The following is a 121896-nucleotide window of genomic DNA, read 5'->3' as shown; positions in this document are numbered from 1 at the left end:
AGAACTGCCGCTCACTGGATTTTTTTTCTTTTTCGGACCATTCTCTGTAAACCCTAGAGATGGTTGTGCGTGAAAATCCCAGTAGATCAGCAGTTTCTGAAATACTCAGACCAGCCCTTCTGGCACCAACAATCATGCCACGTTCAAAGGCACTCAAATCACCTTTCTTCCCCATACTGATGCTCGGTTTGAACTGCAGGAGATTGTCTTGACCATGTCTACATGCCTAAATGCACTGAGTTGCCGCCATGTGATTGGCTGATTAGAAATTAAGTCTTAACACACAGTTGGACAGGTGTACCTAATAAAGTGGCCAGTGAGTGTATATATAGTATTGGTTCTGTGCAGTAACCCTTTGTATGCCCTTGCAGTTTGCTGACTCCAGCACTCCATTGTCCACTCCCACTTTGTATCTAGATTTGTCTAAATCAAATTATTGATTTTATCTTGGACTTATAGTCATCTCTTTTCGGAGCTTTGCTCAGTTGTTATAATTTAAGGTGTGGCTTCATTATACTCTGAGGGGGATACACTATATTCTATGGGGGGCTGCATTATACTCTATGGAGGAGCTGCATTATGCTCTGAGGGGTCTACATTATATTCTATGGAGTGTCTGCATTACACTATATGGGGGCTGCATTATACTGTATTTAGGACTATGGGGAATACATTATACTATATGAATAACTATGGGGTGCATTATACTATGGGAAGTGAATTGTACTACATGGAGGACTATGGGGTGCATTATACTATATGGAGCACTATGAGGAGTATATTATACTATGTGGAGGACTTAGGAATTGTGTTATACTATATGGAGGACTATGGGGAGTATATAAAACTATATGGAGGACTATGGGGAGTGTATTATACTGTATGGAGGACTGGACTGAGGAGTGTATTACACAATGGAAGACTTAGGAGTGTATTATACTATAAGGCCGGGATCACACATGCGAGGAATACGGCCGAGTCTCGCATGGTAATACCCGGCACTGCCGCCGGCACTCAGGAGCGGAGCGTGCGGCTGCATAGAAATACATGGAGCCGCACGCTCTGCTCCCATGTGCTGACAGCAGTGCCGGGTATTACCATGCGAGACTCGGCCGTATTCCTCGCATGTGTGATCCCGGCCTAAGGAGGACTATAGGGTGTGTATTATACTATAAGAAGGACTATAGGGAGTGTATTATATACTATAAGGAGGACTATAGGGAGGGTATTATATGGAGGATTATGGGGTGTGCATTATACAATATGGAGGACTATGCGGAGTGTATTATACTGTATGGAGGACTGGACTGAGGAGTGTATTATACTATGGAAGACTGAGGAGTGTATTATACTATAAGGAGGACTATAGGGAGTGTATTATATTATATGGAGGATTATGGGGTGTGCATTATACAATATGGAGGACTATGGGGTATATTGTACTAAACAACCAAAATGCTGCATACTCATCAAGTGATTGTATTGTTCATGCTGGAACAAAAATCATTGTTTTTGGCAGCACATCGCCGGTGTAACCTGCAGATATGCTGCTGATAACACGATACTGTATGGGGACAGATTGATCTAATAGTGATTGTTCTGTCCCATCGTTATTCCTTAGCCGGTGGAAAGAGGCCGGGAAACAAGAGATGAACGACTTCAATACTGTCAATCACACTCGTTTAGCGGCCTGAACTCAGCGCATGTAACTACAACCGAAATGCTTCTGTGTGATGGTGCAATTGAGGCCTCATTTTAAACTTTTGCCTATGGCCCCACTTTGCCTAAAATCGACCCTGACTACCCTTTTCCTATCCAGGTTCGTGTTATTGGTGTGACACCTAAAAGTGGTTGGGACATACCCCTGATGGCTTATTGGTGTAAACCGAATGGCCTGGGGCAAATGCCAATCAGAGCTCACAGGCAGTGAGTATACCCCACGTGGGTAAATGCATCTGTGACGCCCCCGGGTGGTGTGTCACGTGTGGGATCCAGGAAACAGCGTCACACAGCATCCCGGGTAACTCCGCCTCCGGGCACCTCCGATTGGACGACGTCGACGAGGGGGAATGACCGGAACGATGCTAGATGGACTCTTCGCCTTGGAGAAAGGACGGGCCCACACCACATGAGCGTTCAGCATCCCCAGTGAAGCAGGAGGTTCAGGATGAAAACCTGTTGGTAAGACCAAGATGAATGATAGTGCATAGAGCGATCCGGTAGTGATCAGTCAGGTAAAGTGATAGTGAGGGGTGTCAGGAAACAAAACCATGCATGTGAAAAGTGCCAAATGTGACACCACCAAGTGACCAGTGAAAGTGCAACGGATGAGAAATGCAGAATAAAACGTGATATGATAAAGCTATAAAGATAAAAGCAGCGTAAAAAACAGTGATGGATAATTTGAGAAAAAATATGTATAATAAAATATATGTAAAAGTGTTTGTTGTGAAGTGTATACAGTTATAAAAAAATGTTTTCTTTAACCTCTTCATGACCGGAAGTATTTTCATTTTTGCTTTTCGCTCCCCTTATTCCCAGAGCCATAACTTTTTTATTTTTCTTTCAATATGGCCGTGTGAGGGCTTTTTTTGTTTGCAGGACAAGTTGTACTTTTGAACGACACCATTGGTTTTAACATATTGTGTTATGGAAAACATGAAAAAAAATTCCAAGTGCAGTGAAATTGCAAAAATAAGTGCAATCCCACAGTTGCTTTTTGTTTTGCCTTTTTACTAAATGCTAAAACTGCCCTGCCATTATGATTCTCCAGGTCACTACGAGTTCATAGACACCAAACATGTCTAGGTTCTTTTTTTTTATCTAAGCAACTAAAAGAAGACTGAAAAATCCTCCAAAAATGTTGAAAACCCAGCAGAAGGAAGGCAGCGATGGTTACCTGCCCCGGCCTCCAGACAAATGCACTGTCAGGATGCAGCATAGGTGAAAAGATACTGATGAAACAACCGCACGACACAACACATATACACATATATGAAATAGGCTGGAGTCAGACTTGAGAGAAACTCACACGAGTCTCGCACCTGAACACCTGGCACTCGGGACCTGAGTGTTCAGCTGCATAGAAAAACATGCAGCCGCACACTCCGATCCTGAGTGCTGGCAGCAGTGTCGAGTGTTCAGGTGTGGGACTCGTGCGAGTTTCTCTCAAGTCTGACCCCGGCCATATGTACTGATCAATAATGAAAGTTATTACCCGTCATGCTTGAGTGATAGACGCAGGAGACCCGGTCCTCAACGTACGTTTTGGTACAGATTTACTTCCTCAGGGGGCGTGGCTTTACACAGGAAGGAAGGAATTCTGTACCGAAACGTACGTCGGGGACGGGGTCTCCTGCGTCTATCACTCAAGCATGACGGGTAATTGCTGAAATATGACAATTGTTATTTACTTTCTCCACTGTCATTTCTAGTTAGGGCACCCCTACTTTTTCTATTTTGGATCCCTGTGTTGTGGCTTGCCCTGTTTACTATACAGGACTAGTGCGCTCATATATGCAGTCCTGAGGTTTTCCCTTTTGTCTTTAGGCTATCTAAGACTGGGAAATATGCTCTAAGAATAGTGTTTATATACCCTTTTACTGGGATTCTCTTATTTCTGGGTTTACCTTTGTTTAGTGGAGTTTTTTATAATATGTGGCACTTACTCTATACCCCATATGTTTCAGTGTGACAGCAGGATACTCACGTTACGATCTAGGGTCAAAGGTCACTTCATGATGCTCATATACCTTTTATAATTGTTTCTGCTCACCCATAATTCTTTAATCATGTTTTTCTGCATATTTATGACTTTTTATGCTTCTCCTAATGTATAAAATAAAGTTCATTACTTTCATAATATAAGCATAGACTCAGGTTCTCTGTTTTTTTTCACAATATATGTGTCGCTGCTGGCATGCAACCCTTATATAAGGTGGAAATTGTGCCATAATTGGTTAACTAATTATGATTTGTAGTTTTTCATACAATTTCTTGGGATGAGGCGAATTTGTTCCTTCGAAGATAAATTTGAACATCAGGTAGGAGATCTCAGGGAGAGATTTCACACCCGAGGCTATAGTAATAGTTACATCAGGCTGGGCTACAATACAGCCAAAAGAAGTCACCATGCAACACGCTTACATCCCCAATGTATAGATAAGAAAGCACAAGATCAAATTAATTTATATCTACATTCAATGGCGAATGGGCAACTATGAGAGAATATCTCAAGCGCTACTGGAATATTTTACAGACTGAACCCACATTAGCCAGTTTCCTGCCAAAACATCCTTTAATGACAGCCAGAAGTCAAAATTTGGCTGATATTTTGGTTCAGAGTCTCTATGCCCCAGCTATAAAAAATCCTTTTAATTCCCGCTTGCCCACCACAGGGATGTTTTCCCTGTGGGAATTGGGAATGATACAGTTGTGGCCAAAAGTATTGACACCCCTGCAGTTCTGTCAGATAATACTTGGTTTCTTCCTGAAAATGATTGCAAACACAAATTCTTTGGTATTATTATCTTCATTTAATTTGTCTTAAATGAAAAAACACAAAAGAGAATGAAGCAAAAAGCAAAACATTGATCATTTCACACAAAACTCCAAAAATGGGCCAGACAAAAGTATTGGCACCCTCAGCCTAATACTTGGTTGCACAACCTTTAGCCAAAATAACTGCGACCAACCGCTTCCGGTAACCATCAATGAGTTTCTTACAATGCTCTGCTGTAATTTTAGACCATTCTTCTTTGGCAAACTGCTCCATGTCCCTGATATTTGAAGGTTGCCTTCTCCAAACTGCCATTTTTTGATCTCTCCACAGGTGTTCTATGGGATTCAGGTCTGGACTCATTGCTGGCCACCTTAGAAGTCTCTAGTGCTTTCTCTCAAACCATTTTCTAGTGCTTTTTGAAGTGTGTTTTGCTGGAAGACCCATGACCTCTGAGGGAGACTCAGCTTTCTCACACTGGGCCCTACATTATGCTGCAAAATTTGGTGGTAGTCTTCTGACTTCATAATGCCATGCACACGGTCAAGCAGTCCAGTGCCAGAGGCAGCAAAACAACCCCAAAACATCTGGGAACCTCCGCCATGTTTGACTGTAGGGACCGTGTTCTTTTCTTTGAATGCCTCTTTTTTTTCTCCTGTAAACTCTATGTTGATGCCTTTGCCCAAAAAGCTCTACTTTTGTCTCATCTGACCAGAGACCATTCTTCCAAAACGTTTTAGGCTTTTTCAGGTAAGTTTTGGCAAACTCCAGCCTGGCTTTTTTATGTCTCGGGGTAAGAAGTGGGGTCTTCCTGGGTCTCCTACCATACAGTCCCTTTTCATTCAGACGCCGACGGATAATACAGGTTGACACTGTTGTACCCTCAGACTGCAGGGCAGCTTGAACTTGTTTGGATGTTAGTCGAGGTTCTTTATCCAACATCTGCACAATCTTGCATTGAAATCTCTTGTCAATTTTTCTTTTCCGTCCACATCTAGGGAGGTTAGCCACAGTGCCATGGGCTTTAAACTTCTTGATGACACTGCGCACGGTAGACACAGAAAAATTCAGGTCTTTGGAGATGGACTTGTAGCCTTGAGATTGCTCATGCTTCCTCACAATTTGGTTTCTCAAGTCCTCAGACAGTTCTTTGGTCTTCTTTCTTTTCTCCATGCTCAATGTGGTACACACAAGGACACAGGACAGAGGTTGAGTCAACTTTATTCCATGTCAACTGGCTGCAAGTGTGATTTAGTTATTGCCAACACCTGTTAGGTGCCACAGGTAAGTTACAGGTGCTGTTAATTACACAAATTAGAGAAGCATCACATGATTTTTCGAACAGTGCCAATACTTTTGTCCACCCTCTTTTTTATGTTTGGTGTGGAATTATATCCAATTTGGCTTTAGGACAATTCTTTTTGTGTTTTTTCACAAATTAAATGAAGATAATAATACCAAAGAATTTGTGTTTGCAATCATTTTCAGGAAGAAACTGAGTATTGTCTGACAGAATTGCAGGGGTGTCAATACTTTTGGCCACAACTGTATAAGTTGCATGGAGTAGGTTAGATGTGACATCATTTGAAGTGTGACATCTTTTAAGTGTTACATCAGAAATATACCAGAAATTGGTGAGAAAGGCAAGAATAATCACTGTGTTCTATTTTTACTTGCCTTTCTTTTCTTTCACTGCTCTTCATCCATGTCTCATTTGCCCTCACCGTTTTTGCTCCACTAATTCTCATTCTCCTTCGCTATTCCCAAACCATATCACTATCTCCCCCTCTCTCTTTCCCCCTTACCTCGCTTCATCTGCAGACCTGCTCCTTAACCTCATACCTCTCCAAATAAAATACAATACAAGTCGGTCACTCTCCTTCACCCACCTGCTTTCCCTTTCTCTGCTTCTTTTCATTGCTGGTGACATATCCCCCAATCCTGCCCCCCCCGCCTCATACATCCCACTAATCCTCACCCCTATCTTTCTCACACTAAGTGAAACTACCCCAATCCCTCACACTTAAAATCTGTGCCACTGACCCCCACCCCCGTTTCCTCTCTGGAGCACTTTGGAATGCCCGCTCCATCTGCAACAAGCTCCATGTGATCCATGATCTCTTTACCTCCCGCAACCTTTCCTTCCTGGCCCTTACTGAGACCTGGCTGACACTCCCTGACACAGCCTCCCTTGCTGCACTTAGTTACGGCAGCCTCCACACTCCTCGCTCTGGCAACAGACAAGGCGGAGGAGTGGGTTTCCTCCTTTCTAAACACTGTTCCTTAAACCCTATCCAACCCTCACCTTCCCTTATCCTCCCTTCTTTTGAGTTTCACTCTGTCTGTATCTAATCTCCCTGTAATCTCCAAATGGCTGTCATACACCGACCACAGGGCTCAGCCACTGCCTTCATTGACTAATTCTTCACCTGGCTCCTCCACCTTCTCTCTGCTGAAATACCCACCATCATCATCATGGGGGACTTCAACATCCCCATCGACACCCACCTCCAGCAGCCTCCAAACTCCTGTCATTTACCTCATCCTTTGGACTTACTCAGTGGTCCACCACAGCCACCCACACAGACATACATTAGACTTCATCTTCACCCACCTCTGTTCCCTAACTAATCTCACAACCTCTCCCTTCCCCCATCTGACCACCATCTACTCACCTTCTCACCTGCCCTCCATGTCCAGTCACTAGAATATCCTCGCACACCTAGACACTCAGACTCTCAGACTCTCATCGACCTCTGTCCTCCATATCGTCACTCCATGACACGGACAGCGCCACCGCTTTCTACAATGCCACCCTCACATCAGCTATAGACTCAGTCGCTCCTCTCACGCATGGCAAAGTGCGATGCATCAACAGGCAACCCTGGCACAACTTCACCAAAAAACTTCGACAAGCATCCAGGGTCGCAGAGCAGCGTTGGAAGAAAACATGCCTGCCAGACGACTTCACTGCTTTCAAACACGTTACACTTGCCTTCAAATTAGCCCTCACCTCTGCTAAACAGACCTATTTCACAAACCTTGTATCTTCATTATCCCACAACCCAAAACAACTGTTCAGCACAGTTAACTCTTTCCTCTGCACACCACTGCCACCTCTAACTCCCCTTATCTCTGCTGAGGACTTTGCCACCTACTTCAAAAATAAGATTGACCAAACAGGACAAACTTTTACTGTTCCACCACCCTAACCACTCCACATACCAGACCTCTGTCCTTCTCTAAAGGGCCTGTCACACTAAGCGATATCGCTAGCAATATCGCTATAACGTCACTGGTTTTTGTGACGTTATAGCGATATCGCTATGTCTGATACTTACCTCCGACCGCTCCCCCCGCTGGTTATCGCTGATCACGCGAGAGCGTCCTGGGCCGTTTCTCGTCGTCAGCTTCCTGCAGGGCTTCCTGCTGTGGAGACGAGCGACGCGTGGACGCGGGCGAGAGGACGCCAGGATCGCCTCGTCTGACAGGTAAGTAGCGACCCCCGACCCCTGTGATGTCACTGGTGAGATCTGCCTGTGTGGCAGCTCACTAGCGACCACTTAGCGATGTACCAGCGATCTTGAACGCGTCATATCACTGGTCGGGATTGCTGGTACATCGCTAAGTGTGACAGTACCTTTATAACCTCCTCCAACATCACTGAAGGAGAGCTTACTCATCACCTTTCCAAATAACACCTCACCACCTGTGCACTTGACCCCATCCCTTCCCACCTGCTCCCCAACCTCACTAATGAGCTCATTCCAGCCCTAACCCATCTCTTCAACCTATTGCTATCTTCTGGTACCTTCCCCTCTGCCTTCAAACATGCCACCATCACACCTATTCTCAAAAAAACAATCCTTGACCCAACTACTATGCCCAGCTATTGCCCCATATCACCGCTCCCGTTTGCTTCTAACCTCCTTGAGCAGCATGTCCATGCTCAACTTTACTCCTACCTCTCATCTAACTCCCTCCTTGACAACCTCCAATCTGGCTTTCGCCTCCACCACTCCACCAAAACTGTCCTGACCAAAATTACTAATGACTTACAGCCAAAGCTAACAGACAGTTCTCCATCCTCCTCCTTCTCAACCTTTCCTCTGCTTTTGACAGATAACCACTGGCTACTGCTACAGATTCTTTCTTCCCTTGGCATCAAAGACCTTGCCCTGTCCTGGATCGCCTCATACCTTCCCGACCGCACATTAAGCGTTTCCCACTCCCACACTACCTACTCATCCCACCCTCTCTGTTGGAGTCCCCCAAGGCTCTGTCCTGGGCCCCTACTTTTTTCCATCTATACCCTTGGCCTTGGACAACTCATAACATCCCATCTTTTCCAGTACCACCTGTATGCAGACGACACTCATATCTACCTGTCTGGCCCATATGTCACCTCTCTGATGTACAGAATCCCGGAGAGTCTATCAGCCATATCCTTCACTTCTCGCTTCCTAAAACTTAATGTAGACAAAACTGAATTCATCATCTTTCCTCCATCTCGCTTATCTTGCCTACCTGATCTATTATGGTAAACGGCATCACGCACTCTCCCGCACTCCCGCACCAGAAATCCACTGCCTCAGAGTAACTCTCGACTCTACCCTGTCCTTCAAACCGCACGTCCAATCTCTTGCCACCTCCTGTCACCTCCAACTCAAAAATATTTCCAGAATGCGTCCCCTCCTCAGCCCTCAATCTGCTAAAACTCTTGTACACGCCCTCATCATTTCCCGCCTTGACTACTGCAACACTCTCCTCTGCAGCCTCCCTGCTAACTCTCTTGCACCACTCCAGTCTGTCCTCAACTCTGCTGCCCGACTAATCCGCCTCTCCACTCACTACTCCCCTTTTTCTCCCCTCTGCAAATCCCTCCTCTGGCTCCCAATTTACCAACGAATCCAGTTCAAACTACTAACGCTGACCTACAAAGACATCCACAACCTGTCCCCTCCCTATATCTCTGATCTAATCTCCCAATATCTTCCCTCACGTAATCTTTGATCCTCCGAAGACCTCCTACTCTCCTCCACACTTATTCGTTCCTCACACAACTGCCTCCAAGATTTCTCCCGAATATCCCCCATCCTCTAGAATTCCATGCCTCAACATGTCCAATTACCCACCACCCTCGGATCCACTGTTTGGATGCATGGCAGAGTTCCAAAGGGAAGGAGCGCCATTTGACTTTTTCAATGCAAAATTGGCTAGAATTGAGATAGGATGCCTTGTCATGTTTGGAGAGCCTCCGATGTGCCTGAACAGTGGAAACCCCCCACTAGTGACCCCACGTTGGAAACTAGACTCCCCAAGGAACTTATCTAGATGTGTGGTGAGCACTTTGAACCCCCAAGTGCTTCACAGAAGTTTATAACATAGAGCCATAAAAATAAAATCATTTTTTTCCACAAAAATGATATTTTTGTCCCCAATTTTTTTGTTTTCCCAATGGTAACAGGAGAAATTTGACCCCAAATGTTGTTGTGCAATTTGTCCTGAGTAGGCGGATACCCCATATGTGGGGGTAAACCACTGTTTGGGGACATGGCAGAGCTTGGAAGGGAAGGAGCAGCATTTCACTTTTTCAACGCAGAATTGGCTGGAATTGATATCTGACGCCATGTCGTGCTTGGAGAGCCCCTGATGTGCCCAAACCCCCAATTCTAACTCCAACTCTAACCCAAACACACCCCTAACCCTAATCTCAACCCTAACCCTAGCCCTAACCCTAATCTCAACCCTAGCCCTAATGGGAAAATGGAATAAATACGTTTTTTTTAAATTTTATTATTTTTCCCCAACTAGGGGGGGTGATAACGGGGGGGTTTCATTTACTATTTATGGCGGTTTTTATGTTTGGCAGCTATCACACGCTAAAAGACGCTTTTTATTGTAAAAATAGTTTTTGCATCACCACATATTGAGAGCTATAATTTTTTCGTATTTTGACCCACCGAGTCATGTGAGGTCTTATTTTTTGGGAGACGTGTTGACTTTTTTAATGGTATCATTTTCGGGCACGTGACATCTTTTGATCGCTTTTTATTCTGATTTTTGGGACGGAGAATGAACAAAAACCAGCGTTTCATTTATTTCTTTCGGGGGTGGGGGGTGTTTACACCATTCCGCGTACGGTAACATTGATAAAGCGGTTTTATTCTTTGTGTCGGTACGATTACAGCGATACCTCATTTATGTTTTTTTTGTGTTTTGGCGCTTTTATACAATAAAAACAATTTTATATAAAAAATAATTATTTTTGCATCGCTTTATTCTGTGAGTTATAACTTTTTTATTTTTTCGCTGATGATGCTGTATGGTGGCTCGTTTTTTGAGGGACAAGATGACGTTTTCAGCGGTACCATGGATATTTATATGCGTCTTTTTGATCGAGTGTTATTGCACTTTTTGTTCAGTGGTAGGATGATAGAGCATTTTTTTTTTTTTAAAGAGTTCACAAAAGGGGTTAACTAGTGGGACAGTTTGATAGGGCGCGTCATTATGGACACGGCGATACTAAATGTGTAGTTTTATTGTTTTTTATTTACAGAAAAAATAATTTATTAGGGATTTTTTAAACATTTGTTTTAAAAACTTATTTGTACACTTTTTATTAACTTTATTACTTTGGCCCTGTGTTGGACATCACTGTATAGTTTCAATTGCTGATCTGACACTTTGCAGTGCACTGTGTCAGATCAACGATCTGACAGGCACTGCAGGAGGCTTTCAGCAGGCACTGAGAAGGCCACCTCCCTGCAGGACCCCGAAGGCCTTCGCAGCCATATTAGATCTGGGGGCCGGCAGGGAAGAGGCCCATCGAACAGCGCATGCACATCGCTTGTTCCGAGGGGCTCAGGGAAGCACGCAGGGAGCCCCCTCCCTTTGCAATTCTTCCCTATGCCCCTGGTACACTGCAGTGTGCCAGGGGTTAATGTGCCGGGGGCGGTCCGTGACTGCTCCTGGCACATAGTGCTGGGTGTCAGCTGTGATAATCAGCTGACAACTGGCTGTGATCAGCTGCACTCCCCCCGTGAGCGCAGCTGATTGCAATGACGTACTATCCCATCCAAGGTTATACGGGCCCGGGTCACGTGGACGGAATAGTACGTCAGATGTCAGAAAGGGGTTAAAGGGATAATCTTTCAAAATCTGAACATTTCTATTTTTTTATATTTGTCAATTTTTCTGATATGTTTTGCTTTATTTTGGAAAAATATCAACCCAAGTTTACGATTATCATAAAGTATAATGCCACGAACAAAAGAATCTCAAAATCACCGGGATATGTTGAAGCTTTCCAGAGTTATCTAATATATAAAGCTCAAAGTGTGTGTGTGTGTGTGTGTGTGTGTATATGTCCGGGATTGGCCTCTGCACCATCACAGCTACAGCGCAAAATTTTGCAGTCACACGCCTGGACCCCGAGAGCATCATAGGCTATGTTGTGAGGCGAAATTTTAACCCCGCGCGTTTCAATTCACCAAACAATTTGGCCTATTATTATCATTTCTATGGTGTTATCATCCTTCTGTAAAGCTGGAAATAACACAATTTATTACCGTGCCAACACAGACCACCCTCTGACACAGACTGCAGGGGGAGCCCAGTATCACACAGGATAGGATTAGATACACGGCTCAGCAGTCAGTATCACACAGGATAGGATTAGATACACAGCTCAGCAGTCAGTATCACACAGGAGAGGATTAGATACATAGCTCAGCAGTCAGTATCACACAGGATAGGATTAGATACACGGCTCAGCAGTCCATATCACACAGGATAGGATTACTGTAGATACACAGCTCAGCAGTCAGTATCACACAGTATAGGATTAGATACACGGCTCAGCAGTATCACTCAGGATAGGATTAGATACACGGCTCAGCAGTCGGTATCACACGATAGGATTAGGTACACAGCTCAGCAGTCGGTATCACACAGGATAGGATTAGATACACGGCTCAGCAGTCGGTATCACACAGGATAGGATTAGATACACGGCTCAGCAGTCGGTATCACACAGGATAGGATTAGGTACATGGCTCAGCAGTCGGTATCACACAGGATATGGTTAGTTACACGGCTCAGCAGTCGGTATTACACAGGATAGGATTAGGTACATGGCTCAGCAGTTGGTATCACACAGGATAGGGTTAGTTACACGGCTCAGCAGTCGGTATCACACAGGACAGGATTAGGTACACGGCTCAGCAGTCAGTATCACACAGGATAGCGTTAGTTACACGGCTCAGCAGCCAGTATCACACAGGATAGGATTAGATACACGGCTCAGAAACAGGATGTGCCAAAGGAGAGGACATTTTCATTCCAAGAATTCCACTCATTCCATCTGATTTGTTTTTTGAATTTAAACGTTTCCGGTTCAACTGCTATTTGCAATGTCCATTAACAATGCTCAGGGACAGTCCCTGAAAGTAGTAGGGATCGATTTGCAATCTCCATGCTTTTCTCATGGTCAACTTTACGTGGTCTGTTCAAGAGTTGGAACTGCCAAAAATCTGTTCATCTTTGCACCGAAAGGAAAAACCAAAAATGTTGTTTATTAAAAGGCTCTTGAATGAGTTGAAAATAAAATACTATCAATACTTGGGTAATCGTTTAGTTAATTTGTGTTGCAAATCTGTAGTGTTGAATATATGATGTGAAATGTTTTTATGTGCAATATAATCATTATAATTTGTTATAACTAACCACAATTGGTTACTATGCCCAGGCAACGCTGGGCTCTTCAGCTAGTTACTACATAAAGTGACAGCAGTCACAATTTAAAAAATTGGCCCCGTCACTTAATGGGCTAAGCAGCTTGTACAAGTGAACTTCATGGTTTGTGTTACACAGATACATCATGGGCTTGTCCTGCCCTATGCATGAAATGAAAGGCTAAAATGCAACATGGAGACTTAACCAGAGCAATGTTTTATTTACATTCACTGAAATCTCAGACTTACTTATAGAAATATTGGATAAATAACATTTTAACATTATCAATTTTATAAAAGTCCTTTTTTTGCATTGAAAACTTTATGCCTTTGTTTCCTTTTAAGCATTTATGTATTGTAAAACTGTAATATGCTGTTGGTGCATGTGGGCAGGACTGGTGGTAGGGTCTGCGACTCTGCCTCCCCCAGGCCTGTCTGAAGTTTTGGTGTCCCGGACCAGAGATCATAATATCTGCCTTGAATAGTAAAGGAGACGGCAGCTGACCCTGAGAAACATCCAAGGTGGGAACGCCCCGTCATGCCGAAAGGAGTCTGCTAGATCCAGGCCTAGCAGACCAGCGCTGATGGGTTTGTGGACGCCAGGAGGGGGCTGGCCTGAAGGAAGATCTTGTCTTTTCCTGGCAGGTCGGAGAGTTGGCCCATCGGTTGCTTTCTTTGGACTGAACATTTCCAAAACAACCAAAATTGAACTGTACATCTCTTGGGAGGTGGCGTTTAGTCCTCTGTTGCAGAAGCGAAGTACCCTGATAGGCGCAGAGCTGGAACCATCAGAAAGTCGGCATGCATGATTGTTCAGGGCACTGGCGGTATGGCCCGGCCAACAGAGAAGGCCTAGGCCAGAACATGGAATTGTTTTTTTGTTGTTTTTTTTTAACAGCAGGGTCGCAGGAGCCTCTGGAAAACGTAGAGGCCATATGAATAGCAAGGCTTCCCCAGGAGACATCCATATTGCTCAGGGGAACCTACGACATATTTGTCCTGTCCCTTCCTTTTTTTTTTTTTTTTAATAGAGCCCCCTCACTGCCTGGTAAGATATATCTGTCCTGAAGATACCAAATCCTTCTTTGCAGACCAGTGATGAAGATGGGCATGGAATAACCAGGATGCAGACTTTCGGACGGCTGGCAGGTAACGGATTCGTCTTTCCTTCCTACTCTATCTGGCTCTAGGGGGCAAGAGGGTAGAGGATTAGTGGCAGGGACCGTCCGCCGGGGAACCCCAAACACTTGATCTGTTAGGGCCTTGCCTTGTAGACCACAGATGATACGGTAGTGACAGAGTGACAATTCCCCTCTGTCGCCCTCAAAAGATGTATCTGAAAGAAAAAGGGAAACCATTAATAAAAAAACCACTAAGGCAGAAACTGCCCTGGGCGGTCCCTATGTTTTTTGTGTACCTCAATGAAGCATTAACCCCCCACACCAACCAGAGGGCCACAGAGGGCTCCCCCAATCAAACATTAACCTCACACTAATCAGTGGACCCCACACTATAAACCCAACAAAGCCCACCAGACACTCCCTCCCCCAAGCATAAATCCCAAGGATGCCCCCTGCCCCCAACCGTACATCCCATCAGACTTTCCCCCCGCCCCAAAACACCCCATTGGCCTCAACACTGCATCAACCCTATCGAACGCCCACCCCTACCAAGCATAAACCCACATAGGATGTCCACCCTTCCCCCCAAGCATTACTCCCATCAGACACCACCCCCCACCGAACATCCACCTCCCCACCCAAAAATAAACCCACATCAGACATCCACTCCCTCCAGCATTAACTCTCATCGGACATCCACTCTCCCCCCCAGCATAAAACCACCATCAGACCCACCCTCCACAAGCATAAATCCCCATCGGACATAGCCTTCCCAAGCATAAAATAAAAGCCCCATCGGACGTCCACAACCCCCAGCATAAACCAGACCCGGCAAGCGTGCATTAACTCCCCCCAAGGGCACAACCATACCCAAGCGTGCATTATCTCCCCCCCAGGGACAAACCATAACCCACAAGCGTGCATTAATCACCCCCAAACCACACCACGAGCAAGTCGCACCCCACTAAAAGGGGTCCACTCCGTAAGCAGGTCACCCCCAAATCCCACCACAGGGGTCCCCCCAATAGCCAGCAGCAGGTCACCCCCCCACAAGCAGGCCGCCCCCACTAAAAGGGGTCCCCCCCAATAACCAGCAGCAGTTCGCTCCTCCAAACACCACAAGCAGTATTCCCCCAAATTCCATCACAGGGGTCACCCAATAGCCAGCAGCAGGTTGCCCCCCCAAACCCTACCACAAGCAGGTCACCCCCCACTAAAAGGGGTCCCCCTGTGAGCACATCACACCCAAATCCCACCACATGGATTCCCCCAATAGGCAGCAGGTCGCCCCCCAAACCCCACCACATGGGTCCCACAATAGCCAGCAGCAGGTCGTCCCCCAAAACCCTAATACAAGGCTGCCCCAGATTAAAAGGGGTCCCACGTGAGCCCATCAGCCCCAAATCCCACCACAGGTCGCCCCCCAAACCCCACTACAAGCAGGGCGCCCTTAAATCCCACCACAGGGGTCCTCCAATAGCCAGCAGCTCACCCCACACTAAAATGGGTCCACTCTGTAAGCATTTCCCCCCAAATCCCAGCACAGGTCCCCCCCCCCAATTACCAGCAGCAGGTCACCCCCCCCTAAAAGGGGTCCCACAATAACAAGCAGCAGGTGGCGCTCCAAACCACAAGCAGTTCACCCCAAAATCCCACCACAGGGGTCCCCCCAATAACCAGCAGGTCACCCTCAAATCCCACCACAGGGGGTCCCCCTAAGAGTAAGCAGGTCACCCCCCACTAAAGGGGTACACCAAGTAAGCAGCAGGTCGCCCCCGCACAAGGGTCCCTCAATAGCCAGAAGCAGGTCGCTCCCCCTAAACTCCACAAGGGTCCCCCCAATAGCCTGCAGCAGGAAGAATGTGGGGATCCCCAAGTGCCACCACAGGGGTCCCCGAAAACCCCATCACCTCTGGTAATGGCGTGCCACAACTTGCTAAAACAGAACACACGGGTCACCCCCCCCTCCCCAAAACCCACCACAGGGTCACACGTTTTTCACCCTAAAACCAAGAGGGTCACATGTTTTTCACCCTGAAACACTAACCTCTATGCGCCATGGCGCGTTGCTTCATGCCTTGCTAAAATAAAACACGCCCACAACACGTGACAGAAATGACGTCACATCTGGAAGGAGCCCATACAGTCTATCATTTACCCTCTACATACCGCATGCCTCCTCACACCAGCCCCCTGGATGCCCCTCTACATACCCCATGCCTCCTCACACGGCCCCCTGGACGACCCTCCGCAAACCCCATGCCTCCTCACCCCAGCCCCCCTGGACACCCCTCTGCATACCACATGCCTCCTCATACAGCCCCCTGAACGCCCCTCTGCATACCCCATGCCTCCTCACACAGCCCCCTGGATGCCCCCCATGCCTCCTCACACGTCCCCTTGGATGCCCCTCCGCATACCCCATGCCTCCTCTCACCAGCCCCCTGGACGCCCCTCTGCATACACCATGTTCCCCCTCACATAGCCCCCTGGATGCCCCTCTGCATACCCCATGCCTCCTAACACCAGCCCCTTGGATGCCCCTCTGCATACACCATGCCTCCTCACACAGCCCCCTGGATGCCCCTCTGCATACCCCATGCCTCCTAACACCAGCCCCTTGGATGCCCCTCTGCATACACCATGCCTCCTCACACCAGCCCCCTGGACGCCCCTCTGCATACCCCATGCCTTCTCACACCAGCCCACTGAATACCCCTCTACCTACCCCATCACCAGTCCCCTTAAAACCCCCCTGCATACCCCATGATTCCTCACACAGTCCCCTGGATGCCCCCCCCATGCCTCCTCACACGTCACCCCTGGATGCCCCTATACATACCCCATGCCTCCTCACATGGCCCCCTGGACGCTCCTCTACATACCCCATTCCCCCTCACACAGCCCCCTGGATGCCCCCTTGCACACCCCATGCCTCCTCACACGGCCCCTTGGATGCCCCTCTACATACCCCTTGCCTCCTCACACAGCCACCTAGACACCCATCTGCATACCCCATGCCTCCTCACACCAGCCCCTTGGACGCCCCACTGCATACCCCATGCCTCCTCACACCAGCCCCTTGGATGCCCCTCTGCATACCTCATGCCTCCTCACAAGACCCCCTGGATGCCCTTCTACATACCCCATGCCTCCTCACACGACCCTCTGGATGCCCCCCTGCATACCCCATGCCTCCTCACACGACCCTCTGGATGCCCCCCTGCATATCCCATGCCTCCTCACACGCCCCCCTGGATACCCCATGCCTACTCACACCAGCCACACAGCCCCCTGGATGCCCCCCTGCATACCCAATGCATCCTCACACGGCCCCCTGGATGCCCCTCTGCATACCCCATGCCTCCTCACACCAGCCCCCTGATGCCCCCCTGCATACCCCATGCCTCCTCACACGGCCCCCTGGATGGCTCTACTACATTCTTGTACGTGGTGTCCCTGCCTCAGCCCATTAGAGCTCAGGGTCAGTCCTCACAGTAGCCGCTGAGCACAGCTCCTCAGCAGAGTCCCACACAGCTCAGCGCAGGGATCTCTCCACACAGGAGCCACTGCCCCCCCCCTCACTGCTGTCCCGGCACAATGCGGCTGCTGCTGCGCGCCCTGGACTGAGGAGGCCCCGCCTCTTCCGGTGACGTCACTATTTCGCAGGATCACTCCTCCCCTTCAAGAATTCAACTCTAGAAGCGACTGTGGCGTGGATCTCTGCGAGTGGCGGTGAGTGGAGACTCAGCCTTACTGAGCGCGGGGGACATTAACCCCTTCAGCACTGAGGAGACTCTCGGGGTCTTTGTTGCCACTTTATACAAATCATTCTGTTTCCTCTAATAGACACATAGGACCCAACTATGGGAGACAGGAAGGGAGGAGACGGATCATAGTACAGGGCACCTTTCTTACCCCACACAGTATAATGTTCCCACATTACCAACATCCCCCCACACAGTATAATGTTCCCACATTACCACCATCCCACCACACACAGTATAATGTTCCCACAGTACCACCATCCCACCACACACAGTATAATGTTCCCACAGTACCACCATCCCACCACACACAGTATAATGTTCCCACAGTACCACCATCCCACCACACACAGTATAATGTTCCCACAGTACCACCATCCCACCACACACAGTATAATGTTCCCACAGTACCACCATCCCACCACACACAGTATAATGTTCCCACAGTACCACCATCCCACCACACACAGTATAATGTTCCCACAGTACCACCATCCCACCACACACAGTATAATGTTCCCACAGTACCACCATCCCACCACACACAGTGTAATGTTCCCACAGTACCACCATCCCACCACACACAGTATAATGTTCCCACAGTACCACCATCCCACCACACACAGTATAATGTTCCCACAGTACCACCATCCCACCACACACAGTATAATGTTCCCACAGTACCACCATCCCACCACACACAGTGTAATGTTCCCACAGTACCACCATCCCACCACACACAGTATAATGTTCCCACAGTACCACCATCCCACCACACACAGTATAATGTTCCCACAGTACCACCATCCCACCACACACAGTATAATGTTCCCACAGTACCACCATTCCACCACACACAGTATAATGTTCCCACAGTACCACCATCCCACCACACACAGTATAATGTTCCCACAGTACCACCATCTCACCACACACAGTATAATGTTCCCACATTACCACCATCCCACCACACACAGTATAATGTTCCCACAGTACCACCATTCCACCACACACAGTATAATGTTCCCACAGTACCACCATCCCACCACACACAGTATAATGTTCCCACAGTACCACCATCCCACCACACACAGTATAATGTTCCCACAGTACCACCATCCCACCACACACAGTATAATGTTCCCACAGTATCACCATTCCACCACACACAGTATAATGTTCCCACAGTACCACCATCTCACCACACACAGTATAATGTTCCCACAGTACCACCATCTCACCACACACAGTATAATGTTCCCACAGTACCACCATCCCACCACACACAGTATAATGTTCCCACAGTACCACCATCCCCCCACACACAGTATAATGTTCCCACAGTACCACCATCCCACCACACACAGTATAATGTTCCCACAGTATCACCATCCCACCACACACAGTATAATGTTCCCACAGTACCACCATCTCACCACACACAGTATAATGTTCCCACAGTATCACCATCCCACCACACACAGTATAATGTTCCCACAGTACCACCATCCCACCACACACAGTGTAATGTTCCCACAGTACCACCATCCCCCCACACACAGTATAATGTTCCCACAGTACCACCATCCCACCACACACAGTATAATGTTCCCACAGTACCACCATCCCACCACACACAGTGTAATGTTCCCACAGTACCACCATCCCCCCACACACAGTATAATGTTCCCACAGTACCACCATCCCACCACACACAGTATAATGTTCCCACAGTATCACCATCCCACCACACACAGTATAATGTTCCCACAGTACCACCATCTCACCACACACAGTATAATGTTCCCACAGTATCACCATCCCACCACACACAGTATAATGTTCCCACAGTACCACCATCTCACCACACACAGTGTAATGTTCCCACAGTACCACCATCTCACCACACACAGTGTAATGTTCCCACAGTACCACCATCTCACCACACACAGTGTAATGTTCCCACAGTATCACCATCCCACCACACACAGTATAATGTTCCCACAGTACCACCATCCCACCACACACAGTATAATGTTCCCACAGTACCACCATCCCACCACACACAGTATAATGTTCCCACAGTACCACCATCTCACCACACACAGTGTAATGTTCCCACAGTACCACCATCTCACCACACACAGTGTAATGTTCCCACAGTATCACCATCCCACCACACACAGTATAATGTTCCCACAGTACCACCATCCCCCCACACACAGTATAATGTTCCCACAGTACCACCATCTCACCACACACAGTGTAATGTTCCCACAGTATCACCATCCCCCACACACAGTATAATGTTCCCACAGTATCACCATCCCACCACACAGTATAATGTTCCCACAGTATCACCATCCCACCACACACAGTATAATGTTCCCACCACACACAGTATAATGTTCCCACAGTATCACCATCCCACCACACACAGTATAATGTTCCCACAGTATCACCAACCCACCACACACAGTATAATGTTCCCACAGTACCACCATCCCATCACACACAGTATAATGTTCCCACAGTACCTCCATCCCACCACACACAGTATAATGTTCCCACAGTATCACCATCCCCCACACACAGTATAATGTTCCCACAGTATCACCATCCCACCACACACAGTATAATGTTCCCACAGTATCACCATCCCACCACACACAGTATAATGTTCCCACCACACACAGTATAATGTTCCCACAGTATCACCATCCCACCACACACAGTGTAATGTTCCCACAGTACCACCATCTCACCACACACAGTATAATGTTCCCACAGTATCACCATCCCACCACACAGTATAATGTTCCCACAGTATCACCATCCCACCACACACAGTATAATGTTCCCACAGTATCACCATCCCACCACACACAGTATAATGTTCCCACAGTATCACCAACCCACCACACACAGTATAATGTTCCCACAGTATCACCATCCCACCACACACAGTGTAATGTTCCCACAGTACCTCCATCCCACCACACACAGTATAATGTTCCCACAGTACCACCATCTCACCACACACAGTATAATGTTCCCACAGTACCGCCATACCACCACACACAGTATAATGTTCCCACAGTACCTCCATCTCACCACACACAGTGTAATGTTCCCACAGTACCCCCATCCCACCACACACAGTATAATGTTCACACAGTACCACCATCCCATCACACACAGTATAATGTTCCCACAGTATCACCATCCCACCACACACAGTATAATGTTCCCACAGTATCACCATCCCCCACACACAGTATAATGTTCCCACAGTGCCACCATCCCACCACACACAGTATAATGTTCCCACAGTATCACCATCCCACCACACACAGTATAATGTTCCCACCACACACAGTATAATGTTCCCACAGTATCAGCATCCCACCACACACAGTGTAATGTTCCCACAGTACCACCATCTCACCACACACAGTATAATGTTCCCACAGTATCACCATCCCACCACACAGTATAATGTTCCCACAGTATCACCATCCCACCACACACAGTATAATGTTCCCACAGTATCACCATCCCACCACACACAGTATAATGTTCCCACAGTATCACCAACCCACCACACACAGTATAATGTTCCCACAGTATCACCATCCCACCACACACAGTGTAATGTTCCCACAGTACCTCCATCCCACCACACACAGTATAATGTTCCCACAGTACCACCATCTCACCACACACAGTATAATGTTCCCACAGTACCACCATCCCACCACACACAGTATAATGTTCCCACAGTATCACCAACCCACCACACACAGTATAATGTTCCCACAGTACCACCATCCCACCACACACAGTATAATGTTCCCACAGTATCACCATCCCACCACACACAGTATAATGTTCCCACAGTATCACCATCCCACCACACACAGTGTAATGTTCCCACAGTACCACCATCTCACCACACACAGTATAATGTTCCCACAGTATCACCATCCCACCACACAGTATAATGTTCCCACAGTATCACCATCCCACCACACACAGTATAATGTTCCCACAGTATCACCAACCCACCACACACAGTATAATGTTCCCACAGTATCACCATCCCACCACACACAGTGTAATGTTCCCACAGTACCACCATCTCACCACACACAGTATAATGTTCCCACAGTACCACCATCCCACCACACACAGTATAATGTTCCCACAGTATCACCATCCCACCACACAGTATAATGTTCCCACAGTATCACCATCCCACCACACACAGTATAATGTTCCCACAGTATCACCAACCCACCACACACAGTATAATGTTCCCACAGTATCACCATCCCACCACACACAGTGTAATGTTCCCACAGTACCACCATCTCACCACACACAGTATAATGTTCCCACAGTACCACCATCCCACCACACACAGTATAATGTTCCCACAGTATCACCATCCCACCACACAGTATAATGTTCCCACAGTATCACCATCCCACCACACACAGTATAATGTTCCCACAGTATCACCAACCCACCACACACAGTATAATGTTCCCACAGTATCACCAACCCACCACACACAGTATAATGTTCCCACAGTACCACCATCCCACCACACACACAGTATAATGTTCCCACAGTATCACCATCCCCCCACACACAGTATAATGTTCCCACAGTACCACCATCCCACCACACACAGTATAATGTTCCCACAGTATCACCATCCCACCACACACAGTATAATGTTCCCACAGTACCACCATCCCCCACACACAGTGTAATGTTCCCACAGTACCACCATCCCCCCACACACAGTATAATGTTCCCACAGTATCACCATCCCACCACACACAGTATAATGTTCCCACAGTATCACCATCCCCCCACACACAGTGTAATGTTCCCACAGTACCACCATCCCCCCACAAACAGTATAATGTTCCCACAGTATCACCATCCCACCACACACAGTATAATGTTCCCACAGTATCACCATCCCCCCACACACAGTGTAATGTTCCCACAGTATCACCATCCCACCACACACAGTATAATGTTCCCACAGTACCACCATCCCCCCACACACAGTATAATGTTCCCACAGTACCACCATCTCACCACACACAGTGTAATGTTCCCACAGTATCACCATCCCCCACACACAGTATAATGTTCCCACAGTATCACCATCCCACCACACAGTATAATGTTCCCACAGTATCACCATCCCACCACACACAGTATAATGTTCCCACCACACACAGTATAATGTTCCCACAGTATCACCATCCCACCACACACAGTATAATGTTCCCACAGTATCACCAACCCACCACACACAGTATAATGTTCCCACAGTACCACCATCCCATCACACACAGTATAATGTTCCCACAGTACCTCCATCCCACCACACACAGTATAATGTTCCCACAGTATCACCATCCCCCACACACAGTATAATGTTCCCACAGTATCACCATCCCACCACACACAGTATAATGTTCCCACAGTATCACCATCCCACCACACACAGTATAATGTTCCCACCACACACAGTATAATGTTCCCACAGTATCACCATCCCACCACACACAGTGTAATGTTCCCACAGTACCACCATCTCACCACACACAGTATAATGTTCCCACAGTATCACCATCCCACCACACAGTATAATGTTCCCACAGTATCACCATCCCACCACACACAGTATAATGTTCCCACAGTATCACCATCCCACCACACACAGTATAATGTTCCCACAGTATCACCAACCCACCACACACAGTATAATGTTCCCACAGTATCACCATCCCACCACACACAGTGTAATGTTCCCACAGTACCTCCATCCCACCACACACAGTATAATGTTCCCACAGTACCACCATCTCACCACACACAGTATAATGTTCCCACAGTACCGCCATACCACCACACACAGTATAATGTTCCCACAGTACCTCCATCTCACCACACACAGTGTAATGTTCCCACAGTACCCCCATCCCACCACACACAGTATAATGTTCACACAGTACCACCATCCCATCACACACAGTATAATGTTCCCACAGTATCACCATCCCACCACACACAGTATAATGTTCCCACAGTATCACCATCCCCCACACACAGTATAATGTTCCCACAGTGCCACCATCCCACCACACACAGTATAATGTTCCCACAGTATCACCATCCCACCACACACAGTATAATGTTCCCACCACACACAGTATAATGTTCCCACAGTATCAGCATCCCACCACACACAGTGTAATGTTCCCACAGTACCACCATCTCACCACACACAGTATAATGTTCCCACAGTATCACCATCCCACCACACAGTATAATGTTCCCACAGTATCACCATCCCACCACACACAGTATAATGTTCCCACAGTATCACCATCCCACCACACACAGTATAATGTTCCCACAGTATCACCAACCCACCACACACAGTATAATGTTCCCACAGTATCACCATCCCACCACACACAGTGTAATGTTCCCACAGTACCTCCATCCCACCACACACAGTATAATGTTCCCACAGTACCACCATCTCACCACACACAGTATAATGTTCCCACAGTACCACCATCCCACCACACACAGTATAATGTTCCCACAGTATCACCAACCCACCACACACAGTATAATGTTCCCACAGTACCACCATCCCACCACACACAGTATAATGTTCCCACAGTATCACCATCCCACCACACACAGTATAATGTTCCCACAGTATCACCATCCCACCACACACAGTGTAATGTTCCCACAGTACCACCATCTCACCACACACAGTATAATGTTCCCACAGTATCACCATCCCACCACACAGTATAATGTTCCCACAGTATCACCATCCCACCACACACAGTATAATGTTCCCACAGTATCACCAACCCACCACACACAGTATAATGTTCCCACAGTATCACCATCCCACCACACACAGTGTAATGTTCCCACAGTACCACCATCTCACCACACACAGTATAATGTTCCCACAGTACCACCATCCCACCACACACAGTATAATGTTCCCACAGTATCACCATCCCACCACACAGTATAATGTTCCCACAGTATCACCATCCCACCACACACAGTATAATGTTCCCACAGTATCACCAACCCACCACACACAGTATAATGTTCCCACAGTATCACCATCCCACCACACACAGTGTAATGTTCCCACAGTACCACCATCTCACCACACACAGTATAATGTTCCCACAGTACCACCATCCCACCACACACAGTATAATGTTCCCACAGTATCACCATCCCACCACACAGTATAATGTTCCCACAGTATCACCATCCCACCACACACAGTATAATGTTCCCACAGTATCACCAACCCACCACACACAGTATAATGTTCCCACAGTATCACCAACCCACCACACACAGTATAATGTTCCCACAGTACCACCATCCCACCACACACACAGTATAATGTTCCCACAGTATCACCATCCCCCCACACACAGTATAATGTTCCCACAGTACCACCATCCCACCACACACAGTATAATGTTCCCACAGTATCACCATCCCACCACACACAGTATAATGTTCCCACAGTACCACCATCCCCCACACACAGTGTAATGTTCCCACAGTACCACCATCCCCCCACACACAGTATAATGTTCCCACAGTATCACCATCCCACCACACACAGTATAATGTTCCCACAGTATCACCATCCCCCCACACACAGTGTAATGTTCCCACAGTACCACCATCCCCCCACACACAGTATAATGTTCCCACAGTATCACCATCCCACCACACACAGTATAATGTTCCCACAGTATCACCATCCCCCCACACACAGTATAATGTTCCCACAGTATCACCATCCCACCACACACAGTATAATGTTCCCACAGTACCACCATCTCCCCACACACAGTATAATGTTCCCACAGTACCACCATCCCACCACACACAGTATAATGTTCCCACAGTATCACCATCCCCCACACAGTATAATGTTCCCACAGTACCACCATCTCACCACACACAGTATAATGTTCCCACAGTACCACCATCCCACCACACACAGTATAATGTTCCCACAGTACCACCATCCCCCCACACACAGTATAATGTTCCCACAGTATCACCATCCCCCCACACACAGTATAATGTTCCCACAGTATCACCATCCCCCCACACACAGTATAATGTTCCCACAGTATCACCATCCCCCCACACACAGTATAATGTTCCCACAGTACCACCATCCCACCACACACAGTATAATGTTCCCACAGTATCACCATCCCACCACACACAGTATAATGTTCCCACAGTATCACCATCCCCCACACAGTATAATGTTCCCACAGTACCACCATCTCACCACACACAGTATAATGTTCCCACAGTACCACCATCCCACCACACACAGTATAATGTTCCCACAGTACCACCATCCCCCCACACACAGTATAATGTTCCCACAGTATCACCATCCCCCCACACACAGTATAATGTTCCCACAGTATCACCATCCCCCCACACACAGTATAATGTTCCCACAGTATCACCATCCCACCACACACAGTATAATGTTCCCACAGTATCACCATCCCCCCACACACAGTATAATGTTCCCACAGTACCACCATCCCACCACACACAGTGTAATCTTCCCACAGTATCACCATCCCAACACACAGTGTAATGTTCCCACAGTATCATGATCCCCCACACACAGTATAATGTTGCCACAGTATCACCATCCCACCACACACAGTATAATGTTCCCACAATACCACCATCCCACGTTCCCACAGTACCACCATCCCACCACACACAGTATAATGTTCCCACAGTACCACCATCCCACCACACACAGTATAATGTTCCCACAGTACCACCATCCCACCACACACAGTATAATGTTCCCACAGTGCCACCATCCCCCCACACAGTGTAATGTTCCCACCAGGGCTGTGGAGTCGGAGTCGTGGAGTCGGAGTCGGAGCTCATTTTGGTGGAGTCGGAGTTGGAGTCGGTATAAAATGGACCGACTCCGACTCCTAAAATATATAATAAATTGGGTACAGTAATTCAATGCAGGATGTGCTGAATATTTTTTCATAGGAGTTTGGGAAAGTTATGAAATGTCCTATAAATGGCTGTTCTATTCCTGATCTAAGGCTACATTCACACACAGCGTTTTTCCTGTGTTTTTTGAGGATACGTTTTTCAGCTGCAAAAGCTGATCATCTTTTTAAAAAACTGCATCACCTGAAAGGTTTTTGAGCTCATAGATAATGTTTTCAATAGCAAAAGCAGATTAGAAATCTGCTCTATCTATCCATTTATCCATATCTGTCTATCCATATCGTATCTGTACCAAAAAGAATGAAAACCGGGTAGTACACCAATATATATTCTGTTCTATCTAAATGTCTTGATTATTGCATCATAGAAATGATTAAATGTCTGAGGTTCACATTGTACTACAATAAATTTTTCACTTAAATATAAGCAATATGTGTGGGAGTCGGAGTCGTGGAGTCGGAGTCGGAGTTGGAGTCGGTGTAAGGGAAATTGAGGAGTCGGAGTCGCAGGTTTGGCTTACCGACTCCACAGCCCTGGTTCCCACAGTATCACCGTCCACCACACGGTATAATGTTCCCACAGTACTACCATCCCACCACACAAAGTATAATGTTCCCACAGTACCACCATCCCACCACACACAGTATAATGTTCCCACAGTACCACCATCCCACAGCACACAGTATAATGTTCCCACAGTACCACCATCCCACCACACACAGTATAATATTCCCACAGTATCACCATCCCTCCACACACAGTATAATGTTCCCACAGTACCACCATCCCCCCACACACAGTATAATGTTCCCACAGTATCACCGTCCACCACACAGTATAATGTTCCCACAGTACCACCATCCCACCACACACAGTGTAATGTTCTCACAGTATCACTATCCCACCACACACAGTGTAATGTTCCCACAGTACCACCATCCCACCACACACACAGTATAATGTCCCCACAGTACCGCCATCCCCCCACACAGTGTAATCTTCCCACAGTACCGCCATTCCCCACACACAGTATAATGTTCCCACAGTACCACCATCCCACCACACACAGTGTATTGTTCTCACAGTATCACCATCTCACCACACACAGTATAATGTTCCCACAGTACCACCATCCCACCACACACAGTATAATGTTCCCACAGTACCACCATCCCAACACATAGTGTAATGTTCCCACAGTATCACCATCCCACCACACACAGTATAATGTTCCCACAGTACCACCATCCCAACACACAGTGTAATGTTCCCACAGTATCATGATCCCACACACACAGTATAATGTTGCCACAGTATCACCATCCCCCCACACAGTGTAATCTTCCCACAGTACCGCCATCCCACCACACACAGTGTAATGTTCTCACAGTATCACTATACCAACACACACAGTGTAATATTCCCACAGTACCACCATCCCACCACACACACAGTATAATGTCCCCACAGTACCGCCATCCCCCCACACAGTGTAATCTTCCCACAGTACCGCCATTCCCCACACACAGTATAATGTTCCCACAGTACCACCATCCCACCACACACAGTGTATTGTTCTCACAGTATCACCATCTCACCACACACAGTATAATGTTCCCACAGTACCACCATCCCACCACACACAGTATAATGTTCCCACAGTACCACCATCCCAACACATAGTGTAATGTTCCCACAGTATCACCATCCCACCACACACAGTATAATGTTCCCACAGTACCACCATCCCAACACACAGTGTAATGTTCCCACAGTATCATGATCCCACACACACAGTATAATGTTGCCACAGTATCACCATCCCCCCACACAGTGTAATCTTCCCACAGTACCGCCATCCCACCACACACAGTGTAATGTTCTCACAGTATCACTATACCAACACACACAGTGTAATATTCCCACAGTACCACCATCCCACCACACACACAGTATAATGTTCCCACAGTACCGCCATCCCCCCACACAGTGTAATCTTCCCACAGTACCGCCATTCCCCACACACAGTATAATGTTCCCACAGTACCACCATCCCACCACACACAGTATAATGTTCCCACAGTACCACCATCCCAACACACAGTGTAATGTTCCCACAGTATTATGATCCCCCACACACAGTATAATGTTCCCACAGTACCACCATCCCCCCACACAGTGTAATCTTCCCACAGTACCGCCATCCCACCACACACAGTGTAATGTTCTCACAGTATCACTATCCCAACACACACAGTGTAATATTCCCACAGTACCACCATCCCACCACACACACAGTATAATGTTCCCACAGTACCGCCATCCCCCCACACAGTGTAATCTTCCCACAGTACCGCCATTCCCCACACACAGTATAATGTTCCCACAGTACCACCATCCCACCACACACAGTGTAATGTTCTCACAGTATCACCATCTCACCACACACAGTATAATGTTCCCACAGTACCACCATCCCCCCACACAGTATAATGTTCCCACAGTACCGCCATCCCACCACACACAGTGTAATGTTCTCACAGTATCACTATCCCACCACACACAGTGTAATGTTCCCACAGTACCACCATCCCACCACACACACAGTATAATGTTCCCACAGTACCGCCATCCCCCCACACAGTGTAATCTTCCAACAGTACCGCCATTCCCCACACACAGTATAATGTTCCCACAGTACCACCATCCCACCACACACAGTGTAATGTTCTCACAGTATCACCATCTCACCACACACAGTATAATGTTCCCACAGTACCACCATCCCACCACACACAGTATAATGTTCCCACAGTACCACCATCCCAACACATAGTGTAATGTTCCCACAGTATCACCATCCCACCACACACAGTATAATGTTCCCACAGTACCACCATCCCAACACACAGTGTAATGTTCCCACAGTATCATGATCCCCCACACACAGTATAAAGTTGCCACAGTATCACCATCCCACCACACACAGTATAATGTTCCCACAGTACCACCATCCCACCACACACAGTATAATGTTCCCACAGTACCACCATCCCACCACACACAGTATAATGTTCCCACAGTACCACCATCCCAACACACAGTGTAATGTTCCCACAGTACCACCATCCCAACACACAGTGTAATGTTCCCACAGTATCATGATCCCCCACACACAGTATAATGTTGCCACAGTATCACCATCCCACCACACACAGTATAATGTTCCCACAATACCACCATCCCACCACACACAGTATAATGTTCCCACAGTACCACCATCCCACCACACACAGTATAATGTTTCCACAGTACCACCATCCCACCACACACAGTATAATGTTCCCACAGTACCACCATCCCACCACACACAGTATAATGTTCCCACAGTGCCACCATCCCCCCACACAGTGTAATGTTCCCACAGTATCACCGTCCACCACACAGTATAATGTTCCCACAGTACTACCATCCCACCACACACCTTATAATGTTCCCACAGTACCACCATCCCACCACACACAGTATAATGTTCCCACAGTACCACCATCCCACAGCACACAGTATAATGTTCCCACAGTACCACCATCCCACCACACACAGTATAATGTTCCCACAGTACCACCATCCCACCACACACAGTATAATGTTCCCACAGTACCACCATCCCCCCACACACAGTATAATGTTCCCACAGTATCACCGTCCACCACACAGTAAAATGTTCCCACAGTACCACCATCCCACCACACAGTGTAATGTTCTTACAGTATCACTATCCCACCACACACAGTGTAATGTTCCCACAGTACCACCATCCCACCACACACACAGTATAATGTTCCCACAGTACCGCCATCCCCCCACACAGTGTAATCTTCCCACAGTACCGCCATTCCCCACACACAGTATAATGTTCCCACAGTACCACCATCCCACCACACACAGTGTAATGTTCTCACAGTATCACCATCTCACCACACACAGTATAATGTTCCCACAGTACCACCATCCCACCACACACAGTATAATGTTCCCACAGTACCACCATCCCAACACATAGTGTAATGTTCCCACAGTATCACCATCCCACCACACACAGTATAATGTTCCCACAGTACCACCATCCCAACACACAGTGTAATGTTCCCACAGTATCATGATCCCCCACACACAGTATAATGTTGCCACACTATCACCATCCCACCACACACAGTATAATGTTCCCACAGTACCACCATCCCAGCACATAGTGTAATGTTCCCACAGTATCACCATCCCACCACACACAGTATAATGTTCCCACAGTACCACCATCCCAACACACAGTGTAATGTTCCCACAGTATCATGATCCCCCACACACAGTATAATGTTGCCACAGTATCACCATCCCACCACACACAGTATAATGTTCCCACAGTACCACCATCCCACCACACACAGTATAATGTTCCCACAGTACCACCATCCCACCACACACAGTATAATGTTCCCACAGTACCACCATCCCAACACACAGTGTAATGTTCCCACAGTATCATGATCCCCCACACACAGTATAATGTTGCCACAGTATCACCATCCCACCACACACAGTATAATGTTCCCACAATACCACCATCCCACCACACACAGTATAATGTTCCCACAGTACCACCATCCCACCACACACAGTATAATGTTCCCAGAGTACCACCATCCCCCCACACAGTGTAATGTTCCCACAGTATCACCGTCCACCACACAGTATAATGTTCCTACAGTACTACCATCCCACCACACACAGTATAATGTTCCCACAGTACCACCATCCCACCAGACACAGTATAATGTTCCCACAGTACCACCATCCCACAGCACACAGTATAATGTTCCCACAGTACCACCATCCCACCACACACAGTATAATATTCCCACAGTATCACCATCCCTCCACACACAGTATAATGTTCCCACAGTACCACCATCCCACCACACACAGTATAATGTTCCCACAGTACCACCATCCCCCCACACACAGTATAATGTTCCCACAGTATCACCGTCCACCACACAGTATAATGTTCCCACAGTACCACCATCTCACCACACAGTATAATGTTCCCACAGTACCACCATCTCACCACACAGTATAATGTTCCCACAGTACCACCATCCCACCACACACAGTATAATGTTCCCACAGTACCACCATCTCACCACACAGTATAATGTTCCCACAGTACCACCATCGCACCACACAGTGTAATGTTCCCACAGTACCACCATCCCACCACACACAGTATAATGTTCCCACAGTATCACCATCCCAGCACACACAGTATTATGTTCCCACAGTACCACCATCCCACCACACACAGTATAATGTTCCCACAGTCCCACCATCCCCCCACACACAGTGTAATGTTCCCACAGTACCACCATCCCCCACACACAGTGTAATGTTCCCACAGTACCACCATCCCACCACACACAGTATAATGTTCCCACACTACCATCATCCCACCACACAGTATAATGTTCCCACAGTACCACCATCCCCCCACACACAGTGTAATGTTCCCACATTACCACCATCCCCCACACACAGTGTAATGTTCCCACAGTACCACCATCCCACCACACACAGTATAATGTTCCCACAGTACCACCATCTCACCACACAGTATAATGTTCCCACAGTACCATCATCTCACCACACAGTATAATGTTCCCACAGTACCACCATCCCACCACACACAGTATAATGTTCCCACAGTACCACCATCTCACCACACAGTATAATGTTCCCACAGTACCACCATCGCACCACACAGTGTAATGTTCCCACAGTACCACCATCCCACCACACACAGTATAATGTTCCCACAGTATCACCATCCCACCACACACAGTATAATGTTCCCACAGTACCACCATCCCACCACACACAGTATAATGTTCCCACAGTACCACCATCCCACCACACACAGTATAATGTTCCCACAGTACCACCATCCCCCCACACACAGTGTAATGTTCCCACAGTACCACCATCCCCCACACACAGTGTAATGTTCCCACAGTACCACCATCCCACCACACACAGTATAATGTTCCCACAGTACCACCATCTCACCACACACAGTATAATGTTCCCACAGTACCACCATCTCACCACACACAGTATAATGTTCCCAGTATAATGTCCGCTTTCATTTACTCGACCCGAACTAGAGCACCCGACCATTTTAGTGCTCGCCCATCACTAATGCACACTGGTTGTGAGCAAGTCACTTTTTCCAGTTAATTCACACAAGAAGCAGTATTTTATACCATTTACAGGTAACTCAATGTAGCTCTCCCTGTTACCCAGGTCATGATAACCTTTATTTACCACTAGCTGAAGAACCCGGCGTGTCCCGTGCATAATAACTAACTGTGGTTAGTTATGACAAATTATAATGATTATATTACACATACACCGACAATTTGTCATCTCCTGTGTAGAGTATATACTTGTATGTTCCAGCTGTATATAGTATATACCTGTATATCATCTGTAGGTTCCCTCCCATCTGTACACTATGGAGGAGCAGTGTCCCCGCAGCACAGAGCATTTCAGTGCCCCCGAGTGTAATACCATTTAGTAAAAAATTGTAAAGAAGGACTAATTTTGAGTGTTATTAGTTATAGCTGTATAAATAAGTTTAAAGTGAATCAGGCATTGTCAGGTTGGCGCTGTTACACTGATTAAAATGATTCCTGAGTTGGAGAAATCCGTCTTGTGTTTCTTTTTTTAATCTGTGTTTGAATTTTTAAGTTAATAAGATGCTTCATGCCAGACAAAGAGAAGTTCCTGATTCTGGGCTCCCCCTGCAGTCTGTGTCAGAGGGTGGTCTGTGTCAGCACGATAATAAATTGTGTTATTTCCAGCTTTACAGAAGGACGATAACACCATAGAAATGATATGAATAATAAGCCTCAGTTACCACAACTGCCTACAAGGAAAATTGTTGCTCATAGCAACCAATCACATGTCCGCTTTCATCTTTTAAACAGCTCTGGTGAAAGTAAAGATGCTTAAGCCCTTACGGACAGCTGACGGGATAGTACATCAGCGGTCCGTATCCCCCGCTTTTATGTGGGCTCCGGCAGTAAGCCCACCTCAAAACCGCGACATTTCAGCTGTTTTTAACAGGCAGTGCAACTGTTGTGTTCAAGAACATGTGCCTATGAAGTATATATATTAGATATACAGTATATTATACTAGCTGAAGAGCCCGGCATTGTCCGGGCATAGTTACTAACTGTGGTTAGTTATAACAATTTATAATGATTATCCTCCATCCCATAGTCCAGTGCCCATATACCCATCGCACATCATCCATCTCCTAGTCCCAGGCCCATATACTCATCATACGTATCCTCCATCCCATAGTCCCGTGCCCATATACCATCATACGTATCCTCCATCCCATAGTCCCGTGCCCATATACCATCATACATATCCTCCATCCCATAGTCCCATGCTCGCATACCCATCACACATCCTCCATCCCATAGTCCCAGGCCCACATACCCATCATGCATGTGGAGGAGAAAGGGAAAGAGCGGAGCAAAGTCAACTTACCAGTCTCTGAATAATTCGCTGTTGGTCCACACATGGAGCCACCTTGATTAAGGGCGTTGTCTGTAGCAAATGCAGGAAAAGAAATCTCCAGCATGAAACTCCATTTCAGAAATAAGTCCAATATTTTATTGATAACATACTTAAAAATCCAGTATCAAAAATGGAAAGACATGATGATAAATGGGGTCCCTCGTGGTCTGAAACTGACGCATTTCAAGCATTCAGGTCTTACTCATGGCATGAAAGAGACCTAAAATGTCAACCTTATATCCAAAAAGCGACCTACAATACACAGGTGCGCTACCATATATACTCGTGTATAAGCCGACCCCCTTAATTTTGCCACAAAAACATGGGAAAACTGCAGCCCCCATAAGATGCTCCATATGCTGCCCCCATAAGATGCTCCATAGGCCCCCATATGCTGCCCCCATAAGATCCTCTATAGGCCCCCATATGCTGTGTCCATAAGATGCTCCATAGGCCCCCATATGCTGCTGCTATTAAAAAAAAAAATGACATACTCACCTCTTGTCCCTGAAGGCCAGTGCCGGTGTCCTGAGCAGGCGGAGACACCGGCGTACTATGGGGAACAGGTGCCGGTGTCGCTGCTGGCTCAGGACCTGGCACCTGAGATACTCACCTGTCCCGGTTCCAACGCTGCTCGCCGCTGTGTGCTGCGTCCTCTGTCAGTGACGTTCAGGCAGAGGACACGCACTGACTACGTCATCGCGCCCTCTTCTGCCTGAACGTCACTGACAGAGGACCCGGCGGGCAGACAGCAGTGAGCAGCATTGGACCGGGGACAGGTGAATATCGCATATACTTACCTCCCCCTGGCGCGAACTCTGCAGCCCCTTCTCCCGGTCTCCGGCACCTGCCTTCAGCGGTCATGTGGTACCGCTCATTAAAGTCATGAATATGCGCATATTCATGACTAATGAGCGGTACCATGTGACCGCTGCAGGAAGGAGCCTGAGACCTGGGAGAAGCGGGGTGGCTGCAGAGACCGCGCCAGGAGGGGGTAATGTGTGCAAACTGTAAAGTGCTGCGGAATATGTTAGCGCTATATAAAAATAAAGATTATTATTATTAAGTATGATCAGACGCCCCCGCTCCCCCTCCCCCGCTGACCTCCTGGTATATGACTCGCGTATAAGCCGAGGGGGGACTTTCAGCCCAAAAAATGGGCTGAAAATCTCGGCTTATACGCGAGTATATACAGTAATTAAAAACGTGGAAAAAGCTAGGGAAGGAGACTCCCACAACGTACAATAGTTCCATCACTATGTATGTCTACGAAAGAGTTAAATGCTGTGGGCGTCTCCTTCCCTAGCTTTTTCCACATGTTTTTAATTAGTGCACCTGTGTATTGTAGGTCTCTTTTTGGATATAAGGTTGACATATTTGGTGTCTTTCATGCCATGAGGGAGACCTGAATGGTTGAAGTGCGTCAGTTTCAGACCACCAGAGACCTCATTTGTCATCATGTCTTTCCATTTTTGATACTGGATTTTTAAGTACGTTATCGATAAAATATTGGACTTTTTTCTGAAACGGAGTTTCACGTTGGCGATTTCTTTTCCTGCATATACCCATCACACATCCTCCATCTCATAGTCCTGTGCCCATATTCCCATGATACATATCCTCCATCCCATAGTCCCGTGCCAATATACCCATCATACATATCTTCCATCCCATAGTCCAGTGTCCATATACCCATCACACATCCTCCATCCCATAGTCCCCATCTGGGTGGCGCTGAGTAGGGAGTTCCTGGAGATGTGCTGTTATGTAACCTGGCAGTGTTGCTCTGTGTGCGGCCGCTAATGATGTGATTTTCTACACTGGTAACAATAGAGCGTGGCAGTAATAGAGGAGGGGGTGATTCATTTGTCATTTGCTTTCTGCTCCTTTCTGGGGGTCAGACAATGGCTGGGAGCTTATGTTCCCGGGGATGCTAGATTTCTCCCACCCATTCAGTGTCTGCTGAAGTGTTGTGGAGTAGGAAAACAGATGCGCATAGCAACCAATCCCTTCTCAGCTTTCATCTTTTAAACAGCTCTGGTGAAATGAAAGATGCTTAGTGATTCGTTGCTATGTGGAGTGGGGTGGCTTGATAAACATACACACATACATACATACATACATACATACATACTGTAATGCAGTGGTAGCACCGTACACAGTGATGAGGCAGTGACCCACAAAGTTCCAACGTAAGTCTCTTTAATGTGTTATCTTCACACCGAAAAGGTTCCAATCCACGCAAATGCATATAACTTCAGTAGAAATTATCAGTGTTCAATTCACACGAGTTCATAGCACTACATAGTACAAGGCATCCTTTATCTTGCAGTCACTACACATGCTAGATCTCCACTGACTAGTTCCCATGGGTGTCCTGCACCACTGTATCACAGCCTCCTGCAGGGCTTTTATCACAAACGTGTGGCTTTCAGCCACATGGAACACCTGGGTCTGGAATGAACCAGACTGCACAAACTACTATCCTGCAGTCTGCTTCACACACAACATCCAGAGCAGGTTTTCCGTATCTCTGTCTTGGACACTAACGTCCAAGACTAACACTTGATTTTATTATCTGTCTGCATTACAGTCACAGCTACGCCCGTGATTGCCATGCACACCTGTGGCCTTCATACGCCTCCATGCACATCCTGGGGAGAACACACAGCGCCCCCTAGCTGTAACAGGGGTCACTGCCTCACATATCCCCCTCCCCTGTTCAAGCCTGTGGGGTTGAACACTTGACACCCCACATGGGTGCGAGACAGGGCATCTTCACGTCCCTGTGACATCCCCACCCAGCACTGCACTAAGAAGCCAAAGTAGGGAGCGGAACCATCGATCAGCGAATGCATCCCTTCCCTCCGCATTTCTCGTTCACACGTCCTTACGGGACCACCCACCACCCCGTTGTCCGTCGCCGACGACATGCCCATTTTCCTGCTTACCTGTAGAGTTGGGCCAGTTTTGGGTGGTCTCGACCTTGTTTATTTTGGGTTCACTCACCCCGCAACTCATCTTGTCACCTAAGTCCCTGCCTATGGGCCCTTGGTATCATTTTCTCTGTACCTCTACCCGTGCCTCTACATCTCGCTGAAACATCGCGGTCCTCGTCGGCAACTTCGAGCATCCATCTTTATTATGCTGCACCCGAACCTGAGCCTACCGACACTGCTGTATAGTGAGTGTTCTTAGGGGTATTAGTCCTGTGGCTCTGACGGGGATGATGTGGGATATTAAAAGAGTAGTAGTCCGGTGGCTCTGGCTGACGGGATGATGTGAGATATTAGGCCGGGGTCTCACTTGCGAGTGCAATGTGAGAAACTCGCCTCACTACCCAGCACTGCCGCCGGCTTTCTGGACTCGAGTGTGCGGCTGCATGTATTTCTATGGAGCCGCACACTCTGGTCCCAAGTGTCGGCGGCAGTGCCGGTTATTGAGGCGAGAGACTCTCATTGCACTCGTAAGTGTGACCCCGGCCTTAGAGTGAGTGTGGGTATGCGGAGTGGGCGGGGCTATACAATCCGATATATATAGACAGGTTTTTTGTGTTTAAGGAGGCAAGCAAATTGTACTTTGGCAGTTTCTCTACCACAGGATTCTATGTGTCTGCAGGCTGTGGAGTTTTTTAGGATCCTAGCCCTTACCTATAATGATCCTGACCGGATTTCCTTGGCTGAATCCAGTCTGCATCGCATTCAGCAAAGGAATCTTTCAGTGGAGATATAGCTCTGAATTCCGCAGGTAGTCAAATGATACCAAATGGATTGACCCGGCTCTCAGAAGCCAATTTCTTCAGGGCCTCACTGAAAGGTTAAAGGACGCTTTAGCAGTATATGAAACTCCTGTGTCATTGGAGGCTACCATGTCCTTGGCTATTTACTTGTGGAGTTAGAGGAAACCATGCAGTTGGCATGTACATTCATGTCTCGTGTTTCCCCCAATGTTTGCGAGAAAAAGGGTTTGGTTTTTTTTGTGGGAAGTGTCATTTTATTGGGGCATATCCTGCAATCCCAAAGCAAAAGGAGACTTGATTAACCTTGGCGAGTCTTGAGCTTGATAATCAAAGGGTGTGTTCATCGTCAACCTGCAATTCTCATTGTATCCTGACAGCAGAGGTGGTGCTAGAGGGCGGGTCTGAAAATATGTCTATGTTTGTAGACAGTGAAGCTGGAGTCAGTATGGTGGATGCTGAGTTTGCTGTAACTCATGGTTTGTTTGCTGCTCTAACTTGGCTAAACCTATTCCTAGTTGTGTCATCGACTCAGTACCTCTTGCACAGAGAACAATGACACATATTGCTCTCAACATAAGACTGAAGGTGGGGTCTTTTCATTATGTAGTAATCCCTTGTTATGTCCTGAAGGGTCTCCACACTCCAATGGTTCTTTGTTTGCCCTGGTTGGTGAAGCATAATTCAACAGTGGATTGACAATTCATAGAGATTGTGAAGTGGGGAGATTACTGTCATGGTAACTGCCTAAACGTTTCCCCTTCTGCTATATCTACAGGGATCTTACCAACATTTTTGTCTGGCTTTGAGGACCCTGCCAAAATTTTGAAGAAGGGGTAGGCATCTCGGCCTTTTTCACTGACCAGAAGGGTGATGTGTTCGAGGTTCAGGAGGACGCCCCTGCCTCCTGCCCTTCAGGGAGGTTATTTGTGCCGTCTAAGTTACGCAGCAATGTAATGAGGGAATTTAATAACTCTGTACTTGCTGGCCATCCGGGTGGTAAGGCAACCGCGGATTTCCGTTCCCGTCGTTTTTGGTGTTGGGGTTGCATCAGGATGTGGTTGAACAAGTGTCTACCTCCAATGTTTGCGCATATTCTAAAGTACCACATACCTGTCCATCTGGTCCTGTTTTGCCACTTCCTGTTCCTAACATGGTCAGTGGAGAAAGGTATAAACGTATGACTGTCAGTAAAGAGATATGTGAAACCTCTTGAGCTCTCATCCCTACCGACTTCCCAAATAATGATGGAAACCTGGAGTTTCAAATTTCGAGGATTGCAGATCCTCGCCTCTGACGTCATTCCTTACAATACTTGGTGCATTGGAGGGGTTATGTTCCAGAGGAAAGGATATGGGTTTCTGCATCAGAGGTGACCGTCGCCAGGCTGGTTCGTTTGTTTCACACCTCTTATCCTGAGAAACCTGGTCTTGAGTGTCCGGTGGCCACTCGTAGAAAGGGGGATACTGTCACGGCCGTGTCAGAGGCTGCAGAGCGTTGCACTGCATCTTGCTGCAGAAGGTTTCAGGAGGTTGCTTTGCTGACTAGTACCCACCTCCCCCGGCTGATGGTGTCACCTGGATCTGGTTGTTTATAACTCCCAGCTTCCTGTTAGGAGTTGCGGGTGTTATTTCTATTCCTCCCTTGTGAATGCTTGGAGCTACAGCAGTCGGCTACCTTCTTTTCTGGTGTTATCTCTGAGTCTACTAAAGATAGGAGCCCCCCCTTTTCATCTATCCCAGTTGTTTGTAGTGTGGTGGGGACTCACTAGTGCTCATTTTATCCTTCCCTATGCTGGGCTTACCAGAGTCTGGCAGTGCTTAGGTATCCTGCTCAGCGATAGGTGCGGAACCTATTTAGGATCTTAGGGAAGACAGGGTGATGTTAGTTCTGCCTAGGGGTCTCCACTCCCTGCTTCCCTAGCGTTGGGCTCCCTTTCCCCTTATCCCTTTGTGTTGCACTTAGTCTGTCTTACACCTTGTGTGACAATGGCCGTATATGAGCCTCAGCCGGACTCCAAAAGGGGTTAAATAAACGTGATTTCGGCATTTTCGCTCCTGGTATGGAGTCGATAGCACAATCATATGCCGCCATGTAGTAACCGTCCGGTAACTGGTGATAATTCCCTCATGTGTGGGGTCTATTTGTCTCCAGAGAAATCACACGTTACATTCCACACACAACACTGTGTAGAAAAGGCGGCGCGGGGTAATTGTGCCAGTAGTGAGGGGGAATAATGGCGGGAAGGTCACTGACTGAGGAGAAGTCTCCATGTAGCGTCTGCACTCCGGAGATCATGTGACCCCTGACTCCTCCCCTCCTGTGACCTCATCACAGGTCCTGTGCGCACACAGCAGCCATATATGTGGTGTGCGGCTCTGCGGGTGGAGGTAGGTGCCGGAGATTCCCCATTACTGGGTTCTGGGGACATTAACCCCTTCAGCACTGAGACTCTTGGAGTTTTTGTTACCACTTTATACAAATCATTGTTTTTGTTCTGTTTCCTGTAATCGAGGAAACGGATTGTTCTCATAGTACAGGGCCCCTTTCTTGGCCCCCACACAGTGTAATGCCCCTGTAAGGCCTGTTTCACACTTCCGTTTTTGTGTCCGCCAAACGGATCCGTTTCCGTTTTTTTAAAAAACGGATCCGTTTTTTTGACGGATCCGCGGTAACCGCTAATGGAAGTCTATGGGACAAAAAAACGGATCCTGCAAAAAATGGCGGATCCGTTTTTTAACGGAAACCAACGAATTTTGACGGATTTGAAAAAAACGGAAGTGTGAAACAGGCCTAAGCAGGGTTCTGTTGCCACAACCTGCTGCCTCGGGCACTTTACCATGGCAGGTACCTCAGATTCTTCCCCGGCACCCCTTTCCTTGGCGCCAAATCTCCGGCCTTTGGGGCTATGGCCTTTATAATATCAGGAAACTACGTCAAGGTCACCTGACCTGGTGTACCATCTAGACTCTTCCTTCCGGAAACTCTCCCTCTTCCCATTGATTCTGCAGTGTCTCATCCGGACGGCAGATGGCAGTCTTTTGGTACAAATGCTGCACATATGAGGCCTTTCCCATAGTATAATGTTTCCTCAGTACTGGTATCTCTCACACAAAAGATATTTCCACACTACAACCATCCCACCACACACAGTGTAATCTTACAGTACCACCATCCCACCACACACAGTATAATGTTCCCACAGTACCACGATCCCACCACACCCAGTATAATGTTCCCACAGTACCACCATCCCCCCACACACAGTATAATGTTCCAACAGTACCACCATCCCCCACACACAGTATAATGTTCCCACAGTACCACCATCCCACCACACACAGTATAATATTCCCACAGTATCACCATCCCACCACACATAGTATAATGTTCCCACTGTATCACCATCCCACCACACACAGTATAATGTTCCCACAGTACCACCATCCCACCACACACAGTATAATGTTCTCACAGTATCACCATCCCCCCACACAGTGTAATGTTCCCACAGTACCACCATCCCCCCCCACACACAGTGTAATCTTCAGTACCACCATCCCACCACACACAGTATAATGTTCCCACAGTACCACCATCCCCCCCACACACAGTGTAATCTTCAGTACCACCATCCCACCACACACAGTATAATGTTCCCACAGTACCACCATCCCCCCACACACAGTGTAATCTTACAGTACCACCATCCCACCACACAGTATAATGTTCCCACAGTACCACGATCCCACCATAGTAACATAGTTAACATAGTAACATAGTTTTGAAGGCTGAAGGAAGACCTTATGTCCATCTAGTTCAGCCTATTTTTAGTGCAGCTGTTCTGCATTGTTGATCCTGGGGAAGGCAAAAAACCCACAGAGTAGAAGCCAATTTTCTCCATAGGGAAAAAAATTCGTTCCCCTAAGCTGGGTCAACCATCTACCTATAATATGTTATTCGTAACCTTCTATACTGTTACTCACAAGAAAAGCATCCATTCCTTTCTTACATTCATTCAGTGAGTTGGCCATCACCACTTCCTCAGGAAGAGAATTCCAGAGCCTCACTGCTCTTACCGTGAAGAACCCTCTTCTATGCTGGTGCAGAAATTGTCTTTCCTCCAAACGAAGAGAATGCCCCCTTGTTCTTGTCACAGTCCTTGGTACAAACAGTTCATTGGAGAGATCTCTGTATTGCCCTCTGATATACTTGCACATATATATTAGGTCTCCCCTAAGTCTTCTCTTTTCTAGAGTAAATAGACCTAATTTTGATAACCTTTCTGGGTATTGTAGTGAACCAACTCCATTTATCATTTTAGTAGCCCGCCTTTGAACCCTTTCAAGTTCAGTAATGTCTTTCTTGAGCACCGGCATCCAAAATTGCACACAATACTCCAAGTGTGGTCTGACGAGTGATTTGTACAGAGGGTGAATTATGTTTTCATCTCGTGTCCCCAGACCTCTCCTAATGCATCCCATGACCCTATTTGCTTTGGTGGCAGCTGCCTGACACTGGGCACTCCAATTTAGCTTCTTATTGACAAAGATGCCTGTCTTTTTCCATGTCTGATTTCCCCAGCAGTTTCCCATTTAGTAAGTAATTGTAGCATCTGTTTCTCCTTCCCTTGTGCATAACCTTACATTTATCTGTGTTAAACCTCATTTGCCATTTTTCAGCCCAATTCTCCAATTTACTCAAATCTGTCTGTAGTTGCAAAATGTCCTCCTTTGTGTTAACTACCTTACATAGTTTTGTATCATCTGCAAATACTGATATTTTACTGTGTAAGCCATCCACTAGATCATTAATAAATATATTAAATAGTAGGGGGCCCAATACCCTGTGGTACCCCACTAGCAACCCTGGCCCAATCTGAGTATGCACCATTAATAACCACTCTTTGTTTTCTATCACTAAGCCAGCTACCTACCCATCTACACACATTTTCCCCTAGCCCAAGCTTTCTCATCTTACTTACCAATCTTTTATGTGGGACAGTGTCAAATGCTTTAGAGAAGTCGAGGTAAATGACATCCAGTGATTCTCCTTGGTCCATTTGAGAGCTTACATCCTCTTAGAAGCTGATCAGGTTAGTTTGAAAGGAGCGATCCTTCATAAATCCATGTTGATATGGAGTTAAACATTTATTAACATTGAGATATTCCATAATGGTATCCCTTAGAAACCCTTCAAAAATTTTACCCACAACAGATGTTAAGCTTACCCGCCTATAGTTTCGAGGTTCCCTTTTACACCCCTTTTTGAATATTGGTACCACATTTGCTTGCCGCCAATCAAAAGGAACAGACCCTGTTCTGTTTCTATAGAGTCTTTAAGTATAAGGAATAGAGTTCTGTCTATCACATTACTTAACTCCCTTAATACCCGAGGGTGAATGCCAAAATGTCCAGGAAGGATGGGAAATCTTGAAAAATGAAATTCTCAAAGCACAGTTGTTAACAATTCCGAAAAGAGGGAAGAATAGGAAGCATTTAAGGAAACCAGGATGGATGAACACAGAACTTAAGCACCTGCTAAAAAGGAAGAAAAAAATGTTTATAAAATGGAAAGAGGGAGGCATATCTAAAGAAGAATATAATGCTGTCTGCAGAACCTGCAGGGCACAAATCAGATTAGCTAAAGCTGAAAATGAATTGAGGCTTGCAAGAGATGTCAAAAGCAATAATAAAGGATTTTGGGAATATGTCAAAAGTAAAAGAAAAGTCAAAGATGCTATAGGATTTTTACAGGATGAAAATGATGAAACGGTAAGACAGGATGTTGAGAAGGCTGAACTTTTAAATTCCTATTTTGCATCTGTTTTCTCTCAGAAAGGAAATGTAACATCAACTGTTATTCACTGTCCTATTAAGGGAATAGAAGAATCCAGGATATCTATAAACAGAAAGATAGTGAGGAAACACTTAGCTAACCTAAATGAATTCAAGTCTCCAGGTCCAAATGAATTACACCCCAGAGTACTGAAGGAGATAGCAGAAGAAATTTTTGAACCCCTCTCCATAATCTTTGAAAATTCTTGGAGAACAGGAGAAGTGCCAGAAGACTGGAGAAGAGCAAATGTTTTTCCTATCTTCAAAAAGGGGAAGAAGGTGGACCCAGGCAACTATAGGCCAGTGAGTCTGACTTCTATACCAGGAAAGATCTTTGAACAAATTATTAAACAACATGTATGTCAATACCTGGATAAGAATGAAGTGATTAAACAGAGTCAGCATGGGTTTGTAACTAATAAGTCATGTCAGACTAACTTAATTTCCTTCTATGACGGTATCACTGATTGGGTGGATCAAGGAAATGCTGTAGATATAGTATATCTTGACTTCAGCAAAGCATTTGACAAAGTTTCTCATACAATCCTTATTGAAAAAATGACTAGGTATGGAATGGACAAGGCAACTGTTAGGTGGATTCATAACTGGCTTAGTGATCGGACCCAAAGAGTGGTCGTAAATGGCTGCACATCCAGTTGGAAGAATGTCTCAAGTGGGGTACCACAGGGCTCTGTCCTGGGCCCTGTATTTTTCAACATCTTTATCAACGATTTAGATGAAGGAATTGAGGGTAAACTGATTAAATTTGCTGATGACACAAAGCTAGGAGGGATAGCTAATACTAGAGAAGAGAGAGAGAGGATTCAAAAAGATTTAAATAAACTGGAGAAGTGGGCAGCAACTAACAGAATGGTTTTTAACAGGGAGAAATGCAAAGTACTACATCTGGGCAATAAAAATGAAAAAAGCATATATAGAATGGGAGGAATAGGGCTAAGTGACAGCACATGTGAAAAAGACTTGGGTATACTAATAGATCACAGACTGAATATGAGTCAACAGTGTGATGCAGCAGCAAAAAAGGCAAATGCAATTCTAGGATGTCTTAACAGAAGCATACAGTCTAGATCACGTGAAGTCATTATTTCCCTCTACTCCTCTTTGGTCAGACCTCATCTGGAATATTGTGTCCAGTTTTGGGCACCACATTTTAAAAAAAGACATCAACAAACTGGAGCAAGTTCAGAAAAGAGCGACCAGAATGGTGACCGGTCTGCAAACCCTGTCTTATGAGGAAAGGTTGCAGGATTTGGGAATGTTTAGTTTGCAAAAGAGAAGACTGAGAGGAGACTTAATAGCTGTCTACAAATATCTAAAGGGCTGTCACATTGTAGAAGGATCAACTTTATTCTCATTTGCACAAGGAAAGACTAGAAGCAATGGGATGAAACTGAATGGGAGGTGACACAGATTAGATATTAGAAAAAACTTTTTGACAGTTAGAGTGATCAATGAGTGGAACAGGCTGCCACGAGAAGTGGTGAGTTCTCCTTCAATGGAAGTCTTCAAACAGAGGCTGGACAGACATCTGACTGGGATGATTTAGCGAATCCTGCTTTGAGCAGGGGGTTGGACCAGATGGCCCAGGAGGTCCCTTCCAACTCTACGATTCTATGATTCTATGATTCCATCAGGGCTTGGTGATTTGTCAATTTTAATCTAACTAAACTTTCTTACCACACACAGTATAATGTTAACACAGTACTACCATCCCACCACCCACAGTGTAATGTTTCCATCCACCTCACTGGCTACCTCTGGCCACCGACAACTAATCGATAAATGTTCAGCCTCATTCTTGGTGCAGATACTAATGAACTCAGGACCTATGAGATATGTACCATACAATAGTTGGATAGTCATGGGCGTAGTACCCATAACGGTAGCCCACTTGGTTGCTATGGTGCCTATGAATTGAGAGGGCTCGGTGGGGTTTGGTATTGGTCATCCTCTTCTTCCCATCATCACAATTTCAAGGATATCCACACTCTCATGCTGGTGATACCATTGAATAGATTAGTGAATCAGGGAGTTGAAAGCTCCTGATCCACCATTCAGCCTTCGCTTGTGAGTCTGAGACTCCGTGCACTGCAGGTACAATGGCGTCACTACATCACACCTGTAGTATGGAACTTTAGTACTCACAGTGCACAGACTGGAGCAGCACACATCAGGAACAGGGTTGGGTTGAGTAGTGTTTGCTTTTTTTTTTTTTTTTTTAAATATCAGGAATTGTGAGGGCAACATACTAAGAGAAGAGTTGTTTGGACTCTCATTCTGAGTGTATGGCTGGTATGGGTCATTTTTTGGTGTGGTGTCTCTGTGCCAGCTCATATCTGTGCGTGCTCAAAGTTTGGCCAGTTTACGGCAGTTTTTTTGTACTGGGTGAAACTACTTATATACAGCGCTATGTTGCATTTTTTTTTTTAAAATGTCCACATTTTACAGTGGGGTCTATCTCTGATATGCCTCATAGATCCGTGTGCCAAAAATTGAGGCATTTTAGGCCTAAATTCCCTTTTTCAGGCACTCTGTGATATCCAGCAGTCTTTTGCGTCCACCAAAAACCAAAGAAAAGCATGCACACTGGTTGTGAGCAAGTCACTTTTTCCAGTTTATTTACACAAGAAGCAGTATGTTATACCATTTACAGGTAACTCAATGTAGCACATGTAGCCTTCCCTGTTACCTAGGTCATGATGACCTTTATTTACTACTAGCTGAAGAGCCTGACGTTGCCCGGGCATAGTAACGAACTGTGGTTATATAGTATATACCTGTATGTCATCTCCCCTGTATCTAATATATAAAGCTCAATGTGGGTGTGTATATCCGGGATTGGCATCCGCCCCGTCGCAGCTACAGCCACAAAATTTGGCACTGTCACACGTCTGGACCCCGAGAGTGTCATAGGCTATGTTGTGAGGCGAAATTTTAACCCCGCGCGTTCCAATTCACCAAACAATTTTGCCCCTATCTACATAATGGTGAAAAAGTGAAAGGAAAAGTGTTGGAGGCAAATTGACAGCTGCCAGATGTGAACAAGGGGGACTTAAAGAATGAGAGCGATGGCTCCAAAGAGTATATACCGTACAGTTGCTAAGGTGGGCCCTGACATGGGATACTCACCACACACGGGGATATGAACACACACACAAAATGCGCCACACACTACCACGTGCTTCAACACATATACCACCTTCAACAGTCAGCACACATTTCACCACACATACACCAACCTCGCCACATAAAAGTCGAAACACAAGTCGCCACTCAAAACTCGCCACGCTGTCCCAGAGCTGTTTAAAAGATGAAAAATGAGCTGTGATTGGTTGCTATCAGCAACAGTTATCTTTGTAGACAGTTGTGGTAACTGAGGCCTATTATTCTTATTTTATGGTGTTATCGTCCTTCTGTAAAGCGGGAAATAACACAATTTATTACCGTGGAGAGCAATCTGCTGCCTGCAAAATCTTTCAGCATGACCGGTTTGGCAGTGGGTAATGGTGTGGGGTGGCATTTCTTTTGAGGGCCGCACGGTGTTGGGCTGTGAGCACAACCCCCTTCTGTGGACATCGGGCACTCTGACCATCCTCATGGAGTCGGTTTCTAAACGTTTGTGCAGACACATGCACATTTGTGGCCTGTTGGAGGTCATTTTGCAGGACAATGGTAGTGCTCCTCCTGTTTCTCCTTGCACAAAGGCTGAGTTAGCGGTCCTGCTGCTGGGTTGTTGCCCTACTACGGCCCTCTCCATGTCTCCTGGTGTACTGGCCTGTCTCCTGGTAGTGCCTCCAGCCTCTGGACACTGCGCTGACAGACACAGCAAAACTTCTTGCCACAGCTCGCATTGATGTGCCATCCTGGTTGAGCTGCACTACCTGAGCCACTTTTGTGGGTTGTAGAGTCCGTCTCATGCTACCACGAGTGTGAAAGCACAACCAACATTCAAAAGTGACCAGAGCATCAGCCATAAAGCATTGGTACTGAGATGTGGTCTGTGGTCCCCACCTGCAGAACCACCCCTTTATTGAGGGTATCTAGATAATTGCCAATAATTAACCATCTGTTGTCTATTCCATTTGCACAACCGCATATGAAATTGATTGTCAATCAGTGTTGCTTCCTAAGTGGACAGTTTGATTTCACAGAAGTTTGATTTACTCGGAGTTATATTCTGTTGTTTAAGTGTTCTCTTTATTTTTTGAGCAGTGTATATATATGTTTGATTTCATTTGCATTCTTTCTTTCCATTGTCAGTACACTGATGAAGGTCACTGACTGAAACGTCTGGATACTGTACTACAGTTTTGACTGCGTTACAATTACCTCATATCTTCAAAAGTTGAGCGCCAAGTATCTTTATCACAGACACCATCATTAGGCATGTAAGTATCGTAGTAACTAGGCCGCCCCATACTATTGAGTACTTGGGGCGAGGGGCATTCAGCCGGACTCAGTCACACCTTCTGAGATGCCATGTTTGCTTTTGGCAGCAGCAAGTGGTGAAACTGCCAGGGTTTTGTTGCATCCGCATCTGTAACGTTCCTGCAGTGTACATCAATGCTCTGGGGCCCAAAGAGTTAAAAAAAAAATTAAACATTTGTGTGGAAAAAAAATAATATGTGTCTTCTTCTCTTTCCATTTTTTTTTTCTTTTTACAAGAATTGTTGGAGCCAATTTTCTTCATAAACATTTTAACATCTGTTTTTTTTCTGGTGTCTTTCTTGTAATATAGGAGATTATAAGGCCAGAAATAAGCCCCATAAATCACTGTACATGGAGACTTTGGGATCAGATCATTTCTGTCCTTGGTGTTTGTGGAAACAAAAAAGCTTTTTATAAAAGCCTCAAACTTCTGTGTGTGAATCAGACCTGAGATCTAACGTGATAGACGATTCCAGTGCGGGGAAGACGGGAAACCTTCATATAGACGGCCGGTGGGGATGGAGTCAGTGACGGACTCTGGCCAAATGTGTTTCTAGAGCCGTAGTAGACGATGAAGATGTCGTCCTCATCATGAAGGAGTTATTTCTCCTGTCACGTGTAATGAATATCTCCTGCAGTATTGCTAATGCCGATTCCAGTGTCTGTAAATGAGACGAGAATTAGCGTTATGGAAGATGAGTCTATGAGGAACGTATTCAGCTGCCGACTCCGAGGAAGAAACTGCTTGTTCTCTGTGGCCTAAATATATAGGTTTTATTAGTAGATGTCAAGAAGAAAACTACTGTAAAATAATAAATCTCCTCATATGTTTCCCTTATCATCTCCAGTAATTGTATTATTACACAGGATTTCTATGATGTTACTCATCGGCTCATCTTCTCATTCAGATCTCTAAAATATCAGATCCTGTCAATGAAGATCTTCTACATAAGAGAATTTTCCTGATTTACCCATCAAAGATGGATATGGACAGAGACAAGATGGCGGAGAGGATATTACACCTAACCCTAGAGATCCTCTTCCGGCTTACTGGAGAGGTGAGAGATTCTGATGACGTCACATTACATCATTCTTATCTATGGGAATAACAGATGGACAGAACTGGAGAGGTGAGGACTCTGGAAATGTCTGTAGTGAGATTTATTAATGTGTCTCTCCATAACCAGGATTACACAGTAGTGAAGAAGACCTCTAGTGAGCGCTGTCAGGACCCTGTGTCTGAGGGACTGGGAAGACCCTTGAGCCCAATCACAGGGCCTCCACCTTACCCCCTGATACATGATGACATCAATGACCAGAAGATCCTAGAACTCACCTACAAGATGATTGAGCTGCTGACTGGAGAGGTGACACTGCTGGAAATGTGGGGACATTATAAAATAACGCTATGAAGGGATCGGGGGGATGACGGTATCATTGTATGTGTCAGGTTCCTATAAGGTGTCAGGATGTCTCCGTCTATTTCTCCATGGAGGAGTGGGAGTATTTAGAAGGACACAGAGATCTGTACAAGAACGTCATAATGGAGGTTCCCCAGTCGCTCACATCATCAGGTAAGGGACAGGACTAAATACACACGGCCTATAATTATCTGTATGTAAAGAATGAATTCAGTCCCTGTATGTGTTTCCTCCAGATCTATCCAGTAGAAGGACAACACCACAGAGATGTCCCCGTCCTCTTCTTCCACAGAACTGTAAACAAGAAGATGTTCCTCAGGATCATCAGGTAGATGGAGAGAAGGTGTCATGAGATCTCCCCTATGATGTGTAGATGGCTGTGAAGGTCTTGGGCTCAGTCTTGTTTTATCCACCAGTATTATATGTTTTATACTTGTGTAATGAGAGCGGTGGAGATGGCAGGATTAGAGCTGATCATAGATGTGACTTCTCCATCTGTCTGTGACTTTTACAATATTTGTTTTAGGGTGAAGATCAGACCCATATTAATACTACAGAGACATATGTGAGGGGTGATGAGTGGTGTAAAGAGGAGATTCCCACATATGACTACCCAGGTGAGTAGTAACCACTAAATGCAGAGAAGTCACAGATTCTTCTCGGTCACCGGCTGTGGCTGCTTTATTTGTGGTGTAGTCCGGTTGTATTACCATGATCACCATTTTGCCTCTAGACCACAACATTCTCCTCCATCCAAAACTGTTCATATGACTTTGTGCATTGAAAACCCTTTTATATAGAACTTGGAGGATCCATCTACCCCCTGGGATTAGAAGATGCTGACCATTACCTGCCCAGTTCTGTAAACTACAAAGTAAAATGACAACATATGTAGAATGTGCTGACAAGATAGAAAATTTCTTGGAGAAAAGTATTATGATGGGTCTGTAAGAGAAAGCGGAGGGTAATGATGCTGTTGGCTTCCTAGATCCCTGATATCTTATTGGATGAATCTCCCTTCTCTCCCTTCTGTGCTGCTGAATGTGCTCATATGGTCCCTACAAGACCAGGTCCAGTCTTTCTGGCCAAACTTCACTTTTATGATTGACAACATTAAATGTGCAGTGAGGCCAAGTGTGAATTTCTGTACAATAACAACAGAGTTTCTCTTTATCCTGACTTTTCAATTTGTATTAAAGCTAAGTAATTTAAGGGGGATTGTGATAAAGTACAGGACAAACATTACCCCTGTGCCATGATATATCTCTAAGCTGTGCGTGGCTGATGGCTGTAATATACATTTATTCACTCCTGCAGGAGATGTGTTGGCATGGCTCAAGCCCTGGTTTCATGGATTCCCTCCACGTCATAAGTTACATTCTGTTTTCGATCCTAAGCAATTCAGATTACTGCACAATCTCTCCTGAAATGGGGAGCAATATTATTTTCTCTATTCTTCTGGTCAGGATTCATAGTAGCTCCAATGGTCCACCATTAATGAATGCAACTCCGGTTTACTGTTGGAGTTCTCCCCTCATACATACGTTGTTGTTGGGGAAGTGACATTTTCTTTATTCTATATATTTTTTACCTGTTCATTCTGTATGATAGTCTGATTGTGGTGGGATTGTCCTGCGTCACTTATGTGAGTCTGTAGCTCCCTGATAGTCCTGGTGATGAAACCCGTCTTGTGGTTGTTGTTTAACTGAAAACTACAAATAAAGATTAATGAGATTCTCGTGCTCTGGGGCGGGGCTTCTGGTGGGGCTGTGGGCGTGGCTGTGGCTGAGGCTTTAAGTGGTGCTCTGCTTATATATTCATCTGTATTGGCTTATGACAGGTCATGGCTGGTCCCTGAGTGACCTGCCCCCCATGTTTACATAATGCATATAATAGTGTTGATCATCTATCTCTTATTTATAGATACTACCGCGCAGGCGCTGCCATCGCCGGTGACATTTTGCTGGATGTTATTTTTTTCTAAGCTTCACAATAGCCACAATATTATAGGCATGATCAGCAATAATATCAATGCTATTATATGCATTATGTAAAAGTGGGGGGCAGGTCAGTGAGGGATCAGTGACCTGTCATAAGCCAATACAGATGCATATGTAATCAGAGCACCACATAAAGCCCCGCCCACAGCCCCGCCCTGAAGCACAAGAATCTCATTAACTGAAAACTACAAATACAGATTAAACAACAACCAGAAAATGGATTTCGTCAACCAAGGTATCATTGTAATCAGTATAATGGTGCCGACCTGACAGTGTCTGTAGGTTACTGTGCACAATCCTGCTGACAGGCTCACTTTAAGACATCTCAGCTCTGCACTATTATACACAGTTCTCTTTAAATGCCCAATATTTCTTCTTGAAACTCATCTGACAGAAAATATTGGCCCTTACGATAGTTTAGATTGTGAAATCACCGAGCCCCATACACTAATTACCCCAGAGAGGTCTCACCACTGAAGACTGTTGAGTTTGATCATTTCAGTAGATGTTATTGTCTATAGTCACAGTTTTTGACTACAGTAGTTAGTGTCCAAAATACTCTGATTTATCCTCTTCCCGCAGCCAGTTTTGTGTTCCTAATCAGGCCCCATTTTTAAAATCAGACGTGTGTCACTTTATGTGGTGATAACTTTGGAATTCACAAAGGATAATAGAAAACAAATGGATCTTACAAATTATTTTCCAACTTCTCACAATACCCTATATACGATTGTACACTACTGTCTGGGCACACGGCAGTGTTCAGAAGGGAAGGAGCGCCATTTAGCTATTTGAATGCAGATCTAGCTGGAATAGTTTGCAGACACAATGTATTGGGAGCACTGCTCGTGGTCACCTGGCAGCTCAAAAGATGTCCACCATGAACATGCTTGGCACTATCTTCTCTGCTTTCCATATCCCAAGGATTGCCTTGCTCGTCGCCCTTTAACACCCTTACATGGATCTGGACTTACACTGGGACCCTTAGGCTTGGACCATGGTGTTACCTGCTATTCTGTGGTTTTAGATGGCAAGAAGAATAGTCAGGTAGCTGGGTCAGAACTAGAAGGACAGAATACAGAATCAGAAGACACAAGAGTAGTCAGTAAACGGGCCACGGTCACAACAGGAAGCAAATACACAAGCTGCGAGCTGAGGAACAGAGGACTGAACCAGGGGAGAACAACGCTGTATCTGGCAAATTCCGGCCATATGCTTTGGGCTTTAGTAGGGTGTGGTACTTTCCAATCAGCTGAAGTAGGGAGCAGATTACTCCAGCCAGACCCCAGGAACAGATCCCAGATGAGATTGGACACACCATATGCAGGAGCCCTAATATAACTAAATGACAGAAAACCAGAACAGTCGAAATCCCCATAAAGTGATTCCATTTTATAAATTAATTCACTGAGGGTTATAATCTGTACACACGTGGTCAAAATTGTTGGTACCCCTCGTTTAATGACAGAAAAACCCATAATGGTCACAGAAATAACTTGAATCTGACAAAAGTAATAATAAATAAAAATTTATGAAAATGAAAGTCAGACATTGCTTTTCAACCATGCCTCCACAGAATTAAAAAAAAGTAAAACCAATGAAATAGGCCTGGACAGAAATTATGGTATCCTTAACATAATATTTTGTTGAAACACAGTATAACAAACGTATAAAAATACTCTGTTGTAAAAAAAATATATAGCAATAAACAGCAAGTGTAAAAGATAACAAAACAGGGTATTAATTCTGTGGAAGCATGGTTGAAAAGCAATGTCTGACTTTCATTTGTTCATTTTCATAGATTATTTATTTATTATTACTTTTGTCAGATTCAAGTTATTTCTGTGACCATTGTGAAATTTTCTGTCATTAAAGTGTAGGAGGACTGAATATTTTGACTCCACAGCCACTTTTCGCAAATTAACACTCAGTGCATGTTGGAGAGTGAAAATTACACATTTGCCATTTTATTACCCCACACATAGTGCCCAGATTGTGCTCCAGGAGACACACACCATAAATTAAGTGGATTCTTCTCACTATAATATTGCTAAACTGGCTGACGAGCCCGGCGTTGCCCAGGAATACTAACTAACTGTGGTTAGTTATAGCAAATTATAATGATTATCTTCCATCCCATAGTCCCGTGCCCATATACCCATCATACACATCCTCCATCCCATAGTCCAGTGCCCATATACCATCACACATATCCTCCATCCCATAGTCCCGTGCCCATATACCCATCATACATATCCTCCATCCCATAGTCCCGTGCCCATATACCCATCATACATATCCTCCATCCGATAGTCCCGTGCCCATATAACCAATTGACATAATCGTTTCCATGGCAACCATTATGACATAATCTTCACCATTTCAATCTCTTATGACATCATCGCCATGGCAACCATTATGACATAATTTAAGCCATTGCAACCTATTATAACATCAGGGTCATCATGGCAACCATTATAACATCATAATGAGGGCCGGGGCTTGATATACACACACACACACACACACACACACACACACTCAGCTTTATATATTGCTAAATACAGGGATCCTAAATGTTGTTTGAGCAGACTCAGAAGTGAGCTTTTTTTCTGGATTGATTTGTAGAAACCCTTGCTTTTCAAGTGCCTTTGAGCCACTAGTAGTGTGGGAACCTCTGTTTTTCAATTGACAGATGATGGACCTGAGTGGGGACTTGTTTTTTGTGAGACGAGAATTGGTATTTTCGCCTACGTAATATTGATTGGTTTCTTTTTATTCAATATTTGGGAGGCAGAATGTACCAACAATTGAACAGTGAGGTGTTATTGTCTTGGTAAATAAAGTTTTTTAATAGCTTGCCATATTTATGGACAGTTTAAATAGAAATGTTCAAAAATATAAAACTCAAGGATATTTTATTAAAAAATAATTGTTTTTTATCTTAACAGATTACTGTACCAGGAGATCAGAGGGACAGCTGACATCTTTAATTTTTAAATGTGATGATCTTGAGATCCTACAAGATACAACTAAAGTGAATGCCATTACTCCAGATATACCATCATCCCTTCACATCAAAGATCTGTCATCTGATCCTATGGAACAGGTCCCATCTTCTGATTCATTACCGACTACTAAGGAAAATCAAAGTCACAAAATAAGCATTAAAAAACGAACTGCTCTGAAAGCAAAGAAGCCTTTTTCCTGTTCAGAATGTGGGAAATGTTTTGCACATAAATCATCATATGTTAAGCACTGGAGAACCCACACAGGGGAGAAGCCTTTTTCATGTTCAGAATGTGAGAAATCTTTTAACCGGAAAGAACAACTTGTTAGTCACCAGAGAACTCACACAGGGGAGAAGCCTTTTTCCTGTTCAGAATGTGGAAAATGTTTTACCTGGAAAACGGGTCTTGATAACCACCAGAGAACCCACACAGGGGAGAAGCCTTTTTCATGTTCAGAATGTGGGAAATGTTTTACACAAAAGTCACATTTTGTTGATCACCAGAGAATTCACACAGGAGCGAAACCTTATTCATGTTCAGAATGTGGGAAATGTTTTAACAGTAAATCAGTTTGTGTTAAGCACCAGAGAACTCACACAGGGGAGAAACCTTATTCATGTTCAGAATGTGGGAAATATTTTGCACGTAACTCACATTTGGTTAGACACCAGAGAACTCACAAAAGGGAGAAACCTTTTTCCTGTTCAGAATGTGGGAAATATTTTACAGATAAATCCGCTTGTGTTAATCACCATAGAATCCACACAGGGGAGAAGCCTTTTTCATGTTCAGAATGTGGGAAATGTTTTACACATCAATCAGCTTGTATTATGCACCAGAGAACCCACACAGGAGAGAAGCCTTTTTCATGTTCAGAATGTGGGAAATGTTTTACCTGGAGATCAGCTTGTGTTAAGCACCAGATAATCCACACAGGGGAGAAGCCTTTTTCATGTTCAGAATGTGAGAAGTCTTTTAACCGGAAAGCAGATCTTGTTAGTCACCAGAGAACCCACACAGGGGAGAAGCCTTTTCCATGTTCAGAATGTGGGAAATGTTTTACACATAAATCAGCTTGTATTATACACCAGAGAACCCACACAGGGGAGAAGCCTTTTTCATGTTCAGAATGTGGGAAACTATTTACTTGCAAGGGGAATCTTGATGAACACCAAATAACTCATACAGGGAAAAAGCCTTTTTCCTGTTCAGAATGTGGGAAATGTTTTACCCGGAAAGCACTTCTTGCTAGTCACCAGACAACTCACACAGAGGAGAAGCCTTTTTCATTTTCTTAATGTGGGAAATATTTTACTTGGAAATCAACTGTTAATAAACATCAGAGACGTCACATAGGGGAGAAACCTTTTTTTATGTTCATAATGTTGGAATAGTTTTAACTAAAATTAGATCTTAAATGGGTTGGCTCTTGTCATTCCTCATGCTTGCTGACAAAAGGATGAAGCTAAACTTTATTTATTCCAAATGTAAAACTATACACATAATTAACCCCCTGAAATTTAGCCAGAAGGTAACTAATAGATTAAACATATACCCCACGTCTCAGTATATAGGTTGAGGTGACGTATTCACACTCTCCAAGCCTCTCATTTCTACCGATTGTCGTCCTCACCAAAGGCGATTCATCAGAAGACTTTATTTAATATTGACTAGACAAAAAAAACCTAAAGTCATGTATCATGGGTGGTGTGACTGGTGGTCGCGTGGTTAATGGGAGGTATATGTCACAGGGATGGATGTTACCTGCGAGGCAACCCAGAGTGTTTTGTCTTTAGTGCACATGAGTCCGGGTTGTTGGTAGCTATGAGATTGGGAGGGTCTGGCTACCCATATTACCTCACCTCTTGGTGAGGGTGTTGACTATACCCCTGTTTTCCTTCAGGACCTGCAGTGAGGTCATGACCATGTGACCAGCCCATGGGATCCATACCTCACCTTTGGGTGTGGTTACAGCCTACATAATGGATGTTGTGGTTTAGCACATAGTCTGAGACTTGAGAGGTAGAAGGCCTCCTGTGTGTATGGCTCAAGATGGAGCCTCTGGGCTGGACATTGTCCTAGCCTGTGTGCCCACAGGGCCTGAGGGAACAAAGCCCAGCTAAGGACTGTTTGTGTTGCTTTTGCCTGCTGTGAAGGCCGGTTACCTTGTGTTGCTTTGCGGTTTATGGAGCAAATAAACCCACACGGACTCTTTTAAAGAAGCACACTTGTTTTTCCTCCTGCTGCACCTAAGTGAGTACAAATCCTTACACATGATATCCAAAACAGTCAGAAACCTAGCCATATATAGCGAGACCCCAGACTTCAAACTATATACTTCACCACATTCCTACAGTCATTTCTACCTCCCATCCACACCCAATCACAACTTTCCGTAACCACTCCAACCTTATACACATTTGCCCAGCCCCAGCCATCCAGTCCCACTAACAGGAGCTCTGTGGAACGCTCGCTCTGTCTGCAGCAAACTTTTTCATCCATGATCTTTTTATTACTAACAAACTTTCCTTCCTCGCCATCCCCGAAACCTGGCTCACCTCCTCTGACACAGCCTCTCCTGCTGCACTCTCATATGGTGGATTCCACCTTTCCCATACCCCCCGCCCCAGCTGCAAGCATGGTGGAGGAGTTGGTTTTCTCCTGTCAGGTAACTGCTCCTTCACCCCAATCCCACTGCTGCCCTCTGTTACCCTCCCTTCCTTCGAGGTGCACTCTGTGCGCATCTACTCCCCCTCCAACCTCCAACTAGCTGTCATATACCGCTCTCCAGGGTCAGCCACCACCTTCTTTGACCACTTCACCACCTGGCTACTTCATTTCCTTTCCACTGATATCCCCACTATCATCTTGGGTGACTCCAACATCCCTATTGACACTTCCCTCTCAGCTGCCACTAAACTTCTGTCTCTCACTTCCTCCTTTGGCATCACTCAATGGTCTTCTGCAGCCACTCACAAAGATCGCCACACACTAGACCTCATCTTCACCCGCCTCTGCTCCCTATCTAGCCTCTCTAACCTCTTTTTCTCTCTGACCACAACCTACTTACATTCTCTTCCCTCTCCTCCTCAGGTCCACAATCCCCACCTCAAAAACTCGCACACCCTCGCAGAAATCTTCAACACTTCGATCTACACTCACTTTCTGAATCCCTCCTCCCTCTTACAGACATAAGTTCCCTACACAATGCGGATGCCGCTGCCGCTCTATATAACACCACAATAGCTGTTGCTTTGGAATCAGTTGCCTCTCTCAAACATACCAAAACTCGCAAAATCAACAGACAGCCCTGGCACACCAGTTAGACCAAAGAACTGAGGCGGGCTTCCAGGGCTGCTGAGCGGAGATGGAAAAAATCCCACTCCAATGAGGACTTCATCACATTCAAACAGTCCCTCACTACTTTCAAGGCCACACTCGCTGCAGCAAAACAAACCTACTTCTCATCTCTCATATCCTCCCTGTCTCACAACACCTTCAATTCTCTCCTCCGCCCCCCAGCACCTCCTCCCTCTCCACTCATCTCAGCTGAAGACTTTACCTCATTTTTCAAGGAGAAGATTGATAACATCACAGTTTTGGTCAACAACCCCCAGTGCCCTTCCTCCTACCTGCCCTGCCCTCCTCCCCCAAAACCAACTTCTCCACCATTACAGAAGATTGACTCTCCACTCTACTCTCAAGCTCACATCTCACTACCTGTGCACTTGACCCGATCCCATCCCACTTCATCCCAAACCTCACCACAGTCTTCATCCTAACCCATCTCTTCAACCTATCACTAACAACTGGTGTTTTCCCCTCAAGCTTTAAACATGCCTCAATCACACCTATCCTCAAAAAGCCCTCTCTTGACCCATCCTCTGTATCTAGCTATCGCCCTATATCACTTCTCCCCTATGCCTCAAAACTACTGGAACAACACGTCCATCTTGAACTATCCTCCCACCTATCTTCTTGCTCCCTCCTTGACCACTTGCAATCCGGCTTCCGGCCACGCCACTCCACTGAAACTGCCCTAACTAAGGTCACCAATGACCTACTAGCCGCCAAGGCCAAGCGACACTACTCTGTCCTCCTCCTCCTGGACCTGTCCTCTGCCTTTGACACAGTGGACCGTTCCCTATTACTACAGACCCTCTCATCTCTTGGTATCACAGACTTGGCCCTATCTTGGATTGCGTCATACCTAGCAGACCGGACATTCAGCGTCTCCCATTCGCACACCACCTCCTCACCGCGCCCCCTATCCGTCAGCGTCCCGCAAGGTTCAGTCCTAGGGCCCCTGCTCTTCTCCGTTTACACCTTCGGCCTCGGACAGCTCATAGAATCTCATGGCTTTCAGTATCATCTCTATGCTGATGAAACAGATCTACATCTCTGGACCAGATATCACCTCCCTACTAAACAGAATCCCTCAATGTCTGTCTGCTATTTCATCCTCCGCTAGATTTCTAAAACTTAATATGGACAAAACAGAATTAATCATCTTTCGCCCATCTCACGTGACCCCCCCCAACAGACCTATCCATTAAAGTAAACGGCTGCCCACTCTCTCCAGTCCCACAAGCTCGCTGCCTCGGGGTTATCCTTGACTCTGATCTCTCTTTCAAACCACATATCCAAGCCCTTTCCGCTTCCTGCCGACTTCAACTCAAAAATATTTCACGGATCCGTACATTCCTCAACCAAGAATCAGCAAAAACCCTAGTCCATGCCCTCATCATCTCCCGCCTTGACTACTGCAACCTCCTGCTTTCTGGCCTCCCCTCTAACACTCTCGCACCCCTCCAATCTATTCTTAACTCTGCTGCCCGACTAATCCACCTGTTCCCCCGCTATTCCCCCGGCCTCTCCCCTCTGTCAATCCCTGCACTGGCTCCCCATTACCCAAAGACTCCAGTTCAAAACCCTAACCATGACATACAAAGCCATCCACAACCTGAGTCCTCCTTACATCTGTGACCTAGTCTCCCGGTACTTACCTGCACAAAACCTCCGATCCTCACAAGATCTCCTGTACTCCCCTCTTATCTCCTCTTCCCACAATTGCATACAAGATTTCTCCCGCGCATCCCCTCTACTCTGGAACTCTCTACCACAAAACCTTCAAAAAGAACTTGAAGACCTACTGTCATGGATTTTTGATTGATTAGGTAGATATACCCTTGTGCGTGCTGTGGCCTGTCCTAATTACAGAGTCTTATTGAACGCTCAAGGAAGGAAAGATGCCACACCTGGTTAGCAGCAATCCATTCCAGCAGAACTCTGGAAGTTTATTGAATATACTTGGTTTTATTAGTTCGTACAAAGGAGTGGTTACTCATTAACCTAAAGGCTGAACATCTTATCTAATTGGTCAGTTTAAATACATGAACATATATGGGTGTCCGAACTGAGGTGACTTAAGAATCAGATGATTTACTGCCCCTTGTCTTACAATGTCAGCAAGACTATCGGCTTGGACCATCTGGCCTAACTTCCTCTTCTGTATGTCTGGGACAAATGTCACAAGACAATGCTATCATGAGCTAACATCAGCTCCCCAGACTAGTTCATGGGGTTAGGTCATCTCCAGTAACTAGCTACAAAGTTCAGGACAGCTGTGATTATATCTCTAAGTGCACATATAGGAATATATAGAGTGTATATGAGTATATGGAGTATATAGCCTATAGCAGGCAAGTGAGATCTAGATGAAATACATATATATTTCCATAACACTACCTCTTCTGACAAGCCTACAACTTGCAGTAACCACCGATCCACCAAACCGCTGCACGACCAGCTCTACCCTCGCCTACTGTATCCTCACACATCCCGTTGTAGATTGTGAGCCCTCGCGGGCAGGGTCCTCTCTCATCCTGTACCAGTCGTGACTTGTATTGTTTAAGATTACTGTACTTGCATGTATTATGTATACCCCTCCTCACATGTAAAGCGCCATGGAATAAATGGCGCTATAATAATATACTTAGTAAGTTTATTAGCCACTCCAGTGGCGGTCAGTCAGGAATAGAAAGTATGTGAAAATACAGTATAATTGTGTTTTTTCGCCTATAGGGACTGCCCTAGTTTGGTATTGTAACAGGTGTCAAATAGTGGTACAGGCAAATTGTCCAAGACTAGACTCAGTTTTCTGACCACCCAATATATTCCACTCATGGAAAACTTACCTGCTCCAAAGATCACTAGCAGCTTGTAACTAATGGCCATGCTGCGGACTGTCAGGGAATGAGTGCAATATCGTTATAAAGACTAGGGATATGTGCAACAATAATGTCTGGGAGATCTGTGCAATTATTTAGTATGAATATGGAAATGACCTCCGGAAGTTATGTCTTCCCTGAGTGGTATATGCTGTATTTTCACATACTATCCCTGACACTGGAGTGGCTTATAAACTTATGAAGTATATAGTTTGAAGTCTTGGGTCTGCCAATATGTGGCTAGTTTTCTGACTGTTTCAGATAACATGATACATAATTTTAGGGTTTTCTTTAAGCTTTTTCGCTTGGGATATGGGTCAATAATTATATATTGTGGTGTACTAACCACTGAGTCCGCTAGGGGGCGCTGTGTGGATGTCCCAGGAGAAAGGATGAATGGCAGAATGCGGAATGGCCGTTATATATCCCAAAGTGGGTGGCTTTGGGATGGAGACTTGTGTTGTTTAGCAATGATATTGCTGAGGTGTTGCTTCAATGTATAAGGGAGAAGTGTCCAGGTAACTAGAGAGATGGGCAGACCTGGTTACCTACAAACCCACCCAGGGGTGTGTTTAAGAGTGTCATAAGAAATATATGTATGACTGTGTGTAATAGGACCTTTAGTGAGCCATGTGATCACCTGTGGGTGTGGTTATGGACCATATAAGGTACCTGAGGTCCGGTCACATGAGAGAGAGCGCATGGATCTGATTGGGCCATGTGGAAGGTCCCGGCAGGCCTTGGTGGAGGAAGGTGTGCTACCTTCCTGAAGACCTCATGCTGAGGCTGCTGACCTGGGGAGGCCTATGTATATTGGCTGTATGTGAGGAGGGATAAGCCTCCTGTGTTTTGCTGAGGCTCCAGGACTGAGCCTGAAATAATGGACATTTATGCTTGCTTTCGCCTGAGCTAAAGGCTATTCCTTGTGTTATGTGCTGCTTTATGGGTTATGAAGCAATAAACCCTGTGAACTTTTAAAAGGAACGTGCCTCCTGTTTGACTCCCGTGACTCCTGAGTGAGTTGAATCCCTACAATATATATACCTTCCTTCTCACCCCTCAATGGGGGTGGTCTTTGTTGTACTTTCTCATTCTCGGGTCCTCTACCAGAGGTCTGGGAGTTTGAGGGTTCTGCGCAGGATCTTAGTTGTTCCCAGTATTGCACTTTTCTGGACAGAAAGCTCAGATGTTGCTACTGGGATCTGTTGTATCCATTCTTCCAACTTAGGGGTCACTGCTCCAAGTGCTCCTATCACCACTGGAAACACTGTTGCCTTCACTTTCCACATCTCCAGTTCTCCTTTGAGGCCCTGGTATTTCTCCAGCTTCTCATATTCCTTCTTTCTGACATTGCTGTCACTTGGCACTGCCACATCTATTATCATTGCTGTCTTCTGCTCCTTGTCTACTATGACAATGTCTAGTTAGTTAGCCAACACCTGCTTATCTGTCTGGATCTTGAAGTCCCACAGGATTTTAGACCTTTCGTTTTCCACCACTTTTTCTGGGGTCTCCCACCTGGACTTAGGGGGGCTTAGCCGATATGCTGCACACATGTTCCTCTATTCAATTCCCGTTACTTGGTTGTGGCGTTAAGTATACGCTGTTCCTGTTTGCATTTTGCATCCTGACACTATGTGTTGGACTGTTTCTGAGGTTTCTTTGCATAGTCTGCACCTTGGTTCTTCTCTTGTGTGGTAGATTTCTGCTTCTATGGATCTTGTACTTAGTGCTTGCTCTTGTGTCGCTATGATTAGTGCCTCTGTGCTGTCTCGGAGTCCAGCTTTCTCTAGCTATTGGTAGGATTTCTCTATGTCAGCCACCTCCATTATCTGTCGGTGGTACATCGCATGCAGCGGCTTGTCTTGCCTTGGTGCTTCATGTTCCTGTTCTTCCTTCCAGAACTGTTGTTGTTGCTGCCTTAGGCTTTCTCTCAGCATCTCATCTTCTGGCACCATTCTTCTGATGTATTCCTGGATACTCCTTGATTCATCCATGATGGTGGCTTGGATGCTTATCAAGCCTCGACCTCACTCCTTTCTGTTGGTATACAATCTTTGGGTGCTAGACTTAGGGTGGAGACCTCCATGCATTGTGAGGAGCTTTCGTGTCTGAACATCTGCAGCTTCCATCTCTTATTTTGGCCAGCACACTATGCCAGCAAGGTATCTGATAACTGGCAGGGAATATGTATTGATGTCGCGGATTTTATTCTTCTCATTGAGCTGGCTCTTCAGGACCTGTCTTACCCTTTGATGGTATTTGGATGTTGCTGATTTCCTTGCCTCTTCATCATGGTCATCATATCCCCGTGGGATCCCGAGGTACTTGTAGCATGTCTGTACATCTGCTATATGCCCTGCTGGTAATTCCACTCCATCGGTCTTGACTACCTTGCCTCTCTTTATTACCAATCGGCCGCACTTCTCCAGTCTGAAGGACATCCCGATGTCTTCACTATAGATCCTTGTCAGGTGGATCAGTGAATCGATGTCTCGTTCGTTTTTCGCATACAGCTTGATATCATTCATGTAGAGGAGGTGGTTGAAGGTACTTCCACCCTTGAACTTGTATCCATAGCCAGACTCTAATTATCTGACTGAGCGGGTTCAAGGCTATGCAGAACAGCAATGGGGACAGTGCATCACCTTGGTATATGACGCATTTGATGGTCACTTGTGCTAGTTGTCTTGAGTTGACTTCCAATGTTGTTCTCCATAGCCCCATTGAGTTTCTGAGGAAGGTTCTTTATTTCCTGTTGACGTTGTAGAGAGCCAAGCATTCACAGATCCATGTGTATGGCATTGAGTCATAGGCTTTCCTGTAGTCAATCCAGGCTGTGCTGAGATTGGTCTGTCTGGACTTTGAGTCTTGAGTGACTTCTCTATCTACTAGGAGCTGGTGCTTAGAGCCTCTGGTGTTGGTCCCGATGCCTTTCTGAGCTGGATTCATGTACTGGTTCATATGGCTCTGTAGCTTGGTGGCTATAATGCCTGACAGGAAGTTTCCATGTTGTTGTGAGGCAGGTTATTGGGCGGTAATTGGATGGAACTGTTCCTTTATGAGGATCCTTCAACATCAGCACTGTTCTACCTTGTGCTAGCCATGCTGGGTGGTGGCCTTTTTTATATATCTATCTATATATGTATAGATATATACAGTGCCTTGTGAAAGTATTCAGCCCCCTGGAAGTTTTCAACCTTTTCCCACATATCATGCTTCAAACATAAAGATACAAAATGTAATTTTTTGGTGAAGAATCAACAAGTGGGACACAATTGTGAAGTTGAACAAAATTTATTGGCTATTTTAAATTTTTGTGGAAATACAAAAACTGAAAAGTAGGGCGTGCAATATTAGTGTCCCACTTGTTATTGATTCTTCACCAAAAATTTACATTTGGTATCTTTATGTTTGAAGCATCATATGTGGGAAGAGGTTGGAAAATCCCAGGGAGCCGAATACGTTTGAAAGGCACTGTGTGTATGTGTGTGTATGTATATGTGTATGTGTGTGTATATATATATATATATATATACAGTGGGGAAAAAAAGTATTTAGTCAGTCAGCAATAGTGCAAGTTCCACCACTTAAAAAGATGAGCGGCGTCTGTAATTTACATCATAGGTAGACCTCAACTATGGGAGACAAACTGAGAAAAAAAATCCAGAAAATCACATTGTCTGTTTTTTTTTCATTTTATTTGCATATTATGGTGGAAAATAAGTATTTGGTCAGAAACAAGCAATCAAGATTTCTGGCTCTCACAGACCTGTAACTTCTTCTTTAAGAGTCTCCTCTTTCCTCCACTCATTACTTGTAGTAATGGCACCTGTTTAAACTTGTTATGAGTATAAAAAGACACCTGTGCACACCCTCAAACAGTCTGACTCCAAACTCCACTATGGTGAAGACCAAAGAGCTGTCAAAGGACACCAGAAACAAAATTGTAGCCCTGCACCAGGCTGGGAAGACTGAATCTGCAATAGCCAACCAGCTTGGAGTGAAGAAATCAACTGTGGGAGCAATAATTAGAAAATGGAAGACATACAAGACCACTGATAATCTCCCTCGATCTGGTGCTCCACGCAAAATCCCACCCCGTGGGGTCAGAATGATCACAAGAACGGTGAGCAAAAATCCCAGAACCACGCGGGGGGACCTAGTGAATGAACTGCAGAGAGCTGGGACCAATGTAACAAGGCCTACCATAAGTAACACACTACACCACCATGGACTCAGATCCTGCAGTGCCAGACTTGTCCCACTGCTTAAGCCTGTACATGTCCGGGCCCGTCTGAAGTTTGCTAGAGAGCATTTGGATGATCCAGAGGAGTTTTGGGAGAATGTCCTATGGTCTGATGAAACCAAACTGGAACTGTTTGGTAGAAACACAACTTGTCGTGTTTGGAGGAAAAAAAATACTGAGTTGCATCCATCAAACACCATACCTACTGTAAAGCATGGTGGTGGAAACATCATGCTTTGGGGCTGTTTCTCTGCAAAGGGGCCAGGACGACTGATCCGGGTACATGAAAGAATGAATGGGGCCATGTATCGTGAGATTTTGAGTGCAAACCTCCTTCCATCAGCAAGGGCATTGAAGATGAAACGTGGCTGGGTCTTTCAACATGACAATGATCCAAAGCACACCGCCAGGGCAACGAAGGAGTGGCTTCGTAAGAAGCATTTCAAGGTCCTGGAGTGGCCTAGCCAGTCTCCAGATCTCAACCCTATAGAAAACCTTTGGAGGGAGTTGAAAGTCCGTGTTGCCAAGCGAAAAGCCAAAAACATCACTGCTCTAGAGGAGATCTGCATGGATGAATGGGCCAACATACCAACAACAGTGTGTGGCAACCTTGTGAAGACTTACAGAAAACGTTTGACCTCTGTCATTGCCAACAAAGGATATATCACAAAGTATTGAGATGAAATTTTGTTTCTGACCAAATACTTATTTTCCACCATAATATGCAAATAAAATGAAAAAAAAACAGACAATGTGATTTTCTGGATTTTTTTTTCTCAGTTTGTCTCCCATAGTTGAGGTCTACCTATGATGTAAATTACAGACGCCTCTCATCTTTTTAAGTGGTGGAACTTGCACTATTGCTGACTGACTAAATACTTTTTTTCCCCACTGTATATATATATATAATAATTTTTTTCTCTCTCTGTACTCATTCTTCATGTTTGGCCTCATTAAAATAAGAACACTCATACTCGCTGGTGTGCCGGCTCCACTTCAGCGGTGTTGAGACTCACTTTCCCGGGGCTTATGTGAGGTTGTCACATCACACGAGCCCTGCGCCCAATCACCGGCAGCTTCACTGTTCCCAACTTCGGACGTATTAAATATCAACAGGAAGCCAGGGCCGCAGCTGCTCTCTGACTGCCTCATGATGCTCGATTTGTCCGAAAGTGGGGACAGTGACGCCAGCGCTGATTGGGCACAGGTGACCATGAAAACTAACTCAGATGGGGAGAAACCTATATATTATTGACAAATTGTACAAAAACGTGATGCGCGTACCGTGCGTTCAAGTAGCTTCATAGGATAAACCAAATACCAACAGAAAATAAAAGACCCAAAGCAAACATTTATCAGTAAAAATAACTTGTCTTTATTAGGTAAAGTATGAAAGATTTTCCGATACCCGTCGCATCTCCATTTTTCATGATTTAGGGTTGAGTGAAGGCTTAGTTTTTGTTCGTTGAGCGATACCATTTTGGTGCAGATACAATCTTTAGATCGTCCATTATTCCATTTTATTGCAATGTTGCGGCGACCAAAAAAACATAATTCTGGCGTTTTTTACTTTTTTTCCTCATTACGCCGTTTAGCGATCGGGTTAATTCTTTTTTTTATGTTGATCGGGCAATTCTGAATGCGGTGTTACCAAATATGGGTATGTTTCATTTTTTTTTGTTATATTTTGAATGCGGCGAAAGGGGGGAAATTTGAACTTTTAGGCTATGTGCACACATCCGGAATTCCTTCGGATTTTATGCGTTTTTGCCACGTTTTTTCACAGCGAAAATGCTGCAAAAACGCATAAAATAAGTAACCCATTGTATTCAATGGCATTCCGCACATGCTGTGCTGATGCTGCGTATTTCTCTGCGGCGGAATCGTATCGCGGAAAAATACGCAGCATGCTCATTCTTTGTGCGGAATCTCGGGAATTGGGCACACATAGCAATGCATTGTTCCGCTTACTTTCTGCATGTGGCTATGCCCACCATGTGCAGAGTAAAATGTGCGGATGGTACCCAGGGTCTGGAGGAGAGGAGACTGTCCTCCAGATCCTGGGTACCATATCCCTGTAAAAAATAGAATTAAAGTAAAAAATCGGGATATTCTCACCTTCCGGCGGCCCCTGCAGCGTCCCCAGGCCTCAGAGATACTCTCGCCAAGTCCCGTTCCCAGCGATGCCTTGCGACAATGGCCTGGGGACGCTGCAGGGGCCGCCGGAAGGTGAGAATAACACGATTTTTTATTTTTTTTATTATTTTAAACTTTATATGTTATTACTACTGATGATGAATAGGCAGCCTCAATAGTAAAAAGTTGGTCACACTAGTCAAACACTATGTTAATCATAGAATCGTAGAGTTGGAAGGGACCTCCAAGGCCATCTGGTCCAACCCCCTGCTCAAGGCAGGATTCGCTAAATCATCCCAGTCAGATGTCTGTCCAGCCTCTGTTTGAAGACTTCCATTGAAGGAGAACTCACCACTTCTCGTGGCAGCCTGTTCCACTCATTGATCACTCTAACTGTCAAAAAGTTTTTTCTAATATCTAATCTGTGTCTCCTCCCATTCAGTTTCATCCCATTGCTTCTAGTCTTTCCTTGTGCAAATGAGAATAAAGTTGATCCTTCTACAATGTGACAGCCCTTTAGATATTTGTAGACAGCTATTAAGTCTCCTCTCAGTCTTCTCTTTTGCAAACTAAACATTCCCAAATCCTGCAACCTTTCCTCATAAGACAGGGTTTGCAGACCGGTCACCATTCTGGTCGCTCTTTTCTGAACTTGCTCCAGTTTGTTGATGTCTTTTTTAAAATGTGGTGCCCAAAACTGGACACAATATTCCAGATGAGGTCTGACCAAAGAGGAGTAGAGGGAAATAATGACTTCACGTGATCTAGACTGTATGCTTCTGTTAATACATCCTAGAATTGCATTTGCCTTTTTTGCTGCTGCATCACACTGTTGACTCATATTCAGTCTGTGATCTATTAGTATACCCAAGTCTATTTCACATGTGCTGTCACTTAGCCCTATTCCTCCCATTCTGTATATGCTTTTTTCATTTTTATTGCCCAGATGTAGTACTTTGCATTTCTCCCTGTTAAAAACCATTCTGTTAGTTGCTGCCCACTTCTCCAGTTTATTTAAATCTTTTTGAATCCTCTCTCTCTCTTCTCTAGTATTAGCTATCCCTCCTAGCTTTGTGTCATCAGCAAATTTAATCAGTTTACCCTCAATTCCTTCATCTAAATCGTTGATAAAGATGTTGAACAATACAGGGCCCAGGACAGAGCCCTGTGGTACCCCACTTGAGACATTCTTCCAACTGGATGTGCAGCCATTTACGACCACTCTTTGGGTCCGATCACTAAGCCAGTTATGAATCCACCTAACAGTTGCCTTGTCCATTCCATACCTAGTCATTTTTTCAATAAGGATTGTATGAGAGACTTTGTCAAATGCTTTGCTGAAGTCAAGATATACTATATCTACAGCATTTCCTTGATCCACCCAATCAGTGATACCGTCATAGAAGGAAATTAAGTTAGTCTGACATGACTTATTAGTTACAAACCCATGCTGACTCTGTTTAATCACTTCATTCTTATCCAGGTATTGACATACATGTTGTTTAATAATTTGTTCAAAGATCTTTCCTGGTATAGAAGTCAGACTCACCGGCCTATAGTTGCCTGGGTCCACCTTCTTCCCCTTTTTGAAGATAGGAACAACATTTGCTCTTCTCCAGTCTTCTGGCACTTCTCCTGTTCTCCAAGAATTTTCAAAGATTATGGAGAGGGGTTCAAAAATTTCTTCTGCTATCTCCTTCAGTACTCTGGGGTGTAATTCATCTGGACCTGGAGACTTGAATTCATTTAGGTTAGCTAAGTGTTTCCTCACTATCTTTCTGTTTATAGATATCCTGGATTCTTCTATTCCCTTAATAGGACAGTGAAGAACAGTTGATGTTACATTTCCTTTCTGAGAGAAAACAGATGCAAAATAGGAATTTAAAAGTTCAGCCTTCTCAACATCCTGTCTTACCATTTCATCATTTTCATCCTGTAAAAATCCTATAGCATCTTTGACTTTTCTTTTACTTTTGACATATCCCCAAAATCCTTTATTATTGCTTTTGACATCTCTTGCAAGCCTCAATTCATTTTCAGCTTTAGCTAATCTGATTTGTGCCCTGCAGGTTCTGCAGACAGCATTATATTCTTCTTTAGATATGCCTCCCTCTTTCCATTTTATAAACATTTTTTTCTTCCTTTTTAGCATGTGCTTAAGTTCTGTGTTCATCCATCCTGGTTTCCTTAAATGCTTCCTATTCTTCCCTCTTTTCGGAATTGTTAACAACTGTGCTTTGAGAATTTCATTTTTCAAGATTTCCCATCCTTCCTGGACATTTTTGTCTTTAAGGATATCCAGCCATTGGATCCCTCCAATTCTCTTTCTGAATCCCTTAAAATCTGCCTTCCTGAAATCTAACCTTGACGTCTGAGTCTTCACAGGTCTTCCGCCTCTAGTTATCCAAAATTCTAAAATAGCATGGTCGCTACCTCCTAGGGTCCCAGCCACTTTTACCTCCTCAACCATTTCCTCCCTGTTTATAAGGATTAGATCCAAGGTAGCAGTTCCCCTTGTTTTCTCCCTTACCTTTTGGAAGATAAAGTTGTCAGCAAGAGAGGATAAGAATTTCCTTGACCTGTTAGTTTTGCCTGAGAGAGATTCCCAACAAATGTCTGGATAGTTGAAATCTCCCATGACAACTATGTCATATTTTTTGGAGAACTTGGCCATTTGATGCATAAAGAGTTCATCCATATCTTCAGCTTGCACAGGCGGCCTGTAGTAAATGCCTACAATGGTGTCCTTTCCATTGTTCTGTCCTTGTATTCTTACCCAAACAGTTTCCACAGAACTCAGTCTCTGAAGCTTCAATCTCTGTGCAGATATACGCGTTTCTAACATACAATGCGACACCCCCTCCTCGTTTATCAAGTCTGTTTCTTGCAAATAAGTTGTATCCTTCTAGTCTTGTATTCCAATCATGTGTATTGTCCCACCAAGTTTCAGTGATTCCAATGACATCATATTTCTTTTCCTGTGTTAGTAGTTCCAATTCTCCTTGTTTGTTGCCCATGCTTTGTGCATTAGTATAGAAGCACTTTAGTTTGTGATTGGTTTCTCTTTCTCCAATATTTTTATTAATTAGATTCTTTCGTCTTTGTTCTTCCTTTCCACTTCTAATAGCAGAGTTCTCAATAGCATTTGTCAGGTGTATGGCTTTTTCTGGTCTTTTGCTTCCCTTCCCATGTTGTTCTAGTTTAAAGCTCTCCTTACAAGTGTAGCAAGGCAACTTCCAAATACATGCTTTCCAGTCTTCGTAAGGTGCACCCCATCTCTAGCAAGTAGTCCATCGTATAAGTAGTTCACTCCGTGATCCAGAAATCCAAATCGTTGCTGACGGCACCATCGACGTAGCCAGTTGTTCACCTGCAGAATCTTATTCCACCTCCTTGTTCCATGGCCATCCACTGGGAGGATGGAAGAGAAGACCACCTGCGCTCCCAGTTCTTTCACTTTCTTGCCTAAGTCTTCATAGTCTCTGCAGATGGTTTCCAGGTCGTTTCTTGCGGTGTCATTTGTCCCCACATGTAGTAGCAGGAATGGGTAGTCATCTGTAGGTCTGAAGAGTCCTGATATCCTGTCAGACACATCTTTAATTTTTGCACCTGGAAGACAGCACATTTCTCTTGAGGTTATATCCGGTCTGCAGATAGCGGCCTCTGTTCCTCTCAACAGGGAATCCCCCATGACCACCACTCTCCGTTTCTTCTTCACAACATTTTTCTTTCTCCATCCAGGAGGACTCTGAAGGCGTACAAGGTTGCTGTTTGTTGGCAAAGTCTTATCCTGATGTATTTCTTCATCGTTTTCCTGCGTGAGAGCCTGGTACTGGTTTCTGAGCAGTGTGGGTGCTGACTGCCTCCTGATCCTCTGGGTCACATGTCTCCATTCCTCTGTTTCTTCAGGTGCACTTCAAATTTCTTCTCTTTCTGTAACATGAAGAGATAATTCTGCTCTGTCCAAGAACTCTTCACCTTCCTTAATGATCTTCAACGTAGCTAACCTCTCTTCGAGATTTTGCAACTTTTCCTCCAACAGGGACACAAGCTTGCATTTGTGGCATGTGAAGTTTGGCTTTTCCACTGGTAAATCTGTGAACATGTAGCAAGAAATGCAGCTCACCAAATGGCTCCTGGCCTCTTCCATCTTGAGATTTCTTAAAAACGATGAAAGATGAGCCAAATTTCCTCTTTTCAGCTGCAACGGCCAAAACCCAGTGATCGTTGAGCTCGCGGAGACTCTTCACTTATCCCAGAAGGCACTGGGAATATGCAAATGATCTCCTCAAGACTCTTCCCCTGGTTTTCCGATTTCCTCTTTTCAGCTGCAACGGCCAAAGCCTAGTGATCGTTGAGCTCGCGGAGACTCTTCACTTATCCCAGAAGGCACTGGGAATATGCAAATGATCTCCTCAAGACTCTTCCCCTATAAAGAGCTGATTGACCCCGACGTGATTTGAACACACAACCTTCTGATCTGGAGTCAGACGCGCTACCGTTGCGCCACGAGGTCAAGTGTGACCAACCTGTCAATCAGTTTTCCAAATGATGCTACAGATCGCTTGGAAAACGCTAGTATTCTGCAAGCTAATTACACTTGCAAAACGCTAGTTTTTCGCGGGAATTACGCATGCGGATTTTTCGCGTATTTCCCGCGGCAGGGAATTGCCGCAGAAATTCCCGTGGCAATTCCGCAACGTGTGCACATAGCCTTAATATTTTAATTTTAAAAACTTTTTTTTTTTTTTGCTTTTGGCATTGTGATGACATACAGCATTGTATCTTAATTAATCAGATGACTATTTTTAATAATATACTGTTATCAGTATGTTGGCTTTCAAATTTAAGTGTTGATTTCTGGTTGGTCAAGAAAACAGACTTTTGTTTGCGTAAGGCTGTAATACTGACTTTTATTGTGCACTTATATCCTTGATCACTAGTGATGTTGATATGCTAATTTTGCATTATTTTATGGAGCCAGTTAGTTGGCTTCTTAAAGCAGAGAGGGAAAGACTATGCAAATAGTTTAAATAATCAAGTAATGCTGCTTGATCTCATCTCCATTCTTACCCTTTATGTAAATACTGAATGTGGGACACTTGTTTAGTCAAAAATAGGTTACATGCATCTCTATAAAGAGAGAAACAGCCAGAGAGATTCTGCCAAGACATCCATCCCAAAAAGACCAGAGACAGGAAAGCAGCAATTTTACATCATGACTCCATCACGAGGGACACAGATCTATCATTCTATTGGAAACAACCTAGGGGTTTTCAGCCTCAGTTGGAAGAATACAGATCTGCTCCATTGACAGTCGCTGAACCATGGATACATTTGGAGCAGGCAGGTTGTGATCCTCAGATTAACTGGTCTTGTACCTTGTATGGACTCAATGGGCTGTCATCTTCCTACGCTTGTCGTTACCTCCTCTCTGTGCGTGCCACAGGTGGGACAGCGACTCTGGGAGCTCTGAAGTCACAGCTGCTGTTATCCCGGTGAAAGGGTGAGACTCTAATGTGCACCATCTTGGGTATTTTGCTGGGACTGCTCTGTGTTATCTGCATGTTTTGTGGTCCATTAAAGCATTGCCACACTGTTTTCCCTCACCCTGTGTTGTCTGAGTAGCGTTTTGCTCTTGTTAAAAGGAGAGCGGGAGTTCGGCGAGATGATCCCTGGTCCATGCGGTTTCGGCTAGCGGACCAGGGCGCCCGCTGACCCCCCCATGTCTCCACAGACATGCTTCAATAGTCTCCATGGGAGACTAGTAGCTGCCATAGCCCAATTGGTTCTGCTGCATACAGGTGATGATCAGATCGCCTGTATGTAGCAGAGTTGCTCACTTGCTATGCGCGCCGACCACCGGGCAGCGATCATAGGATCAGGCAGTGACAACCTTACAGGTCTGCTGGAGATCTTTGGTTGTCATGCCAACCCATCGGTAACCAGCGATCACGTGACAGGGTCACTGATGGGCGGGATTTCTGACCCATCATGTGCCGGAAAAGATGTGGGCTTAGCGCTGGAGCCCACACCAAAGGGAGGGAGTCCGACATCAGCGTATATTGATACCTGATGTCAGAAAGGGGTTAAAGGGGATTGTTTTTACAGAGACAGAAATGGTAATCAATCATGTATACATATAAATAATTACAAAAACGCACAGATTATAATGTTGAATAGTATATAGTTAAGAGAAGAAAATATAATCTGTGTAAGCCATGTGTAGATATAAAAATTCAGGCAAATGTGAAATGTGGCTCCATCTAGTGGCTATGTCCAAAAATGCCATCATAGAGGAAAATGTATCCTAAGAGTGTCACTATCAAGGTTGAAATGAGATTAAGTGCACCGTATTTGAGTATAAGATAAATACATACATATATAAAAATGAATGTGCGCATGTATGTATCAAGCTACGCCCATTCCACATAGCAACCAATAACTAAGCATCTTTAATTTCACCAGAGCTGTTTAAAAGATGAAAGCTGAGCTGTGATTGGTTACTATGAGCAATAGTTTTCCCACTCCACAACACCTCCGCAAACACTGACCAGGTGGGAGAAATCTAGCATCCCTGGGAACATAAGCTCCCAGCCATTGTCTGCCCCCCCAGAAAGGAGCAGAGCGCACATTACAGAAATCAATCACCCCCTCCTCTATTCTTGCTACGCTCTATTGTTACCGGCGTAGAAAATCACATCATCAGCGGCCGCACACAGAGCAGCACTGCCAAGTTACATTACAGCACATCTCCAGGAACTCCCTGCTCAGCGCCACCCAGATGGGGACTATGGGATGGAGGATGTGTGATGGGTATATGGGCACTGGACTATGGGATGGAGGATATGTGTGATGGGTATATGGGCATGGGACTATGGGATGGAGGATGTGTGATGGGTATATGGGCACTGGACTATGGGATGGAGGATATGTATGATGTTTATATGGGCACTGGACTATGGGATGGAGGATATGTATGATGAGTATATGGGCACAGGACTATGGGATAGAGGATATGTATGATGAGTATATGGGCACAGGACTATGGGATGGAGGATATGTATGATGGGTATATGGGCACTGGACTATGGGATGGAGGATATGTATGATGGGTATATGGGCACAGGACTATGGGATGGAGGATATGTATGATGAGTATATGGGCACAGGACTATGGGATGGAGGATATGTATGATGGGTATATGGGCACTGGACTATGGGATGCAGGATATGTATGATGGGTATATGGGCACAGGACTATGGGATGCAGGATATGTATGATGGGTATATGGGCACACGACTATGGGATGGAGGATGTGTGATGGGTATATGGGCACAGAACTATGGGATGGGTGATGGGTATATGGGCACGGAAACTATGGGATGGAGGATAATCGTTATTATAACTAACCACAGTTAGTTACTATGCCTGGTCAACGCCAGGCTCTTCAGCTAATATTTATATAAACGAATTGTAGATATATCGCTTGATATCAGTTTATAAGGTGAATAGATACTGTGCGCTTATAAATGAATAGCTTATATAATGAGAGGACACAGAGCAAAGGGTATAAATAGTGAGAAAATAAAGAGCTAACAGCGCATTACATTCCTGGAATAAAAATAGGAGATATAAAGTGCAGCAAGTGCCATATGGAATATTCCAGGAATATATTACAGCCCATATAGTGTATAGGAGGAAACCTCCTAACAAGAGATGGAGATTACACATCCTATAGACGACATGCCAGTAGTGTACAGATAAAGATGACACATTCACCACTATTCCCTCTTACACGCGTTTCGCCACGTCAGCTTCCTCAGAGAGGGTATGGATAAGGGTTTCCAACAATCCGAGGTCCTGCACTAATCCAGGCAAGGAGAGGAACTCTGGGATAGAGTGGGAGTGTTTCTAAAGGAATTGGGGCTGCTCCCCAGTCATATCTATGGAACACATGATTGATTCTGCCAATGTAAACCAATCACATTGGTGGTTATTGTTTATACCACCCCCAGGGCTGGCGTTAGCGGCAGGCAGACCAGGCATATAAAAAATACTGAGGGTACAACAAGAATATATTCGGGATCACTGGCCCCCGCTCCCCCAGGGGCCCCCAGCAAGTGGCGTGCTGCTAATAGCGGTACACCACGCAGCCGCTATGGGGCCCATGAGTCGCGGGGGTCCGCTCGGCACCAGCGCCGATTTTCCACCATGCACCACATTCAACTATATCAGAGTCATTGATCCTTTTCCACATTCCCCTCTGACACTGCGGGTGTGCGATGACGTTACTTCATCGCACACCCACTGTTTATCGGGCAGTGCTGCTGCTGAGACCAGAGCTGAGTCGGGAGCAGCATGGGGAACGAGGAGGAGAGATGAGGATTGTGTGGTTTTTTTTATTTTTTTTTTAAATAGGTGAATGAGAACTGGATTGTGCTACATTATATTCAATGGGGGCTGTATTATATTCTGAGGGGTTGCATCATACACTGAGGGGGCTACATTATTTTATGGGGAGTTAGGATGTATTATAGTCTATGAGGGCTATATTATATTCTATGGGGGGCTGTATTATATTCTGTGGGGAGTTGCATGACATTCTATGAGGGGCTGCATTATATTCTATTAGGGGTCTACATTATAATTTAAGGTGTGGCTTCATTATACTCTGAGGGGGCTACACTATATTCTATGGGAGGCTGCATTATACTCTATTTCCTATGGTGGCTTACAATTCTCTCACTCCCCGAGACCCACAAACAGACCTGGTGGTGGAGTTGGCATACTCCTGTCCCCACAATGCACTTTCCAGGTCATCCCCCCAGTCCCATCACTCTTATTCCCTTCTTTTGAGGTCCACACCATCAGGCTCTTCCGTCCCCTCTCCCTCAGGGTAGCGGTCATATACCGGCCCCCAGGCTCACCCACCCACTTCCATGACCACTTTTCAGCCTGGCTGCCACACTTCATGTCCTCAGAACTACCAACCCTCATCCTGGGAGACTTCAACATCCCCATTAACAGCCCTAATTCCACATCTGCATCCCAGCTTCTATCACTAACCACTTCTCTAGGCCTCTCACAGCTTTAAACCTCTGAGACACATAAGGACGGTAACACCCTTGATCTGGTCTTCTGCCGGCTCTGTTCAATCTCCCACCTAAACAACTCACCGCTTCCACTCTCTGACCACAACATTCTCTCCTTCACGCTCACAAATCCTCGCCCACCCCAGCTCATTCCTACCTACCACACAGTCAGAAATCTACAAGCTATTAACCCTCAGACACATTCAGATTCCCTACACTCATCTCTGTCCCCAATCTCCTCTCTTTCCTGTCCTAATCTGGCTGTTCATCACTACAATGACACTCTTAGAAGCACCCTTGACCAAGTAGCTCCCCTCACCCTCAGAACCTCCAAACACAGAATAAAACAGCCCTGGCTCACATCACAAACTCAACTTCTCCAGCGATGCTCCAGGAGTGCTGAACGCCTATGGAGAAAAACCCGCACACCAGAAGACTTCATACACTTCAAATTTATGTTAAGAACCTATAACGCTGCCCTTCACCTTGCCAAACAGACCTACTTCACCACCCTGATCTCCTCACTAGCCAACAACCCCAAGAAACTTTTTGACACTTTTCACTCCCTCCTCAGGCCAAAAGCACAAGCCCCTATCACAGACATTTGTGCTGATGACCTGGCCTCCCACTTTACAGAAAAAATAGATAATATCCGTCAAGAAATCTGCTCCCAACCACCAAGTGCTGTGACTCCCATCCCTTCCTGCATCTCCCCTGGCTCACTCTCCACATTTGATCGCATCACAGAAGAAGTCGTCTCCAGACTCCTCTCTTCTTCTCGTCCGACTACATGCACTACCGACCCCATTCCCTCACATCTCCTCCAGTCTCTCTCTCCAGTCGTCACAACCCACCTAACTACAATCTTTAATCTCTCCCTCTCCTCGGGCATTTTCCCATCCTCCTTCAAACACGCCATCGTTACTCCATTAATAAAGAAACCTGCTCTCGACCCATCCTGCACAAACGACTACAGACCAGTCTCCAATCTCCCCTTCATCTCTAAACTTTTGGAACGCCTAGTTTACTCTCGCCTTACCAGTTACCTCTCCATTCACTCCCTTCTAGACCCTTCACAGTCCGGCTTCCGCCCCCTACATTTGACTGAAACTGCACTCATCAAAGTGACCAATGACCTTCTGACAGCAAAACGTAACGGTGACCACTCTCTGCTCATTCTTCTTGACCTATCTGCAGCTTTCGATACTGTTGACCACCATCTCCTACTCTCTAGGCTCCAGTCACTAGGCATTAAGGACACTGCACTCTCCTGGTTCTCTTCCTATCTCTCTGACCACTCCTTCAGTGTTTTGTTCTCTGGCTCCACGTCATCTCCTCTTCCTCTTGCTGTCGGGGTACCTCAGGGCTCAGTCCTTGGCCCCCTTCTTTTCTCTCTACACGGCCCCAATTGGACAGACCATCAGCAGATTTGGCTTTCAGTACCATCTTTATGCTGATGACACACAACTATACACATCTTCCCCCGACCTTACTCCCGCTGTACTACAGAACGCCAGTGACTGTCTGTCCGCAGTCTCCAATATCATGTCCGCTCTCTATCTGAAACTCAACCTCTCCAAAACTGAACTTCTTCTGCTCCCGCCGTCTGCTAACCTCCCTAAATCTGACATTTCCCTCTCCGTGGGTGGTACCACAATAACACCCCGGCAGCAGGCGCGCTGTCTGGGTGTTATGTTTGACAACAATCTCTCCTTCACATCCCATATACAATCCCTTGCCCGCTCTTGCCGCTTACACCTAAAGAACATCTCTAGAATCCGCCCTTTTCTCACTATGGAAACAACAAAAACCCTCACTGTTGCACTGATCCACTCTCGCCTGGATTACTGCAACGCTCTATTAATTGGCCTCCCCGTCACTCGACTATCCCCTCTCCAGTCCATACTTAATGCAGCGGCCAGGATCGTCCATCTGGGTAATCGGTACTCGGACGCGTCCGCTCTTCGCCAGTCCTTACATTGGCTGCCCATTCATTATAGGATCCAATTCAAAGTACTTGTTCTCACCCACAAAGCTCTCCACAGTGCGGCACCCCCTTACATCTCTTCTCTCATTTCTGTCTATCGGCCTAGCCGATCGCTGCGCTCTGCAAACGACTTTCGACTAACCTCTGCACTAATCCGTACCTCCCACTCCCGACTCCAAGACTTCTCCCGTGCTGCTCCTATCCTCTGGAATGCTCTACCCCAAGAAATCAGGACTATCCACAATTTGCATAGTTTTAGGCGCTCCCTCAAAACACACCTGTTCAGAGCGGCCTATCACATTCACTAATCAAAGTCATTCTCTGTGTAAGTGTGCGTGTGTAGCCCATTCACTATCTCCATCCATCCTTCACTCCCGCAAGATGGCTGGACCTTCATTGTAAATACACCATTGTAAATACACACCTGTACTCTGTATCTCCCTCACCTCATTGTAGATTGTAAGCTCTCACGAGCAGGGTCGTCTTATTTCGCTTTAATTATTGTATTGTTAGCGTTGTTACTTATGACTTGTGTTTTGAAACTGTTAAACTGTAAAGCGCTGCGGAATATGTTGGCGCTATATAAATAAAGATTATTATTATTATTATGGCGGGGCTGCATTATACTCTGAGGGGGCTATATTATATTCTGTGGAGTGGCTGCATTATACTATATGGGGCTGAATTATACTGTATTTAGGACTATGGGGAATACATTATACTATATGAATAACTATGGGGTGCATTATACTAGGGAAGTGAATTGTACTACATGGAGGACTATGGGGGTGCATTATACTATATCGAGCACTATGAGGAGTATATTATACTATGTGGAGGTCTTAGTCCTCCATATAGTATAATACTGTACACTCCTATGGGGAGTATATAAAACTGTTAGGAGCCGGATATCTGTGTTAACTCAGCAGGGATCCAGATCCTCACATTCTGCACTCTCCTCCTATTTATCCACTGCAGAGGAGATTGCCTTGCAGCAAATCTCTCCTGAGGCTAAAGCCCCCGTTACACACTGCGATATCGCTAGCAATATCGCTGTAAAGTCACCGATTTTGTGACGTTGCAGCGATATTGCTAGCGATATCACTGCATGTGATACTTACCTCCGACCCGCTCCCCCGCTGCTCATCGTTGGTCACGCGAGAAGGTCCTGGATCATTTCTCGTCGGCCACTTCCTGTTGCGCTTCCTGTGGCGCCGACAAGCGAGGCATGGACGCGGGCGGGAGGACGTCAGGATCACCTTGTCTGACAGGTAAGTAGCGACTCCCAACTCCTGCTATGTGGCTGGTTAGATCTGCCTGTGTGGCAGCTCACTAGCGACCACTTAGCGATGCACCAGCGATCCATATCGTTGTCGGGATCGCTGGTGCATTGCTATGTGTAACGGTACCCTTAAGTCCTTCTGTCCTCTTACTGGGCATGCTCATGGGACGATCTCCCATTGGAGATCAGGAGTCATGTGCTCAGGTCCCGCTCCAGTTCTCATTGGTCCATCTCAGAGATCTGGAAGCGTGCAGAAGGTCCCGGCTGCTATAAAAGGCGCGCATGGCTGTTCCGCCATGCGCTAGTATAGACTTACTTGCTGCTGTGTGTGAAGACGGATGCATGATTCTGGTGACTGACTCATTTGAAACCCCTTCCCTCTGATATAGCGGCAGTGTCCACGCCGTGCTGCAGTAGCAGCTCCTTTGCGTTCGCAGGTGCAACGCCGCGCACACGCTAGGTCTAGACGGATGTAGTGCCACCGTCTTGGGCTACTCCTGTGACCTTATACCGTGTGTGCGTTTTCTCTCTCACCCATGACAGCACCACGGAGAGAGGGGATCCGCCCTTCAGGGACAGGAACCTACAGATAAAAAGGGCGGTACCTCTCCTCCGCCTTCAGTTGGGTTACTGTCCCTGACGGGGGGACCCACAGTACGGTACCTGTGTATCAAAGGAGTCCGGATCCGGGGCCGGCCTGTCCGGTATTCGGCAGCGGGGAGGCCCCTGTCGCGGCAGGAACGGTGCCCGAAGCCGCCACCGCTGGGGCCGATGCGGGCTGCCGGGAGAGCGGGGGGAGACGCTGGAGTCGCCGCTCCGGAAAGGAGATAGGGGCTCGTGGGGACCCGGTGGAAGCGCAGGCAGCGCCATGGTACAGAGAGTACCAAGATGGCCACTGCCCCGGAAGTAGAGGAGCGGCTTCCGGGTCCCTGAACCAGACGCATGCGCAGGAGCGCGCTCCCCGACCAGCGCGAGGCAGGATGGAAGCGGTGACGTCACGCGGGCGGCAACTTTAAAAATGGTGGGTACAGAAACTCCTGGCTGGAAGCGATCCTAATAATGGAGGATAGCAACCAGCAACAGGAGCAGCATGCCAGGCAGCAGCACCACCAACATCACCACCGACAAAAGGAACGAAACAGAGAGGGCCATTCCAGCAGTCACTCCACGCGGCGTAGTACGTCAGCGGCAAGGAGCAAATCGCCACCAGGAGATCAGCTTATACAGGACCTGACTCCATCTCCCGAACCGGTACCTGCAGCCGCGCACCTCTTGGGGGTAAGTGATCTTCGTGAATGTTCACCCTTGTAATACAATTCCTCTCCCTTATTAGGGAAAGAAGAAGGCAAAAAAGCAGGGAATGCCCCACTTGCGCTAGACCCCTACCTGTATCATGGGAGAAAAAACTATGTGAGTCTTGCACAAAAGAAATTCTTTGTCAGGAGACTCCGGATTTCGCATCCGACCTAAGGGCCGCAATTAAATCAGAGGTTCAGAGTGCCCTCGTGTCCCTTAAGCATAGGGATAAAACGAGGAAGAAAGACACGATAGAAACCTCCCAGTCAGTCTCTTCCACGTCGGGAGAAATCCTCGGAATCCGGCTCCTCAGACGAGGAAACAGGAGGGCATCACTGTTTTCCCCTAGAAGAGGTGGACAGACTAGTAAAAGCTGTAAGATCTACCACTACCATGGGGGTATTGGACCCTAGGCCGGATAAAACAGTCCAGGACATAATGTTCGGCGGACTAGGCTAGAAAAAACGGAGAGTATTTCCGCTTAACGAAATTGTCAAGGGCCTAATCAAAAAAGAATGGGACAAGCCAGACAGGAAAAATATTACAGTCCCTTCCCTTAAAAGGAAATATCCCTTTGAGGAGGAGGCATCTACGTCTTGGGATAAAGCCCCGAAACTCGATGTAGCATTCGCTAAAGCCTCAAAGAAATGCGCCCTTTCCTTTGAGGACATGGGCACCCTCAGGGACCCCCTAGATAAAAAGGCGGATACCTTTCTAAAGGGGCATGGGAGTCGGCAGGCGGTAACCTCAGGCCAGCAATAGCGGCGACATGTACCTCAAGAGCCCTAATGGTATGGGTGGACCAACTTGAGCAACAGCTGAGGGAAGGGACACCAAGAGATAAGATCTTAGATTCTATCCCAGTAATAAGGGGAGCGGCTGCATTCCTAGCAGACTCATCAGCCAATTCAGTCAGGCTATCGTCCAAAACAGCAGCACTTTCAAACGCGGCCCGAAGGACACTATGGCATAAAAGTTGGCCAGGAGACCTACAGACCAAAATGAAATTATGTTCAATCCCCTGTGAAGGGAAATTCCTTTTTGGTGAGACGTTAGATGACATCCTCCAGAAAGCAGGAGACAAGAAGAAAGGATTCCCAAATTTAGGGCCAGCAGCATTTACGAGGCCCTTTCGAAATAGGAGGTTTTTTTAGAGGAGACCACCGAGGGAACAAAAGTGGGATGACAAAAGAAGAGATAGAGGGTTCTTCTTTAATAACTCTCCCCGAGACAAAAAGCCCTCCAAGTGACAGTACGCCCAGGGTGGGGGGAAGGTTAACCCGTTTTCTCCCAGCCTGGAGGAGAATTTCAAACAACCCATGGATAGCAAACCTAATCCAGGAGGGCCTAAGAATAGACTTTCTCTCTCTCCCACCTCAAAAGTATGTAACAACGCCGCTGAGATCCAGTACGTGAGAACAGGAAGCGCTAGAAAGCGAGGTCCTAGGCCTAGTAAAAAAAGGAGTCCTCCAGGAGGTTCCCCTGCAGGATATGGGCAGAGTTTTCTACTCCCCTCTTTTTCTAATAACCAAACCGGACGGCACCTTTCGAACGATTATAAATCTGAAAAAGCTAAACGAATACGTCAGGAATCAGAGCTTCAAAATGGAGTCGATCAGGTCCACCACCAAAGTCCTGTTCCCAAACTGCTACATGACGGTGTTAGATCTCAGCGACACCTATTATCACGTCCCTATCCACAAAGACTCCAGAAAATATCTCAGGTTAGCCGTCTCAATAAAAGGCAAGGTGAAAGAATTCCAGTACAGAGCCCTGCCGTTCGGAATATCGATAGCCCCGTGGGTATTCACCAAAATAATAGCGGAAATGATGGCTCATATAAGGGAACAAGACATAATAATAATCCCGTATCTAGACAATTTCCTAATAGCAGGCAGCTCGGCTCAAAAATGCAGAGAACAGAAGGACAGGGTGATGGACACTCTACAAGGCCTAGGCTGGCTTCTAAATCTAAAAAAAATCAAGATTGGAGCCCAGCAGGGTACGAGAATTCTTGGGCCTAACACTAGATTCAAACATTCAGGAGTGTCGCCTCCCAGACCACAAAAAGGAGAAAATCGCTCAAATTACAGCGAGAGCAATCCAAAATCCCTCTATGACACTAAGGAAGGCTATATCACTGCTGGGTTCCCTATCCGCCTGCCTGCCAGCAGTTCAATGGGCTCAGTTACACACGAGAGATCTCCAATGGGATGTATTAGCCAACCAGTCAGCAATAGGGGGACACCTAGAGAGTCGTATTACCCTAAATTCAAGAACTATTCATTCCCTAGCTTGGTGGGGAAACCAGGAAAATTTGTCCAAAGGGATCCCATGGGTAACAAATAACACACATAGTGACAACGGATGCCAGTCCCACGGGTTGGGGAGCACACATGAACAACGAGGTGACTCAGAACGTATGGGGAGATCAAAAACTAAAAGCCTCCTCAAATCAAAAAGAGCTTCTAGCAGTAGGCTATGCACTGACACACTTCAGGGGCTCCAGAATCACCATGTCTGCATTCTTTCGGACAATCGAGTCACAGTGGCCTATATAAATCATCAGGGGGGAACCAGGTCCCAAGCCCTAATGGACACATCCGCCAAAATCCTCAAACTGGCAGAGGCAAACCTGCTATCTCTGACAACCCTATACATCTGGGGTACAGAGAATCAAAGGGCAGACTTTCTGAGCCGCACCCAATTACGACAGGGGGAATGGGTACTAAAGTGGTCCATTTTTCGGCAGATTGTAAAAATGTGGGGGACCCCAGACATAGATCTGTTTGCCGATTTAAAAAAAAAAAAGTAGACACCTTCTGCTCCCTAGATCCCAGGGGGAAATCCTCTAACTCTGGACGCGTTTATGCTCCCATGGACACAGAGTCTAAGGCTGGTTTCACATTAGCACTTTTATGCGCAGCGCATCGTGCGCACCCGTGCGCATGCGCACTGCGCACCTATGTTTAACATGACATGCGCATGGTCTTGCGCACACTTGCGTTTTCGTGAGCATGCGTTTTTTTGTCTTTCGCTCCAGGCGCGCCAGACGCAACATGTTGCATTTTTTGGTGCGCCCTGTCTCGGCAAAAAAATGCATGCGCACGCTTGCGCACGGAATGCGCAAAAACAACACATTGAAGTCTATGGGAACGCATGCGTGCGCATGGTCTTGCGCACGCTTGCGTTTTTTTGCGCATGCGTTTTTGAGTTAAACAAGTCTAGAATGTTCTCTAGACCATGGAAAAAATGTCACACCTAAAAACGCATGTGCATAAAAAAACGCAAACGCATGCAAAAACGCATGTAAAACGCAAGCAACGCTGCGTTTTTTTGACGCATCAGCGTGCGCATGACGTTAAAAAAACGCGAGTTTGTTTTGCGTTTTTCTTTGTGTTTTTTATGCGCCCGATGCGCTGGGAAAAAAAACGCTAATGTGAAACTAGCCTAACATATGCCTTTCCCCCAATCATGCTCATTCCAGCGGTCCTAAAGAAAGTCAGGGAGGACGGGGCAAGAATGATACTGATAGCCCCTTTCTGGCTCAAAAGAACCTGGTTTTCCTGGCTAAGAATGCTCTCAGTAACCGACCCATGGATCCTACCGGATCTCCCGTCCCTGCTATCGCAGGGCCCAGTGTTACATCCTCAGGCACTGAACCTCCATTTAACAGCATGTAATTTGAGAGGGCACTGATGAGGGACAGGGGATTCTCAGAGAACCTGATAACTACACTACAAAAAAGTAGGAAACCGGTTACCATGAGAGCTTACGGCAGAACATGGAAAAAAATTCCTATCCACTTCTAGGGCAAAGGTTCAGGATGGGGTTCAGATTGATAAGATCCTAGAATTTCTACAAAAGGGCCTAGAACAGGGTCTGGCGGTCAACACATTAAAAGTACAAATAGCGGCGTTAGGCGCCCTCTATAACCATGATGTGGCAGGTGACCCCTGGGTAGCACGGTTTATTAAGGCCGCAACCAGATCTAGGCCAATAGCTAGTCAAAGGTTACCGTCATGGGACCTGAATCTTGTACTTTTAACACTGACAGGCCCTCCGTTCGAACCAATTTACTCGGCACCCCTAAAAATCCTATCACTTAAAACGGTGCTTCTGGTGGCACTAACATCAGCTCGATGAGTGAGCGATATTCAAGCCATATCAGCATGGCCACCTTTTACAAAAATTCTAGAGGATAGAGTCATCCTAAAACCTGACCCGGCCTATCTACCTAAAGTATCATCACATTTCCACAGGTCCCAAGAGGTAGTCCTTCCTTCCTTCTGCCCAAATCCAACAAATAAGGGGGAAGAAAAATTCCACACTTTAGATGTTAAAAGGTGCCTAGTACAGTACTTAGAGGCCACCAAAAAATGTAGGAATGAAGGCTCTCTCTTTGTATGTTTCCAGGGTCCTCGGAAGGGGCTCAAGGCATCCAAGAGTACCCTGGCAAGGTGGATAAGGGATGCGATTGCCCTGGCATACTCATCCAGTGGAAATACCATCCCGGAGGGGCTGGAAGCTCATTCCTCAAGGGCAATGGCGACCTCATGGGCTGAAAGATCTGAGGTATCAATAGAACAAATCTGTAAGGCAGCCACCTGGTCATCACCTTCGACCTTTTTTAGGCACTATAGATTAGATCTAGCCTCTACGTCTGACCTGACCTTCGGGAGAAGGGTCCTTCAGGCGGTGGTCCCTCCCTAAGCTACCAATCTCTGTAATTCTCTCCGTGGTGCTGTCATGGGTGAGAGAGAATAGCTTAGTTACTCACCGATAACGGTGTTTCTCGGAACCCATGACAGCACCCGCTTATTCCCCTCCCCTTCACGAGTATGGTGAGCACGTTTTTTCTGTGAGTAGAGTGTTTCCGTTTAGGCACGGTGCTTTTGATAAATAAGCAGTGTTACAATATTGTGTATATATTTCTGTTGTCTAACTAACCTGGAGACCCTCTGATGCTCTGTAATCAACTGAAGGTGGAGGAGAGGTACCGCCCTTTTTATCTGTAGGTTCCTGTCCCTGAAGGGCGGATCCCCTCTCTCCGTGGTGCGGTCATGGGTTCCGAGAAACACCGTTATGGGTGAGTAACTAAGCTATTTTACTAAGTACTGTGACTATAACAGGCTCAGCCATTTGTGTTTGTACTTTTGGCATCTCTGTGAGTTTCACTGAGATTGCTCTGCGCACCTGGGTGAAGTTTAACCCTGTGTGCATTTCCGCTATATTGCTCCTGTCACCTCTTAGCAGCGATTATATCACCTACTGCACGGTGGACCCCGAGCGGCGAACGCACTTTATTATTTTTATTTAGTGCGTTCCGCCGTTCCTAACATTATACTAGCGCCAGGGTCTGGCTAGTGATGGCAGAACAGCAGCAACTCTTCCAGAGTATTCGGCAGCTTGAGGGCCGGCTGGCCACTATTGAGAGGGCTCTCTCAGCTCCACAATCCACCGAAGCTGCTGTAAATGCAATCACAGACGTGGTTTCCCGTATGTCCACGTCCTCCCCCGCGCCGACAGTTACCCGCCTCCCGTTGCCCCATAAATTTTCTGGCGATGGCGCCTCCTGTAGAGGTTTCATCAGCCAGTGCTCCATTCAGCTGGAGTTACTGGCTGCGCAATTCCCTACGGAACGGGCCAAGGTGGGGTTTATTGTTTCTCTGCTGTCGGGCAAAGCGTTGGAGTGGGCTACGCCACTATGGGAGCATGGTGACCCAGAGGTCCGGACCGCTGCTCACTTTCTAACGGCTATTAAGCAGGTCTTCCTCGGTCAACGGGTCACGCACGATACCTCTCCAGCTTCTTGCTTTGACTCAGGGTGCTCTCTCGGTTAGTCAGTATGCCGTCCGTTTTCGGACACTGGCTTCCGAGTTGGAGTGGTTCGATAAAGCCCTCATCCCTGTGTTTTGGAGAGGTTTGGCAGAGCATGTTAAAGATGCTCTCTCCACTAGAGAGGTTCCTGCCAGTTTGGAAGAGCTGATTGCCATTTCCACCCGCATTAACCTCCGTTTTTCGGAGCACGGTATGGAGCGTGCTCAATCCAAACGGAAGGTTACTCCGCTCCCAATTTTTTTGAACCTCCGGAACTACCCGAGCCAGAGGTTCCACCCCCAGAGCCCATGGAGGTGTCTCGCGCCGTTCTCCAGGCGTGTCCGGCACAAGACTCCAGTTGTGGTCATATTTGTCAACACGCGGTGTCTCAGAACAACAGTGCCCCGCAACGGCCATATTCTGTACCGCTGGGTAAGACCCTTGTTCCTCCCCACCTTCGGCCGAAGGTTCTTGCCTGGGCACACACGTCCAGGAGGGGTGGTCACTGTGGCTATATACTGACCACAAAACTCCTGGCAGGGTCTTACTGGTGGCCGCACAGGGCTCGGGATGTTAAAAAATATATTCGGGCCTGTGCCTTTTGTGCTTGGAATAGCCTCCTTAAGCGAAGAGCGGAGACGCCTGCCGACACACGGTGGCGTTCCACTTTAACTTCCGCTCCCGCTGTCTCCCACGGGTCCCTTCTTAAACCTGGCGATCTTGCCACCCCTGAGGCCTTCCACGTGTCCCCAGTCTCTCTGTCACCTTCCGGGACATCAGACTTGCCTGCGGACGAGTCTGAGGCCTATACCTCTTACGGGCACAAGCTGGTGGATCGTAAGGCTCAGGGAGGGGAGGCCCTAGCAGGGGGGGTAATGTTAGGAGTCGGATTTCTGCGTTTACTCAGCAGTGATCCAGATCCTCACATTCTGCACTCTTCTCCTATTTTTCCACTGCAGAGGAGATTGCAGAGGAGATTGCCTTGCAGCAAATCTCTCCCGAGGCTAAGTCCTTCTGTCCTCTTACTGGGCATGCTCATGGGAGTCATGATGTGCTCAGGTCCCGCTCCAGTTCTCATTGGTCCATCTCAGAGATCTGGAAGCGTGCAGAAGGTCCCGGCTGCTATAAAAGGCGCGCATGGCTGTTCCACCATGTGCTAGTATAGACTTACTTGCTGCTGTATGTATGAGGACGGATGTATGATTCTGGTGACTGACTCATTTGAAACCCCTTCCCTCTGATATTACGCATGTGGATAGGGACTGAGTTAGAAACAGTGCCAGCGCTCCTCTGCTTCTACAGCTGTTAGCGTCCAACATTGCTATTGTGCCTTGCCTATGTTGTTTAGCGGCAGTGTCCACGCCGCGCTGCAGTAGCAGCTCCTTTGCGTTTGCAGTTGCAACGCCGCGCACACGGTAGGTCTAGACGGACGTAGTGCCGCCATCTTGGGCTACTCCTGTGACCTGATACCGTGTGTGCGTTTTTTACTGGGTACTGTGACCTCGACAGGCTCAGTCATTTGTGTTTGTACTTTTTGGCATCTCTGTGAGTTTAACTGAGATTGGTCTGCGCACCTGGGTGAAGTTTAACCCTGTGTGCAATTCCGCCATATTGCTCCTGCCACCACTTAGCAGCAGTTATATCACCTATTGCACGGTGGACCCCGAGCGGCGAACGCACTTTATTATTATTTTTATTTAGTGCGTTCCGCCGTTCCTAACAAAAACTATGTGGAGGACTATGCGGAGTGTATTATACTGTATGGAGGACTGGACTGAGGAGTGTATTATACTATAAGGAGGACTATAGGGAGTGTATTATATTATATGGAGGATTATGGGGTGTGCATTATACAATATGGAGGACTATGGGGTGTATTATACTAAACAACCAAAATGCTGCATATTCATCAAGTGATTGGATTGTTTATGCTGGAACAAAAATCATTGTTCTCGGCAGCACATCGCCGGTGTAACCTGTAGATGTGCTGCTGATAACACGATACTGTATGGGGACAGATTGATCTAATAGTGATTGTTCTGTCCCATCACTATTCCTCAGCCGGTGGAAAGAGGCCGAGAACCAAGAGATGAGCAACTTCAATACTGTCAATCACACTCGTTTAGCGGCCTGAACTCAGCGCATGTAACTACAACCGAAATGCTTCTGTGTGATGGTGCAATTGAGGCCCCATTTTAAACTTTTGCGAAGGCCCCACTTTGCCTAAAACCGACCCTGACTACCCCTTTCCTGTCCAGGTTCGTGTTATTGGTGTGACACCTAATAGTGGTTGGGAGATACCCCTGATGGCTTATTGGTGTAAACCGAATGACCTGGGGCAATCAGAGCTCACAGGCAGTGAGTATACCCCACGTGGGTAAATGCATCTGTGACGCCCCTGGGTGGTGTGTCACGTGTGGGAAACAGTGTCACACAGCATCCTGGGTAACTCCGCCTCCGGGCACCTCCGATTGGACAGTGTCACAGAGTGGGAGTGACCGGAATGACCCTGGATGGACTCGTCGCCATGGAGACCGGACGGGACCACACCACGAGCGTGTTCAACATCCCCAGTGAAGCAGGAGGTTCAGGATGAAAACCTGTTGGTAAGACCAAGATGAATGATGGTGCATAGAGCGATCTGGTAGTGATCAGTCAGGTAAAGTGATAGTGAGGGGTGTCAGGAAACAAAACCATGCATGTGAAAAGTGCCAAATGTGACACCACCAAGTGACCAGTGAAAGGGCAACGGATGAGAAATGCAGAATAACAAGTGATCTGATAAAGCTATGAAGATAAAAGCAGGTTAAAAAACAGTGATGGATAATTTGAGAAAAAATATATATAATAAAATATATGGAAAAGTGTTTGTTGTGAAGTGTATACACTTATAAAAAAATGTTTTCTTTAACCCCTTCATGACTGGAGGTATTTTCGTTTTTAGCTTTTCCCTCCCCTTATTCCCAGAGCCATAACGTTTTTAGTTTTTTGAGGGCTTTTTTTTTTTGAAGGACAAGTTCTACTTTTGAACCACACCATTAGTTTTTACATATTGTGTTCTGGAAAACATGAAAAAAAATCCAAGTGCAGTGAAATTGCAAAAAATAAGTGCAATCCCACAGTTGCTTTTTGTTTTGCCTTTTTACTAAATGCTAAAACTGCCCTGCCATTATGATTCTCCAGGTCACTACGAGTTCATAGACACCAAACATGTCTAGGTTCTTTTTTTTATCTAAGCAACTAAATGAGGACTGAAAATCCTCCAAAAATGTTGAAAACCCAGCAGAAGGAAGGCAGCGATGGTTACCTGCCCCGGCCTCCAGACAAATGCACTGTCAGGATGCAGCATACCCATATAGTGAAGATGGCGGTAACATAGGTGCAAAAATACTGATGAAACAACCACACGACATATATGAAATAGGCCGGGGTCAGACTTGAGAGAAACTCACACGAGTCTCGCACCTGAACACCCGGCACTCGGGACCTGAGTGTTCAGCTGCATAGAAATACATGGAGCCGCACACTCCGATCCTGAGTGCCGGCAGCAGTGTCGAGTGTTCAGGTGCAGAACTCGTGCCAGTTTCTCACAAGTCTGACCCCGGCCATATATACTGATCAATAATGAAAGAGAAGGGGGGATCAGGGTGCAAATGACTCCCTTACATGAAATCGGATGTGAGTGTATCTGAGAGTAAATGGACACCGATGCTTAATAACCCTGCACCGTGGCCACAGTGTCACAGCCACAACATTTTATGGATGGTTTCAACTCTAATCCATTCAATATCAAATTGACTTATCTATCCAGTAGGACTGAGGTGGACTTTCTGGACGTTAAAATATCAGTGGATGAACATCTGCAATTGCAGACTGATGTCTATCGAAAAAGCCCACCTCGGTCATTGTTACATGCAGATCCTTGCCATCCTCATGCCACCATTAGGGCCATCCCAGTAGGCCAATTTCTTGGGATGAGGCGAATTTGTTCATTGGAAGATAAATTTGACCATCAGGCAGGAGATGTCAGGGAGAGATTACACACCTGAGGCTATAGTAACAGGTGCATCAGGCAGGAGATCTCATGGAGAGATTCCACACCCGAGGCTATAGTAACAGGTGCATCAGGCAGGAGATCTCAGGGAGAGATTCCACACCCGAGGCTATAGTAACAGGTGCATCAGGCAGGAGATCTCAGGGAGAGATTCCACACCCGAGGCTATAGCTACAGGTGCATCAGGCAGGAAATCTCAGGGAGAGATTCCACACCCGAGGCTATAATAACAGGTGCATCAGGCAGGAGATCTCAGGGAGAGATTCCACACCCGAGGCTATAGTAACAGGTGCATCAGGCAGGATATCTCAGGGAGAAATTCCACACCCGAGGCTATAGTAACAGGTGCATCAGGCAGGAAATCTCAGGGAGAGATTCCACACCCGAGGCTATAGTAACAGGTGCATCAGGCAGGAGATCTCAGGGAGAGATTCCACACCCGAGGCTATAGCTACAGGTGCATCAGACAGGAAATCTCAGGGAGAGATTCCACACCCGAGGCTATAGTAACAGGTGCATCAGGCAGGAGATCTCAGGGAGAGATTCCACACCCGAGGCTATAGTAACAGGTGCATCAGGCAGGATATCTCAGGGAGAAATTCCACACCCGAGGCTATAGTAACAGGTGCATCAGGCAGGAAATCTCAGGGAGAGATTCCACACCCGAGGCTATAGTAACAGGTGCATCAGGCAGGAGATCTCAGGGAGAGATTCCACACCCGAGGCTATAGTAACAGGTGCATCAGGCAGGATATCTCAGGGAGAAATTCCACACCCGAGGCTATAGTAACAGGTGCATCAGGCAGGAGATCTCAGGGAGAGATTCCACACCCGAGGCTATAGCAACAGGTGCATCAGGCAGGAGATCTCAGGGAGAGATTCCACACCCGAGGCTATAGTAACAGGTGCATCAGGCAGGAGATCTCAGGGAGAAATTCCACACCCGAGGCTATAGTAACAGGTGCATCAGGCAGGAAATCTCAGGGAGAGATTCCACACCCGAGGCTATAGTAACAGGTGCATCAGGCAGGAGATCTCAGGGAGAGATTCCACACCCGAGGCTATAGCAACAGGTGCATCAGGCAGGAGATCTCAGGGAGAGATTCCACACCCGAGGCTATAGTAACAGGTGCATCAGGCAGGAGATCTCAGGGAGAAATTCCACACCCGAGGCTATAGTAACAGGTGCATCAGGCAGGAAATCTCAGGGAGAGATTCCACACCCGAGGCTATAGCAACAGGTGCAGCAGGCAGGAGATCTCAGGGAGAGATTCCACACCCGAGGCTGTAGCAACAGGTGCATCAGGCAGGAGATCTCAGGGAGAGATTCCACACCCGAGGCTATAGCAACAGGTGCATCAGGCAGGAGATCTCAGGGAGAGATTCCACACCCGAGGCTGTAGCAACAGGTGCATCAGGCAGGAGATCTCAGGGAGAGATTCCACACCCGAGGCTATAGCAACAGGTGCATCAGGCAGGAGATCTCAGGGAGAGATTCCACACCCGAGGTTATAGTAACAGGTGCATCAGGCAGGGCTACAATACAGCCAAAAGAAGTCACCATGCGACACTCTTACATCCCCAATGTATAAATAAAAATGCACAAGATCAAATTAGATTTCTATCTACATTCAATGGGGAATGGGCAACTATGAGAGAATGTCTCAAGCGCCACTGGAATATCTTACAGACTGATCCCACATTAGCCAGTTTCCTACCAAATCATCCTTTAATGACAGCCAGAAGAAGTCAAAATTTGGCTGATAATATGGTTCACAGTCACTCTACCCCAGCCATAAAAAAATCCTTTTACTTCCCGCGGCCCACCACAGGGATGTTTTCCCTGTGGGAATTGTATAGTTTGTAAGAATATTTTGAGGACTTCCATTTTCACCTCGGCCGATGGCACCCAGGAATTTTCTATTAAGCAACATGATAAAACTGAGGAAAGAAAGAGCGCAATAGGGTCTTATCTGGGTAACAGATTAAATAAATTCAAGGGAATCTACTCACCTTTTCCAAGATAGATTAAAGCATGTAAGTCAATGTCAGCTTGCTGCACGCCCGAGGTTCACGTCCGTGACCACAGATAAAAATCCTTTTGGATAGAAAATTTAGGCTTACTGTGCGCTGCTGAAACCAGGATAAAGTCACCACATGAGAAACTTTTTAACTCTTTATTCCCAACGCGTTTCAAAGTGGAAAATCACTTCTTCAGGGGATGACCCTGAAGAAGAAGTGATTTTCAACTTTGAAACGCGTTGGGAATAAAGAGTTAAAAAGTTTCTCATGTGGTGACTTTATCCTGGTTTCAGCAGCGCACAGTAAGCCTAAATTTTCTATCCAAAAGGATTTCTATTAAGCAACATATCACCTGTGCAACTGCTCAGGTGATACTATGCTACTTGTGGCTGTCAAAAAATATATGTTGGCTTAACATCACGCCAACTCAAAACACGCACAAGGGAACATGTACGGGACATACTAGCCGCAGCTACCATTACGGATCTAACTACGTTAAAGACCATACCAAGGCTCCATAAATGATTCCACCAGTGTAACCCCAAATACTTCATGGTCACAGGCATTCAGCATGTCCAGTGTGGGATTAGGGGAGGTGATATCAAACACCTTCTAGCTCAAAAGGAATGCAGGTGGATTACCATCTTGGGGACGATGTCCTCTCATTGTCTAAATGAATCACAGGGGTTTGCCTCCATTTTGTGAGATCCGATTTACGACTATTGAACCATCACCACCTGCCTCCTTGCCACCTTCTGTCATTCGATTATTTTTGTGGCTTTTTAATATTGTTTTTACATCACATTACTTACTTTGTCTATGTCCCTCTTTCAGTGACTAATAATCCTTAATATCTGTTCATGGTACCTACATGTCTCCTAACCCTGTCTTTGACGTGACTAATCCCTTTGTAACATCTGCATGAATACTACATCCCAAAAAAGTCTCCAAACACGGCTGAGAAAATCCGTGCGACAACCTCATGCTCGACAGAGTAATATGCGGAGCTCTCATTTGTGAAATGTCATTCTTAATTCTTAAAATTACGTACTAACATCTGTTCTCTGTATTTCTGTCTGTTGTAACATTAGTGTTTTACATATTGTAACATGGTTTTGTTGTCTCCAAGCTATAGCCGGTAGAGTTTATGTACTTACGATTTTTATCATAAGGTGATTGTGATACAGTCATGTAATAGATGTTTAAAGCCCCTTTAGTCTAAAATAACCTGTTAGTGGTTAACCTTGGTTTTACCCTTATTTTCAGATAGCACTTAGACACTTTTACTGCACAGGCACCTTATTTGGGATGTGCGCGCATGCGTACTGTCTTCCCCGTGTCGTCTCCTCCTCGTGTTCTCCCGTCTTCCGGCTTGTTGGGTTGCGCGGTAATGGTCAGGCGCCGAACGTCCTACGTGACCTGGCTTCTCTGACGGGATGATGCACTGACGAAAGCGGCCGCGGTGGCAGCACGCATGCGCCTCAATGCCATCCTGATTGGTTCACACCGATCATGTGACTGGGTGAACCGGATACATATTCAGGGACATCTGATCTAATAAGCCACCCCCCCGAGGAAGGAACTATACAGAAACGTACGTTGGGGACAAAGTTTCCAGACACACACTGCGCAATATGCAGGGTAACTATTAATTTATCATCCCTTTGCTGCTCGCCCTCTCTATATACCTGATTACCTCCTTTCAATGCGGGGCCCTGTAACACAGTGGCCACGGTGCAGGGTTATGCATCCGTGTCCAATTACTCCTGGATTCACTCACATCTGATTTCATTTAAGGGAGTAATTTGCACTCTGATCCCCCCCTCTCTGTCTTTATTGATCAGTATATAATGGGATTCACATCTATCTATTAGACTTGTACATTGCTTTACTAGCTGCGGTCAGCATTATAGCTCTTTTTTATCTAAGTGGTGAAAAAAAATTCCATACTTTGTTAAAAAAATTTCACCATTTTTCGAAACCTGTAGCGTCTCCAGTTTTTGTGATCTCGGGTTGGGTGAGGGCTTTTTTTTGTGTGCCAAGCTGTTTTTAATGATACGATTTTGATGCAGATGTGATATTTTGACCGCCCGTTATTGCACTTTAATGCAATGTCACAGCGACCAAAAATATGTTATTCTGGCGTTTTGGCTTTTTTCTCGCTATGCTGTTTAGTGATTGGGTTAATCCTTTTTTATATTGATAGATCGGGCGATTCTGAACACGGCAATACCGAATATGTGTATGTTTGATTTTTTTTATTGTTTTATTTTTTGAATGGGGCAAAAGGGGGGCGATTTGAACTTTTATATTTTTTATATGTTTTTATATTTTAAAAAACTTTTTTTTACTTTTGGCATCTTTCAGTAGTCTCTATGGGAGAATAAAAACTGTGTGTAGCAGAATTGCTCACTTGCTATGAGCGTCGTCTACTGGGCGGCGCTCATAGCAATCAGGCACTGACATGGGAAACCCGTGTTACAGTTCGGGTCCAGGGTGGGCCTGTAATAAAAGCATAAAATAATAAACATTACAATTATACTTACCTGTTCAGCAACACATCCTCCCGTCCCGCTGTCTCCCGACCGCATCTGCTTCCAGAGCCGCTTATTATGTACGAACACTGCCGGAAAAAGAGAAGACTGCCGAGTGCAGTGAATAAAGCCGGTAGTTAATGAGCGGCACCGGAAGAAGATGCGGCCGGGAGACAGCGGGACGGGAAGACGCGTCGCTGGACAGGTAAGTATAATTGTAATGCTTATTATTAATTTTATACTTTCATTACAGCCCTCCCCATCGCATCCCATACCTGTAAAGTCCAAGTTCGGGGTTCGGACGCAAGTTCCTGTCATGTCCGGCCCCGAACTCAAACTTTACAAAAAAACTCGGGCAAACCCGCCGATCCCGAACATTGGGAGGTTCGCCCATCACTACTCATAACCCATAATTTAAAGTCAGAAAAAATCTGGAAAAAAATCTAAGCTTATATCCAAACTGCAATATTAGTCACATTTGATCTGTGTCTCTCCCAGAAAAAAAGTCATCATAGTGTCATTCCCTGTAATAAACGGATAGAGGAGTAAACGATTACGGAGAGGCCGTCCATTGTTAGAATAGTGGGTAGACACAGATGGGATCCAATGTTCCTGACTATCCGGTGTCTAGAGGATCTTCACCATAGAAGAGTAAAGTGCAGATCGGCTATCTTGTGACCATTGTATTATGAGGAAACCTTTTACAAAAAAGGGAAATAAAAAACAAATAAGGGTGGTTTCACATTAGCGCTTTTTAAGCGCACGCACGGCTGTGGGCACACGTAGCGTTTTAAAACGCTCACTAAAAACCGCACTCCTTCCCAGAAATCGCGCTTTTTTTCACCGCGATTTTACCGCGATTATGATCGCGATTTTGCCGCGATTTTCGCGTGCGATATTCAAGCACTTTCCAAGCGATTTGAAGCATCGCTTGGAAAGTGATTGACAGGTTGGTCACACTCATCAAACATAGTGTTTGACAAGTGTGACCAGGTTTTTACTATTGAGGGGCCTATGCGGCATCAATGCCTTGCGAGACCTGTGATGACGTAGTCTCGCGTTACTATAGTGATCTCGCGAGACCGCTAGAGTCACGCGAGACTACGTCATTACAGGGCCTTGCCGCAAGGCATTACTGGGAACGCTGAGGCCCGGGATGGCAGCGCGGGACGCCGGAAGGTAAATATACCCCAATTTTTTATTTTTTATTCCTTTTTTACAGGGGTATGGTACCCAGGGCCTGGAGGACAGTCTCCTCTCCTCCACACCGTGGGTACCAACCGCACATGAGACGCCTAACTTCGCGCATGGTGGGCATAGCCACATGCGGGAAGTAAGCGATTCTCATGCATTCCTATGGGTGCGGAATCGCGGCAATTCTTTGCGATTCCGCACAAAAGAATGAGCATGCTGCGATTTTTTCCGCGATGCGATTCCGCCACGGAAAAAAGCGCAGCATTAGCACAGCATGTGCGGAATGCCATAGGAATGCATGGGGGGCGTTCTGTACACGATTTTTAAGCGTTTTCACGCCGAAAATCGCGGCAAAAACGCTTAAAAATCGCATCGTGTGCACATAGCCTAAGATCAGATAAAACTGTGTTAGTTAAAAAAAGTGTAGAGAATGAATTCTACCAAACACCTTATAGGAAAGGGGAGAAGCTGAGAACTTCATTTAGACCATTTGGAAGTAAGGTATTTAGTTGCCAGATCCATTTAGTTTCTAACTGTGACCAGATCTTTTTCCAGTCACCACTAGTGATGGGCGAGCACTAAAATGCTCGGGTGCTCGTTGCTCGGGTCGACCAAATTGGAATATTCAGTTACTCGGACAGAACAACGAGCCCAATGTAAGTCTATGGGAGACCCGAGCATTTTTACCGCGATCCCCCCGGCGTCCTTTTAAAGTCTAAAAACGTCAGAAAATGATGGAAACACTGCTCAAATGACACAGGGACATCATGGGGATCGCTCCTGGAAGCATTCCTGACTGCTAGTTCATAGGTTTAAACAATGATGTCAGAGTTTCATGACATTTTTACCAATGGCCCTAAAAACTTACAGTACCAAAACGAAACCAAAACAGATTTTGCTGGGAAATATGTTAAGTTTCCTTTCAATGTTAATGACTCTTATATAAGGCAAAATAATTAACCCCAGACCGAAATGTTCCTCCACCACTTTTGCTATGGTCACACGTAGCGTTTTTAATGCGTTTTTCAACTTTAACATTGCTTTCAACCAATACTAATGCGTTCACTGGGAAATGTCATTGTAACATTTACCAACCCTAGCTGGCCAAGTGGTGTGTGACACATAAGCAGACACATCTTGTTTCATTTCTGAAGGAGGGACTCTTAAAGTCACAAAGTCTTCTTTTAGAGGGGCATCAGGCGGCATTAATATTCTTAAAGGGCCATTATTAAACAGTGGGTCTCCTAACCTGTTATAGCCTATGCAGTGAGTGGATGGGCTGCCAAGAATTACAACGCACCCCAATACCCATTTCACAAGAGGTATAGGAGGGCCTCTTGAAAAAATGTTGCATTCAATGCAATTCCTGCCCTGCTATCAAGTCATATGCACCCCAATATGCCTTTGAACCCAGATACTGGAAGGCTACATGAAAACCCACTTCACAGTCTTCAGTTGGTCCTGCCATACAGTTTCCTTATGCATTGAATGCAAAGGCCGCCTTGACCCAAATTTCCACGCACCCCAATCCCCCCTTGGAAGAAACATGGAGGAGGGCCTCCTAAAAAATGTCCCATTACAAAAGAGCAGTTCTCCTAGACTTGTAATGCCCATACACTAAGTGTGTGGACTGACAAACATTTCCCCATGGGAGTACATTTTTAAAAAATATACTATGGGCATCATAGACACCCTTGCCAAAAATTGGACTGCCTGTAGCACCACAGAACACGTTAACCCTGTTGATCTAGTGGCGGAGAATGAGGAGACATAATGATAAATCATACTGAAATCAAACAAATAAAAAATGTGAATCCACCTATAAAAGAAAATAACAAAAGGGAGGGGCGAACACAGGTTCATAGATATGACGCCAGAATGTGTCCAACAAGATATGTTTGTCCCTAGCAACAGCTCAGAGACAGGGATATAAAATATAATATAATAGTATTTCAATATTTTTCTATTGTAGAGGTATACACTAGGTCCTAAGAGGATGGTCCATAGATCGAAAAACTGGAAAATATAACAATAAATGAGAAGAATATACGTACATCTAATTTTTATTAGATTTCCCCCTGGGGGAGTAACATTTGTTTTGGTTTCAAATTAGTAACGGGCATCATAAAAACACCCTTGTACAAAAATTGAGTGACTTTTGCATCACAGAATACGTTCACCCTGGTGTTCTACTGGTTGTGGATGATGAGGATGAGGATAAGGAAGAGGATAACACCAAACAGACCAAATCAAGAAGCGAATACCCATGTGTGGTTGTGAAGAGGTGCATGGGAATACACCTCCACAAAAAAGACAATGTATTGGAGGTTATGTTTCACTGTTTTCATTCGGTGGTGTACAGAAGTCTTGCCCAATCCAGCCCTTGTTCATTTTTATAAGAGTCAGCCTGTCAGCATTGTCAGTTGACAGGCGGATGTGATTATCTGTTATAATTCCACCAGCTGCACTAAAAACCCGCTCTGACAGAACACTAGCTGTAGGGCAGGCCAGGCCAGGACCTCCAAGGCATAGAGAGTCAGTTCATGCCACATGCCCAGCTTGGATACCCAATAATTAAAAGGCACAGAGTAATCCCGGAGGACGTTTGTACGATCTGCAAGGTACTCCCTCGGCATCTTCCCAAACATTGCACTTCTTATGCCAGCACCCCTTGCCTCTGTGCCGGCACGATGGGAGGGTCTGAGAAAACTGTCCCAGACGTTTGCCATTGTTCCCCTGCCTGAGCTGGATTGTACTTCTGTCTCTCTCACTTGGACTTCTTGGCTGTACAACAAACTCTGACGTCTGCTGCCAGCATTCTCACATGGGAATTTTTTCAGTAATTCTGCTGCAAGGGCCTTATGGTACAGCAACAGTTTTGTACACCTCTCTGCCTCTGGAAGAAGAGATTGAAAGTTCTCTTTGTAGCGTGAGTTTAGAAGTGTCACCAACCAGTAATGAGTGTCACCGAAAAATGCGAGTGTCACGGGAAACGCAGCACAACATAAAGTCAGCCATGCGTGCCAGACTGCTAACAGGCATGACTTCCGTGTCCTCACCAACAGGATGACTGACCATGCTGTCCTTCTCCCTGTCCTCAGGCCATCCCCGCTGAACAGATGGTATGACAGCTGTGCTTGTAGTACCGTCTATAGCGCATGAAAGTAGCTCCTGTTCTTCTCCTCCTCCTCATCATTTACCAATCCACGTTGCGATGACATGAGGCTGGGCTGAGTGTAATTACTCTGTATGGTTCCTTGCTCCATGTCCTCGTGCTCTGCCTGCAATGTGCAATGTGAGCAGAGAGGTTTTCAGAATGCTGAGAAGCGGGATGGTGACAATAATTATGGCGTCATCGCCGCTCACCATCTTGGCACAGTCTTCAAAGTTCTGGAGGATGGTACATATGTCTAACATCCATGTCCACTCCTCAGGTCTTATGGGTGGAGTCTGAACTGAATATCAACAACCTTGTTGATGCTGGTAGACTATTCACCAACTGCCCTATTCTGCTCACAAATCCTTTCCAACATCTGCAGTGTAGAGTTCCAAGGCCTGGGGACATAACACACCATTCGTTGAGCTTGAAGCTGCAAGTGCTGCTGAATCATGGCAAGGGTGGATGAAACTGTAGCTGACTTTATAAAATGGGTATTTAGAGCGTTGCACTTTTCCGAGCAAATCTGCCAGCTCCGTGTCGCTTTTCAAAAATTTGGCTAAGTGCATGAGCCAGGCATGGCACGTGTGTGAGCTCGCCTCACCATACATCAGCCACCAGGTTCCAGCCATTGTCACACACAACCATGCCTGACTGTGGGTTCAGCCATCTCAGCCATCGATTTGCCTGCTCTTTCAGAGCTGTCCACAACTCTTCAGCATTTTGGGATTTATCACAGAAGCATATTAGCTTCAGCACAGCCTGTTGATGCTGATAGTCAACAACTGCCCTCTTCTGCTCGCAAATCCTTTCCAACATATGCAGTATAGAGTTCCAACGGGCGGGGACATCACACACCAGTCGGTGAGCCAGATGCTGCAAATGCTGCTGAAGCACAGCAAAGGAGGCAGAAGCTGTAGCTGACTTTATAAAATGGACAGACAGACAGCGTACTTTCACTAGCAGATCTGGCAGCTCCGGGTAGCTTTTGAGAAAATGTTGAACCACGAGGTTAGGCACATAGGCCAGGCAAGGAACATGTGTGAGCTCACCTTGCCTCAGAGCCACCACCAGGTTCCGGCCATGCCTAGCTGTAGGTTCAGCGGTGTCGTCCAAATATCTGACTGCTCTTTCAGCACTGTCCACAACTCTTCTGCATTGTGCAGTTTGTCACCTATGCAGATTAGCTTCAGCACAGCCTGTTGCTGCTTGGCTGAGGCAGTGCTGCAGTGCTTCCAGCTTCTGACTGATGTGTTCATTTCAGAGATGGAGGCTGAAAAGGAGGAGGAGGAGCTGTAGACTGTGGGGGCAACCCTGATTGACATAGGGCCCGCAATCCTCGGCATAAGGAGGATGTGTTCCATCCCAAGGTTAGATTGGGTCCCGGCTTCCACTATGTTGACCCAGTGTGCCGTCAGTGAGATGTACTGTCCCTGCCCACAAGCACTTGTCCACGTGTCCGTGGTTAGGTGGACTTTCCCAGTAACAGCATTGTTGAGGGAATGGGTAATGTTGTGGGACACATGCTGGTGTAATGCCGGTATGGCACAATGGGAGAAATAGTGGCAACTGGGGACGGAGTACCAGGGGAAGGCCGCCACCATCAGGCAACATTTTTTTTTTTTTAATTCGTTTATTAAACCATAAGCAGTTATACAATACACACATTTAGTATTTAGTATATGATGTTAAGCTTGATACAAAACACACATATGCTCAGATAACATAAAAAATGTGAAGCATAATGTGTGCAGCAGTTGTATATATGTGGGGAGGAGGACCCCCATACAGTGATTGGGCTGGAACCAGGGGGACCGCCATCAGGGTTGTTGAAGAAACCACATCAGGGGGATTACAAAGGGAGACATGCGACTGAAGTTGTCAGGGCAACAGGGGGCGGGGCGAGGGTAAAAGGAGCAGGGGACGCGCTGAGGTGGCAGTTGGAAGAGTGCCTGACAGGGGAGAGAGAGCCGTGTGGCAGGGAGAGGACTGTGGCAACTGACGGTGTGGGGAAGAGAGACAGGCAGGAGACTGTCAAAGGAAGATTTGAGACTGTCCGAAGAGCGACGCATAAGAGACTCTCCCCGGGAGTCCCTCCTCGGATACATACAGATAAATTGACGCCCGCTGATTCACTCCGTGCTGTGACAGGACCGGGATCTCAGGCGACCGCTGCGACAAGACGGCAATCCGGTATAGTGACCAGGACACTGCCCCCCTGTTTTCTCCCACAGCTGCAACCCCGTCATTACCGACCTCAGGGGACGCCACCTCGCTATAGGCGGCCGCAGAGCCCCTGTCCCGCTTACTGAGGGGACACTGAGCAGAGTTTGTTAAGATTGTATGTTTTTGAACTGCGTCATGACCTGGCTGGGGGACGGGCGCCTCTAAACGGACGCCTGGGAGATTTATCCCCCCGAACAGTTTCTTCAGGGCCTGTTGTGCCCCACCGTCCCCATTTCTTCAGGGCCTATTGCGCTCCACCATTCCAGCTTCTTCAGGGCCCGTTGCACCCCACCGTTCAGTTTCTTTAGGGCCGGTTGCGCCCCATCGTTCCAGTTTCTTCAGGGCCTGTTGCGCCCCATCGTTCTGGTTTCTTCAGGGCCCGTTGCGCCCCACCGTCCAGTTTTCTTCAGGGCCTGCTGTGCCCCACCATTCCAGCTTCTTCAGGGCCCGTTGCGCCCCACTGTTCAGTTTCTGTAGGGCCAGTTGCGCCCCATCGTTCCAGTTTCTTCAGGGCCTGTTGCGCCCCATCGTTCTGGTTTCTTCAGGGCCCGTTGCGCCCCACCGTCCAGTTTTCTTCAGGGCCTGCTGTGCCCCACCGTTCCAGTTTCTTCAGGGCCGGACGAACCCAAGTCCTTCCGGGAAATCGTGGATTACAATGCAGCCAAATCTGCAATCCCTGAGTGGACGTGAACTCGAGCGACGCCCGGAAGGCTAAGTGCATTTTAGAGAATAAGGACCCTTTTTGTTTGAATGTTTGTTTTACGAGTCCCTGCGAGGACAAATAGGTGTTTCCCCTTTTGTTTGATCGAAGCAGTTTAGCCCTTGCGGCTTTAAACTTATAAAAGTTTATTTCACCCCACATTCAGTCTCGTGTCTCGTCACTGCATCCTGTGAGCCTGCTCGAACCCTACACTTGGCGTAGTCGGCAGGATGCAGTCTCCGACCGCGGACAGTGGTGGCCCCGAACATGGGGGAGCTGTAAGCTCTGTAAATAATGAGGGTCCCCGTACCAGCATTTCATTGGGGGCCATGCTGAACAACCTACCTAGATTCTCTGGCTCCAATACTATGCTATGGAGCTGGACAGAGCGGATGCGGGGGCTTTTTCGGATGCACCCGATGACCCCTGACCTGGAAGCTGAAGTGGCACTCATGGCCCTAGACGGGGAGGTGCGGAGGTCAGTGATGTTGAAACCTCCGGGGAACCGCAACACTTTTGAAAAGGTGTTGCAGATAGTGGAACAGACACACGGGGATCCCACTAATGTGGGAGAGTTAAGGACCCGTCTGTTTAGCCGGATGCAGGCAGAGGGGGAGACGATTACTCAGTATATGAATGTACTCCAAGAGTTGCATACGGCTATTGAAAGAAAAGACGGGGTAGGGGTAGGACCTGTTGACATTACCCTACGTGACCTACTGGTGACTGGACTGAGAGATCCACTGATAAAGCAGGCATTACGGGAACAGATCAGAATGAATCCCCAAATAGACTTTTCAGAAGTGGGAAGTCAGGCACGGGTTCGGGAGCAAGAGCAGGGGATGGCGGTCCCCGTGGGGAAGGTCCGAGGTGTGGAGGCCTCCTCGAACACAGTTGAGGAACCTCAATGGGTGGAGGAGATGAAGCGAGAGTTGAGAAATATTAAGAGCGAGTTGGCTGAAGTAAAGAGAAGAACCGAACCGGAGACTGGGCGACCCAGTGTTAATCCCGGTCCCTGGGGGTCACGCTCTTCGCGGGGTGTTCAATCTCTACCAGCCCGGTGTTATGAGTGTAGAGAACCAGGCCACTTCGCCCGAGAGTGTCCGCGGCGTGGGAAATACCCACCCCGGCGGCCATTAAACTAAAGGGCTCCGGGCTGGGGGGACGCCGCTCGGAGCCGAAAACCACAACTAGGGGTGGTGGAAGTCCCGAAGATTTGGTAGCAAAGTGTCCGGTAGTTTGGGCAGAAGTAGAGGGCCGGGCCGTCCGGTGTCTGGTGGACACGGGGTCACAAGTAACCACTATGCCCGCAGCGTACTTTCAGCGAAAATTTCCGGAGTCAGCAAGGCCTCAGTGGGGGCCCATGATTAGACTAGTAGCCGCCAACCAACTGCCGGTCCCGGTTGCCGGGGTAGTGTGGGTGCAGGTGACGTTGTGCGGTAAACCCCTCGGCCGCAGAGGGGTGGTGCTGACTCAAGGAGAAGCTGATCAACGACACCCCGTCACCCTAGGCATGAATATTTTAAAAGAGTTTGGTAACTTGTTGCTTAATGATCCCACACAAATGACACTGAAGCAGTGGGGTTCTCGCACGGCTCAGGGACAGGTATTCCAGCAGCTGGTGCGAGGTGCGCGGGTGTATCGGGACTGCCGGGAGGGTGAGGCTCTGGGCAAGGTCATCGCGACAGCGGCACCCCTGCTTGTGCTGCCTCCTGGACAGACAGTGGTGGCCCTGCCAATTCGGGCCCCGATACCTTTGGAAGGCGTAGAGGTGCAGGTGGAGCCGTGTCACTCAGAGCACTTATCTCCTGGCATACTGGTGGCTCGTTCCCTCGCTACGGTGCGAAAAGGAACCGTCCTGGTCCGCTGCTTTAACCTTGAAGACCGAGATACCATTCTGAAAGCACGGACTGTACTGGCCAAACTAGTAAAGCCTTTAGAAGAAGTGCTGCCCGCTCCTGCGGTTCAATTACGAGTACACCCCGAGGATCCTTGGGAGGTAACAATACGAACCCTACAGGCCCACGAAGTCTCGACACAAGAGAAGGGCCGGAATATTTTGGAGCAGATGCGGGCCGAGCTTTCTGGACTAACTGCGGCCCAACTTTCACAAGTAAAAGCATTGCTGGGACAGTACCATGAAGTATTTGCTAGTCATGAGGACGACTTTGGGTGTACCACCGCCATCACTCATGAGATCCCCACAGCAGGAGCGGCCCCTATCCGAGAATGATATCGACAGATTCCGCCACAACTCTATCAAGAGGTGAAAACTTTGCTGGCTCAGATGCTACAAAAAGGGGTGATACGGGAAAGTCAAAGCCCTTGGGCGGCCCCCATCGTGTTGGTCCGGAAGAAAGATGGTACACTACGATTCTGTGTGGATTATCGTAAATTGAATGCTTGCACTATCAAAGACTCATACCCACTGCCCCGCATAGAAGAATCTCTGTCTGCATTGGGCAAAGCAACATATTTTTCGACCCTGGACTTGGCCAGTGGGTACTGGCAGGTGCCCATGTCAGAATAGGACAGAGCTAAGACGGCGTTCATAATGCCCATGGGACTGTTTGAGTTTAATCGAATGCCATTCGGGCTGGCCAACGCCCCCGGGACATTTCAGCGATTGATGGAGTGATGTCTAGGGGATCTCAATTTTGAGGCCACGTTGATCTACCTGGACGACATCATTGTCTATGCCGCCTCCTTCGAGGACCACCTGAAGCGGTTGGGACAGGTACTCAGCTGGCTGCAAAAGTACGGGTTGAGGGTGAAGCCTCAGAAGTGCCACCTATTTCGCTCTCAGATTGAGTATCTGGGTCATGTCGTTTCAGCAGAGGGTGTGAGGCCATCCCGGGAGAAGATTGCTGCTATCCAGGAATGGCCTACCCCCGAGACGGTGAAAGACGTGCGGGCTTTTCTGGGGTTAGCTGGATATTACCGTCGTTTCGTAAAGAATTTTGCATGTCGAGCTCGAGCCCTGCATGACCTGCTGAAGGGGGCTCCCGCTGGGGCCAATGGGCGAAAAATCCAGTGGCAACACCCTCAGGAAGAGGCCTTCCGAGATCTCAAGGCTGCACTCTCGGATGCCCCAGTGTTGGCTTATGCGGATTTTTCTCAGCCGTTCATCCTGCACACTGACGGGAGTCTTCACGGGCTAGGAGCTGTGTTGTCACAGGTTCAGGATGGCCGGGAGAGGGTGATTGCTTATGGAAGCCGTTCACTCCATGACTCCGAGCGTAACCCTGACAATTACAGCTCTTTCAAGCTCGAGCTCCTCGCAGTGGTGTGGGCTATGACGGAGAGATTCGCAGAGTACCTAGCGGGCTCCGAGGTGGTAGTGCGAACTGACAATAACCCACTGGCTCATTTGGAAAACGCCAAGTTGGGGGCTTTGGAGCAGCGATGGGTGGCCCGAATGGCGAAGTACAATTACAAGATTATTTACAAAAGAGGGGCCGAGAATGTTCATGCAGATGCTCTCTCTAGGATTCGACATACAACTCCCGGACAGAATCGAGACGAAGAATTAGAAGGAGAGGAAATACCGTTCGCTCTTACCGCTGCCGTGCTCACCAATGTTGATGCAAAAGTATCTTCCCCAGAGGCCCACAGGGGCATCCTGGAACAATCTCGTGATAAGTGGATACAACAGCAACAAGAAGATGAAGAAGTTGGACTTCTCCGGACATGGGTCGCCGCTGGTCAATTACCCACTGATACTCAACGACAAGCTTTGACCCAAGACCTGTCGCTGATGCTGCGACAATGGGAGAGACTGATTATCCGAAAGGGACTACTGTACCGTAAAATCACTTCGCAAACAACCTCAACGACTGTTTGGCAGGTGGTTACACCCGGAGCACAACTACACGAACTGGCTCGAGAGGCTCACGAAAAAGGGGCCCACTTTGGAGTCAAAAAGACTTTGCAATGGTTACAACAGAAAGTTTATCACCCACGCTTGTCGGCTGTTGTGGACGAAGTTTGCCATACCTGCCGCTTATGTGAATTGGCCAAACCGCCTGCTCAGAGGGCCGCAACACAGACGATTGTGACTTCAGAACCCTTTGAGCTCCTGACGGTGGATTATCTGCACATTGGTCCCGCATTCCAGGGATACGAACACTGCCTCGTCATGGTGGATCATTTCACTAAATTCGCTGTGGTCACCCCTACTCGAGACCAGACCGCGGAGTCAGCCGCCTCCGCAATTTGCAGAAACTTTATACAAGTGTACGGCTGTCCTCAACGCATACATTCCGACCAGGGAGCATGTTTTTTGGGGAAAGTTATGGAGGAACTACATCATCTTTATGGGATTGATAAATCCCGGACCACACCATATCACCCGCAAGGGAATGGGGCTTGTGAGCGATTTAATCGGACATTGATTCAAATGCTACGCACTCTGGAGAGTGACAAGAAAGCTCGTTGGCCTGAATGTGTTTCTGAATTAGTGTGGGTTTATAATAATTGGGTACATCGAGTAACGGGCTATACTCCTTATTTCCTGCTGTTCGGACGAGAGGGTAAAGGGATCACGGAGGTAGAGTTGGACCCCGAAGAGCCTCGGCCCTGGACCGGAGTGTCGTCTTGGGTCCGAAATCATCGCCACAGGTTGCAAACTCTTCACCGAATTGTACATACCAAACTTCAAGACTGGGAACACCCCGGGAAGAATACAACCTCCCCTCCCCATCTCCAAAGCGGGGACCATGTGCTTGTACTAGATCAACACCCCCAGAATAAACTGGAGTCACGTTGGGAAGAGAGTCCTTATCGGGTACTACGCCGTATCCATTCAGAAGGACCTGTGTACGAAATACGGCCCGAGCAGGATGAAACACTGCCCACTCACATTGTGCATCGTAATATGTTACGCCTGTGTATTTCTTCCGACCCGAAGCAACTGGAACCCGTCCCGAAGACATCCGAACCGGAGTCCATATGCTGGGACTCAGACGACGAGGATTTCCCTCCAGTTCCCAAGGGCCCTCCACCCAATAATGAGCCAGTTGACACAATTAACCCACCGGCATCTTGCAGCTCACCGACGTCCACCACCCCAGAAGATTCCACCCCAGTCGAACTTAGACGCTCTGAGCAGTCAACAGCCGGCAAACCCCCCGAACGGTATGAACAAGACCAGTTCGTATGGCAACAAATATTGACACCTTTACAGACCAATCTCAATAGACTAACACCCTCGCCCGAGGACTGGCGAGCTTACAGGGTGGGGGAATGTGGGGAGGAGGACCCCCATACAGTGATTGGGCTGGAACCAGGGGGACCGCCATCAGGGTTGTTGAAGAAACCACATCAGGGGGATTACAAAGGGAGACATGCGACTGAAGTTGTCAGGGCAACAGGGGGCGGGGCGAGGGTAAAAGGAGCAGGGGACGCGCTGAGGTGGCAGTTGGAAGAGTGCCTGACAGGGGAGAGAGAGCCGTGTGGCAGGGAGAGGACTGTGGCAACTGACGGTGTGGGGAAGAGAGACAGGCAGGAGACTGTCAAAGGAAGATTTGAGACTGTCCGAAGAGCGACGCATAAGAGACTCTCCCCGGGAGTCCCTCCTCGGATACATACAGATAAATTGACGCCCGCTGATTCACTCCGTGCTGTGACAGGACCGGGATCTCAGGCGACCGCTGCGACAAGACGGCAATCCGGTATAGTGACCAGGACACTGCCCCCCTGTTTTCTCCCACAGCTGCGACCCTGTCATTACCGACCTCAGGGGACGCCACCTCGCTATAGGCGGCCGCAGAGCCCCTGTCCCGCTTACTGAGGGGACACTGAGCAGAGTTTGTTAAGATTTTATGTTTTTGAACTGCGTCATGACCTGGCTGGGGGACGGGCGCCTCTAAACGGACGCCTGGGAGATTTATCCCCCTGAACAGTTTCTTCAGGGCCTGTTGTGCCCCACCATCCCCATTTCTTCAGGGCCTATTGCGCTCCACCATTCCAGCTTCTTCAGGGCCCGTTGCACCCCACCGTTCAGTTTCTTTAGGGCCGGTTGCGCCCCATCGTTCCAGTTTCTTCAGGGCCTGTTGCGCCCCATCGTTCTGGTTTCTTCAGGGCCCGTTGCGCCCCACCGTCCAGTTTTCTTCAGGGCCTGCTGTGCCCCACCATTCCAGCTTCTTCAGGGCCCGTTGCGCCCCACCGTTCAGTTTCTGTAGGGCCGGTTGCGCCCCATCGTTCCAGTTTCTTCAGGGCCTGTTGCGCCCCATCGTTCTGGTTTCTTCAGGGCCCGTTGCGCCCCACCGTCCAGTTTTCTTCAGGGCCTGCTGTGCCCCACCGTTCCAGTTTCTTCAGGGCCGGACGAACCCAAGTCCTTCCAGGAAATCGTGGATTACAAGGCAGCCAAATCTGCAATCCCTGAGTGGACGTGAACTCAAGCGACGCCCGGAAGGCTAAGTGCATTTTAGAGAATAAGGACCCTTTTTGTTTGAATGTTTGTTTTACGAGTCCCTGCGAGGACAAATAGGTGTTTCCCCTTTTGTTTGATCGAAGCAGTTTAGCCCTTGCGGCTTTAAACTTATAAAAGTTTATTTCACCCCACATTCAGTCTCGTGTCTCGTCACTGCATCCTGTGAGCCTGCTCGAACCCTACATATAAATAAAGCAAAACATAACACCAATTAAATCACAATAGCTTCGTGTTATTATTCCAATGATGAAACCTGCCTATCTTCTAAACCATGCCTACACCTACAAAAAAAACATAAACTATTCCGCAGCCTACTTCCACATAATGAGCCATTTACTATGCGAGATCTCTGCTCTGCAAAGTGAGGTGAGAGGAATTCCACCTCTCCCAAATCTTTTCGAATTTACCCGGGCACCCTCTGTTTTGATACAATGTATGTTCATATGGAATAATCAAATTTACCAAAGTGATCCAGGACCCAAAAGAAGGAGGTGAATTTCCCATCCACCGCAATGCTAGTACCTTCCGTGCCAGAAACAGTGTCTCCCGTAGAAAAATCCCAACATAGTGATCCCATGCCTCCTCATCCCACACTCCAAACAGACAGATCAGCGGCTCCATGGGAACAGGGGTTTGTACCAAAGATGTCAATAGTGATGTCACCTCCCTCCAGAATTGCGCAACAACAGGACAACATCAGATCATATGAATAAAGACTGCGTCTATTAAGTGACATCTCAAACATTCCGATGACGGGTATCGACCCATCTTAAAAAGTCGAGTTGGAGTCAAATATGATTGATTAATAATATACAATTGTATCATCCTGTTGTTGGCAGACGGAGATACCCAGATTGGTGACTCCAGGATTTCTTCCCATTCCTCACCCTGTGTATCCGGGGTGAGCCTCTCCCATTTCTTTTTAATGGAATCTAAGTCACATTCTGTCCCCACTGACAACATACAGTTGTGGCCAAAAGTATTGACACCCCTGCAATTCTGTCAGATAATACTCAGTTTCTTCCTGAAAATGATTGCAAACACAAATTCTTTGTTATTATTATCTTCATTTAATTTGTCTTAAATGAAAAAACACAAAAAGAATTGTCCTAAAGCCAAATTGGATATAATTCCACACCAAACGTAAAAAAGAGGGTGGACAAAAGTATTGGCACTGTTCGAAAAATCATGTGATGCTTCTCTAATTTGTGTAATTAACAGCACCAGTAACTTACCTGTGGCACCTAACAGGTGTTGGCAATAACTAAATCACACTTGCAGCCAGTTGACATGGATTAAAGTTGACTCACCCTCTGTCCTGTGTCCTTGTGTGTACCACATTGAGTATGGAGAAAAGAAAGAATACCAAAAAACTGTCTGAGGACTTGAGAAACCAAATTGTGAGGAAGCATGAGCAATCTCAAGGCTACAAGTCCATCTCCAAAGACCTGAATATTCCTGTGTCTACCGTGCACAGTGTCATCAAGAAGTTTAATGCCCATGGCACTGTGGCTAACCTCCCTAGATGTGGACGGAAAAGAAAAATTGACAAGAGATTTCAACGCAAGATTGTGCGGATGTTGGATAAAGAACCTCGACTAACATCCAGACAAGTTCAAGCTGCCCTGCAGTCTGAGGGTACAACAGTGTCAACCCGTACTATCCGTCGGCGTCTGAATGAAAAGGGACTGTATGGTAGGAGACCCAGGAAGACCCCACTTCTTACCCCGAGACATAAAAAAGCCAGGCTGGAGTTTGCCAAAACTTACCTGAAAAAGTCTAAACCGTTTTGGAAGAATGTTCTCTGGTCAGATGAGACAAAAGTAGAGCTTTTTGGGCAAAGGCATCAACATAGAGTTTACAGGAGAAATAAAGAGTCATTCAAAGAAAAAAACACGGTCCCTACAGTCAAACATGGTGGAGGTTCCCTGATGTTTTGGGGTTGCTTTGCTGCCTCTGGCACTGGACTGCTTGACCATGTGCACGGCATTATGAAGTCTGAAGACTACCAACAAATTTTGCAGCATAATGTAGGGCCCAGTGTGAGAAAGCTGGGTCTCCCTCAGAGGTCATGGGTCTTCCAGCAGGACAATGACCCAAAGCACACTTCAAAAAGCACTAGAAAATGGTTTGAGAGAAAGCACTGGAGACTTCTAAGGTGGCCAGCAATGAGTCCAGACCTGAATCCCATAGAACACCTGTGGAGAGATCTAAAAATGGCAGTTTGGAGAAGGCACCCTTCAAATATCAGGGACCTGGAGCTGTTTGCCAAAGAAGAATGGTCTAAAATTCCAGCAGAGCATTGTAAGAAACTCGTTGATGGTTACCAGAAGAGGTTGGTCGCAGTTATTTTGGCTAAAGGTTGTACAACCAAGTATTAGGCTGAGGGTGCCAATAGTTTTGTCTGGCCCATTTTTGGAGTTTTGTGTGAAATGATCAATGTTTTGCTTTTTGCTTCATTCTCTTTTGTGTTTTTTTCATTTAAGACAAATTAAATGAAGATAATAATACCAAAGAATTTGTGTTTGCAATCAATTTCAGGAAGAAACAGTATTATCTGACAGAATTGCAGGGGTGTCAATACTTTTGGCAACAACTGTATATGTATACAGAGAGGAGATGAGACCTTGAGGGCCCTGTGATTTAAGGATCCCTATCAAGGGTAGAGACGAAATAGCATTATTTATACCTACTTTATACATCTCATGTGCGACTGAAAAGCTGAGTTGTAAATAACGGAAAAACTGGAATCTCGGGACACTGCGATTAACTTGTAATTGTTCAAAGGACACCAAAGTTCCATGATCATATAGATCACCTATCATAGAGACACTATACTGAATCCAAAACTCAGCGGATGGATGTTCAAGTAGCACCGGGAGGTAGTCATTATTCCATAGGGGCATTTCAGCTATGATATCCCCAAATCCAACCACCCCTTTAATCTGTCTCCATATCGATCGTGCCAGACGAAGCAGGGGTAACAGTCTCGAGACAGTTATTTTCCTCATTTCCAAAAAACCCAGTGGGCAACTAATCTGTGCGGCATGAAACAGATGATCTTCAGATTAGGGAGATGACCTCCAGGCATCCATGTACTTATGGCCTTGGCCTGTCCAGCCAAATAATATAGGAAGAAATCGGGTAACGCTGCCCCCCCTCCCCTCTTGGGTCTCTGTAGAGTGATTAATTTAAGTTTAGGCTTGGCGTTCCCCCATATAAAGGATGTAGTTTGGGAATTCAAATTAGCGAAAAAGGATTTGGGCACCACTACCGCACTATGTTGAAGAAAGTAACTAAGCTTGGGGAGTAATATAATTTTAATTAGATTGATACGTCCGGCTACCGACAGTGGAAGTTTACCCCAAATCGCGAATTTACCTCTGACCATCTCCAGCAATGGTTGTATATTGAGTTGCAGATCAAATTTACTACCTTGAGAGATATAGACACCCAGATATTTAAAATTAGTTACAATGGGCAATAAGGAGAGAGTCTCAAGTCTTGGCATTGGAGCGTGGGAAAGAGGCATCAAAGCAGATTTCTCCCAATTTATATATAGACCAGAATATTTGCTGAATTTATTTATAGTAGTGATGACTCCTGTCAAAGTCTCCTCTGCTTTGTCCATAAATATCACCATATCGTCAGCATACAGGCCTATGGTGTCCGTCCGACCTGCTATTTCTATACCAGCAACATTAGGGGAAGATCTTATACGAATTGCCAGTGCCTCAATAGCAAGAGCAAAAAGGGCCGGGGAAAGAGGACACCCCTGACGAGTTCCCCTGTTCAGTGAAAATGGCTCAGATATGGAGTTATTCACGATGACCCGGGCCCTGGGCTTCATGTATAAAACACTGACCCATTTTTGGAATCTATCACCAAACCCATACCTCTGCAAACATGCATGGAGAAAAGGCCATTCAAGAGAGTCAAAGGCCTTGGCCGCATCCAGCAATGCCAATGCCCATTCATTATCTGGTAACAAAGAGCTTTATTGGACCACTGACTGGACTCGTCAGATATTAATAGATGTGCTCTTGCCAGGCATAAAACCAGTTTGGTCAGAGTGTATAAGGTCTAATATGACTGAGTTCACTCTTTTGGCCAAAATTTTTGTAAAAATCTTATAATCCCCATTTACAGTACTAGTGATATTGGCCTATGAGATCCACAATCTAAAGGGTCCTTCCCCTCCTTTTTAAGAACTATTATATTGGCCTCATAAAAGGATTCTGGCATGCATCCCCCCTCCCAAATACCACGAAACACCGTCAACAAAAGGGGTGCCAGTATATCCTGGTATTTCCTATATAACTCAACAGGGAATCCATCCGGCCCAGGGGCCTTCCCGGAGGCCATATCTTTTATGGCATCCTCTACCTCCTCCAAAGTAAACTCAGCATCCATGAAGGCCTGTTGGGAAGGACTCAGCACAGGAAACTCTATATCTGACAAATAATTTAGACACTCTGGGCCATCCATATCAGTCTTAGAATTGTACAATGAACCATAATAGTCAGAAAAGCATTTCAGTATCTCTTCAGTGGAGGAAACCAAAGTACCACCCGAATCCCGAATCTGTAGAACCGTGTTAGTTGCATTATGCTGTCGTACTAAGTAAGCCAAAAATTTACTATCCTGATTCCCCATCTCAAAATAAGATTGTCGGGCAAAAAATAATTTACGTTTCGTTTTGGTGTCAATATATTGAGCATATAACCTTTGAGCAGTCAGCCACTCTACCCTATTACTGCTTGTTTTATCAGATATATAGGCCGCCTCCGAGTCTTTCAGACGTCGCTCCATCTCGCCATCCTCCTCCAATGTCACCCGTTTAATGTAAGAGATCGTAGAGGATAAACAACCCCGTAAATAAGCTTTAAGAGCATCCCAAAATACATTAATATTTCGGGGTTCAGGGTGGGATGAGATGAAGCAACGGAACTGATCTATCGTTCTATCAGGCGATGTTATCAGCTTCAGCCAAAAGGGGTTCAACTTCCATGTTATCCTATTGGTCGATGGCCCATATTTAAGCTTAAGAATAACTGGGCTATGGTCCGAAATCCCTCTACTTCCATGTTTAATATCATCCACCAGCGCCGCCAGACTGCTGGAGCCAAAAATGTAGTCTATGCGAGACAGAGAGCGTTTAGTGGAGGAATGGCAAGTATACTCCCTCGTCTCAGGATGGCGCATTCTCTAAAGATCCAGCCACCCACTACCCGCCATGAATTGTGACAGTTGGGATGTGCACGGGGGGGACCCCGCCCCACCCCACCCTGTACTCCATCATCTAATCTCAATCTATCTAGATGGCTATTCATGACCAAATTAAAATCTCCCATACAAATGACGTGTGCATCTGGGTAATTCAAAGCAAAGCTCAATGCCTTCTGAATAATTGATATATTGGCCGGAGGGGGATTATAAATAGAAAGAATAACATATTTCTGACAGTTAATCAGTGCATGCACAAACACAAATTGTCCCTCAGGGTCATTCCGGGCCTCTCTGGTTTCCCACCGAACATCTTTATGAATTAATAGTGAAACCCCCCTTGAATAGCTGGTGTGAAAAGCATGTATAAACCATTGCACCCACGGTTTCTGTACCCACCGAACAGTATCCCTGGTCAGGTGCGTCTCCACCAGAGCCACAATGTGAGGATGGTAGTGTCTAATTTGTGAGAACACCTTAATTTTCTTTCGAGGGGTTTTTATGCCTCTTACTTTCCAAGTCATACAAATCAACTCAGAACCTATTCCCATCCATCCGGATATGTTGCATAATGGTGCCCAAACCAAGTGCAGAGATACCACCCAGATAGCGGGTGGCTGCGGCATTTACCTGAATAGCTATAAAAACTAAAACTTTTGATAAAGAAAAAACAAAACAGGAACCTAGTAACATAGGAGCACAGTCTCACCCCCCCATCAAAAATTAAGCAAGGGGATACCATCACTGAGCACAGCGTCCGGTATTGTTGATAACTGGGAACTCGCCGAGAGAGCTCCAATTAGACCTTCGCTTGAAAGGATCCGAGGTAACAGCCACCACATTAGGATTCCTTCGCAGGGGACCCCCTATATGACCGCAGCCATTCAGTCGCCTTCACCGGATCTGTGAAAAATACGGAGGAACCTTCATGTAAAATCCGGAGTAGGGGCGGGTATATCATCGAGTATTCAATGTTTCTGTCCCTGAGCCATTTCTTGACCTTGATGAATTGTGCCCACTGCTTCTGCAGTTCCATGGAAAAATCCGGAAAGATGGAGACGACAGCATTGTTGAACTTAATAGGACTTTTCGGTCGTGCAAGACGCAGAATGGTATCTCTGTCCTTACAATTGAGCAAGCGTGTCAGGAAAGGTCGAGGTGGGGCCCCCGGAGGCAGGGATTTTGTAGGGACCCTGTGAGCTCTTTCAACAGCGAACATTGAGGAGAATTCATCTCCCAAGGAGGTCTTAAGCCAAATCTCCAGAAACTGCTCAGAATGCTGACCTTCAGAGCGCTCAGGCAGACCAATGATGCGGATATTATTCTGGCGGATTCTGTTTTCCAAATCATCCGCCTTCTGCTTCCAAGCATTCATGGAGCCCGCCACCTTCGTTAATTTAGCCTCCATAGGTGTAATGGTATCTTCCACCCTGGACACCCTCGTCTCCACCTCCGTAATGCATCCCTTCATGGCTTGCATATCCTGATGAAGTCTCCCCACCTCCGTGTAAACATCCTCGATTTTTTCCGTCAGGGATGTCCTGGTCAAAGAGATAGCTTGCATCAACTGCTCAGATGCCTATTTAAGGGTCAATTCCTCCTGTTCCATCTCATCTTCACCCCCAGAAGGGCGATTTTTGCGCTGAACTTGATAAGAAGTGTTCCTATTATGTCATGCACTTTCAGCGGGGTCAGGTCTGACAAACTCCTTCAGTTTTTCCGCCGCTCCTGACCCTTTAAGTCGACTCATGGTTATCTGCAGTGCGGTCTAATGAAATAGCTGAAAGCGTGTGGTCCGGGTATCACCCACAACAAATGGGAGTCACAGCAGGGCTGATAATAGTTACTCGTAATTCAGGCCACAGAGGGACGCCACAGGGATTATGAGGATGTCAATCAATCTTGTTCAGTCCAACTCCTTGTGGCCAGGGGAGGGAGAGGGGCCCCACAGAGACAGCTGCAACAGGGGAGGGTGTACAAAGCCTCCCTAAGTAATGGCGCCAGCCGGCGCAGTGAACAGTTAATAGAAGAGGGATAACGCGTGGGGCCCACTTTTTCAGGGCACTCACCGCGCGCCTCCTCAAGATCGTTAGCCGGTATCTTCACTGCCCGGCGGCGGAGCAGTGGTGTGAGCCGACGCTGCAGCTTTCAGCGGCTGAGCTGTGCGTCCAAGATGGCCGCCGCCTCGTGGGGAATCAGCCACCCGCTCCTGTCTCCCCCGCCGCCTGCTCTCAGAAGTTGCTCCACAACTTGCCGCGGGGTGCCCTGGGGGTCCTGACGTCCAAGAGGGTCCAGACAGCACCAGGTAAGCCACCAGGAAGGGGTCTATAGTCCAGGATCCAGCAGGATGATAGGGAGCTCTCCTAGCCAGCGTCCTCTCCCGTTCACGGCATAGCCACGCCCCCATCAGGCAACATTTTGAGCGCAAGCAGATGAGAAATGTTTGAATTAAGTACTGTGGCCTGTGGGGCATTGGCTGGGTATTTCTGCTTGCATTCCAATGACTGGGGTATAGACAACTGAAGGCTGGGTTGGGACAAGGACATGGAAGGGCTTGATGATGGTGCTGGTTGACTGAGGGCAACAACAGGTGCCGGGCCCGAGGCATCTTCATAGGCACAGTGAACTGGGGATTGGCTTGTATGCAAAACAGTGGAAGAAGCAGTGTTTTCAGACAGTGTTCCTCGAGCCTGGGGTTCGGCCCACAAAGTCGGGTGCTTTGCTGCCATGTGCCTAATCATGCTGGTGGTGGTCAGGCTGGTAGTTTTGCTACCCCTGCTGATGCGGGCATAGCAAATGCTGCAAATGTCCTGTTTCGGGTTATCGGCAGAGTCTTTTAAAAAATAACCAGACTCGGGAAGATCTAACAGTTGGAATGGCAATTTTCGTCATGTTGGTGTTACGGGGAATGGATGCACGCCTTCTGTCTGCGGCCACCACACTGCTTCCTCCTGCCTGTTGGGGTGATATGCCTCCTTCCGCATGTGAGCTGCTCGCTTTGCATGTCCTCCTGCCGGGTTGGGTCAGTCACTATGTCATCCACCACCTCGTCTTCCATATCCACACCCTGCTCCTCCTCCTGACTTTCCGGCAATTGTGTCTCATCATCGTCCACCTCTTGTGACCATGGCTGCTCAATGATTTGTGCATTGCTACATGGAATATCATCTTGCCCCGCTTCAAGTTGACTGGGCGAGAGGCACGAATCTCCAAATGGAAAACTGAACATCTCTTTGGAGTGTGCGAGTGTGGGATCAGTTGTCTCAGGGCACTCGGCATGGTGGGAGGAAGTAGGATCAGAGTGAGTAATATCCGGTCCATGCTCACGGCTACTCAGACTTGACCGTGTGGAAGACATGGTGGTGGAGGTGACTAAGTGACAGAAAGCATTATCCACTATCCCACTGCTCTGGCATCAATAGTGGTGTGCTGCGGTCCCTTAGAAACTAGGATAGGAAGGTCAAGCGCGAAGATGTGCGTCTTTGCTGTGGCCCACTTTCAGCTTGGCTACGGAATCGTCATCTGCATGCACCATCAGCATCACGTCCACTTCAACGTCCCTTGCTCCTTGCCTTGCCCATTTTAAATGGACTACTGAAATATTTGAAAAGCTCAATACAAATGGATATATTAGGTGAAAAATTATATGTGATCAGTATGCCTGCGAAGCAAAGATTTTTCCGCCACAGATACACCAGGCCTCAACCTGAGATAACAGACTGTATTCAGTTTTTTTAGGTTTTGTGTTAATTTTTTAAAACACAAAATAATGAGTAGAACAAGGCTAGCAGACAGAACTATGCAACGTATCCCTGCGAAGCAAAGATTTTTACACCACAGATACACAATGGTTTTTCGTTTTTGGATCAAAAAGACTGCTGGATATAACGAGAGTAACAGACTGCCCAAAAAATGGAAGTTAGGCCTAAAATGACTCAATTTTTGGCACACGGATGTATGAGGCGTGTCACAGATAGAACCCACTGTAAAATGTGGCCTGTTTTTTAAAATAATGCAACATAGTGCTGTATATAAGTACTGTGACACCCAGGCCAAAAAAAGAAAACTGACGGAAACTGGACAAACTTTGAGCACGCACAGATATGAGGTGCCACGGAGATACCACACCAAAAAATGTGTGGCCTGTATTCCAATTACACCTGGGGCTATATGCGGCTAAAATATCCTACAGGTAGCAGCAGCAGCATCAGAACACAGGAAGGGAATGGACCCCCTTGATGTATGCAATGATCTATATACACACATACAGTGCCTGCAGGCCTTGCACTCATGTGTATAGAGACGTACACTACCCTGCCTACCTAACCCTTGAACCTATATACTCCGGAATTAGTCCTTAGAAGGACTGATGCTTTGGCTGCATGTGAGTACTTTAGGATGGTAGACACCACACTAATAAATCCCCAATTCTGACCCTATCTAGGCAGCCGCTCTCCCTACAGTGCCTCAATGCGGAGCTGAATGTGGCGAGCAGGGCGGCGTCCAGTCTCTTATACCCCTGATGATGTTGTGCAGCCAGACAATCACTGCACGACCACAACAAAGATGGCTGCGGCATTTCATTGCCTGGCAGACAATCCCTGTAGTGTGATTGGGTCTCTAAAGTCCACCAAAAACGCTGGGTGGACCCTGAGTTACAGCCAAGTAATCCTGGAAGTGCTCGTGGAGTATACCGAGTACCATGATACTCGGGCGAGTATCAAGTAGTGGTGAGCACGTTCGCTCATTACTAGACCCTAGCCCTTATCTATGATGATCCTGACCGTGTTTCCTTGGCTGAATCCAGTCTGCATCGCATGCAGCAAGCGAATCGTTCAGTGGAGACTTATAGCTCTGAATTCCGCAGGTAGTCAAATGATACCAAATGGATTGACCCGGCTCTCAGAAGCCAATTCCTTCAGGGCCTCACTGAAAGGTTAAGGGATGCTTTAGCAGTATATGAAACTCCTGTGTCATTGGAGGCTGCCATGTCCTTGGCTATTTGGGTGGATAGGCGCCTGTGGGACAGATGGGTAAGGTCATCTACTTCTGAGTACTCTTTCTGGGACAAGATTCAGGTGTTGGAGGAAAGGTCTGGGGGTGAATCTATAATTGCGGACTTAGAGGAAACCATGCAGTTGGGATGTACATTCATGTCTCGTGTTTCCCCCAATATTTGCAAGAAAAAGGGTGTATTTTTTTTGTGGGAAGAATGGACATTTTATTGGGTATATCCTGCAATCCCAAAGCAAAAAGAGACTTGATTAACCCTTGGGAGCCCTGAGCTTGATAATCAAAAGGTGTGTTCATCGTCAACCTGCAATTCTCATTGTGTCCTGACAGCAGAGGTGGTGCTAGAGAGCGGGTCTGAAAAAATGTCTGCGTTTGTAGACAGTGGAGCGGGAGTCAGTATAGTGGATGCTAAGTTTGTTATAACTCATGGTTTGTTTGCTGCTCTAACTTGGCTAAACCTATTCCTATTTGCGCCATCTACTCAGCACCACTTGCTCAGAGAACACTGACACAAATTGTTATAATTATTATTTATTTATATAGCACCATTAATTCCATGGTGCTGTACATGAGAAGGGGTTACATACAAAGTTCTAGATATCATTAGCAGAAAACAAATTTACAATGACAGACTGGTACAGAGGCGAGAGGGTCCTGCCCTTGTGGACTTACATTATATGGGATAGTGGGGAAGAGACAGAAGGTCGGGGGTGCAGCAGCTCTGGTGGTGTTGAGGTGGCAGAATGGATATTGGGAGCCAGTGGAGGGATTTTCAGAGGGGAGAGACAGGGGATTTGTGCTGTTTCAGTTTATTCTGATAGATTTTCAGCCATACATGGACATTTAGGTAATGGTATATACTTGGTTTATCATCTATTGTATTTGTTGTACTTTGCTGCCATCTACTGGCCATTGCTGTATTACACTGTAATATTTTGTTATGGTACTTTCCCATAATACCTCTCTGCCTATAGCTCCTCCTATGTTTTTCTTTCTGTTTCCTGTTTTTGTACTCCGGGCCATCTTGTAACACACATGCGCTGCAGAGCTGCAGAGCAGGAGAAAGGATTCTCTTGTTACCTCCAACCTGGAGATCCTATCATCTCTAATCTGGTGCTTCTATAACAGCTCTAACCTACAGTCCTCACTCCTACCTCATCTCCATTTCTTCATCTTCTTTGACATCTCATCTCATCAAGGTACTGTAATAAAGCCTGTTGAATTCATCACTGCATCATCCTTCTGGACCACCACGCGCCGCTGATAGGGATTGGGAGCACAGGCTGGCGAGTAACGCTATCCTCCATTGTTTATATAGAGATTCGTGATCACATCCCTCAGACACATCTCATCCACGTATATCGGTGGCAGAATAGTAACAAGAGACCTAAGTCTACAGTTGTCTGTGTGTATATGCATTGTCTGCTAGCAAGTCTTAACCGTCCACCATCTTAGCTAAAACATGTCCACGAAAGGCACCGTGGACCCATCTGCAAGTGAAGCACATCAGGTTCCTGACACCATAGATGCTGCAGGTGCAGAGTCTGCACTTACTGCAGAGCAAGATGTACGACCCAAACGTGTAACCAGGCCAACACAAAAGGCCAGAGAGAACTTTGAGATTACTAGAGACGAGTTCCATGATAACCTAGAACATTTATGGGGCAGAGTTGATCATGATTTAGCAGCTCTTCCACACTCTCACAGTGACACCGCCAAATTGAAGAGTTTATCTGCCGCCTATGATTGCTACCAGAGACTGTCTGCAAGGTACATCACATTCCTGAGTAACTGTGACATGGAAGACATGGAAGACGCCCTAGCAGAACTAGCTGAAAGGGAAACTCTTCTCCAAGAAATGACCTCATTAGTACGAGATGCCCAGGATAAAGCAGAACTCCGCATCGC

General features: G+C 46.5%; 1 protein-coding gene, 1 long non-coding RNA gene and 1 other non-coding gene across 4 annotated transcripts; 1 reads left to right on the top strand and 2 right to left on the bottom strand.

The window, feature by feature from the left end:
* Positions 1-13427: 13427 nt before the first annotated feature.
* On the bottom strand, positions 13428-17970 carry LOC141094368 (uncharacterized). 2 transcript variants are annotated; one of them, XR_012233037.1, is made up of 3 exons: positions 16402-16552; positions 14501-14569; positions 13428-14419 (listed from the first exon to the last, which is right to left on the bottom strand). It is a non-coding gene; the product is annotated as an uncharacterized lncRNA (long non-coding RNA). The 2 variants fall into 2 exon arrangements; XR_012233036.1 differs by lacking the exon at positions 16402-16552 and adding an exon at positions 17851-17970 and having other exon boundaries at positions 13428-14569.
* On the top strand, positions 17951-56755 carry LOC141094259 (uncharacterized). The gene is made up of 8 exons (XM_073580081.1): positions 17951-18089; positions 48734-48861; positions 49810-49959; positions 50089-50268; positions 50352-50475; positions 50559-50650; positions 50849-50939; positions 55274-56755. The coding sequence occupies exons 3-8, from the start codon at positions 49882-49884 to the stop codon at positions 56629-56631; spliced, it is 1923 nt and encodes a 640-aa protein (XP_073436182.1). The 5' UTR covers positions 17951-18089; positions 48734-48861; positions 49810-49881; the 3' UTR covers positions 56632-56755.
* Positions 56756-72392: 15637 nt separating this feature from the next.
* On the bottom strand, positions 72393-72464 carry TRNAW-CCA (transfer RNA tryptophan (anticodon CCA)). The gene has a single exon. It is a non-coding gene; the product is annotated as a tRNA-Trp (tRNA).
* Between the last annotated feature and the right edge of the window lie 49432 nt (positions 72465-121896).

This window comes from Dendrobates tinctorius, unplaced genomic scaffold (genome assembly GCF_039654945.1).
Source record: "Dendrobates tinctorius isolate UK_male_01 unplaced genomic scaffold, ASM3965494v1 ptg000063l, whole genome shotgun sequence".
Taxonomy (NCBI): domain Eukaryota; kingdom Metazoa; phylum Chordata; class Amphibia; order Anura; family Dendrobatidae; genus Dendrobates; species Dendrobates tinctorius.
The sequence above is the reverse complement of the archived record's forward strand: the minus strand, read 5'-3'. Positions and strand labels throughout refer to the sequence as shown.

Excerpts from the sequence above, each read along its gene's own strand:
- LOC141094259 (XM_073580081.1), top strand. The coding sequence starts at position 49,882 with ATGGATATGGACAGAGACAAGATGGCGGAGAGGATATTACACCTAACC. Across the intron at positions 49,960-50,088 it reads TCTTCCGGCTTACTGGAGAG|GATTACACAGTAGTGAAGAA; the intron begins GTGAGAGATTCT and ends CTCCATAACCAG. Across the intron at positions 50,476-50,558 it reads CCAGTCGCTCACATCATCAG|ATCTATCCAGTAGAAGGACA; the intron begins GTAAGGGACAGG and ends TGTTTCCTCCAG.